This window comes from Rutilus rutilus (assembly GCF_951802725.1).
Source record: "Rutilus rutilus genome assembly, chromosome: 25".
NCBI lineage: Eukaryota > Metazoa > Chordata > Actinopteri > Cypriniformes > Leuciscidae > Rutilus > Rutilus rutilus.
In genome coordinates this window covers 18,634,748-18,752,402 of record NC_140229.1, presented here as the reverse complement: position 1 = coordinate 18,752,402, position 117,655 = coordinate 18,634,748, and the positions used below count along the sequence as shown (strand labels likewise).

General features: G+C 37.8%; 4 protein-coding genes across 6 annotated transcripts; 3 read left to right on the top strand and 1 right to left on the bottom strand.

Moving 5' to 3' along the window:
- Positions 1-6,011: 6,011 nt before the first annotated feature.
- LOC311285537 (putative flavin-containing monoamine oxidase A) lies at positions 6,012-66,649 on the bottom strand. Its single transcript, XM_084401210.1, has 12 exons — positions 66,358-66,649; positions 66,138-66,225; positions 63,953-64,133; positions 61,112-61,226; positions 60,852-61,009; positions 53,425-53,514; positions 50,518-50,602; positions 37,475-37,575; positions 35,909-36,067; positions 26,473-26,559; positions 14,547-14,647; positions 6,012-6,876 (listed from the first exon to the last, which is right to left on the bottom strand). The coding sequence occupies exons 1-12, from the start codon at positions 66,473-66,475 to the stop codon at positions 6,585-6,587; spliced, it is 1,575 nt and encodes a 524-aa protein (XP_084257336.1). The 5' UTR covers positions 66,476-66,649; the 3' UTR covers positions 6,012-6,584.
- Positions 66,650-67,413: 764 nt separating this feature from the next.
- On the top strand, positions 67,414-80,518 carry vsig8a (V-set and immunoglobulin domain containing 8a). Of its 3 annotated transcripts, XM_084401207.1 has the most exons (11): positions 67,414-67,517; positions 67,800-67,958; positions 68,219-68,272; positions 70,430-70,532; positions 70,670-70,761; positions 77,187-77,356; positions 77,499-77,703; positions 78,610-78,762; positions 79,640-79,762; positions 79,851-79,989; positions 80,101-80,518. In XM_084401207.1, exons 4-11 carry the CDS (start codon positions 70,501-70,503, stop codon positions 80,264-80,266), a joined length of 1,080 nt encoding a protein of 359 aa, XP_084257333.1. In that variant the 5' UTR covers positions 67,414-67,517; positions 67,800-67,958; positions 68,219-68,272; positions 70,430-70,500; the 3' UTR covers positions 80,267-80,518. The 3 variants fall into 3 exon arrangements, with proteins under 3 accessions (XP_084257333.1, XP_084257334.1, XP_084257335.1); XM_084401208.1 differs by lacking the exon at positions 67,414-67,517 and having other exon boundaries at positions 67,693-67,958; positions 68,222-68,272; XM_084401209.1 differs by lacking the exons at positions 67,414-67,517; positions 67,800-67,958; positions 68,219-68,272 and adding an exon at positions 70,156-70,316.
- A 2,603-nt stretch (positions 80,519-83,121) lies between these two features.
- atp6v1b2 (ATPase H+ transporting V1 subunit B2) lies at positions 83,122-92,002 on the top strand. The gene is made up of 14 exons (XM_084400928.1): positions 83,122-83,332; positions 86,763-86,818; positions 86,913-87,011; positions 87,109-87,202; positions 87,284-87,361; positions 87,493-87,632; positions 88,064-88,165; positions 88,246-88,343; positions 88,584-88,707; positions 88,805-88,955; positions 89,049-89,131; positions 89,450-89,554; positions 90,090-90,219; positions 91,061-92,002. The coding sequence occupies exons 1-14, from the start codon at positions 83,200-83,202 to the stop codon at positions 91,195-91,197; spliced, it is 1,530 nt and encodes a 509-aa protein (XP_084257054.1). The 5' UTR covers positions 83,122-83,199; the 3' UTR covers positions 91,198-92,002.
- Positions 92,003-92,617: 615 nt separating this feature from the next.
- On the top strand, positions 92,618-97,373 carry LOC311284933 (uncharacterized protein). Its single transcript, XM_084400233.1, has 3 exons — positions 92,618-92,719; positions 92,822-92,874; positions 92,978-97,373. The coding sequence occupies exons 1-3, from the start codon at positions 92,640-92,642 to the stop codon at positions 97,327-97,329; spliced, it is 4,485 nt and encodes a 1,494-aa protein (XP_084256359.1). The 5' UTR covers positions 92,618-92,639; the 3' UTR covers positions 97,330-97,373.
- Positions 97,374-117,655: the final 20,282 nt, after the last annotated feature.

Here is a 117,655-nt window from a genome sequence, read left to right as displayed (position 1 = left end):
GTACTTGGCCGCATTTATCTTTCCCTCGATTGCAACCAGTCGTCCTGTCCCTGCAGCTGAAAAACACCCCCACAGTATGATGCTGCCACCACCGTGCTTCACTGTTGAGACTGTATTGGACAGGTGATGAGCAGTGCCTGGTTTTCTCCACACATACCGCTTAGAATTAAGACCAAAAAGTTCTATCTTGGTCTCATCAGACCAGAGAATCTTATTTATCACCATCTTGGAGTCCTTCAGGTGTGCTTTCATGTGTCTTGCACTGAGGAGAGGCTTCCGTCGGGCCACTCTGCCATAAAGCCCCGACTGGTGGATGGCTGCAGTGATGGTTGACTTACTACAACTTTCTCCCATCTCCCGACTGCATCTCTGGAGCTCAGCCACAGTGATCTTTGGGTTCTTCTTTACCTCTCTCACCAAGGCTCTTCTCCCCCGATAGCTCAGTTTGGCCAGACGGCCAGCTCTAGGAAGGGTTCTGGTCGTCCCAAACGTCTTCCATTTAAGGATTATGGAGGCCACTGTGCTCTTAGGAACCTTAAGTGCAGCAGAATTTTTTTTGTAACCTTGGCCAGATCTGTGCCTTGCCACAATTCTGTCTGAGCTCTTCAGGCAGTTCCTTTGACCTCATGATTCTCATTTGCTCTGACATGCACTGTGAGCTGTAAGGTCTTATATAGACAGGTGTGTGGCTTTCCAAATCAAGTCCAATCAGTATAATCAAACACAGCTGGACTCAAATGAAGGTGTAGAACCATCTCAAGGATGATCAGAAGAAATGGACAGCACCTGAGTTAAATACTGTATATGAGTGTCACAGCAAAGGGTCTGAATACTTAGGACCATGGGATATTTCAGTTTTTCTTTTTTAATAAATGTGCAAAAATGTCAACAATTCTGTGTTTTTCTGTCAATGTGGGGTGCTGTGTGTACAATAATGAGGGGAAAAAAATGACCGTAAATGATTTTAGCAAATGGCTGCAATATAACAAAGAGTGAAAAATTTAAGGGGGTCTGAATACTTTCCGTACCCACTGTATATTACAGACCTAGCTTGGCCAACTGGATCAAAAAGAGACTTTAAGCCTATCAGTATTTTTTTATTAAAATGTGGAGGTTTTTCATATTTAAACTGTCTCTCAACTAAATAAAATATTAATCAATATTAATCAAACAGAACATGCATGAATAGTGTAAACAACTTTTACATGAAATGTAGCCTAGGTTTCTATGTTCAGTGAAACTATAAATGAGAACTCAGTTTTCTGAGCTATGAAAGACCAACCTTGAGCAATAAAAGTTTCCTCAGGTTTAAAAACATCTCAAATATTTAATTACTTTCCCCAAACTGTTTATAGAATTCGGCAGTCCAGCGGACTTGCTGTTCATACGCAGGCGATCTAGTTTTGCCCACTCTTTTCCGTCAGTCTTGCAAAATTGTTTTAAATCATTTAAAAAATAATCAAATATTGTTGACTGAATATCGATTTTTTTAGTTTGAATATGAATATTTCAAATACAAATTTCATTAAACATTATGAAACCTAAAATGCAGTGAATACAACAAAAACATTGGTAACACTTTACAATATGGTCTCATTTGGTAAAGTCGGCATGAAATGGAAGTTGTGATAGTCTTTTCTTCCCTATTGTGAGGTACATCTGAGTGAAACTCAGTTTCTTCTCAAACAAGAATAAAAAAATAGGGTAGGACTTGATTTTGTCCATGTGGAATTGATTGGATGGTTGTGGTTTGCTATTGGTCGATTTCATGTGAGTGACAGGTTGTCCCGCCATACAGTTGTTTATTTATGTTACTGTTAATGTTAATTTGTAAATGTTTAAATAAGCTAAGAATAATGAATGCTGTAGAATAATTGTAAGTTAATGTTAACTGTTAATAAGTGAAACCTCATTGTAAAGTGCTACCAAAACATCACAGCAATCATTTCTTTGCACGTCAGGAAGTGTCTGTGACGGCTCTTGATCTCATGTGTGAACAGTTGAGTTGCACACTGATTGAGACACAGTTGAGACCCCCCCCCCCAATTAGAAAGTCTGTCATTCTGAATATTACAGACCGCCATGTGGTGCAACGTGTCATATCAAAAGAGAAGGACACAGATAACATTATTTTATGCATTTCTCAGGGGCCGCCTTTCACCTTATGGATCTAATATGAATTTGGTGCATTTCTTTGGATCTTTTGGATTCTTTGAACCCGGCAATCAGCCAAAGCCAGTGACGAGTTACACGGAGACTCAAAGAATCCTGAAAAAAATTATCAGTATTGCAAGTTTATATCTCAAAATTCTGACTTTTTTCTTGAAATTGTGAGTTTATATCTTACGATTCTGAATTACTCTTGCAAATTGCAAATTTATATCTCACAATTCTGAAAATATTCTTATAATTGCGAGTTTATATTTCACAATTCTGACTTTTTTCTTGCAATTGAGAGTTTATATCTCACAATTCTGACATTTTTTTTCCTTGCAATTACAAGTTTATATCTAACGATTCAGAAGTTTTTTTCTCAATTGCGAGTTTACATCTCACAATTCTGACTTTTTGGTAACACTTTACAGTAAGGGTACATGAATTATCATGAATTCATGTTTAAATTCATGCATTGATAGATAATGCTTAGTTAATGATGACTACTGTATTTGAATGTCAACAGAATTCGTGTGCTATGAGCTGTGATTGGTCTATTTTGGGGTCTGTCCAATACAGTAGTCATCATTAACTAAGCATTATCTATCAATGACTTCATCATGTGTGTGGCCCCTCAACTAAAATGTTGACTAGGTCCTTTGAAACACTGATGAACAATGTGATATTAATGGTGGCATAACTGTGAACAAAGAAAACATCATGATCATGCGTAATAAATCATAATTCATGATGATGTACTCCTCTTAGTTAATGTTTTAATTAAGGTGTTGTTCATCCATTAAGTCATGAATGAAAAACGTTGAACTCATGTTAGTTCCTGATGATTCATAAGATATTAATGCATGAATGAATGCATAATTCATGCATGAATTTATACATGAATTCATGGTAATTCATGTACCCTTACCGTAAAGTGTTACCGACTTTTTTCTTGCAATTGTGTTTATATCTCATAATTCTGAATTTTTTCTTGCAATTGCAAATTTATATCTCACAATTCTGAATTTTTTTTCCTTGCAATTACAAGTTTATATATAACGATTCAGAAGTTTTTTTCTCAATTGCGAGCTTATATCTCACAATTCAGATTTTTTTCTTGCAATTGCAAGTTTATATCTCACAATTCTGAAAAAAATTTTTCTTGCAATTACAAGTTTATATCTAACGATTCAGAAGTTTTTTCTCAATTGCGAGTTTATATCTCACAATTCTGACCTTTTTTTTTGCACCTTTTTCTCTTGTTTTTACTTTACAGCAGCCTCTAAAACCTGATGGAAGGCTTCCATCTTGGCTCGGATACACCTAATCTAAAGTTGGTGCATTGCCTTGGATCGGACATCTTCAAACCGCAAACCGATGCAGGCGATCTGCCAAAGCCCCGGACAAGTTGTTACATTATGCAATCTTTAGGCAGTGGATCCTTTGAGACGCACACAGCTGCTCATGGGACGTCCAAAATAATAGCCAATCCACACGGCGGAGTGGCTCTAAATGAAGACTTGTGGCTTTCCGGCCGGACGTGGAGGTAATCAAGCAAATGGAATGGAAAATCAGATTCACAATCACAAGAGACTCATCTTTCCCGTGGCTTCAGGCCAGAGCGAGCGGAGGAAGTGCTGGCTGTGTCATCTCGCCACTACTGGAGCCCATAAATTGGACGCATACAAAAACATGTTGGTCAGGGCAGGGTTTGATCTTGATGGGGTGGGCGTGAGGCAGGGAAAATGAAGAGTTGATCCCCCGCGAGGCGGCGGTAACGAAGAGAAAAAAATGCTCCTTTAGGGGCCGCCAGAAGAGTTAGATCACCCCTTAGAGAGCATCCGAGCATGACAGGAGCTTTTTCCATCAACTGTGTAATCAAGCACAAGCGATTAAATCACTTTCACATCTCACCCTCCCAGAGACGTGCCTGCTGTGCCCGTGTGGGCGGATGCACGTGTGTCCGTGAGTGTGTGAGTTACTGTACAGTGCGGGTAACGCCGAGTCGCAGTGGCAAGATTTGCTCAAAATGTATTCCATCTATAGGCCTATCTGACGGCCTATCTTTTTTTTTTTTTTTTATCTGCGCACAACGAGAGAGCAATTACACACATTTAACACGTTTAAAGAGGCCTTGACAAACTTGTTGCGTTTCCAGCATGTTTTATTCTACTAAAGCAATGAAACCAATTGACATTCTCATGGAGTTTACAGAGAGGCACTTAGTGTGCATGACAATAACTTTCATAGCTCACGGAGTGTTTGCTTCAGTTCTGTGCTTTGATGTTTCAAATTCCTTTCACATAACACATTGTAATTATATGGGGGGCATTAAAGAAGCTTAGAAGATCAAATATGGAAACTTCTAAATACAAGTTCATGATTTTTTATAAGATAATATAACATTTTATGCTGATTTTAAAATATTCATGCTTAAAGTCAATAGATATCCTTAATTCATGTGCCTGGCCTTAACGAAAAAATGTCTGCAGGCTGTAAACTTCCATCACAAACTTGCTGCGCATATGAAACACTTCTTTTCTTTAACCATTTGTCTTTATAGAGTGCAACAGTCGGGTTCCGGAAGCAAACAAAATCAAATTTTCTCCATAGGGGAATTGATTAACGTATAAATTGTTAAAGACTAATTGATGGTAAATGTTTTCTTAAAGCCATCTGCCCACATTATTTTTAAATCGTCTTTAACATCAGAATTTCCAGTGAAAAAACTAAATTTTTTCCTTTTCCTAAGTAAATCCTTAATTTACTTATATCATTCGCAATGCTTTTTTGGGGATTGTAATTCTTTTCGTCATTAAAACAGTACAGTAGAGTCTTGTACAGTATCTTTTGGCCGGTTTTCAAATACTTTTTTGCTTCAAATAAAAGTTTGTAATGCGATTCACCACGTAGCTGCATGGTTTGGTTCATTGCATGTAACTCTTTAACCAAGAAAACCACTCAAGAAAACAAAGGTAAAATGGGTGATGTTAAATTATTGTTTTTGAGAAGCATTCTAAGCAAAGTTCATTTAGTCCACAAAATTACAGATGAAAATGTTCATAACATTTTTCTTAACAATATTTTATGATAAAACAAAAAAGACATATCAAGATTATAGTTGACTGATTTTAACTTAAAAAACTCTTGACAGATATACATATGACGAGAAAAAAAACGAGACAGCAAGATATCGATATGTTTCTTTTAGAAGAGGAATAACAATCATTAAAACAAATATAGATTAAATGCTTTATTGTGCAGTTATGTTACCACATACAAGACCAATTTGTTTCTGAAGCTAAATTAAACACATATATAAAGTGTGACCAAACTAACAATTAACAGTCTCTACATGCAGTATCACCTAAAAAATGGATAATTCTGTATACTAAATTATTATTTCAAAAGCTTTGATTCAAGCTTGGAATACAATTGTATTGTTTTACATTGTTTACATTGTAAATGTAATTACGTGGTAATTCACCTACAGGCTGTATGAAATATTGTAGGTGAAGTATACAGAGTGAATATTAGTGTCAAGATTGTAAATACTGATATTGTACAATGATACTGTTTCTGGGATATTATATGGAATGTTAATACATTATTAATAAATATGTACACATTTTTAAACATGTTTGGTTACAGTTCAATCCATTATAGTTTGACAATTTCATTGCCTATTCTATTGTCATTATCTAAAATGATGTGGCATTGTGCATTTATGCACGACGAGAGCCATTACACTCGTTTAACGTGTTCAAAGAGGCCTTGACATGAGTGTCCGACATGCTTTATTCTCATGATAACAATTGAGATTCTCATGGGGCTGAAAGAAAGAGAGGCACTCAAAGTGCTTGACAAAAATACATTTATAGCTCACAATGTGTTTGCTTCACTTCTGTGCTTTGATGTTTCATATTTCCTCCACATAACACATTATGCCACGCAATTTCATGACGAGGCACCGAACGTTGGTTTATATCTTGGAAATTCAAATCTGGAAATATGATTAAGTGCAACATACAACAATGAGTGATTATACTGTAATGTTGTTCTATTTTTTAAAATACTGATACTTAAATTAAACAACAGACCATTTTTACATTCTTAATTCACATTCCTGGTCTTTCTTCCACACACACACACACACACACAATTTCAGCACACACTTGCTGTGTATCTGCATTTCTATGCCCTCTTATTTTTCTATTCTGGTATGCAACACTCTTTTCTATTATAGTATATTTTCATGGACCAATCAATTTCCAATAAATATACAATCAAGTCCCGCCCTTTTTTTCCTCACTAAAAATCATGTTTCACTTTGAAATACTTCCCATTATGGACGTAAAATGCGTCATGTTGACTAGAATGTATTTTAAGGCACAACTACTAATTAAATACATGTCAAGAAACAATTCACTTTAGATCCATTTCAATCCTAGTTCTGGTTTGGCCAACAGGTAGGCGGTCACCAGTGCAGCTGCTGTCATTACCACACCGAGGAGGCAGTAAGACTTGGACGACTTGCACTTTGACTCCTTTCTTGGGTCACTGTGTTTCAGGGAAGCTTGCACTGCGTCCAGCTCCTCCCGGGACAGAGAAGAAGGACACATCTGAGCCAGGACCTCCATAGCCGCCCGCTGACCGGACTGAATTGCCCCGCTAATGTATCCACACCATTGGGTGGCCGTCTCTGTGCCTGCCCAATGAATCCTGACAAAAGAGACAGAAAATGAATAGACATTTTAAGGTGTTAATACTTTCTGTATTCTTTAAGTGCATTTGATGATGTGCACAGATTAATCATTTATAATAAGCACTGCAACATTCAGTAAAAAAAAAAGAAAAAAAAAAGATTTGTCAATTTTGATGTCATGGTGACTGTAAACCAGTATGACTGAGTATTAAGGGATGTGGAAAATGTCAAGGTGACTGGAAATATAAAGACTTTGTATTCACGGTTGATGACTGTCAAAATGAATAATGGCTAATAATTAGTTACCTAAATCGAAGTTTGTGCTAATAGCAGTCATGACTCTTCACTCTAGTATGTAATTGAGCATTCAAAGGCCTCCACTACGGTGTCTATTATAAACTCCACAAAAATATTGAATCTTTACAACAGATGCTTATGTGTAACCTCTAGAACTGTCAATCCATTAAAAACATAATCATTTTATACACACTCACATACACTGTATATATTTCTGTCATGACAACTCTCTGAGAGATTGGCATGGTAATGGATATGGCAATGTTAATGTATTTGGTCTTGGCGGAATAGGTCTGCTATACACTGCGGGTTGATCCAAAATGAGCGGTTAACCGCGGTTACGAGTCATCCAAAAATATTTTTAATGATATTCGGGTCGCGGTCGGTTGTGTCGTTTGAAATAAAGATGCCAATTAAACCTTTGTAATTTATATAGTACTAGACACAATTTTCTATGAAATACATAGGCCTACACTTTATTGGCTGAATAACTGGCGCGAAGATGATGCACGAGCTCAGTCTGCAGGTAGAGATGGAGGCGGCAAGAGAAAAGGTGAAGACTGGGGAGTGGAAGCTCCGCAAATACACAAATAGAAAGAGCAAAGTGTGGGAGACATTTGCCGAAATAATGAAAGATGATGACCAAAGTGCTGGCTTTGTCATGTGTACTTCTTGCGATGCTATTTACACATTTGATAGCCACAAAACTGGCACGACCAACCAGGCACGGCGCCAGGATTCCAGTTTTGGATGGGCCAGACCAATTGTGGGTGGGCCTTAAATAAAAAAAAAACCTTATCCAGATAGATTTTAATAGCTTGATGCTCTTTAAATATTTTGTTGCATTGTTACAAGTTTCGGTGCATAGGACAGACCTATCCGCGACCGCTCTCCATGGTTCTGACCAAAGAAGAGCACTTTGGAATCTCCATTACGCATCATAACTGGGCTGCGTTTTCCGATAACATTGTCTCTTAGCGCGCTACGAAGACTCTTAAGGTATAACTTAACTAAAGGTATACTACCATTAAAGGTATATCAGTGCGTCTTCAGGGCTATCATCCACTCGCGAGGCAGAGGCGCTGAAAGGCAGAGGCGCTGGCGCCCTCCTAGCAACGGCGCTGTTTTTGGTAAAACATGATTTTGACCACTTCATTACGTTTTGTTTTATAGAAAACTCTTTTTAAAAGATTTTCGTTTTGTATAAATTGTATCTCAATTTTGATCAATGTTTTATCAATCAATTGCCCGTATTTAATAAATAAGAAGCAAATATATAGCAGACAATGTAATAAGGCGCCGGCGCGATCACTTGCATTGCATGTGAACTGGAGGGCGCCGAAACTCAGCTTGTGCCTCACAGTTTTGAGAAATATAGGCTATATATTACAGAAAGCTTGAAATGTCTACTTTTAAACAAAAATATTCAAACCAAAATAAATAGGCTACTCTCTGATTATGTAATCCATATGAAATGTGCATTTCTCTCTGGCGTTCATGGCGAGTCCGCATCGTCAACTTCATCTTTGCAGCGACACAGAAAACACCAGTTTATTACTAAACAATTGAATGTCTCCTTGCTAATTTAGACACATAATCTAAATACATTTATTTAATTTAGATTCATAATCATTACTTTAACCGGTTCTTTGTGGCAAGCTTTATGCGTGCGGTCATAGCGCTTATTATCCTGTAGGCTACAGCCTATTTAACCCTCTGAGGTCGGCAAACGCGCCCCCGCGTTTTGCTGGACTTTTTTTACATTGTAGCACTTTAAACTTAAATTACTCCGTCATTTATGGTCATACAGAAAAAATAAATATAAAAAAAGAATCTGTGATATTTCTACTTTTGTATGTGTCCACTTACAATCAAATCAAAACATTGTGCTTTTGAAACATAAAGAAAATAAACAGGGTGTGCGTTCTGCCTCTCCGTCGCGGTGAACTTTTTTTTCTTGAGCACGTCTATAAACTGAAACAAAACTCAGCGAATACTTGTCACACATTTATGAGCCATATACCTTTATAAACATTTAAGTGTGTACTTTTAAATGATCGGATTCAAACTGAAAACAAATATTTTCTGTTTAAGTAATTTGTATAAAACCAACAAGATGTCCAGCTTCTCAAACGCTTCCTAATTATTTTTAATTTGGCCACGCCTACTCGCGCAAAAGATATTCACATGCAAATCTCCACATGGAACGCGAACGCGCTCGTTACCTCAAAAACAAAACACTTCATCAGTCTCTGCTTTTCGTCGAGTTTGAAAGACGTGAGTTTACATTGGCTTTACCCCAGAAGAAGAATGCGATTTCAAGACAAGAAAGATAAGGTAAGAAATTCTTACATATTAGTTTGTTATTGTTGCATAAATTTCACATTGCAGTTGAACTGTTGCTAGATATATGGTGAATATTATAATATTTAGACCCGTGTTTACTGTTACTGTGTTTGTGGATATCTGCTCAAACGTAGATATGTATATGGTAGGCCTAACCATAATTATATTTGAGCGCGATCGCGTTTGAATGTATCATATTTTTAAACGCGATCGCGTTTGAATGCATCATATTTTGGAAAAGCAAAACGCTCCAAACGGCTTCATGTTTTACTATTATCTCATTTCATATCATCATAACGAATGGAAACATTTGAAGTAACATGATAATCAATATATTTTTCTCTAGCTTAGTTGTTACTGAAATCTTTTTGAAAATGTATATAGGCTGCTATATTGTTATTATTTTATGCAGCACTGCGCATAGCCTATACCTACAAGGCACAACAAACCTGTGTTCATTATATAATATATTGTTGGAAACATTTGTGTGAGTGTGTGTGTATTCTGTGAATTTTAAAAAGCAATTTTAACCAGAAAAATCTCAAATGTATTCCCAAAATCGTGCAGGCCTTTCTCTTGATATCAGTATGTTCACTTTTTTCTTTTTTTCTTTTTTTTCAGGGCCCAGATGCCACTGAGTCCTGCTGACTTCAACATTCACAGTACATGTCTCTGTACATGAACATGGTAAAGTGAAAATCAAACACCTTGGAAATGAAAGGTATGTACAATGTTTTTAGGAATGGCACAAAGGTCTCTTTCTTTGGATCATTGTTATCAATAAGTGTTTTTTTTTTGTTGTGTATCTTTGGATTATGTTGTAAATAAATCCAAACAATTTTAAAAGCCATTCTTTTTTTAATCTCCTCATTCTTTGTGCAAGGTTGGTCAGAATGATGGGCCCTGATAAGCTCCTAATAGGGCCATTAGGGTGTGTCTTTGTCTTTCTCAGGTGTAAAAAGCCTTACATACTAATGAGATGATCCGCCCCTTCGCATATTGCTTTTTCACACAAAACACGTCGTAAAAATTTTAAATCAATATATTGTCTTCTCTGAATGAGCAGTCAGGGTGATTTTCACATAGTTTTAGAGCAAATATTCTAGGCTACGTCATACAATTTTCAAAAGTCTTGTTAAGAAATAATCAGTATGGGTTTCATGACCTTATTTCAGTGAGAATTTTTTTTTGTATTTTCACAAACCACGCATAAATGTCATTATCTCAAAACTACAAACTTTTACACACATGCTGTTGATAAATTATTGTAGCAGAGTTTGTGCTGAATACAGTGTAATTAGACTTTAGCCATGAAAATGTCACAAGTAACAGAAATAAGCACAAATGTCAGAGCATGTCAGAACACCTCCAGGGCCCAGAAAACAGCTCAGACCCCAGAGGGTTAAGTAATTAAATTAATATAAAGGGGCGATTTGTCCACGAATGAACAACTACTAGTCGACTAGAAAAAACTAAATTAGTCGGAGGCAGCCCTTATTCGCAGCCTTATACACACGTCTATGGCCCAATGACGCTACGATGAGCATTTACTACTTTAAAAAAATGCGGGTCAGGAAGCGGGTCGAGTACAATATTTTCTTTTTTTGCGGTCCGAGTTGCGGGCGGGTTAATTGAAAACGTCGGTCGGGTGCGGGTTGTTTATACATTGACCCGCGCATCACTGATCCCTATATATAAGGCCCATTCAGTATTATCATCAGCATTATCGTGTTGCTCAGGAGCTAATTACCCTCATCCATCCCCAGCTCCACCCCATCCCGTCAGGACTTAGCATTCTGATATTCCTCTTCTAATCAGACTCCTTTTTCTTGAGTTAAGTTGAACATTAAATTATTGAACATTAATTATATCTGCAATACATTCATGTTGGTTCTGTTCTGTTTATCCTGAGGGGATTATCACTGCTCTCCCTGCTCTTATCCATGGTCCATGCTGCATGGATGGGCAGGGAGTTCTCGCCCAATCCAAACTGTTAGGTAACTGTCAAGCATCTTTAATGATAGTGGTCCTGACAGAATTACATTTATGCATTCAACAGATACATTTTTATCCGTAGCGACTTACAAAAGAGGAACAAAAGCAAAAGCTATTTACTAAAAAAGTTAATATCTAATCTGACAGTTCTGGTAACTCCATGGGATGGTTAATTTATGCACATATAAAACAACTCAGTCAACCTCCAGCAGATAATGCACACATTCGTGTCTGTTGTGAATTTAACAGAAATAACTTTTAATTGGGTTCTCAAAAATGCTTATTGCTGCATTCAACAACATATTCCCCATGCAAGACCATTTCCCATCCACCACACTGTTTATTCTTTATGCATTATAGATGTGTGGACTTGAATAAAACCCTTAGGTATATCCCTTACCCACAGTGTTTTCACCTATGCTCTTTGTATATGCGAATCACTTCAAAGACATGAAAGCGGTTTGTTTTCTATTCCACCATCTATGGAAGGCAAGAGATGCTCTTCTAACTCTGGAAATACTGCATCAAAAGCAGCCAGCATAAATCTAACGGTTCTGCGGTTTTCAAACTTTTCTGGCCAAGTATCACCTTCAATCAAAATCAGAACATCCAAGTACCTTGCCACAACTTTGGTCATCTCTCTCTCTCTCTCTCTCGCGCATTTATTTAGTTTGAAATGACGTTACACAAGTTTGCTCTTTGATTTCTCTTGAAGTATATCAGGGCCTTTAAAATTTTACAGAATCTTGTCGTGCACCACAATTTAAGAACGACTGCCCTTGTGCTGTGCCAAAACTCAGAGCAGGCTGTCTCGGGATATTTTAGAATTGTGTGCAAGTGTACCAGTTGTTAATTCATATTTTAGTCCTTTTAATTATTCACATCTAATATGAATAACTTCTGTAGCTAGAAAGAATGGACGGAGATTTAATGCATGAAAGAGTCTTGTAGCATCTGAGAGATCAAGAGCTTCAAGATCTCGCCGGGAAAACCCAAAGTGGGTCAAGGACAGATTACAGCCCTCTTTCAGAAAAACGTCTCATTGCCCGCACAGGTACCAGAAAGAATGGGAAGTCTGTACATGCCTCAACCACCTTTACATGATGAACTCATTCCTCTCCCTATGGATTTAATTCTATTATGGAAATTTCCCCTCGATTCCAGCCACCGCACGCTCTCGCTTTCTCTCTTGCACTCTCTTTCTGTACGTTCTCCTTGGGCGAGCATTAGTTCAGCCCTGTCAATCGCTTAACCGGCCCATTTCAAATAGCTTTTGAGACGGTTTCCCCTGAGAGCACTGTCCTTTTGACATCATGCAAGTCATGCAACCGGGTAGCATTTGCACTTCAAGGTAAAATGGGCATTTATGTACTACTCTCACTTTTATCTTTATCTGCAGCTAATGTCTGTGTCTAAAGTCAATGAGATCTCCAATTAAATAGTTCACCCAAAAATGAACATAGTCACTATTTACTATTCTTCGTGTCTTTCCCAACCTGTATGCTGTTTTTTTTTTTTTTTTTTTTTTGCAAAAATGAAGTTTTGAAGAATTTTCATAATCCTCTTTACAATATGCATGTACATACAAGGACAAAAAAGTGGAAAAAAATAACGATTAAATACGGTTATTATTAAACATTATTATTACAAAATTATTATTTCAAATAATATTGAATAATATCATAAATACATATAAATAATAATAATAATACATTCAATTAAATTAATATTACAATCTGTTTTGGTGCCTGGACCACAGTTTTTTTTTAATTAATAACAGAAATTAATAAAGGCTGTTATTATTATTAATATTATTATTATTAAATATTCTAATAGTACCACAATATGTTTTGGTACTAGGATCTAGGATTATCACAGTACCAAAATTCCATTAGTCGGTACAAATACCAGTAAAATGTCACGATTCTCAGTACCAATTTCCGTCCCATAGCAGAAATAGTGGGAACTATTTTACTATTTTATTTATCTATTTGAAAAAAAAAGAAATGAAATGAGTAAATAATACATTTAAACAGCATGTAGCATTCAAATGTTTATAAGTAAATACTGCTTCTAAAAAGATCAAGTGAAAAATTAGTAATAAAATCAAGGACAAAGAGTTTGCATTCACACTCTAAGACTTAATGCATTTTGACATGCAGTATCAGATCGAGCATTTAAATACAGTTGTAAATCCAGAAACTGTGCAGTGTACTGAGCAGCATGAAAAACAAAACTTTAATTCAAATGTGTATGGGTTATAAGCAAAAAGCGAGCAAAAAGCCCTCCCTTTATAATCACTGAAGCTTTCAATAACTTAGGCTATGTTCAGCGCCTGCTTACTGAGATTTACAGTCCTGCAGAAACTCGAAAAAGCTGCCTACACGGCTCAATGAATCTCTTATTTATATTGTGTTTACACTTTGTTGGTAATAATGAAAGGCTTTGCAAGCGTGCAGAACTAAATTGCGCTGTGAACAAAAGGTTTTGAATGGTTGAGTGGCCACTGCGTTCACACACTCAACAGCTATGTCTGTGATGCAGTTTTTTTCACATTTTTTTATTTCAGTTCCGACCTGGTACCGAAGTACCGGTACTTTTAACAACCCTACTGGGACCGCTGTTATTATTTATTCTAATACTATTACAATTTGTTTGGTGCCAGGACCACTGTTATTATTAATAACAGAAATGAACTAAATAATAATAATAATTATTATTATTATTATTATTATTATGTGGTTGTGGCACAAAAAATAGAAAGTGGACTAAGACCTGATCACAAGTAAAATGAACCAAAATGAGTTTATTGATCAAGTTTTTTCACTCCAAGACCATAAAAGTAAACTATATGACTCATGTTCAGTATTCAAAGTCTGAAGGCTAAATAACAATGGGTTTGGAACGATAAGAGGGTGAGCACATAATGACAGAATTTTCATCTTTGTGTGTACTATTCCTTGTAGAACAGAGGAAGTGGTGAAATGAGGGATTGAAATAGGCTTTGTTGAACATGAAGGGATTTGGCCAGTGTAGTGGATTGGTTTACCTGCCGAAGGGCTTTCGAAGACTGGGGTGGTAATACGTTAACATCCCGGGGGTCATTACATTCACAGGACAGCCTCCACTATATTCCTCCTTTGCCCAGTCCTGAAAAAACAAGACAACAATTAACATTTTGCAGCAGTCAGCGTCAATGTGAAATCTAATTTCGGGCTAATAAATGATCTGAGAAACATTTACACTCTGTGGTTTGATGTAGCTTGTCCTTTATTTCTTAAAAGAGACACATTCATTATGCAGGTGCCTTTTGCATTGACACTAACAAAACATTTAGAAGTCTGGCAGACAACATTTGGCACAAAGTCATCTTGTTTCTCTTCTCACTGAGCAGGTTACTTTTATATTAATGCAGCTTCACATTATCATAAACTCCCTACAACCCCCTATTTCTCACTTTTAATAAGGTCACCTTAATGAATTCTGTGTGGATTAGACTACATTTAATGAACAATTATTCATTATTCACCATTAGAGCCCTGTAGCCTTTCTTCACGAAATACCCTGCTGGCATCTTGGTTAATGTTGAATGTTCTTAAATGCTCTTGTGGATTTTTGAAGGTAGTTGAAGCAAAACCCTTAAACAATCCAAGCATGTTAACTTGTGAATAACTTATGTATAAGATTTTATTAGAAGGTTTTGGCATCTCAAACAGCTCTATTGGTAGTATGCATCACCTTTCTATGAAAATATGAATAACACAATTACAGTTAACAATTAGCTTGATACAGTCAGCTGAATACTAAACACCGATGCTGTCTCCACACCACTAGGTGTCAATATAAGTCTAAGACAACTGTCCAGCACAACATAAAGAGCAGAAAAAAAAAAATAGGGTTCTTCTCAATACTCAAAGTGATGCTTCCTCATTTCCTCGCTCCTCCGTCCTCCAGCCTGTGACCCGGAAACTGATCAAAGAAAGCCATCTTGAAGGACATCTCAATTTTCTAATTGCACCCCGAGGAACAGGAGGCTTCCAGAGGAGCTGAGCGAGGATGCACAGGTCTATCCTATGCAGAAGTCTTTCTTGTTGAGAAACCTGACGCACGTACTAAGGAAGCGAGGATGCACACATTAGAAATGAGAAGCACCCATAGACTGCAGCTTTGTTCGAAATAGCCTCCTATTCCCTTAAATAGGACACTATTTGAGGGGACAGCCATTTGTAGTGGTGTTCAAAACCATAGTGGACGTCATCGAGTGCACTTATTTAATCCCACAACGCACCGCAATAATGAGTTTAATAAATAGTAAACCTAGCACACATTGTGTTTGCAAATGCATGTTAAACTCACTTGCAGAGATGCCATTTATTGCATTACTGTGAACCGAGCTGCTCTAAAAACAGCTACACGCATGCAAATGAACACAGTGCCGGTTTTCACTCACACGGCACAGCAGCCTTTGATTTGATAATCACTATTTGATAAGATCTAACGCTATTTTAGTTTTATATAGATTAAACACCATCTGGAGGTTTTCTGAGTTGATGCACCTTTGCATTCCACAATGCACCCATAAGCCCAACACAAGACATCTCAGGACTCTCTGAGTTGAAAAGATAGTATATTTCCTTTCTCAGTAGCAGGTCATTGTAAAAAAGGCCTTGCCATCAGTAGTCCTATATATTTCCTTTCTCAGTAGCAGCTCATTGCAAAAAAGGCCTTGCCATCAGTAGTCCTATAATTCTCTCCTGCCCTCTCCATCCACAGGTCAAGGAGTAGCTTAAGGCTATTCTCCTTTTTCACTTAGAGTGCTAAAGTGGCCAGACACCGCTTTTGCACCAAGGTGGTAAAATGTTAACATTCTGTTGAAGCTGATGGCTGTCAAACCAATGTGCCCGTTTGTCAATCTCCATTACGCCTTCTGTACAGTCTATGTCGCCTTTTTACCTCTCAGGGGGAATAAATTCCCATTTCTTTTGTGAAATTGTGCTTTTTAGGCACAGTGGAGGACTGGTTCTCAGCTATGGCCAACTAGGAATAGAGGTGGCTGCAGAGATTTCCATTTCACTTGACGCCTGTGGCGAGTGTCACATGGAGGCTTGTCAAAGTCATAGAGGGAGCTTGCACAGAGGTGATGAACTCTAGCAGGTCTTAACAGGTTTCATGCCTGATTTTGGACAATGTGTGTTATATTCACATGCTGACTCATTCAGTGAGAACAGAAGCAACAAACTGAGAGCTTTGGCATTTGGATCCATTCAAGACCCTGAAATGTTTTCACTGTCAATTTTTCATCCATTCATTTTTAAACTGCTTGTTCAATATAAGGGCACTGGGATACTGGGCCTATCTCTGTATCCCGGGCCGTACATGATCACATAATGTATCAAGTGTTGGTGGAATTGAGTACATTTGAAAGAGTATCATACTGGTTAGGAAGTCAATTTTGAGTATGAACCCCCTAATTAAACACTGAACCATCAAAATTAGTAGGTCTTTCAAAAAAAAAAAAAAAAAACTTAGCAGCCTTATTTTTACTGTCACGATCTGGCTCAGCATGGCTTCAACAGGAACACGGTGAAGACGAAATAAGAATAAACAGGCTTTAATAGCAGAATGCATACATAACCAAACTTAGCTAGTGCGTTAACGAGAACCGACAGGAAACAGAGAACAATGAGGAACTAAATACACAGAGCTAACGAACATGATGAATGACAGCTGGTGAGATGGGTGTCCATGGTAATTGATGATGGCGGGAAACTGAGACATGGGAAAACAGGAACTAAAGAATACAAACTAAAAGTCAATGAAAACAAAACTAAAAGAACATGACTGTTACATTACACCCCCCTCGAGAAGGCGTGGCCTCGTGCCATGATGCGGAGAAGGAGGCGGCTTCGGAGGCGGACGAGGAGTAGACGTAGGGCTGGCGAAAGACAGGCAGGCTGATAGCCTAAACCAGGAAGGAGATGATGGTAGGAATGGCCATGGAGGAACAGGAGGTGGTAGTAGCCATTGAGGTGGATGAACTGGATGAACCCCAGATGGCCAGCCAGGTAGTGCCCCATGGTGACGTTGCTGGAGGGAGGAGCCATGGTGGTACAGCATCCAACGCCTCCATGGGGGAGGGACGACAGGGACGTTGCCGATGGGGAAAGAGTCCTGGGCTCAGGTTGATGGACCTGTGCGACACCGTGGGCATCGGCGGCTGCAACAGAGCTGTCATGACGATTCTCCATGGTGGAAATGGAGACCCGGAGGGTTGCAGCAGAGCTGGTGCAACTGAGGACTGACATGGAGCCTGAGGAAGGGCGGAGCCAGACTGAGCCGCAGGGGTGGAGAGCCTGAGCATAGCGACAGGCTCGCAAGTCCATGGCGAAGAGCAGGCTATGTCTGACTCAGGTGAAGCTGGCAGGTCGAGGGAGCCCGATGACGTTGCGGACCCGATAATCGATGGTGGAGCCGAGGGAGAGAGCAGTGGCGGCGGAGAAGTTCCAGGGAATCCCCCAACCTGGTCGAGGATGGCTCATTGGAAGCCCCAGGTGAATCCCTGACGCAGTGAGGAGGTGACGGGTGAACAATAGGGCAGACAGAAGACGATGAGGGCAGGGCTGGAACTAGAACTGGTGATGGAAGAGGAGGGTGGGACCAACTTATCTATCTCCCAGTCCAGTATGCATTCACACACTGCGACGAGGTTGTGGCCAGGGAACTCTTCTATTCCCTCGAACTCCTCTAATATCCCCTCTGTCATGGGCTCGCTCGGCAGGTCCGATGACCCGGGCTCAGGCTCCGGTGCGATGGTAAGCACGTCCACTTCTCCTTGTGTCAGCAGCTCCATTGCGGCAGGCACTGGCACTCCGTCTGTCGTAAACTCCGGCTGTCGCTCTGTGTCGCAGGGTGGTTGTGGGCTGGGCTCTGGGGTTGTAGATGCGAGTGTTGCTGTGAATTGGGGGTGCTCACTTTCCAGACAGCGGAAAATGGCCTCCCTCCGTCATATCTGGTAAATCATGCGGCAAGTAGTAATTAGCCCCCATCCAGAATAATGATTTCAGAGTCCCGTCATCGAAAGCAGTCCGTTGGGCTAGTGTGCAGAAATGAACAGAATAGTCCAGCAAAGAAAGTCTAAGGCAGAGAACATAACTGCATAATCCATTTTGTTCGGTCGGTTCTTCTGTCACGATCTGGCTCACTTACTTATTTGACCATTAAGTTACTTATTTCTTTGCTTATTTCTTTACTCAACATTGAATTTGAGTAAAAAAAATTGCTTTATATATGATAATCTTTTTCTATTTTGCTAGCAAAGGTGGAGTGTATATTAACAAATCAGGTCATTTCCCGGTTGTGAGGTAAAAACATAGCCTAATCATTCATGTATCTGACTTTGAGTATTCCATTTATTATGTCTGTTGTGATGCTAAATAAAGCATTAAAAAAAACGAAAGAGTATTTCAACATGTCAGCGGGAAATTTATGGACACATATCCTCTCATGCCGTTACAGATGCAGCATTTTTATTGTAGGACTTCTGCACGAGATGAAAACACATTTTTAAAGTTTCTTGGGTCAATAAAGAGTTGGAGTTTTCCTCCTCCCTATAGCTCCTGTGAAAAGCTCACTCTGTCTGGATACACGTAAATGCACAGTAGGGACATTTTCCTGTCATATAGCCTATCACATATGTGCACTTCAATAAGCCCAAAGAATGCATGTTAATGTGTTTACACGCTGGGAGAAACAGGGGTAAGGGGCAAAAATCGAGCTGTGTCAATCGGTTTATGCTTAAGCCTTTTATGACTTTACTCCAATAAAGGAAAACGGGTAAACGCATTTACATGTCCACATGCATTGTCAGCTTATTCAGCATAATCGGGTTAAGAATGTGAACGTAAACGCGCTCACTTATTTCCTGAAAGTGAAAGCAAAAACTGACTGAGCATCTGTTGCTGCATTAACGGCGCATTCTCTCAGAGAGGACGATCAATCTACCTTAACAAAAGCTAATAACGGTTAATCTTCATTTACTGGTTAAATATGTCTCTAATGGACCATACTTTAATGACAGTGAAAAAAATAAGAACTTGTTAAACAAGTTTTTTAAGTCAGCGTTTGAAGCTGCATTTCCTAAATGGACCTAAAACAGTTATTAGGCCTATATAATTTTAGTGATATTACTATCAGTAATAATAATAATTTGTAATTGTATTGTTTTTAGTGTTATTCGTGTGATTAAAAGTTGTCGCCTTGCGTTGACTGTGTCTCAGTCAAAAAGCTGTGCTTGAACACAAAATGACTAAAGGTGACTGCCAACTAGTATGTGCGTTCTGCGCCTATTAGGTAAATACAACCTCAGAACAACAACATGACATATTACACTGTGGCATTATTTATTTAGCAAAAACTAGGCCAAAATGGAGAAGCCATGTGTGACCAACTAAGTACCTCCTTACAGCTTCCATAGAAATTAAGAGTGTAAGTAGCAGACGCTTTTGCAGTTTGCTGGTCTGGAGCCTCAAGGTGTGTGTTAAAACAATGGCAAGCAGGAAAGACACCAGCAATGATCTTAGAAAAGCTATTGTTACCGACCATCAATCTGGGAAGGGTTATACAGCCATTTCCAAACAATTTGAAGTCCATTATTCTACAGTAAGGAAGATAATTCACAAGTGGAAAACATTCAAGACAGTGGCCAATCTTCCCTGCTTCCCTGGTCCCAGCAAATTCACCCCAGGGTCAGACGGTGCAATGCTCAGAGAAACTGCAAAAAACTCAAGAGCTACATCTCAGACTCTACAGACCTCAATTAACGTGTTAAATGTTAAAGTTTGTGGCAGTAGCATTAGAAAAAGACGGGACAAGTATGGCATGTTTGGAAGGGCTGCCAGGAGAAAGCTTCTTCTCTCTAAAAAGAACATGGCAGCATGGCTTAGGTTTGGAAAGTTGCATCTGAACAAACCACAAGACTTCAGGAACAATGTCTTTTAGACAGACGAGACCAAAGCGGAGATGTTTGGCCATAATGCATAGCACCAAGTTAGGAGAAAACCAAACACAGCATATCAGCACAAACACCTCATTCCAACTGTCCATCATGCTGATGGAGGGATGATGATTTTTGGCTTGTTATGCAGCCACAGGACCAGGGCGCCTTGCAGTCATTGAGTTGACCATTAACTCCTCTATATATAAAAGTATTCTAGAGTCAAATGTGAGGCCATCTGTCCGACAGCTAAAGCTTGGCCGAAATTGGAACTCTTTCAATGGAACAAGAGAATGATCCTAAGCACACCAGCAAATCAACAGAATGGCTGAAAAAGAAAAGAATCAAGGTGTTGTAATGGCCCAGTCAGTGTCCAGACCTCAACCCGACCTCAACCATAAGAGAGCTGTGCATAAACACATAACCACAAACCTCAAGCAACGTTGTGAAGAAGAGCAGGACAAAATTCTGCCACAACGATGTGAGAGACTGATAAAGTCATATAGAAAACGATTCTTTCAACTTACTGCTGCTAAAAGTGGCACTACTAGCTATTAAATTATGGTGTAATTAGTATGTCACCCATGGCTTTTCCATTTTGGCTTTATTTTTGTTAAATAAATAATGACACAATGTAATATGTCATTTGTTGTTGTTCATCTGAGGTTGTATTTACCTAATTTCAAGACCTGCTAAGGACCAGAAGTTTTTTTTATTATGTTCTGATACGTAAAACCACAAAATTCTAAAGGGTGTCCTTTCTTTTCACATGACTGTACATTTGCTACATTTAAATGAATGTACTAAAAAGGTAATATTATTTACATATTGATTAATGTCACTGTGGTGTTCAAATTAACTAAAGCATTTACATTACCATAATAAATGTATTGTAGAAACATAAGGAATCACTAAAGTTATCACTAGAAATTGCTGTTAATCAGGTTTTTCTCTTTTTTGTATTTCTTTTGACTGTGAGAAACAATTGCCTTGATTCTTCTTCATAGGCTCTACAGTATTTAATCAGGCTACTGTGTAATTTAAGATTTTATTTAAAGAAAAGCAGCACTTAAATTAAAAATTTGCAATGTGACAATTCATTCCAGACCCCTTAAGAATAATATCCAGTTTATATTTTTACCAATTTATAAGCAAATTTGACTGAAAATCACATCGTTGACATAAATATCCAATTCATTCCTATGGGTTGTTCTGCTAAGCTTATCTGAATTAGCAACGATCACCAAAGTAGGCAGAGCTTAGCTAAAAATCAATTACCATTTATTAAAACAGCATATTTTTCTTGAAATGAATGACTTCTCCACAATTAAAGATGATTAGTCAGACACTTGCAAATGCATAAGACAAACCACCACATACTCAAATGTGTGTTCCCTTAAAGGGGTGGTATAATGCCCTTTTCACAAGATGTAAAACAAGTCTGATGTCCCCAGAGTGTGTATGTGAAGTTTCAGCTCAAAATACCCCACAGATATTTTTATACAGCATGTTAAAATCGATCACTTTTTGAGGGTGAGCAAAAACGCACCGTTTTGTGTCTGTTCCTTTAAATGCAAATGAGCTGCTGCTCCCAGCACAGGGGGCAGAGCTTCAAGAGCTTACACTCACATGGACATGCACTGAAAATTTTAGCCTTTTATGTTCAAACCGGATTCAGACAATGATGGAGAGACTGAAGAAAAAGTGACATGTAGATTGCAACAGGACATTTCTGAATGGTTAGTTGATGAATTTATGTAGCTTATGTGTAGTTATCTTCTAGTCATTGATTAGCATATTCTGTCTTGATAATCTATAAATCGTGTTCCGCGGCGGGGTGTATGTAAATTCTAGGGTTGGCGACGTCACTAACCCTGGAGGAATGCCGTGTAGTCCCTACCAGCCGTTTGTTGTAGTCCTTAAAAAGCAATTCTTTAAAATCAAATATCTCCCTTTGCTTTGAACTTTGAGCATTGTAACTTTGCAGATGTTGTTTATGCTCAAACAGCAACATTGCACACTAACTAAAGTTAAAAAAGTAAAATAATCAACCACCTCTTTAAAAATACCTAAAGAAACTGACCCAGACAGCATGGTAACATTGATATAATGTTGAGTTTTGATCCAAACCATCATTTTGGTTGAGACTGAAATTTCAATGTTTAAAGTGTGTTGGATCAGCATTGAAATTTTGATTAAAGTCAACGGCACACATGGGTGAAGACAGTGACATTGAACTAACAGTGATTTGTAGTTGATGAGCACAAGATCATTCAGGAATGTATCTCTGCAGAACACTAGTGGGAGTTTCTCAATCAGTGGGCCGTTTTCAAACCACAATGGGCATTTTCAACCGCTTTACCCGATTTGCTCTAATCTACTGGGGGCTTGGTTTAGGCGTGGGCCTTCATGATTTTAGCAAGTCTGTTGAAAAACATTTATTGTAGTTTGAAATTGGCCAACACCCATTTTGGTTTTGCATGTGCATTTCTCAGTAGTCTAATGCTTCATTAGAGAGAAAAAACAGTAGGTGTATCTATACAGACGTCTTGTTTGTTGAAGCACCTTACATACTTGCATGACACCTCTAGCACAGTTTCAAACAATGGTGCATCTACCTCATTTCTGTTCCTTTGTTTTGCATGCTTTGCGTTTAATTTGTGTTGTTACTCACTGTAATTAGATAGATTAAAAAGTTAAAGTGTTTGAATAAACCATCTATTTTTCTATATTCTTCACAGGTGCAGACAATCATAACTTCATGGTGACATTACGCCCACCTCGGGTAGGCGCGTCCTCGCGCCGTGATGACAAGGCGGAGGCTTAGGTGGAGGGCGTGGAGCTGGTGATGGATGGTGATGACATTGAGGAGTCGGTGGACCTTGGTGGAGCTGAAGGTGGAGGAGCCAGGGTGGAGACCTGAGTGACGGGTTAGGCAGAATCCAGGGTCCGGACAACGGAGGCGGAACCGCGGTGAAGGTAGGAACCGGCATAGTAGAGAGGCTGACAGACCAGGGCGACTCTGAAGCACTGGAAGCCTGGAGCCCAGCCGCTGACTCATGGGACTGAGGCGTTGACGGGGATCCGGCTGACCGGGGCGACGGGGAAGCCAGAGGAAGGGAGGAGTCCGATGATGACATAGGGGTGCAGGCATCGCCAGAACCCCAGAAGTCCGTGTCAGCAGCTGGGCGTCGACTGCCGAAGGCGGAGTCTCGATGGAACCCAGCAGAGTCTCCAGGCAGCCGGACCGTGGTGGTGACGAGGGAGTGGTGAGGCAAGGTGCAGGTGACAGGCTGAGGTGGAGACAAGGGCCCGGAGGCCCAATGCGTAGTTGGGGACTCTCCTTTACGCCACACTGGTGTAGGAGAGGCCCATGGCAAGGCAGGTGAGCCGCACGGAGCTTGCGGCGGTGGCAGAGCCGAGGAGCTTGATGACACTAGTGGTGCCGACAGATCTAAGGGACTGGCCGAAACCAGAAATGGAGATGGACTCAGGATGTTGGAGTAGGAAGAGGGCAGAAGAAGGTCTCCGGACGGAACCGGTGAAGAGACTGATGATACGAGGGTGGGGACTTGGGTGGGAATAGGATCCGCCGACCACAGGTCTATTAGGTCTATGTCCACTCCTGGCTCTGCGATGGACTGATCCGCCTGCCCAAACGCCAGCACTTCGATCTTCTCGGTGGATGCCTCAGGCTCTCGAGTGGTGAGAGAGCGTTCACCATTTTGGATCATCATGACTAGATACCCCAGCCACAGTCAGATCTCAGGACAAAGAAGGAGGTGCAGTGCAGGTGAGTTTATCTTCTTGTAATAAAATACTCATTTAGAGGGTCAGTTGTTCCCTTGCCTTGAAAGGAAGATGAATAATCAAACAACATTAAAGTTTACTGGTGAGCAACATATAAAGCGTGACCACATACAACAACTGACAACAGATGAACAGAACGGGGAGTATAAATACACAGAGTGAGAATGGAGCTAAACAGGTACAGGTGGAGGAAGGTAACCTAATCAGGGACTAACAAGCACAGGTGCAGACAATCATAACTTCATGGTGACAGACAGCATAATCACCTGACCTGGGACTTGATGATATCCTGTGCCTTATCACTGCTTAATCAGATAAACATTCATATTCCTGAATCTGTATTAAATTTGAGAAATGTAACTGATTTCCATTCAGTTTAGCTTCTTTCCACTGAAACACAATAACAAAAAACATCAGAGCCAAGTGACTGACATGGCTATTTTGAGATATTTAAAAAGATTAAGGTCTACGTAAGGTGAATCTGCAGCTTCAAATGGATAGGTCAGCCCGAAATTAAAAGTATGTCATCATTTATTCACCCTCAAGTTGTTCCAAACCTGTATGAATTTCTTTCTTCTGCACACACAAAAGAAGATAGAGTGAAGAATGTTGGTAACCAGACAGTTGATGGTAGCCATTGACTTCCGTGGTATTTATTTCCTACTATGGAAATCAATGGCCACCGTCAACTTTCTGGTTACCAACAATGTTTAAAATATTGTGTTTGGTGTTCACCAGAAGAAAGAAACTCATACAGGTTTAGAACAACTTGAGGGTGAGTAAATGATGACAGAATTTTCATTTCGGGCTGAACTATCCCTTTAAAGATATCTTTTATTCTACAAGATAAACTTGTAACTTGAATGCTATGTAGTTTCACAGAAAATGAACTGAGATATAGGTAATGGCTATAGCTCAGAGGTGTTTGTTCCTTTTCATGAAGAGTTTAGCTCCAACAAACCTGCCTGAAAGTTTTCATTGATCCTAATGAAACCTAACCTTGATTAGCTGCCTCAGGTGTGTTTAATTAGGGCTGGAGATAAAATCGGACACCCCTGCCATAGTGTTTTCTTTTGACTTTGAAACATTAATAGATTTTAGAAAAATAAATTAAATAAACAGATTTTAATGATACTATAATCGTAGTTAGAATATTTTGTGCTTAGCAACTTAAAAAAAAAAAAGTTAATCATATTGTGTTTAGTATATTAACATTCTTGAATGTGACTGTATGTATGATAACTGAACTGACTTGTTCTTGAGTAACATCATGCTTTCATTTTCAAATTTCAGAGAACCCAAAGGAAAAGAGGCAGTAGTCTGAAGAAAGACAGATTTTTAAAAACCAGAACCGTTGGACCACCTGTAGTTATGATATCAGACTTCTGAAGCCAATTTTATTTTTGAAGGTTGAAATGCTTTTGTCCTATTTCTCCCCCTTTCTTTTTTTTTAAAAAAATATCTTTTAATATATTTGTGTCATTGATTGATTGAATAAAATAAATTGACTCAACAGCTGGAAAGGTGTCATTTATATTTTAAAAGGTTTTCGCCAAATTTTGAAATGGTCAGGAATTTGTTGAAGTGTAGTTGAAATATTAATGTTGTTTCAACATTAACTTGGTACATCAGATGGCAACATTGAAAATACAACTGAAAAGGAATGTCAAACAGTGTTTCCACAAAATGTATTTAGAATCAACATCACATTGTAACATTGATCAAACCATATTACCAAAGATTATTTTTGTTAATTTCAGTGTTGATTCAACAGCAGTGATGTAGATTCAACATCATAGAGTAGCGTTGATTCAATAGCATTACCACTGATTTTTTGTTCAACATGTTGATAAAATATCACTTTGTAAAGGTGAATCAATGCTATTACCGTTGATTTTTGGTTGAAATCTCAACATTGCTTCACCATTAACTGAGGGTGCAAGAGTGATGCTAAAGCAACATCACTTTGTAATGTTAATTCAATGTAATTAGCGTTGACGCATCAACACTTACTCAACATTGTTTCAATGATTACATGCTATCTGGGGAGTGTCTTTTTTCATTTTTCAGAAAATATTTTGTTCGTAAATAAAGCTGAAGTGGAGGGTTTTGCAAGACAATGACTATAAATTATCTGACTCAGTGAACATATTGGTTGAAATTCACCACATACCTTTTCCCCATAGTGAATGTAGGTGGATGCCTCCGGGCCAAGGTACTTTACCAGGCTGGAGATGACAGCATCTCTTCTCTCCTCCATCTAAAATGAGAAAAACGTAAAAAAAAATTGTTTATCATCATATCATAAAAGGCCAAAGCTGCTAAAATATAACTGCACTGTTGTCATTGTGAAAAAGAAGTGTGCTTGGTCTTATTGAATGTGCACTTGTTGTGTACTTTAAATCTCAGTTGTATTAAAAACTTTACTTGTATGTAATATATTAATGAAATAAAAGGCCAATTTAAGTGTACTTAAAGAGAGAACACTATGTTTCTTAACACACTTAATAAGTACACTTCTAAAAAGCAAACTTTGTAACAATGTCAATTAAAAAGTTTAATTTTAAAGTACATTTTAAATCCTTAAATCAATCATCTTTTGAAAGCCTTTAAAGAAGGACACTTATTTTGATGTGTTAAAGTCTCCCTGTTGTGAAAATCCAGCTTTTAATGTTGTTTATATGTCTACGTGGTGTTTTTAATATGTTTTAAAGTGCCCCTATTATGCTATTTTAAAGTTTCCTAATGTTGTTTTGGAGTCTGCAGGTTTACATGCATCAAAGGTCAAAAAACTGTTTAATTTCCTCATAATATACATTTGCACATCACCACATTCAAAATTATTCTCAAACGACTCGTCAGATGAATCAATCTCTCTAAATCCCTCCTTTCCGCGAGCTACTCTGCTCTGATTGGCCAGAGAGCTCAGTCTGTTGTGATTGGTTTACTGTTTACAGCGTGCGTCGAAAACAAAAATGCCCATTGCCATAATAACGTCAGCTCTGCTTGTCCTGAGGCTTCCTATACCGTAAACTAAACACAGAGACGAACAATGACGCCGATTTTACCATATCAATCCGAGTGCGAGTCCGATGATGAAACATTGGAAGAAATAGTTATTCAAACCGAACCTCCATCGCAAGGACAACTCGAGCAGAACATTTCTCAGTGATACACTACTCAGTTTGAGGTACATTATGGGATGTTGCAACTGTAATTCCTCACCATCCGCATTAACAAGTGCATGTCCAACAATAAACCGATTATTTTACTTGTACTTATCTATTTACCGATTCTTTTTCTAATTTATTGTGGTGAACATGTGGAAACTGTATCAGCCGAGCTCTAGCGTGAATGACTAATGAAACATAAACATTAATCGTTTTTTAAAATGTGGTCGATTCAAAATCGATTTTTTTTCATGCAAATGTTTTTAAACCATTCATGCGCGACAAGACAAAAAAGAGCATCAATCCAATTTTCAGCATCAATCTTTCATCTTGCATCAAAATCCTGTCTATTCATTGTATGCATTTGAAATATAGAGTTGGGTTCTGTTTTAATGTACCCAAGTGTACCTAAAATAAAAAAAAATTCTAAAAAAGTAGCTCTTAATTTTTTTTTTATTAATTAACCACTTGTAAACTTATGTTCACTGTTCTTTTTTTTTTATTATAAATATAGGATTTGTATTAAATCTATATTTATTGAGTGGAATCGAAATCGAATTTAGAATCGAAATCGAAAATTGAATCGAGAATCGAAATCGAATTGAATTGAGAGCTTGCGAATCAAAATCGAATCGAATTGTAACATCTGAATCGATACCCAGCCCTAATCCCTACCGAAATGAAAACACCTGAATTTTCTGTGAATTTACGGTTGGCCTATTTTTTACGCTGTGCATGTGCCACTGTTGACAAGCAAGCGCTGCTCTGTCTCTCTCTTGCTCTCGTGGTGCTGAGGGTAGTGACTGAGATGCAGTTTGATCAATGTTTGCGTTACGTATATGACCGACCGACGGACCGACCAATGGTGGCGTGCGAGAAGGCGGGACCTAAAGCAACAAAAAAAACAGCGAATAGGGATCTAGAAATCCTGGCCAGATGCATTTTTGTAGGTCCAAAAAGAGGACATGTTCGGGAAAAAGAGGACGTATGGTCACCCTACATAAAAGGTCATTTTCAAAAATCCATAATAGGGGCACTTTAAGACAAAACATGTACAAATTCATAAGTCAGCTCCATTGCTGAGTATTTTCTCCTTAAAACTGCGGTGGACAGCCTCAAAATCGCAGTTTGAAATCATTGGTGTTTCTGACATCACAAACTACCTTGTAACCAATCATTTCAACGTGTGATCATCAACGAGTGGATCTCTGAGCTGGTGTGAGTGAGTGGGGGCAGGGCTAATTTGCATATTCATAGAACCGCATATACTAAATGAGGCAATGGTGTAGAGTTACATTCAAGCTATTTTAAGGCATGACAAAAAAAAAATTCAAGGAAAAATGATTAAATATGTAATTTTGGTGATCAAAGGTAAGTTTTAAGGGAAAAAAATATTGACTACAGGGGGACTTTAACTAACACACTAAAGCACATGTAAAATATAATTTTTTTATTTTACTGTGCTATTCGATATTACATTTAAAGTTAATATATTTTAAATGCACTACATTACAACTTCATCATTACTAATTAAGTATAAAGATAAGTTTCATTACAAATGACATTTAAGTACATTTTAGTTAACCATAAATGTTTGTCAGTACTTTCAACAGTACACTTTTACCATATTTCAAAGACAATAGAAGTAAAATAGAAAATGACATAAAATATGTACTTAAGTCCTACTTACATGTCAAAAGCCCTCTAAAGTTCAGCTAATTGTATTCAAAATATCTTAGAATACACTCTAATTTAATAGTAAATAACAATTAAGTGTCCGAAAACATTACATATATTCTTTTAAAGCATATTCTTTTAAAGTATATTATGTCCTTAATAAGTTCTCTTTTTAAAATGACGCTAAACTGTACTTTTTCACAAGGGCAGGAAATGGGCTGAGCCCGGTTCTCCAACCTACATCAATCTGAATAACTCAGTTCCTTTTCGGTCTCTGTTCTCTATGAGTTATGGGCAGAAACGGGCCGGGGCACGCACCCCTGCTGTTACTATGCCAACGAGTGACAGATGTTAAGGGAACACATAAAACCCTGCATCTGCATGTTGTGAACACTTCCACTTGAACCAAGTGTCCTAGACCATAATTCAGCCTACAATTATGGCTTTGCACCAGGTAGGGGGCAGGGCGGCAGAGGAACCATATGCGGTGGATGGTATAAAAGTGTCCATAAGGAGCTGGAGGGCTAGCCTCTAATGCCTGCTCATAAAACAAACCGTACAAAATTGCACTATGCACTTCATGTTCGCATTTAAAATTTTGCCAGCTCATTCATGTGAAGTTAATGTGGAGTAACGGCAGAAAGCACACGGCTTGGGCATAATGTGCTGAGTAGTCAGTCTGGACTTCTTGGACATCTGTATAAGAAAACCCAGAGCTTGGCGACAACTGCTTTGCAGAGTACAAGACATTTTACAGACAAAACTCATTAATGGAGGTAAAAAAAATGGGTTGGTTATTCCAGCATTAAATACCACCATACACAAAATAGTAATCTTGTATTAGTAGATGAGAACCAGATTGACTTGTCCCATCTGATTCATTATGAATGAAGCAACCATAAACTCAGTTGCTTAGAAGAACTCCTCTTGTCTATAATGCATGACTACGGATGGTATGGGAGTTTTATCATAAGAAGCTCATCTCGAAGAGGGAGTTCTGGTCTCATCTGGTTTTTAGCTTTAGGCTACAGTAGCTATTTTCTGCATGCAGGATGTGTGGCTATCTTTGTTTGATTTAGCATCGCGTAACAGATAAATCAATATTTTGCCACATTATCAGTCAGGAAAAGACCCTTTGAAGACTCAAAGCTGGAAATATTTGTTTTCCCAAGATAAGGCTTCCAGTTTAATTCTGTAGCAAAGACATTTAGCTAATCGCTAATCAGATTAGGATGCTGAGAAAATAAATTTGTCCTTCATTGCACTGGCTCAAACACTCACAAAGACAAGCTAAGACTAGCATGTTAGCAACATTGGTGTCAGTGTTATTTTAGTATTATTTATTTTATATTTTAGTATTAGTTGTACAATAATATTTTTAAAATAAGATTTTGAATTAACTTTTGTTTTTATATTTTCAGTTAAAATTTGAGTTTTAATACATTTAGAACTTCAACTTCAACTTGTTTATTTCAGTTAGTTGCCAAGACAACATTCCTATTTTAAAAGGGGTCATGGCATCATAAATCATATTTGCCTTGATCTTTTGACATATAAGAGGCTCCAAAAACGGTTCGTTCAGATATTGTGGGATCTTTGACATCACATGGGCAAACAAATTTGCATATGACCACCTCCAGAGCAAGACATGGACGAATAGTTATACATCATCGCACCATAGGCCCTGCCCACTGTCATTCAGACGCTTAGACTGACATTCGCTTACAATGAATGTGAGTGTTGCGTCAAAAGCAAATAGAACCCATTATAATCAATGACGCTGTCTACACTGGTGTCAGGGTTCTGACCAAACCAAGAATTAACAGACTGAAGTGACAGAACCCTGACAACTGGATACAGTTTACAGATGCCCGTTCATTTTTTGCTGTACTCCACGCACTTGAGTCTGTCGACAACAGGACAAATGGAAGAGTAAAAGGAAGCGTTAAAGAACGTTCGCTTTGACACGTCCAGTTTAAACAGCTCATTAGCTCATTTCTGTAGAGACTTCAGAAGAATACCAGCATCAGGAACAAGTTGGTGGTTTATTTTATGACGGCCCAGATCGCGTCGGATGATTATATGTTTGTTCATCATTTTGTTTTGTAAATGAGGCAAAACCGAGGTATAATGTAGAGTTTCACAAAGAAAATTTTGTTGAAAGATGAAACAAGACATACCTGGGAACAATCAAAGTCCACACAAGACCAGGGTGTCTTGTTTCCCAATTACCCCTTGTGTATTAAAGGTTGTATCAGTGATTTTAGGCCCCAAATTTTTTTATCACATTCATCTAATCTTTCCTAACGATCGTTTTGTGCTCGTGCACGGCTGCACGCAAAGTCGGAGCTGAAGAAGAAGTTGGCTCAAAACCTCACAACACCCTCCCCCTGTCGGTGATTGGTTGGAACACTATTTGTTTTGGTTTTGAGTGGTTGGTGAAACCAATTGTTTTTGTGTGCAGATCTCAGAGCCTAGGCTGCCTACAGAGACACGTTTTTTTGACGGCATGCTTATGGGGCGGGCAGCTAGCGGGATTCGTTAGGAAAGATTAGATGAATGTGATAATTTTTATTGGGGCCTGAAATCACTGATACAACCTTTAATGCTGCCTTCGCTGCCTTTGATATCCCACAATCCCACAATCCTGTGCTTTCCATTCTGTGACAGTTGAGCTAAAAAAATAAAGATGGCATCTGAAAGTTGCGGTTGCTGGTCAGTTTGCGTGTAAATGTAGGTTTCTGACCAATGGTTTCCACTTCTGATGTCATTCCTAGCAAGAAATTACTCTAATTAATCATAGTAATTAAATATTTGCTTAGTTTTCACCAAAGCTCGCTCTATTTTGCTGTAGATCATTAAACTGTTACGCTGTGTCAGAAGTCTGTCCGAAATCAGTTTCATGAGGTGCCTTCATGCACAAACTCTTACTGCAAAGTTTTTCATCTAATATTTATATTGGACATTATTTCACCTTTATTTCAATTACTGAAAACATTTTTTAATTATCTACATTAACATTAACAACACTGGTGCTGGTCTAGTTGGTGGACCAACATAGCCATGATTTTCTTCAGCAAAATGTAGCTCGTACTCGTATTCCTATGAATGGGAGAAAGTGCAATCGCTAAATGGTAAAGTCACTGATTCACTGCTGCTGCCGTTAGAAGCTAAGTCAGTGTTCTGAGACGCACGCATAGAACTGCACATGCGCATTGACTGGTCCAGCCTGAAAAGTTAATCTTTTTTTTTTAGATTTCAATGGTGATTTCAAATATGAAGTTTAATCGTAAGCTTGGTGAACAGCTTTGGAGAATTTGATGTTTCCCCATTCATAGAGATAAGAGATGTACTTGCATGACTGAAATAGCTGCCCGAGAGGTGTTTAAAGGAGTCATAACCTAGTATTACCTTGGATACCCACGCTCTATTATAGTCTTTCAGGCCCTTCTAAAAAAGAAAAGTGGAAAAAAAATAAACACAGAGCTCCTCTGACCCTTATTTCTGAAGGCATTATTGTCTCGCGAGATCTGATGCGATATTTTGGCTGTCGTGGACGGTCATTTTAATAATGCAAATGAGGGGCGCGTTGATTGGTGGCAGGAAGGAGGGGGGTTGAAACCGCAGGTAACTTCAGCATATCATTCCAAAATGACATCATGGCGCAAGTTGTGAATGAACCCGACCTGGCCGCGACCTACGGAATTCAACCGTTACATGTATGAGCCAGACTCTGAACCTGAGCTGGAAAGGGAAGATGTAGAGTCGATGGAAGGACGTCTACATCAAGATGTCTCTGAATGGTAAAGACAATCATTTTGACTGAGACATACATTATACCTTTTATTTAATGTAGATTACATTAACGGAGATGTAGTCTACTTTTTTTATCAGCTTACAGTGGTTATTGAGATCAACGTTTGCTATCATGTGGTGTTTTTGCCTTGTTTCACGTTGTGGTTTTTTAGACATTCAATATTTTTCTTCTACAGACATGTAACGTGATCTTTTTCTTTATGTTTATTATTACTTGACTGTTTGTTTTATTTATCTATCCTTATCTATTCTATAAAAAAAATCAATACAATTATATGTTGTCATAGTTATATAATATACAATTCTTCGCCTGATATTGCCCCAAATTTGTGAACGATTCCGGCGTAAAATGATTAGCACAGACACCTAACGTTAAGCCAGTGGGAAGGGTTGCAGGAACCGCGTCATTAAAAATGAATTTAATCCACTGGTCCCTGACAGCTTGGTCCGTTCTTGGGAGAGAAAACACATTTACATGTTGATTCTGGCAGTCAACAGCAACTCACGTGTGCACTACGTTTCTGCATCTTTCGCGACTGAATATGAGGGGGAGAGGGGCAGGGCGGGCTTCCTGCAGCATAGGTCTGCGGTGTCCATATATGGTATATCCTGCCCCGTCTTGACGTCAAGTTGGGGCAGAAATTAAAATCTCGTATTTGAGTGCGCGTGCACGTGGGCTGGTTTACGAACCCAGGGGTAAACAAACGCTTCACTTTTAAATATCGGCTTCCCGGCCAGTGTATAATCGTTAGGCAATCATAACATACATTGATTCTCGTGGAAAAGTGAAAATTACAGGTCATGACTCCTTTAAAAAAAAAAAAAAACTCTTGAGTGAAATGACTTCCCTTACGAAAAAGAAGTTTATTCAAGTGTGCTATTAGTATACTTCTTTTAAACTAAAAAATAAGAAAGTATTCTTTCAGTCTACTTTTTATATACTTCTCAGAAATATACTTTATGTACTTCTCAGAAATATACTTCAAATTCCACTTAAGTATACTTGACTTATACTGACAGAAAAGTCGAAGTATATTTGGCCTCTACTTGTTGATCGAGATATACTTAAAAGCATACTTTCAGTCTACATTTTATATACTTCTCAAAAATATACTAAATTACACTTAAGTGTACTTGGCCTATACTTGTACTCAATCTTTTGATCGAGATATACTTAAAAGTATAAATATTCAAAGTATACTTGGCTTGTAGTTGTGTTAACTCTTTTGATCGAGTAGCCTATTAAATATACTTTTTTTACATCGTTTTTCATATACAGTCTTCTGAAACTTTGTTTGAAAATATTGATTAAAATATTGATATAAAACAGATATGTTTCTAATTCTGCGTATCTGAATTTGTGTGTAGGCTAGTCCACTGGTGTACATAGGAATTTACTTTAATTCAACTTTTCCCCACATTGACTGAATTTTCCAGCTATCCATGTTTTCACTGGTATACGGTAGGGGGCGCTATGACACATCTTCTAGTACAGAATCTCCGGATCAAAACACAGGAGAAGAAGAAGCTGAAACAAGTGATAGAAGATTGCTCACTCAAATGTAAAATAATGTGATCATCAAACATTAAACAGCTTGTAAATTAAAACTGCTTAATGTTTCTAAATGAAGCGTAACCCATTAAGAGAAAACGACTGAAGCTGTGGGGGTGTCGGACTCGATTTACTCCATCTGTGTTTGATCATCGTTCTGAATCTGATCAAGGTGTAGTCTTTGACAAAAATGAGATTTTCTCAACTATTTTGTTTAAAATGTTGCCTTTCTTTATGAAACTTGCCAACATTCAAGTGTTGATAAAAAAGGATGCATGACCTAATAAAAGGTTTTTAAAATTAAAGTAGAGTTAAAGGTATTTTTCAAGTATAAAAAATAACATTTGAACATAGTAGTATGGGCCTACTGCAAGTGCAAAAATTGTATATAAATAGTAAACTATAAGTATAATGTTAAGTTCACTTAAAGAAAACTTGTAGTATAAAACTACTAAACTAGTAGTTTACTGAGAGTACACTAAAAGAGCAAAAATAATATATAAATGGTAAACTATAAGTATGATGTTAAGTTCACTTAAAGAAAACTTGTAGTATAAAACTACTAAACTAGTAGTTTACTGAGAGTATACTTCAAAGTTGCTACAAGTATTAAAATAGTAAACTACTAGTATACTCATAAGTTCACTTGCAGTACAAATGAGAAACATAATTATGAACTAGTTGTGCACTTAAAGTTTACTACTGTTACACTTATAGTACACTTAAACATATACTTTATATACTTCAAGTGGGCCAATTTAGTCCCAAGCGGTATTAAAATAGTACACTTACAAGTGTACTACTAGTACATATTGACATTAGTATATTTACTACATAAAGTATACTTAAAAATATACTTGAACATTACTCAAGTATACTTCATAAAATGAACTTGAAGTATACTTTTTTTTCGTAAGGGTTGTCTTGAAGGAACTTTTATATTGTTTTCTATAAGTAGACAGATTGTTTTTGAAGGCTCTTAAAAATATGAAACAGACTTTGAAATGGGAATGCTAACAGATTTCTCCACATATTATAGATTTCCTCAAGTTCAGCTATAGATGAAGCAAACCAGTACATGAGCATCCAAAACACAACAAACGGTTGTGAGCAGCTGTCTGTATTTCTTTTCAGCAGGGTATTATGACTGAAAAGCTTTACAAGGGCAGTTTTTGAGCAACTAAATGTCAAAATGTATTTATTTTCACCTCTTGACTCACTGTCTAAGTATTCCTATGAAAGTGTAAAACCGAGAATAGACCTGACACCAGAACATAATGAACTTCTTTCTCTTTATCTCACACTCCCTCTTTCCATTTCTCACTCCAATTCAGCTCACTGTACAGTATGTCTCTGTTTTTCATAAACCCCCGCTCTCATTCTCTGTCTCTCACCTTTCTCTCGCTCCAGTCAAGGGCCTGTACTCCGGTGATGAATCCCACCAACGCAGGATTGCCTTTGGGGCTGGTGGCGTCAAATGTGACGCTTAAAGGGCAGCACTCGGAGGGGCGAACCACAATTTCCCCCGAGAAACCCTTTTCCTTCCAAAACGCCTGTGAAGTCAGATCAAAAATGCAGAGAATCAGCATCCCTTAAAAAAAATGAAAAGCATTCATTCTTGATTAAATGAGACAAGCACTATGCTGACAACTGACAATATCTGCATAAATGTCAACTATATTTGCATAAATGTAAATATTCAATTGTAGATTAATGAGAATTTATATGCATTATCTGCATATTGATCATCTCTCAAGCAATATGTCCTTTCGAACTGAGGTGCTACGTGGCCCGTTGAAAAGTGAATTTTGAATGTTGAGATGAACATATATATATATATATATATGACATGATGATGAGTAACAACTATCCGCTAAACTAAAACAATAACACATATATAATAAATTACTTTGTTCTTAAAATGTTTGAACTAAAATATAAATGCATGCATTATCAACCTCTTTATGTAAAGACAGAAAAAGACTAATAGTATTTTAAAGGTTAAATAATTCATAATCACATTTTGTCTATGTGCAATTTAAAATATTTAGTACTTTTCCAAAACAGCACTTTATCTTAAGCACCTTATTTAAAAATAAAAAAATAGCTTATGTGGTATTCCTCATTTGTAAGTTGATTTGGATAAAAGCATTTGCTAAATAAATAAATGTAAAATATATTCATTTATATTTTTACATTTATTCATATACCAAACTTGATGCATACTTATGGGGCTCCAATATGTAACTGCATTTATACATGTGTTATCCATAATTCATGTATATATGCAATTAGAGATAATAAGAAAAATTAAAACACTTTTAAGCACTCAGGCAGGCTTTCATGCACTAATAATTGAGTGTGCTGCACAGAAAAGCTTCTCCCTGAAAAAAAAAAGAGATTTGATCGATCATTTTATTTCCCTGAATTGTAGGTTCACATATTTATTAAATGCATAATAAAATATATAAATAATCAATTCACATTAACACAATCTACGTTTCAGAGGCCACTGGGAGTGATTTTTGTGCATGTTTGGTTTCAGTTGGTTGTAATCAAATTTATGACCAATTTAAGTGTGAACTTATTATTGAATCAATATTTATCACATTTTATGCACAAGTTGTTAATAAATGAAACCCATGATCTTAATTTATATACAAAAGATAGAAAATATTCAAGTAAACATTTCACAGTTGACAGGCAAGCCTTATCCTCTGATTAAGGTGGTTTCTCCAGTCAATGCAGGACCAAAATTAAATATTAAATTAAAGTGAGGGCTTATACTGAATATGGTAGACTGAGCACTAGGAGACAGCTCTCCATGCCTTTGCACATTTTAACTTCATTATAGAATATAATGCAATAGAGCCATAGGGGAAGTAACTGCACTGCGCTGCGCTAGGGAAAGCCAGTAAAGCCGGCTGTGGGTAAGTGGATGGGTTATGCGTGTTACTCACAGTGGGGTACGTGATGATAAATTTCGTCATGTGGCCCATGGGCAGGCACTGGATGAGGCGCTGGCGCTCGGCTGGCAGGGCAGGTTCGTAGTGGATCTGGGCTGGAAATGAGGGCATAATCAGCACTGAATGAAAAGCCGTTTAGTGCTAAAAAAGAACAGTGGAATGATAATGACATAAAATAGGAAGGACAGATGAGAAAGGTAACAGCTCTGTTCTTGAAGTTGGAATGAAACAGAAGTTGTGATAGTCTTTTCTTCCCATGCCGTATATTCGAGTAAAATGGCTTCTTAAGGCGAGACACGGCAGGCAAAAACATCAGGGTTTTTTTTTACTGGTCAATTTTGAGATTTTTGGATATTTGTCTTCTTTCAGACTTGTGGTGAAAAAAAGTCCGAAATACACATTTAGGTCTTTTTTTTTATTACACTTTGTCTGTTTGCGTCTGTAGATTTCTCATAAATTCAACAAAAGTTGGCGTTCTTAATCAACATGCTGCTCCGCGATCTCTGCCGGCACCCTATCATCACATGCACCGTTAGGAAGCTCTCTCTCTTCTGTACAATGCTGTCGGATCCAAATATGGTCATTTCCTTTTTATCAGCAACCAATCGTGAAAGTAAAAGGGCTGAATGCGCAATCTCATTGGCTGATGATAAATCTTTAAAGCCCGTTTTCTCAAAATGACTTTTCTCTCATACTCCAAGTCCGAAATCTCCACTTTCAGTAGCACCGATATACACCAAACTTTCCAGTCTTGTACCTAGTTATATTATGAAGACATTTACAGAGGGATTTGTAAATATATTATTCCTAGCCTGATTTATATAACATTTTATTCCAAAAAACATGGCGAAAATCATTTTTTTAAAGCTATTGACAGTATTTTCTGATTTACAGGATAACAAAAGTAGATATCCATAAATCCCTCTGTAATTTTTTTCCCATCTAATATGTGAACACAATGAAAAAATATTTTTTAACCTGGCTTTATCCAATAGTCAGATTTTTTAAAATATATGCAAGTTAGTGCATATTTAATTAGATATTGCCTTATTTGCATATTTAAACATTAAATTACAGAAAACTTGTAATACATTTTTTTCTCATCATAATGTAGGTAATCAACTGGGAAAGTTTCATGATGATATCTGCTAGATTTTGTCCATGGGGAATTGATTGGATGATTGTGATTTGCTAATGCTGCAATCTCATGTGAGTGATGGGTTTTCCTATCCGTGATGTGGACGCATACATCATTTATAATAAATATTCCATATATTCCCAAACAAAAACTGTCAAATTTGATTCTATGGTGACTTTAAAAGTAGTAAGCTGCATTGTTGCCTACTGTCTTCATAGGCAGCTACCTTCTAAGAAAGCATTTAACCATCATTGAACCTCATAAGGGAGCAACTTGGAAAAATTTGAGCAACAACAAATTTCGCTTCACATGAGAGAAGCAATTCACAATTGATTTCAATAGTTTGATGTAGCATATTGCTGAAATAATGCTTTGAAACTGTAACAAGCATTCAAAAAAAATATATAGTACATACAAATATTGGGTAAAACAATATTTTTATTTTCAAACCTATAATTTCATTTGATCATTTCTTTCACAGTAGAAATATGCAGATATGCAACATTTCAACAAACACAACGGCGACCATCTTCAATTTAGGTGTTAGCATTTAGATTTAGATGTTGTTTTGATGTTAGCATGTTGCTAAGCTAATGTGACATTTTAAAGCATAAAAACATAACGTATTCAAATATTAGGTCAAATTATGTTTAATTACAATTAGCTAGTTTTGTCAATTCTGTCTCAGTACTGAAATACAGTATATGCTAATTTGAAACATTTCATCTGTGATCATCTTGGATTTATATTTTCACAGAGCTCATCGCCGTGTTCTGGGATTGCCTTCCCTGCAAATGATGCATTGGATGCTAACTTAGATTTTGTCTTAAGATGTCTTAAAAGGCAGTATGATTACTGTAAGTTGCCTACACTAGAAAAAAAAAAAAAAAAAAAAAAAACTGTAGAAAAATGGAAAGGAAAGGAAATGAAAAATGGAAAGGAATAATTACTCGTAATTAAAAATATGCATAAAACACCTGTGAAATATCAAAACGGAAAATTGCTTCATATTAACAGTACACAAGCCCTATGTTTACATACTTTTCTTAAAATACACTGTACGTCTAAGTTCAGCCTCAGAGTCAAGAATGCCTTAAAATTCTGCCTAAGAAGGCAGCTCACTAGATTTTGGAAGAGCAAATGTCTCGCTGACACTCTTGACCAAAGGATTCTGGGATACTGTATACATTGGATTAAGAGTGTTATAAAGGGGAGGACAGGACTGAATAGAAATACACATTTTAAAGAGCATTGGAAAACACAAAATGGACTCCCATATGAGGGGAAAGGGGAAAATGGGAAGCACAGACAGGAAGAATATGGTATAGAATAACTCATAGGTCTCAGATCATCCCTTGGTATTGATTTAGGTGGCTATAGCTTCTAATCAAGCAGCACTTTGGGAAATTGGATCTAATACCCCAGTGACTGGCTCTCCATGAAATTGCCAATCTATTAAAGAATCTCTCCGATTTAACACTACTACTTTGTTTTCTTAAAAGCCATAATTAAGGCTTAGCCATTTCGCGACTGTGGGGTATCCAATAACTTTATGTGCGCCCCACAGTGCCATCTCTATGTCTGCGTAACGCAACCAGTGCCAGAAGGGACTCTGACCTCAGTTTTGACAAGACAGCCTTCTGGCAACAAGCCAACATGTGAACTAGCCTTTTGAAGAGAGGACACACAAATAAATTTTAGCCTGCCATCCAGTTGGTCAATTGAAAAGTAAATGCTTGACAAGCATAACAATATAAAAAGATGTTAAAAAGATTAGATTAAGCCAGGATTAGGCCATAGTTCAGTTGGGACAAGTAGGTAACTTTTATAAACGTGCCTATGGCGTGCATCTTGGGAGAAAGCAACTGCACTGACATATTTTAAGATATATCAGTGCAAGTTGCTTTTAGTTAAAACAGCTCAAGAGGGGGTACATGAACAAAATGCTGTTCATTTAATTCTACCCCACTTTAAAACATGTATTTCTAACAGACAAAATGCCATAAAAGGACTAATAGATGACATCCAATCAAATGACCTCATCTTCTGCAGTCAATACTGACTGCATCCACACAAGCAGCGCGCATATGAGGTTGTGTACAGGGTATGCTACAATGTTCTCAACAATATACCTCTGTAAAAGTAGTTATTTAGCACTTATTAGCATGAGGAAAAATATAGATACAGAGTGTGGATAGAGGCATACCTAGAGGGACCGCGGTTGACCCCTCATATAGTCTCACAAAACCCTGTGGGAAACACTGAATGTGATTATCTTAAGAGCCAGGAAATGCAAAGCAATTACAAAACACCAGGGTTATTATAACAAAAGGGACAAAAAAGGGAGCTTGGATACTGTTGGGAAGGAAATTGTCACTAAGTCCATCTATAAAATGTTTAGCAAATTACCCAACATCTCATTAAAGTGGATCCAGAATAACACAGAGAAGCATTTTAATTGGAGCTAATGTTAATAAACGTCTTTGTCCAGACTGAAAAATCAAGCACTGCGTTGCAATTGTGTTAAAAGACGGCAATCAGAAAAAGATATTTTGATTACATTATGTTTACGAACACGTTGCTAATTGAACAAGAGGCTCTGATTAGCACATTTTCATCATACTAACTCTCTCCCAGAAGACTTTCCAACATGTTAATGGGGGAAAACAACACAAACCATGTTTCTAATGTATCTTTTCTTAACCATGATTTATTTCTGTGATCATTTATATGTGACCGCCAATCCCATGACAGCCCACATGAATCTGTCTCTCGTAAGGGCTGTGATGGCAGACGGGGGAAACAGATCTAATTTAACCACAGTGACTGAGGTGTAGAGTTGCTCTCGTTGATTGAGAGCAATCGCTCTGCGTCTGGCAGTCCATCATAACTGTGTGCTTGTAAGAGACAGCAACTGTCTGCTTGCTTCAATTTGCAAGATGTTAGGAAATTGCAACACCACCAATCTGGCAGCCGCACAGGGAGACAAAGGGATGAGCAACCTTAGAAGAAATGTTTGTGTACATTTTATATTGATTATGGAAGTGGAAATTCGTCAAATTGCAATCAAATGATGGAGTGTTAAACAGGGGTTGCATGATATATCAAAATAAAATCAATATCGCAACATGGCTTAGTGTAATTGTCAAATCGCGAAGGCTGCAATATAAGTAAATAAATATATGCACTACCGGTTTCAAAGTGAAATACGCCATTTACACACCTGATATCGTGAGTTGCATGCATGTAAATGAACACAGTGCCGAGCTTCACTCTGAAACCACGGCGCATATTTTTATTTAGCAGCAACCCATCAAAAAAAAAAAAAAAAGCTTGAAATTAAGAAGTTAATAAATTAAATATTCTAATTAAATAAACTCAATTTTTATTTTAATGTGGCCTTGAGAGATTAAAAATAAACATTTTGCAACAGAAGAAAAAAAAAATTTGATGTAGGATTTACCTTGAAACAATTTTCACTCAGAAATTGCTTGTAAATTTCACAAATACTTAAAAAGAAATGGCAAGTAATACATTGAATTCAACAAAATTTCTAAAGTAGAAATACTGAAATAGCATATTGTAAAGCATACTCCAATAATCTGTTTTCATTTTTTTTAACAGTGAAGCTTTTTCCTAAATCGCTCAGCCCTAAAAGGATTTTTGCGTTAAAGTGTTTAGAGAAATAGTTTTAAGCTTTATTTTTAGATATATATTTATTTTCAATGCAGATGCACTTCCCAACAAAATCACACCACTTATGATTTTTTCAAGTCATGATTCAAATGAAGTTATCATTTTAAAGAGTCATTTAGGGAATGAGATATGTTTGTCTTTACCTGATTTGCATAATTACTTTAGTGATCCAGGTGTTAAATGCAAATAAACAACACTATGTAAACTCCACAGGTATGTGGCTGCATTTCAAGCTTTAGTGAATTCCCAGGATATTTTACAGACCATATTCTAGATCCTCCTACACTTCAGTCAGTCTGTCGCTATCTTTCTTGCCTTAAGGTTTTTTGTGTGTGTGTGTCTGTCTTTGTGTTGTCTCTTTTCCCCCTCACTCCTTGGCATCTCTGTCACCTATGTTACCCAGGTAGCCGTGAGTGGTGGAACAGACAGTTATAGCATAACCTCGGGCTAATGGGCCACAGGTGCTCTCAGCATTTCTCTAGGATACCCTCCTGCCCAGAGCCTTTGGGAAAACTATACTTAAAAAGGAAGGGGGGGAAAAAAGAATCACTTGTTTACACTAGTGATGTAGTGAAACTGAAAATCCTGGATACGACTGAAAACGTACTAATTATCAGGTAGCAATTGCTTTAAATAACTAAACTAATAAAATATAATACATAATATAATACATATACAAATACATTAAAAGTATTAAAAAAATTATGACTCATCCTGCACTTCATAGATTTTTGACCAATCAAATGCTCTCTAGAATGACAATGTGAGGGACTGGAGTCTGGAATTTGCTTATTTTTTAAGGGACAATTCTTCACTCAAAAATAAAATATTTAGGCCTAAAATTAAGATTTATGTATTTGAATTGCATATACAATTTCCATCCAATTGAATTGCACACTTTAATAGGAAATATGTCAACACAGGAAAGAAAACCAAACCTGTCAGTCAATGTCAAGGCACCTTCAAATTTGGATCTTTTCATGTGAACATGAATGACACAGATGCTTTTTCTCCAACAAGATTCTGTTATTGTATGATAAAGTACCATCTTCCATTCAAATGTTCTTCTTCCAGTCGAAAATGTCCTAAAATGCCATTTTCAGCTGAAAATTCAAGGGGCGAAATGTGCTATACTGTATATCCCTTGTTCCCATTCACATACCCCAACAGCCTCCATTCATCTGTAAATGGCAAAAGTGATACCAGCAATTTGGTAATTAAAGGTTTGGGTATAAAGCCTGTGCTTTTGAACACATTCCCAAAGCGCTGTGAAATTGGAAATAATCCGGCACTCTTAAACAAAAAATAATCTGTTTAAACTTCGGTGTAACCACCCTTAAAAATAGGTCATTGCAGTCAAACGGATGCAAATATATTGCTTCCCTTCCTTCTTAAAAGCATAAACAAGCCTCTAAGCGAAACTCTGAGTGATGTGTCTGTGATGTTGCTTGCCTCCACCGTAGCCCGCTGTCACTGGAGATGTTCTCTCATCAAAGTGGAGTCAATAGGAGGCTGGGCCGGGGACCGGTTTCTCTGCCAGTCAGCTGAAATTGCATGCAGCTGCAATGCCAGCTAAGTCAGGTACAGCATTTTGGAGGAAGACTGGGGAGTTAAATATAGCAACCAATCGGCTGCACTCGGTTATGCTTCGACACGCCACAAACCCACAGAAGGAATGCGTCCAAACCCGGTTGAGCATCTTAACGCCAACCAAAATACCAAGACAAAAAAGCACATACATCCCACAACCTGACTAATCGCCGGCATAATGTAGGCTTGGTGCAGCGAAGTATGAATACTTCATGGTTTTATACCACGCACAACAAATCCAGCAAACACACAAGCATACACACACATTCGTTTCTCATGGTTGCCCACGCACACCCACACTTCATATTCTGTCCTCTCCCCAACTGTCACAGAAATCCAGGATTGCGAATACGGTTTTAACACACCGATCGCTTGAATACATCTGTCCCACTGACTTTACTCGTGACAGCCATTACCTATGACTAAAAGTAAAGAAATAGCTAAAAACTGTAAATCCAAATCCAAGGCAAAAGTGTCAAATTCACTATCAGAGAAACAGTTCACCCACATATAAACATTCTATTATTTTTCATTCATCCTCATGTCTCTCTAAACCTATATGCTGTTATTTTTAAGCTAATATGCATAAAGAAATGCACCTTTTGGAATGCAACAGAAGTTCATTGCAACCAGAGCCAATTCAATTAACATTTTAATAATTAAAAAGCCTAATCAGTTGAGTTTTAATTTAATAAAAACATTTTTTTCTCTTTACAATAATAGGGCCATATGAAATGTTTTTTTTTTTTTTCTCAGATGTCCTGTGTTGTATCCTTTACTTTTCAAAGATACTAGTCCATATCATGATATAATTAAGTGTACAGCCCTTTATTCATCCCAAATTTGGCAAATTCTGTGACATTCCACATTATACAGTCAATTCCATTTTTATGATTCGATTCCATGATTCCTTCATATGGCCCTAATAGTACTTAATTGTATGATTTCAGAAGACAGAGACCATGGGCCCTATCTTGCACCCAGCGCAATTGACTTTGTACACGGACGCATGTATCATTCCTATTTTGCACCCGCGCACAGCAGACTTTTCCCTCCACAGACGCACGTCGGTTAACTAAGAAATACACTTGCGCTCCCGGGGGCGGCTCCCGTGTTCCGGCGCAAACGTTCCCTCATGCTATTTTGCAGGTTTAGAAAACAATTCCGCCACTGACCGAAAAAATCTAGTTTAAAGTCAGTGGCGCGTTGCGCATGTTATTCATATGCTATTTTAAGGGCGCATGCTTGGCCATAATCAATGTAGCGTGTGCACAACGCGCATACACTTCGATTCTCTCATCTACACAGAAGCAGCAGTTTTCATTTTTGCAAATCATACATTATTATGATAGATAGATAGATAGATAGATAGATAGATAGATAGATAGATAGATAGATAGATAGATAGACAGACAGTTTATTATAAAAGCATACATCTAGCTTACACATTTACCCAAATTATCATACACCTGTTTAACCGAAGTTAATTTGGGTGTGTTTCTCCATCCCCAACGTCACTTCTCTGTGTTTTACGGCCCTGACGAGAACGTCGGTCTCCTCGGCTGTGAACGCTCCTGGCGTGCGCCTGGCAAATCCGCCGTTATAATAGCAATCCCGCCATGGAACAAGCGCGCCTGCTCTTAAAGGGAATGTGAGATGTCGCTCTGATTGGTTTATTTCACGTTACGCCCAAACCACACCTATGAATAATGAAGCTACTTCAGACCAACCCATTTTAGATTTGCGTCGGGCGCAAGAGTCATTTATCCCGCCGGTATAATAGCAACAGCGCCCAAGACCCGCCCACAAAGTTACTTGCGTTTCGTGCTTGATACTTGTGTTTCAGATCGTTAAAATAGGGCCTACGAGTCATTTGGACCACTATGTTACTGTTTTGGAGCTTGAATGGAAAGAACGTATGTTCTATAAAATAAAATAAAATAATAAAAAGAAATGTGTTTGGAACGCTACTAAATTGACACTTTTCATATTTGGCTGAATTATTCCTTAAAATACTATATTAGTTTTTAAAAATATACATTGAGATGAAGCTCTTTTGGGCTGCCAGTAGAACAGAAGTCTTCTATCACCCAGCATGGCAAACTGAAGCACAATAAAGTACTATTATACTGGCTTCGTACCCAGAAAGCTAAACACATCCACTCAATAAACAGTCTTGACGCCGGAGTCGTCGTTCAGATTTACTGAATAAATGTGTAAAACTGTAAAACAATATAAAAACAAAAAGAATACATAAATAAACTGTCACGTGGTAAATGTCGAGTCCAACAATGTACGACAGGAGAAAATAATACATTATAATAATAATGTTCACACAATATAACGCAGAACTATGAAAACAATTACTTTTATATGCACTCCCTCATAAACATACAAAATGCCATAATCAAGAATAATCAAACTCCACTAACAGGCAGTGCCTCGTTTAAGTGTTGTTGTTGCTGTGGACTGACGGCAAATTCAACATGCGCTACCGTGTGCTATGCACGTTGTTCTTTTGAACCCAACCCCGGAAACTGAATAAAACCGATTCAAAGTGCAGAATATAAAAAAAGATTAGCAGGGGGAGCAAAAACGCTAAGATAGGCAAAGCCAGAACAACTATCAAGTCAAGCAGTTCATTAATCATTGAAATGGAGGTGGTGGGGAAGTGACTTCACTCATTATAAAAGATAGATGGATGGGAGGTTAAAACATTGTTCTCCATCAGCCCGGATGACAAGGCCACACCTGTCATCTTACTTATAAGTAAGTGAGTCTATAGGCTTAAAAAAAAAAAAAAAAAAAATGTGTTACAAATATTTATGTTTTGTTTGTTCTTAGTTGAGTTTTAATGGAATTTAATTTGAACTTTATCCTTCATCATCTGTCTGTGCAACACTGGCTGACACCCTGACTATATCATCAAAGCAATTATGCCATAGAAGTGCTGCACAGGGTGTAAAATCTCAGTGCTCTTTGGTTATTTGGGATAAGAAATAACCAAGGAACTCCAAGGCACTCGAAGTATGCTGAAAAAAGTTAAAAAGCCATGAATAAAATAAAGGCTTTTTAACTTTTTTCAACATACTTCGAGTGCCTTGGAGTTACTATGTTCTTAGACTCTGACTCAGTTTGGACACTGTAAATAGCAGTTTAAAAACTGTAATTAAATAATCATTTAGTGAGGATTATTAAACAAATGAATATATATATATATATATATATATATATATTCAAATTAATTAAAAGCAAAAACTATTTTTTTTTATGTAAATAAAGACATAAGACATTTTCTGAAAACAAGCCTTTTATGAAACAGCTCACCCAAAAATTATAGTTTTGTTATCATGTCCTCAGTTCCCAGTATTAATTTCTTTCTTTCATGAAACACAGAAGTCCTTAAGCAGCTTTTCTATTCAATTAGAATGGATGGTGATTATAAATGCTAACCTCAAATAAGTAACCATGTGACTTCTGCTACATTCCAAGTCTTCTGAAGTTATATAATAACTAAAAAAAACAAAAAAAAACTTGTATTCCCTAACAGTATCCTCCTTAATTTTTGGAGCTTTTATGAGATCGGTGGGGGTTTTTCAGCTTGGCATTAAATCACTATCAATTTGAATTGTAGAGAAAAGCTGTCTAAGGACATTCTGCTCAATTAAGATATACGTTGTGCTTCATGTAAGAAAGAAAATACTGCAATTTTGAGTGAATTATTACATTAAAGCTAATTTCTGTCACTAGTTTCACCAAGTAGAATTGCATCGTATCATCAGAATATGTAAACACACACACACACACACATATTAGGGCTGTCAAAATGAATGCGTTAACGCATGCAATACTTTTTTTTTCAGTTTAACACGTTAAAAATATTTAATGCAATTATTGCAGCCTCCGTTTTTATCGGTAGCTTTAGATAGCATTACATTATATGACCATGCTCTTATGAATGCTTTTAAACCATTCAAGCGCAAAAAGAGAACGCAGTGCGGTACTGCCGCGTCTGTGAATCTCCTGTCTGTGTGACACACACACGACTCGTAGCTGCTTCAGACAGCACTTGAATGAACAAAAACACAAAATTATACCAAAATGCCCTTTTTTGTTGCGTTTCCTCGCAAGCACTGTCTTAAATTAGTTAAATAAAGTCTAAAATGAACGTAAAGAGTTGTGAGAAAACGGGATGTGTGTCAGATCCATGTGATGTGCGGCAGGTCTTAAAGTGACAGCAACCTAATAACCTGCTGCTGTCTGTCATTAAGGGTAATCAAAGAACAAATGAATAAGAGAAAATCCCTCACTGCTCTTGACTGAATAACTTTCATAGCTTTAATCAGGATTAATCTATATTTAATCTATAATTTATGCAGTGAAGACTGTGAAGTGTTTGATATATCCTACCTATTAGACCTAAAAATCTTAAAGCACTGTTTACAAGGTTACATGGGTCAAAAACAACAACAAAAAATAACTTTTTTGGCCATTTTGACTGGGCAAGTAAAAATCTGAACCAGTCTGACTGGGTCAATAGAAAATTTTTAACCCTGGTTTATTGAAGAGCATATGTAAATGTGACATTTATTATAATGGTTTTATGTGAAGATTGTTTTAAGTTCACTTAAATTAAATGTTGTGATATTTTTTAAAACCTAATAAATGTTACAATTTATAGCTTTCAATTATACTGTAATGCTGAATGCTTATAATGGCTAAATGTAAAAAAAAAAAAAATCAATTTCATAGAGACATCAGTAGCATAAATCAAGCGTAGCATTAGTTCTGGCAGGTCACGTTAGTCAAGCTCGCATCAGTTGACTCTCAGCTGATCCACATCCACCTATAGGAATACGACGCCTATCACCGTATACATATATAAGCTCCTTCAGTATTATCAGCAGCTATCACGTTTCTCAGGAGCTAATTACCCTCCTCCATCCCCAGCTCGTCCTCTCGCCCAGTCAGGATTTGGCATTCTGATTCCCCTTAAATCAGAATAAATTCTCGGATTATGTTGTACTTTAAAATCTTGAATTAAATAAATATGCAAACATTCATGTTGGTTCTGTTCTGTTTACCCCAAGGGGGGTAATTGCTGCTCTCCCTGCTCTTATCCATGCTAGGCTGCATGGATGCGCATGGGGAGTTCTCGCCCAGGGGTGCGTTTCCCAAAAGCATCGTTAGCCAACTCTGTTCGCAAGTTCCGTCGTTATCAGCATAGTTCAACGAGTCAGTGTTTCCCGAAACCATAGTCCTAGCGAACATTCGCAAACAGCATCGCAAAGTTGTGTACAGTAGTTGGAACGACAGCTCTCGACATGTGGTTAGAAGCATAGTTTCTAGTTTGCATGACATGTGGACTTAATAAATCCTTATCTTGAGCAAAACAAGCAAGCTGACATTGAGTACAACCTGTGTCTTTTATTTAGAGTACATACAAATATCATTCACGTCTTTTAGTTTGTCAAGAGATAAAGCAAAATAACTGAGAAAAATTTGAAATAGTCCAACAGATGCTATGTCTGTAATTTATAGCAAAATATCTAGCGTTAATTCGATGTCAAACAGATTCATTAAAAGAAGTTATTACTCCACCACGTGCGTGACGTCATAAACCAACGTGATTGAACGACCACTTTGTGACAGTACGGTTTCGGGAAACAGTCGTGACTAGCTAGTTGATTTCTTCAACGATGCATCGTACTATGGTAGTTAAGCAGCGAGTTACGTCGTTGTTCGGGAAACGCACCCCAGAACGGAACCATACCGCCAATCCAAACTGTATGCTAACTGTCAGTCGTATTTGATGGTAGTGCTCCTGACAGAAATTGGTATCTGTGATACTGGCCTTCTTTCATAAAAAGATGCCATTAAACAAATGTAAAAAATATTAAATTATACGCTACTGTTTTTGTTGTTTCTACATTAATTTGGAGATTACATGTGAAATTATACTATATACAATATCAAATATTAAATACTTTACAGAAAAATCTGTGATTAATTAACTGATTAGCCTTTAATCGATTGACAGAGTATATATATATATATATATATATATATATATTAGGCCTATATGTTTGTGTGTGTGTACTCAACAATACAGCTTGTGTGATGCTTCAGACAGTTTGATTCCCAATACAAATATTAAAAGTTTTCAGTTTGTAACAGGAGAAGATGCCAGAGGGTTGACTTCAAGCCACACTGCCTTCATTATTTATTTTCTGAATGCATTTTGGACGGCTGTCTAAACTCAACAGTGTCTCCAGTTTTTAAGAGTTCCCGTCACCTGTCAGCTTGCCATGCGTGAATTCTGATTTCGAGCCAGCAGGACGATAGCAGTTCAGGCACTCTGCGTAATTCAGAGCTGTCCTTAGATCCGTCACATTAAAAGTGTCCTCGCCAGACTCCGCGCAACAGACTGTGCTGCACTATCTGTTAAACAAAATGTGGCAGCCAAACTTGCAGTCAGGATGGCGGCAGTCCAGGAGGAAGTAGACTACAGGGGGCATGTGATTGACGGCTGTTTTGGGGTCAATGCGACAGACTGTTTTGTGTGAACTTTGTGATTCACATAGACGTGTGTGTATACTGTACGTGCACTAACCTGACAAGTTAGAAGGACAAGCAACAATGACGGCTTTACAAGTGACTGTGCCTGCAGAAGTCGTGACTTTTATGTCCTCAGAATCCTGTTAGAGAAAAACATATTAGAATTGATTCAAAAACAGTCTGGTATTGTGAGGTTAGACTGAAATGGCAAGGACACAGATACAGTGTGGCTGCTAAAATTGTAGCCAATACACAATAACAGTATTGTTAATGAACACTATTGATCCCTATCAAGAAAATCATGTTATTATGTATTGGAGAATACATACTGTACACACACACATATCTGGCTCTCGGACAACAGGGAGGCATGTCATCTATATTTCTACAGCATTTTATACAAGACAGATTGTTTCAATGATGCAAACTTCATCAAATATGAGGCAAATTCAAATCTTATTATTTGTGTATCCGATTGGAATCTGATCTACATTATTGACTGTCCACACTGGTTTAGATCTGATTTGTGTGTCCCATGCCGCTCTTTCGTTTTCCAGAATATCTGCATTGGTTTCTATGGCAATGACGTTGCGTTGGTAGGCATACGGGAAAAACAACAACAGCAAAATGGAGGGGATTTGCAAAACAGATGTTGTGTCTTATTTACAACATGATGTGCTTTCGTCTCCGTCACTCTCAAAACATGTCTCCATTATATTGTAATTTTCTGCACGACCGCCACTTTGCAACAACACTTGTTTCTGCAGAGACTTTCATCATGTTTCCTATAACAACGTCTGACATGTTTACGTTTTGCGTGGCAAAAGAAAGCGACAAACGGCACAAAATCCGATTAGAACGGTCAGACTGAAAAGGATTTCCAGAAATGCAATTTGAATAAGATTGCAAACCACATAAGAATGCATCTCGAAATAGTTCACGCTTGCTAAATATGATCGGATTCCACTCGGATATGCACAAAAATCAGTTTCGGGCTTACAGTCTGAACGAGGCTTAAAAGACAATAGCGTCATTATTAAACTCAAGTCAGCTCAGTTCAATCATTTTGTAAAGTTCATCAATCATGAAACAAGTTCAATTTAGATATAAACATCTCTAAAGACGACAAAAGTGCCATTATTCTTTATTTATTTTCTTTTCTTTTTATATTATTAATATGGCCATCTGTCATAAAGCTCTCCCCCAAACAGATCTCACCGCTGGCCAGACTGAGATATAAATAAATACAGGCTGCTACAGTATGTACGACCCCCAGAGGTGCTGCAGACAGAAATATGAGTGCAGCAGTACCTTTTATGGATACAGTAACAGAGACCAGCTACCACACTCAAAATAGAAGCCAAAACACCTGGGCAGATCATTGTAAAGGACATTGATAAACGTTATCCTTGGCTATGGGACAAGGGGGGCACATTTAACAGGTCTTTACACTGCTGGGACCCACATACATGCAGCATTTTTCCTGGGCTCTGGAAATTCAATAGACGGCTGTTCAAACTGTAATGCGTGCAACTGACAAGAAGCTTTTACTGATTGATCTTTTTCTATAATGTAATAATAACGTTTAGGTTTTTTTTTAAAGAAATTAATTTTATTTATACTTTTTTTAGCAAGGATGCATTAAATTGATCGAAACAGACATGTAAAATGTTACAAAATATTTCTATTTATTTAATGAAGGCTGTTCTTTTAAACTTTCTATTCATTCATTCAATTCTTGAGCAGCAAATCATTATATCAGATGTATGATGCTGAAAATTCAGCTTCTAAAAATATTTCACAATACATTTTGCGTAAACTTTATTAAACTGTAATTTTGGTCAAATAAATGCAGCCTTGATGAGCATAAGACACTTCTTTTAAAATAATTTAAAAAAATCGTACAGACCCCAAACTAGTTTCGGTAGTGTGTTCATAGCATAGAAAAATATATGTAGGAACCAACATCACATTTATTCAGGTTGTATCTTCATACGAATAACACAAGACTTCTAAAACCTAAAGAAATGTGAAATAAAAGTAAACAAAAGGTAAAAAATGACATTAGTATTTTATTTATATAAAAATAATTTATTAATTGATATTATTTTTAGTACAATATTTTATTGCTCGCATGCTCTGTGAGTGATGTTAACTGTTTAGATCATTTCCGCCATCATGCTCACTTTTTTTAACGAATTTTCTGATTAGCTAAACAAATGCGAGCCCTTTTCTGTTTACAGAGCCCCAGATGTGTGATTTCTCAGAGGACCTATTTCAGTGAAATCTCATACATGGTATCGCAAAAAAAAAAACTGCAACACCTTTGAATATTATATTTGACACTGATTATAGAAGATCATTTTGATTGTACAAGTAACCAACTATATTCAGATACTCAAAAAATGTGCTGCAGGGGCTTTTGCCTCTATCGAATAGTGCAGACTTATTATCACGTGCTATACGGTGACTAACACTTCGCTTAATTGATATTGATAGAAGTCAACGAGTTCATTTTGATAAACAGTGAGGGGCGAGTAAAACTTTCTACTCAGCCATGTCGATGTAACACCATTAAGATGGCTAATGGATTTTACCTCTCTATGTGTGAGAGCGACATTATAGGCTAATTCCCTGACGTGAGGCTTTCAAAAGATTTTGTGTCACCAATTCTCAAATGAGAACGATCTAATGGAGTGGATTTGATTTAGGTTATCTAAATATTTTTGTCATGACAAGCACTTCAGCATACAACAGTGCATTATACAGAAATGGAAAGGAAGAGACAGTGCAAAACAAAACAAAAGAGAGAGAGAGAGAGAGAGAGAAAAGCACACAGCGGGACCCATTGCCTTGGTATCTGAATAGTATCTCGTTTAAAGGAAAGGAACTTATCACTCGCACTGCTGGTGGAGAAATGCTCATTATCTCTGTGTCAAGCCTGCGCTGATGGAGTTGTTACCTGACATATGGTGGTTACAGCGGCACCCAGCCGAACCCGCTCTGCTCCGATCTGCTCCACTAGCTTTTCCGACAGCTGCTGAGTGCCTCCCTGTGGAGAGAGATGGGTATCACACTAGGGTCATCCACAGATTCTGCTCTCAGTGCACACAAATAAACACAACACCTTGTTTCAGACGTCTGAGTTGCTCCAATGGGCTTCTCTTCTGCCACAAATTATGCTCAAAATGTCTGTTGTGCAAAAGAGTATTATGCCATGATGATACATCTGTTTTGTTTTATGAGACTATGAGATTGCATTGACTGTGTGCTGAAAAAACGCAATGGGGAATACAGTACGCATTGTAATCGTATGCAGTGCTCAATGGTTAGGAGGTTAAAGACAGACCTAATCTAGTAGAGAGATAAACAAGCCAGTCAGTGCTGGCAGAAAGTAGGTAAAAGAGGACCAGGAGATAAAAGCGTTTCAAAATGAGCCAATTTTCACCCTTTCACCTAAATCAACAGCTGATATCTGATGCTATCGCTGAGTTCCAACCTAGATCACACTATTCAGCCACTTAGGAGTTTTTCTCATGGTGTTTATGTTTAAACTTGATATTTCTTTCTTTATATTTTTTTTTCACATTGAAAGGATTAGGATATATATATATATATATATATACAGTGAGGAAAATAAGTATTTGAACACCCTGCTATTTTGCAAGTTCTCCCACTTAGAAATCATGGAGGGGTCTGAAATTGTCATCGTAGGTGCATGTCCAGTGTGAGAGACATAATCTAAAAAAAAAAATCCAGAAATCACAATGTATGATTTTTTAACTATTTATTTGTATGATACAGCTGCAAATAAGTATTTGAACACCTGAGAAAATCAATGTTAATATTTGGTACAGTAGCCTTTGTTTGCAATTACAGAGGTCAAACGTTTCCTGTAGTTTTTCACCAGGTTTGCACACACTGCAGGAGGGATTTTGGCCCACTCCTCCACACAGATCTTCTCTAGATCAGTCAGGTTTCTGGGCTGTCGCTGAGAAACACAGAGTTTGAGCTCCCTCCAAAGATTCTCTATTGGGTTTAGGTCTGGAGACTGGCTAGGCCACGCCAGAACCTTGATATGCTTCTTACAGAGCCACTCCTTGGTTATCCTGGCTGTGTGCTTCGGGTCATTGTCATGTTGGAAGACCCAGCCTCGACCCATCTTCAATGCTCTAACTGAGGGAAGGAGGTTGTTCCCCAAAATCTCGCAATACATGGCCCCGGTCATCCTCTCCTTAATACAGTGCAGTCGCCCTGTCCCATGTGCAGAAAAACACCCCCAAAGCATGATGCTACCACCCCCATGCTTCATCTGACCACATGACTTTCTCCCATGACTCCTCTGGATCATCCAAATGGTCATTGGCAAACTTAAGACGGGCCTTGACATGTGCTGGTTTAAGCAGGGGAACCTTCCGTGCCATGCATGATTTCAAACCATGACGTCTTAGTGTATTACCAACAGTAACCTTGGAAACGGTGGTCCCAGCTCTTTTCAGGTCATTGACCAGCTCCTCCCGTGTAGTTCTGGGCTGATTTCTCACCTTTCTTAGGATCATTGAGACCCCACGAGGTGAGATCTTGCATGGAGCCCCAGTCCAAGGGAGATTGACAGTCATGTTTAGCTTCTTCCATTTTCTAATGATTGCTCCAACAGTGGACCTTTTTTCACCAAGCTGCTTGGCAATTTCCCCGTAGCCCTTTCCAGCCTTGTGGAGGTGTACAATTTTGTCTCTAGTGTCTTTGGACAGCTCTTTGGTCTTGGCCATGTTAGTAGTTGGATTCTTACTGATTGTATGGGGTGGACAGGTGTCTTTATGCAGCTAACGACCTCAAACAGGTGCATCTAATTTAGGATAATAAATGGAGTGGAGGTGGACATTTTAAAGGCAGACTAACAGGTCTTTGAGGGTCAGAATTCTAGCTGATAGACAGGTGTTCAAATACTTATTTGCAGCTGTATCATACAAATAAATAGTTAAAAAATCATATATTGTGATTTCTGGATTTTTTTTTTAGATTATGTCTCTCACAGTGGACATGCACCTACGATGACAATTTCAGACCCCTCCATGATTTCCAAGTGGGAGAACTTGCAAAATAGCAGGGTGTTCAAATACTTATTTTCCTCACTGTATATACAGATTAAATATATACATAAATATATACATAATATATACATATATTAGGAGTGTAACAGTACATGTATTCGTCGTACGGTTCGGTGCATGCAGTCGCACGAAGAATACAACCAGTCACAGGGGATCCACACTCCAATCCAGAAGGGGGCGCCTGCAGCAATGCAACGCTGTTTGCTACCAGTTAGTAGTGGGAAGTTCGGACCATTTTACTGACTCGGATCTTTGAATCTCGTTCATCAAAATGAACTAATCTTTTTTCGAGTCATATCGTTCATTTCAGCAGAATGTATTTAAAATGTTGCGTTAGCCAAATTCCCCAAACACATCAAATGTTGATCGCATTTAGAATAAGAAATAAATTGCAATGCAAGGAAAAGGCCAAATTATGAGAAACAGAAACTATTAATTAATTTATCTTGCTCTTCAGGCTATGCAATCTGTTAGTTTACCTCACCTCCCGAAGCTGTTCGTTCATCCCGTTACATCCTCATAAACTGAGCTTTGCAGCAGTTTACCTCACCTCCCGATCTAAGCCGTACGTTCATCCTCGTAAACTGAGCTATGCAGTCTGTAGTACCGGATACAGAATTGATTAGTTCACGTTTCGAGTCTATCGACTTCGGGTTTGAGTCATTCGTTCATGACGTGACAGCCCCATATAGGCTGAGCTATGCAGTCGGTACCGGATACAGAATTGATTAGTTCATCTTTTGAGTCTTCGGGTTCGAGTCATTCGTTCATCACATGATGTTTTATTAACAAAGTTCGGGAGGAGCACGTTCAGATAATTAAACCTAATTAAACACACGTGGAGCACATTCAGACAATCAAACCTAATTAGACACGAGTGGACCACACTCTGTTAATCTCGGTAGTCCCGAGTCATGAACGAATTGTTCATGACGACCCATCACTACTACCAGTAAAAAGCGCAGAAGAAGAAGAAGAGGCGATCGAGTGTTTCAACTGAATTTATACACATATACACCCCTATACATATATATTTCTATTTTCCTTTCAATGTTTTTCAAAAATTTTTTTTTTTTTTTGTCAGTGCAAGACAAAAGTATAGTTTTGTTTAAGTTACATAGGGTTGCCACCCGTCCCTTAAAATACGGAATCGTCCCGTATTTGAGAATAAAATAGCGCGTCCCGTTTTGAATCAATACGGGACGGGGTTTGTCCCGTATTTTCGGAGTTGTTTTCAATGCAGCATCTCTCATGCAATTTAATCATCCCACCGGCATTCTGTGAAGACTCGTCCTATTCTGCCCCTGATTGGGTAATACTCGCTGCTGCCATCGTTGGATTGATTGGTTTGTTTCAGGTTCACGGCCAATCAGAGTCAGAGGAGGGCGGGTTGGCAACTTGGAGCTCAGAGAGTCTATTTGAAAGAATGGCGGAGGCTGCTCCAGATACCCCCCCCGCGTCCAGCGCTGAAACGAAAGCGGATGCAAAAGTACCGACGAGAGTGGGAGGAATCAAATACTTGGCTGGAAAGTGTCAGCGGAAATGAATATCAAGCCAATTGCACAATTTGTCGGCGAGTGTTCTCTGTTGCGCACGGTGGCTTGTCAGATGTGCGACAGCATGCCTCGGGAGAGCAACATTCCCGCAATGCCAGAGGTCACAGAAATCAAAGCACTCTCTCACAGTTCTTCATACCTCAATCATCTCCTGAGGCAGACAGTGTAATGACAGTTTTTTAATCACCTCAATAATGTTCTGATTGATTACATTAGATTTCATAGGCTGCCTATTTGTTAAGAAATAATTATTAAATAATAATAAACAACCAATAATTGGTTGGTAACACTTTACAATAAGGTTCATTTATTAAACATTAGTTAATGTATTATTTACTAACATGAACTAACAATGAGTAATACATTTGTTAAAGTATTTATTAATCTTTGTTAATGTTAGTTAATAGAAATAAACCTGTTCATTGTTTGTTCATGTTAGTTTACAGTGCATTAACTAATATTAACAAGATTTTAATAAAGTATTAGTAAATGTGAAAATTAACATTAACAAAGATGAACAAATGCTGTATAAGTGCAGTTCATTATTAGTTAATGTTAATTAATGTAGTTAACTAATGAACCTTATTGTAAAGTGTTACCGATTTGTTTATTACCAACGCATTCTCATCCTAGGGCCATAAGCATTAACTAATATTAACAAGATTTTAATAAAGTATTAGTAAATGTGGAAATTAACATTAACAAAGATGAACAAATGCTGTATAAGTGCAGTTCATTATTAGTTAATGTTAATTAATGTAGTTAACTAATGAACCTTATTGTAAAGTGTTACCGATTTGTTTATTACCAACGCATTCTCATCCTAGGGCCATAAGCATTATTTTAATAAGAGAGATATATTTAATAATAGAAATATAGTGCCTATGTGAAGCAAATAATCATCTTAACTAATTTAAATGATTGCATCATTCAATAGGCTACTGTAGAATTAACAATAGACTATATAAAATAGATTAACTTACCAATAATAAAAAAAAAAATTGTGTGTTTTACATGAATTTAGAAATGTTTGTAGATCGGTTATTTATTATGTGGTTTCACTGTTTGGATGGTGTTACTGTCTGCAAACAATGACAAATATTTTATCCAAAATCTGTGTTCATGCCACCTTATACAATTACTCAAGTTCATTAGCAATTTCTCATCCTACTCCTCTCTAGGTTACAGCAGCTGAGTTAACGCAGGTGTACCACACGGTTAAACATAACCTCAGCTATAACAGTGCTGACTGTGGACACAAGCTTAACCAAAAGATTCTGCATGACTCAAAAATCATAAAGAAAATGTCCATCGGGAGAACTAAGGCAGAAGCATTGGCCAAAGATGTTCTTGCTCCAAAGGCAGTGGCTGATGTTGTTGACGTCTTAACATCAGGTAAACCCCTCCCATTCTCCATACAGACGGATGCTTCAAATAAAGGGAACAGGAAGATGTTTCCCCTTGCTGTACAGTATTTCAGGCCAGAAACTGGGATCTGCAACAAAATGCTGGATTTTGGAGAGAATGCAGATGAGTCAGCTGCTGGTATTATGGATTACATAGAACATTCCCTTGATAAATTTGGCTTATCGTTAGATCAAGTTACAGCATATAGTGCAGACAATACTAATGTAAATTATGGAATCCACAACTCTGTCTTCACCAACCTAAAGAAAAAGCAAAAAGATCTGCGGCAAGGGAACTGCCATGCCCATATTGTGCACAACACAGTGAAGCATGCTCTTGACCAGCTCACTGTAGATGTGGAAAATGTTGTGCTGAAAGTCTATGGCCACTTCTCCACATCTGCCAAACGAAGGGAATCACTGAAAGAGTTTTGCAATTTCTGTGATGTGGAGTTCCGCGAGATTCTGCGACATGTTACAACAAGGTGGCTGTCCCTCAATCCAGCCATTTCCCGGCTTATGCAATCCTGGACAGCTCTCAGGTCTTATTTCATCAGCCTGGGAGAAGAGTGTCCCAGACAGATCAGAGCTTTGTTAAAGCTCAGTGAAGCCTCAACTGAGGAAGATGCTGATAATGTGGAAGTTTACCTCCTGTTCTCCAATAACATCCTCTCCCTCTTTGAGGATGTTGTAAAGAAGCTGGAAAATGATTCAACCACCTGTGTTGAGTTATATTCCATCATGTCTACCTTCAAGCAAAAACTCACACAGAGAAGAGATGACCAGTTTTATGGCTACTTAACAAAAGTGAAGCTGCAGCATCTTCTCCCACATGATGCAGACAGGGCAAGGAGAGATTTCACAGAATTTCTCAACACAGCAATCTCATACATTGAGAAATGGTTTGACTTTTCAGAGGACAACTGGCTGTTCTCCCTGCAACCTCTCTCTCTGCACCATGGCATGCTTTCCTTCAGCGACACTGAGATAATCACTAATAAGCTTAACCTCATCCAAAAAGTCAGCATGGATGAACTTTATGATGAATGCACCACAGCAAATAGCATTCTGAAGGGGCTCAGAGAAGGTGCAGATGATGAATGGAAGTCCAAAGACGTGGCTGCCAGGTGGGTGGCTCTCTTTCAAGTAGCTAACCTGCCTAATATGCTGTCTATCATCAGCCACATCTTAAGTATCCCAGCATCCACTGGTTATGTGGAAAGGATCTTTTCCAGAATGTCCAACAAATGGAGTGACAGCAGGAACAGGTGCTCCGTGGAGCTCATAAGGAGTGAGCTCTTGATCACTCTCAACTTTGAGCAGTCCTGTTCAGAGTTTTACTCTATCTGTTTGAAAGACAAACAGCTTCTCAGTGCTGCACGGAGTGACAAGAAGTACACTTATAAAAGGAAGTAGGCATGCTCCAATACTGCACACTACTACTTCTGGGCCACTGATGTTATCATGTTCATGATGTTCATGGAAGATTGTGGCGAGGGGGGCGTGGTTTCGCGAAGTCTGGAGCGGGAGAGAAAGGTGGGGGCCGAGCGGTGAGTAAGTAGGTCAAGTGCAGATGATGAACACCTGTGTCTGATTGCAGTAATTGGCGTGGAGAGACCGCATATAACCGAGGAGAGCGAGAGAGAGCGAGAGAGAGTTTGGACTGGGACCTCACAAGGACGCTGCTGGAGAGTGGAAAGAGAACTGTGCTGAGAATATTGTTTTGTCTGAAAGCTGTGCTGTAACACGGTGAAGGCGCTTTGTGCGCATCTTCTTGTTTGTTTGAAAAGAGTTAATAAAGTGAGCGTCCCAGTCAGCCGACCCCTGTCTTCTTCCTTCCTACATCTACATCATTACGAACCTTATTACAAAGATCCTTTGCAAGTCTCCTGCACTATATATTTTTTTCCAATAGACTTTTTTGAGTATGAAAGCATTTGTTTAATTTAAAGTTATCCCCCCCCCCAGGCGTCCCTTATTTTCCTCTATTGAAGGTGGCAACCCTAAAGTTACACAATAGTACTTTTTGAAGTTTGAAAGGCCTTGATCACTATGTTGTTATAATGCAAGAACTGTCTACTTTTGTGTTCTATGGAAATAAGTCAAGTCATATGTAAGTACAAAAACAAAAGTTTTATTTTTTTGATGAATTATTCCTTTCAAACCAGTTGTATTACAAAAGCTGTGCTTTCAAGCAATGACTGGCCTCTTTAAGATCTGAAACTGCGCTTCCGTTGTTAAATAACAATTGCAGATAGTGAGAATTATCTCTGTCACGTTTCTGTGTCGTTCATCCACCTTATCTCCCTCCCTCACCTTGACTCTGAACTCCTGACCCGATCCAGGTGTCGTCTCCAGGAGGCGTAGAGTGCCCCCTGCTGAAGCGGAGTACATCAGAAAGTAGAGGAAGGACACCTGAGAGGCTTCCAGGCCGAACACGATACGGCTACACAAGGCTATCTCCTCTTTTATCTCTGTAGGACGCACAGGGACAGATAGATAAGTATCAACAAATGTCAATGGGCTGTTTTGTACAATGCAATGAATTGAACATGCAAGAAATCCACAATGCTCACGTGTGGTCCAGATATGTTTTTCCATGAAGGTGTAAAGCGTCATGCTGTCATAGAGCTCGGCATTAGGAGAACTCATCGGATCTTCAACTGATATGGTCTTAGTGAGAGAGTCGATCTAGGAGATATACACATAATCCACTTGAAAAAGCATGCTTTTAGTACACTGCCCTACAAAGGCAAAAGACCTTAAGTCGCTAGAGTGTGGAACTGAGAAAAATGACTTTAAAGATTTTTAGTTGTCCCGTCAAATTAATTATAGGTAGGACACTGGAAATCTGGCAAATAGATGTTTTAGTAATACTAATGGAAATTATATACATAAAAAAAAAATTGAGCTCAAACTTGACTTTTGACCACTATTTTAAAGTTACTGTACTCTGCCTTTGTATTGTCAGCAAAAAGTGAGAAGTCATGCCAAGGCAAAAGGCAGTAACTTCCACATTATCAATATTTAGTTGCTGATCACCATTAACAAAATCATTATAGTAACACCTGTATAAAATCTAGTGATCATGGCATTTATTTTGTATGATTTACAATTATTTATAGCTATCTACTTATTGCTATCATGGGCTTTGGTTGCATTCTGATGGCATTATTAATACATTTGAAATGACAAAATACCTCCATAGATATATTAGTCCAGCATTGGCTCGACCGCGTTTAGGGCGGGGCTGAAGGCGCCGACGAAGTTTTGGCAATCTGCCAGCTAGATGCATGAGTGTTTCAACCAGGTCCTGTACCCGAACTGAGTGAGGCGGGGCTTTAATTCTTGGTTGTATTCATCTGATACGGCAATGCGTAACGTTTTTCTGTCAACTCTGCATAATCCTTCGCGATCGATATCGCACGTTTGTTGACGGCGGGTTCAGACCATACTAAATGTTCTGACCGCAGTTGTGCAGGACAAAGCTCTGAGGACATCAGAAGTTAGAGGGACTGATGGCAGCTGTACAAAGTACACAGGCTACACCGTAATTTTAACATTAAAACAAAGGCAGATAACAGTATAATCTGGTAGGTAGCATTATTTGATAGAACACCGGCACAGTAACTTCATATTGACGCGCGGTTAAACAAAGGCAGAGCACCGTAACTCAATTTCGAGCGTTCCAAAACAAAGCCAAAGAGCGGTAACTGATGTTACGGTGTTCTGCCTTTGTTTCTCACGGGCTTTTGGAAGTTACTGTTAAGACAATTCATTATTTTCTCGAAAAAACAACGGAATTGATTTAAGATACTTATCCACATGATAAAGGAGGTCTTGAATGTGCCAAAAATATAAATAACTAATTTTCGACCAAAAACGAAGTTACGGTCTTTTGCCTTTGCACGGCAGTACACCAGTGAGGGCTGCACGATTTATTGAAAAAAAATCAGTGCGATTGCCAAAATTATTTTACAGTGTGAATGTGACCTATGAAATCTTGAGCGCAAAGATTTTTTTTTAATTGTTCACTTGTTTGAGTGTATTCTTTTAAAAGTAAACCCAAGGATGACCGCCCAGTCTACACCTATTCATTCTTTCCAGGGTTTTTCCTGCATTGGAAATATTGATGAAAATATCCCACCACAGATTTATTTGATCATTTAATGTGATGATACCTGCTGTTCTGCAGTACCGGTACCCGCTGATGCTGCTTTAAAACGCTGGCGTGAGTGTTTGTGTTTGTGCTCTGTGAAGAGCATCAAAGGTTTCTTATATACATTATGTTTTTGCAGTGATAAGCTTTGTAGCCAATCACAGACGTATCTGTTGAGTGCGTGAAAGCAATGACCAATCAGATGTGTTTAAGTTAGTCAGAATCCGCTCAACACCGCTCAAAATGGCTGAGTTTTTGTTCAGCGCGAGTTCTGCACGCTTGCAAATCCTTTCATTAACGAACAAAGTATAAATACAATGTGAATAAGATATTCATTGCACAGCGTAGACAGCTTCATTGATTATAACGGGTTTTCGCAAGAGTGCAGTTTTGTGTGCCTCGTGTTGTGATTGACAGCTTCAGTGAATATAATGGCAGCGATCTTTGCTAACTTTCTGTATATTATATATATTTTACTGCAAAGTTCAAAGTTTAAATTAACATTAATATGTGCATTAAGTCTTGGAGTGTAAATGCTAAATAATAGACCTGCCACTTTTTCTATGTAATGTGTTACTTTGTTGTTCATTTTATTACTAACTTTTCAAATCAGTCACTCAGTGACTTTCTACAAATACATTTACAGATTTTGAAATATAAAATAGTTCTAAGCATCTGTCCTGACAGTGGTTATTGTTTATTTCACAAATAGGATGAGATGAGTTAATACTACAAACTGTTTCTTTGCATTTATTTTGGATTTATTGTCAGTACTGGGCCATTTTTGTCCCAGGAAAACCCCTGTTTTCCAAATAGAGCTATTCAAGTCATCTGGTGAAACTTCCTGTACTTTTTCATCACAATATATTGCAGAAAATCAAAAAAATATCACAATAACAGTTTTTTCCCTAATATCGTGCAGCCTTAACACCAACAACACATTTATATCTTCATGGTTGAGCTTATAACTAGCATGATGTCAAAAATGACATCAAGAGATTGGAGAAAAAAAACATGAGTCCACTCGGTACTCATACATCCACATATGTCTGAGAAATCTAAAAGACTACTGCGTATGTTCATGGCTGAACGTATAGGCTAAGGAAAACATGCATCTTAAACTCCGTATGGAACCAAAATCCATTCATCCATTAAGATATGAAATGATGGCTATTAGTCACATTCTACTACTCAATAAAAAAATATATATTCTATTGTAGATGCACTTTGTCAGATGAGATTGTGCTGTTTCTCCTACCCGCCACAGAATCTGGGTGAAATCCAGCAGGACCAGCGGGGAGTATGATGGGATGCTAGAAGAATACGTTGAGATTTTGGCATGCGGACCGCCCATGTGATGCACCTTCTTGCCCTCTGTGTATTGTGGAAAGACCTCCACACCAAGCTCTTGAATAAGCTCCATGACATGGGTCTGCGAGCTACAAGAAATGAAAATCAAGTAAATTGCGGACGTTCGGACGTCTAAAGGCGGAAACCTGCTTCAAATCAGCTTTTGTGTAACTTGATGAAAGTCCTTGCTTGCTCTCGTCTAAAGCGAAGGCTTTCACAGCCCCAGGCAACAGCTGTTTATTGATCTCTGTGGATTCTGAGAGTAGCTCTGGGTATTTTTCTAATAGTTTGGGTAGTGGATTGCTGCAATAAATGCCTTGCTTGAAAACACACTTTTACTACTTGTAGGCTTAAACAAGCTTTTGTGGTGTTCCAATTATCACACCTCGAAAACAAACTATAGGGAGACCGGGGCTAGTTGTCACAAGGGCTATATTTCAGTCAGTATCTATGAGGTTTTGAATCTAAGGTCCAATTACACAAATGTGTGTTGTTTTAAACCTGTTAAATTAAAAATAAATTATGTTCTTCACAATATGATCATGCTGTATATGCTGAGTAACAAGAAAACAACACAATACAACCACACTAAATATACATTCCAGCAAGAGTAAACTTAAAATAAAGGTACTTTTATTGAATGTCAGGTTGGGCAAGGCATCACGTGTTTTAAATGTATAGCCTACATTTTATTATTACAATATATATATATAAATAATTCATCAATATAAATAGATTGATTTTAGCCAGAAAAATGTCATTCCCACTTGCAATTTAGTGTCTCCGATTCCTTAAACCAGGATATCTTTGGATTGTGGGGGAAATGGGAGCACCAGGAGGAAACCAAAACCAAAGCGAGGAGACCATGCATGAGTGGATTTTTAGTGATATATTTTGTGCTGTCTTTTTATTTGGTGCAACTAAGTATAGAAGCTCATTTCTGCAAAAAAAAAAAAAAAAAAATGCTTTGGTAAATCTTAATTATGACATGAAAAGTCATAATTATGACATACAAAGTCATAATTCTGACATACAAAGTCATAATTGAAATAAAAGGTCAAAATTATGACACAAAAAGTCAAAATTATGAGATACAAAAGTCATAATTATGATATTAAAAAGTCAAAATTATGACATAAAGTCATAATTGTGAGCTTAAAAGATTATGATGTTTGTGCCATAATTGTGACTTTTTTAAAGTCTAATAAATATACCTTAAAGGAATAGTTCTGTTTTTATTGTATGAAAAATTCTGTCATATTTTTTTTTTACTCACCCTCAAGTTGATGAATTTCTCTTGTCTGCTGAACACAAAAGAAGACATTTTTGAAGAATATGGGTAACCAAACAGTTGATGGGCCCCATTGACTTCCACATTTTTTTTTTCTTTTTTTTTCTTTCTCCATACTATAGAAGTCATTGGGACCCATCAACTTTTTGGTTACCGACATTCTTCAAAATATCTTTTGTGTTCAGCAGAAGAAAGAAATTCATACAGATTTGGAACAACTCGAGGGTGAGGATGATAGAACTATCACTTTAAAGCATATTTATGAGAAGAAAAAATGACTTAAAAAAGTCTAAACTGTGGCATAAAAATTTAGACTTTTTCATAATTCGCACTTTTAATCTCGTAATTATGACTAATATGTCATAATTTCGAATTTATCTTTTTCTTAATTTATCTTAATTTTGACTTTTTATGTCATAATTTTGACTTTTATTCTCGTATGACTTGTAATCATTTCTAAATTATCTTGTAATGTCTTATTATTTTGACTTTTTATGTCATAATTTTGACTTATTCTCGTATGACTTGTAATCATTTCTAAATTATCTTATAATGTCTTATTATTTTGACTTTTTGTCATAATTTCTCGTTTTCATCTCATAAGCATAATTTAGCATCATCATTTTTTCGATTTTGTTTTCTGTCATGAATGATTAGGTTTTTTTTTTCTTTTCTTTTCTTTTTTTCTCAGTCATCCTCACTCTCTCGGCAAATAAGAGTCGTCTACTCTACACAAAGTGACCATTATAAACCTTCCTTGAAAAATGGAATCATCATCACCACTTAATCATGGAAAGCTTACCTGGACACCCACTGTCCCCCCATGTCCCACTGGTCAACGCCATTCGCGGCTGGCAGCTTTTCGCTTACAGTTCTTCCCCCGACACGGTCTGTATGCAGCCAATAGAAAACAAGAAATGCTCATATTTTGCATAGCTATGCATGTGGACTGCAGACATATCCAAGTGTAGTTAGTTTAAGAGAATATCTAAGATAAAAGTGTTTTCTTGCGAGCAACACACCTCTGGCCTCCAGAACCAACACGCTGAGTTGCGAGTTTCTCTTTTGCAGCCTTCGGGCCGCGCTGAGTCCTGACAGGCCCGCGCCAACGACAACTACGTCAAACTGATCTTCACTCATTCCTGCAGCGGGTTGATGAAATAGCTCGAGGGAAAGTGTTGCACAGGCGAATATAACACCTCGATTATCCTGCAGAGAAACTGCAAAGCCAAGAATGGTTAAAGTTCGACTTTATGATGCACACTTGTTGCAGACCGTGAACGCACTTGGCACTTCGCCCTGATAAAGCGGATCACTGACTGCAGTGGGAGAGTCACTATTGCATTCAGACCTCCCTCTTGTCTCTACTTGGATTTCTGTATAAAACCTCCCAAAAAGTATGTGTAGGCTATAGTACTTCAGTCACATTTAATAAATGAATGTTGCATTAGACAACAAAATATCAAACTATGGCATTTGCAAACAATGTAAACTGAAATGTGTATGTAAACAGAAAACAAACCAAACAAAAATATTAAAAACAACAATATGAAACCAAAAAAAAAAAAAAAAAAAAAATCAACTTGTACAGAATATCAAACCATTGTTTTGGCCAACGGAAACTGTAAAGAACACTTAGAAAAAAACATTTTTTCACCTTTAGGGGTACAGCAATTTTTTTTTTTTTTTTTTTTTCTGACAATGGATACATTGTATAAATGTGTAATATTTAAAATACATGTAGCTTTATCATGTTGAATAATAATTTGAGCATTAGTTGATTTAGACATGAGACATGCAGAACATTTGTTCAGAAATGTAGTTCTATAGTGTAGAAAGTATTTAGCGTTTCATGGAAATGAAGGAAAAAGTTGTGATCAGGTCATGAAGCAAATGTTGTGATCTCATTCTCATGTGCTATTGTGAAACCATATGTGCTCATATTTGCTATAATATTATATTGTATGCATTTTTAACTGTATGGATAGTCTGCTAACCTTTGAACAGCATAGCCCAAATGATTAGAATTGGTTTAACTGAAGAAGAAAAAATGGTCTTGTTTATTTGTATTTCTTTAGGAAAGATTTCATTTCCCACCTGTCTTTCTGAATTGCATAACTGCCATCTGTTGACTATCTCAGCCTCACATGTGAAGCTGGAGCAGCTGTGAAATGTCTTAAATGTAAGTAATCGTTCTCCGTTTCAATTATGTTAATGGTTCTCATTATATTCAAGCATGTGCATTTCTTAAAGATAAGGTTGCAGTGGCCTATTCATGAAGATGTGTGGAGCCTCACTGTTCATTGTGAAAGAACCACCTTTAGATGGACTTCCACTGCATAGCTTGGTGAAAAGGCATAGCAAGAAAAGAAAAACTGTTTATTTTCGATAAAATAAAAAATGCCCGGCATGTGTTTACTGAATCGTTATAATAACTTATTATTGTGTCCTTTGTTTTTCTGAGTGGAGTAACCAGTTGTCACCTGAGACCAGTCTCCGTGGACCATATCACCATGGCACCACCTTCACTTGATACCAGAAGTGACTTGTTGTCTCACAGTGGAGCCATTCAGAAGGTGACGTGCATGAGGACTAAACACAGAGATGAACTGGCCCTCCATCTGTAAGTTTCTATAAATAATTCCATTTTATCTGTTTTCATGGCCTATTTTCCTGCTCAGATGAACATTCATGCAGAGGAACCAGTTATTCCAGTCGATCAGCATAAAAGCAGCCAAAATGTTTCGTCTTGTGTTGTATAATGCATGGTGCAGGATAGATTTTGGTGAACAATGAGGTTACAGGCTCTCAAAATAGTGTAGGAGGAAGAATGGAGTGCGTTACAAAAAGAAAAACAACAAAGATGTGTTTTTTCTCTCTCAGTAGGGAAGTAGATAAGAAACTTTTCACTCTGTGAATGCCCTCAGGTCACAACAGGTGCGTATTTTTTACTTTTTGCTACAGTATAATATTTTCCAGGTTTTGTGTCCTATTTTATTATAGACTACCATTGAATTGCTATATAACAAGTGGGAATTACTAATTTTGGGACATTTTGTGTTTGCTATATAAATTGATCCCTCACATTCATTCTCTGTTCGGTCTACGTTGCTTTTAGCGTGTGTTGCCCTGCCTGTCTGTTTACCTTCCGTGTTATCTTCATTAAATTACATGTTGGAACTTAATCTTCATCTTCATCTGCCTTCCTGCAACCACCCGTAACAGAAGACCGAACCATGTCTAGATTACGCAGCGAAGTTTGCGACCGTGGCTCATTTTTTGTCCTTCTCAGATGAGTTTTTCCGTCTCGCCATCACCTGCCCCTTCGACGACGAGACCCTGAAGTCACTGTTCTGGATCGGGGCGAACTATCATCATCCAGTTGACCTCCCACTACCGGTCTGAACTGGGAAGAAGCAATCATCCAGTGTCTGTAGAGCATCCTTCCCCGATCCAGAACACAGCTAGACCCAGAGCCCGAATCACCACCATTGACCGCGGAGAATTCGTGTGGCGAATTCCCCCCACAGACGGAGAGCTACCCCCCGCCGCATCAGCCAGAGCCCGAGAAGAAAAGGACAGAGCTGACCCTCGCCCCGGAAGTGGAGCTCCATCATGAGTCTGACCAGGGGCGTGAGCCCAAACATCAGCGGAGGAGGGAGTCGTGACTACAGACGATGAGGACTGGCTGATTGACTTCAATGAGGAATTATCGACTCCCACCCTATCCCACCTGGTACCTTCATCATTGCTGTTTTGGAACAGTACCATTGACTGTATAAACTATAAACTAATATTTTCATCGACCTACATAGACTGTGTCATACTCACCATCATTCTGTCGAGATTTCTTCTGCCATCACCGTGAAGCTCAGCCAGTCCTCCAGCCCCGCCACTGCCGGATATCAGCAGCCCTGCGCTGTCTCTGTGGAAGCCCTGCTATGACGTCGAGCTGCAGGTCGTGTTACCACCAGCAGCGTCAGTGCGAGAGGATCCTGCAGCTTCGCCTCTTCCCTCGGATCTCTTCTCTCCATCTCGGCCTGTCCGGCTCCGTCTTGGCTCCTCCCACCTTCGGCTCCACCGGGTTCCCTCGTCCTGCCGGCTCCCCCTTGATCAGTCGTCACACCACTTCCGCAACGGACTTGCAGGCCGTCCACTGCACTCCGTCCCTCCACCCCTACGGCTGCCGCGAGTTCCTCCTTCCCCTCGGCGTCGCCTCTGTCCTCCATCACACCAGCTCCACCTCAGCCCTCGGGTTCTCTGGCTCCACCTCAGACGTTCGTCGCCGTGGCATCGCCTTGGTCTGCATAGCCAGTGATGTCGCTCGATTCCATCGGCTCTCCGTCTGCTCCTGTGGATCCATCGGCCACGTCTCCCGCGGTCGTCCCCCAGCTGTCGTCGGCCACTACACCACCTTGGCTCCTCCCTCCCTCGACTCTGCCGTGGGCTGTCGGCACTGGGGAGCTCTGGGTCTGTGCCTGTGAACTATTGCCATCATCGCCGCCAGGGGATCGTCATCCTCACATCAATCCTCTGTCACCGTCTCCTGTCACCACTCCTTCGCCACCTCCTTGTCCACCCCCTCCATCCCTCACCTCTGCTACTACGGCGTGAGGTCACGCCTACTGGGAGGGGGCGTTCTGTCACCATTATGTTCAATTTAGTTTCTTTATGATGGACTTTTAGTTTGTTTTCATTCCCATCATCCCACTTTGTTCAGTTTTCCCGCTCTTCGTTATTAGTTTATTTGTGTCAGCTGTGTTCTATTAATCATCCTCATTTGTGTTTGCTATATAAGTTGGTCCCTCACATTCATTCTCATGTCTACGTTGCTTTTAGCGTGTGTTGCCCTGCCTGTCTGTTTACCCTTCGTGTTATCTTGTTAATTACGTGTTGGAACTTAATCTTCATCTTCATCTTCATCTCCCTTCCTGCAACCACTCGTGACAGAAACAAATGTCTTGCTTATTTTTTAGTTAATGTTAGTTAATCCATAAACTAATGTTAACTAATTGGACGTTATTTTAAAGTGTTACCAAAATAGCAAACTGGTGTAAAATATCGATCCTTTTTGCAATCTCTTTTCATTTCTAGGCTTAAGCGTGTGTCTTAAAAACTTCACTCAGCTGAATGGGAGGAAGTGGCACAAAAAAGGGTGTCCAAACATGAATGTACAAAACTGCTGCTGCAACACAAGGTAGGCCTACTGTATGTAAGAACTGAATGTTCAAAATATGGTACCCAGCAAGACATGCTCATTATCTTCCTCAAACTTCTTTCAGTCATGATCCTCTCCTCTAGCTTTCACTCTCTTTTCACTTTCATCTCTCACAGATGTCTAAAATGGCCTTGCGTTAGACGAAGAAATTTGTCCCCGTTGTCCTCATTTGTGATATTGACTGCGCTCGCCGTGTTTCTCAAAGCAAGTAAGTTTCTTTGCAAAAAACTTATTGTACTTTCAAACTTGATTTCCAGCACCATTACTAGACCAGATAATATGGCATTCTGCTCACAACCCTGCTAAAATTCTTCAATTAGGCCTGAAAGTTTTCCTTCATCCAAGTCATGGATGTATGATGGGATTTATTCACAAGCATCTGGACAAAATCCAGATATTAGTCATTTGGAGAGTTTCATTATATGAGCCCATATGAATCATTTATGAGGGAGCACCAGGATGGAACTTCAGTATGAAACCAGGATTTTTGGAATTACAGGCTAATTGAAAATAATCATCCTTAGACTTTAAATGACAAAGAAAAAAAAAAGCTGAATGACCTAGAAAGAACAGAATAATTAAAAAGACTAGTTATTCTCATAACTTATTTCATTTTCAATTAGATTTGAAGCTTTAATATATCATAGTTCAAAGAAAAGTGCCTTTGTAGTTTGTTGAGCAAATTCTATATTTACAGTCTACAAACATTCAGTTTGTAGTTCTGAAATGACAGAGTTTGCATTTTCAGTCCATGGATTCCCTCTGAAATTAGAATAGTAGTTTTCAATTAATGTGTAAAATAAAGTCATGTTCTACAACAAAAAAATACAGTCATACCTAAAATATTAACTCTGGAACCATTGTGTGCTAAGTTGATAACAAGTTGCATAATTCCATCTTCTATGACATAATAATGACCTTTTATCTTGTAAGTTTGACTTGTCATGATTATGAAATTTGATCTCATCTTTCGATCTTTATCTCATCTTTTGATCTTTATCTCATAATTATGATTTAGTATCTCATAATTTAGACCTTTTATGTCATAATAAAGACTTTTTATCTCATAATTATGTTTTACCAAAGGTAAATGTGGCGGATTTTGGTTTTCATATTAATAATATTTAACAAAACATGAACATTTCTTCAAGTAGTTAAGCAGCCTTTTTTACTCATAAATAAAGAGAGAAGCTGATATCGATAAGCCTTCTAGGTTGGCATAGTCATTGATGTCATGACTGAACATCTCTTTTAGTCCATGAGCCAGAGGGGTTGATCGGTATCAACGGGGGGGCAAATGCTATCATTGTTTTTTGGCAAGGTATACACCCCTAGTACTAGAAAAATCACGATAGCAGTGCAGCGGTGGTAGCGAAATCACTTTTTTCAGCTCATGAAGTTACTAACCCCCTAAGATAAATTCCGTTTTTGAAATCTGGTGTATATCTGGTTTAGGCTCATGCTAGGGATATTATCAATATTCTATAATATGGTGCTTGGTATCGTTGGAAAGAGGACCTTTTAGGCTTTCATTTAAGCCCAGTACTGAATCTATCTGCCAAACACAGAGGTCACAAGACTTCTTTAAACCAGAAATAACACACATTTTTTCACAATTTCCGCCTAAAGTGTATGCTTTCTTTTATCCTTGTGGCATGAAAGAACACCATGGACACAAAACTCAACAAGTCAATACTCAAGGCACTCTGATGACTCAGAAAATGTATAATATACCCATACTATTTATTTGTGAGAGCCTTAAATTAGACTTGTGCAGCCAGCACAAGTCTTCAAAATAGAATAGAGCCAATAGAATGGACAAATAGAATACCTTATTAGTCCAGGGCCAAATGGCCTATTTATTCATGTACAGTTGTAATAAAAAGTAATTGTTTCAATAGTGTTGTCAACATAACACTTGTAAGTGGTTTAACAAAATGTTTCTATCATGTATTTTGATATTCACCCACTTTTAGTCAGAATATCAGAAAGTAGCTCATGCACGGAATGTTGATGGATTTTGACAGTTTGACAAGGTTTTTTAAAAAGTCAGTTTTGTGAAAAGATTGTTGGTTCAGTTGACTGGTTATAACAACACTACCAACTATGCCATCTTCAATCAACTTCCATTGAGTTCCAGGGGTATTAAATGTAAGTACAAAATACTTTTTCTCTTGTGCTTGTGAATTGGTGGGGAATAGTCGCAGTAGCTAATGTAAGCTTGGCGTTTTTAGCAGGCTAGCTATCTAGCAGGCTAGCTAGCTTGCAGGTTAAACTGGCTGTCATAGATTAATCCAGTGGTTCCCAATTCCAGTCCTCGTGACCCACTGCTCTGCACATTTTGTATGTCTCCCTTATTTAACACACCTGAACCAGATCATCAGCTCATTAGGAGAGACTCCATGAACTGAACTGAGTGTCAGATAAGAGAGACCTACAAAATGTGCAGAGCAGTGGGTCACGAGGACTGGAATTGGGAACCACTGGATTAATCATAGACTGGCATAGATTAATCTATGAAACAGTGTAACAGTAAATACTACAGTGCAGTCAGGGCTCTCAAGTGTCACATGACAGTCACTCATTTCGGTCTTTTGTCACGCCCTCTCGCCACACATTGTATTTCTCACGCGGAAAAACTATTTATAATATATTTAATATGCCGCAGCGCCCAAAATGTCTCTGGCCGCACCAGTCTCATTATGGAACCGGCAGGAATCAATCGCTGTAAAAATCTATTATTGTCTATCCATTATAAAAGTGCATCTATCCATTATAAAAGTGCATCTATCCATAATAAAAGTGCATATATCCATTAAAAAAGTCCATCTGTCCATCATAAAAGTGCATCTATCCATTATAAAAGTGCATCTATCCGTCATAAAAGTGCATCTATCCATTATAAAAGTCCATCTATATAAAAGTGCATCTATCCATTATAAAAGTGAATCTATCCATCATAAAAGTGAATCTATCCATTATAAAAGTGCATCTATCATTATAAAAGTGAATCTATCCATCATAAAAGTGAATCTATCCATCATAAAAGTGCATCTTTCATCATAAAAGTGCATCTATCCATTATAAAAGTGCATCTATCCGTCATAAAAGTGCATCTCTCCATTATAAAAGTCCATCTATCCATTATAAAAGTGCATCTATCCATTATAAAAGTGAATCTATCCATCATAAAAGTGAATCTATCCATTATAAAAGTGCATCTATCATTATAAAAGTGAATGTATCCATCATAAAAGTGAATCTATCCATCATAAAAGTGCATCTGTCCATCATAAAAGTGCATCTATCCATTATAAAAGTGCATCTATCCATTATAAAAGTGCATCTATCCATCATAAAAGTGCATCTGTCCATCATAAAAGTGCATCTATCCATTATAAAAGAGCATCTATCCGTCATAAAAGTGCATCTATTCATTATAAAAGTGCATCTATCCATTATAAAAGTCCATTTATCCATTATAAAAGTGCATCTATCCATTATAAAAGTGCATCTATCCATTATAAAAGTGAATCTATCCATCATAAAAGTGAATCTATCCATCATAAAAGTGCATCTATCCATCATAAAAGTGCATCTATCCATTATAAAAGAGCATCTATCCATCATAAAAGTGCATCTATCCATTATAAAAGTGCATCTATCCATTATAAAAGTCCATCTATCCATTATAAAAGTCCATCTATTCATTATAAAAGTGCATCTATCCATTATAAAAGTGCATCTATCCATTATAAAAGTGCATCTATCCAATATAAAATTGCATCTATCCATCATTATAAAAGTGCATCTATCCATCATTATAAAAGTGCATCTATCCATTATAAAAGTGAATCTATCCATCATAAAAGTGCATCTATCCATTATAAGAGCATCTATCCATCATAAAAGTGCATCTCTTCATCATAAAAGTGCATGTCTTCATGTTCATTTTATGTAATTTTCAAGTATATTTTTTAAGTATACTTTATGTAGTAAGTATACTAATATCAATGTGTACTTGTAGTAAACTTGTGTACTATTTCAATACTGATTGGGACTAAATTGGCCCACTTTTAGGATTTTTAGTATTTGTAAGAGTAGTAAACTAAGTACACAACTAGGTTTCTCATTTGTAATGCATCTGTACTACAAGTTACTTATAAGTATACTAGTAGTTTACTTTTATAATACAAGCAGTACAATTTTTAGTTGATGAAAGTACACACTGAAGTGTACTCTCAGTAAACTACTAGTTTCGTAGTTTATACTGCAAGTATACTTGTAAGTTTTCTTTAAGTGAACATAACACTATACTTATAGTTTACTATTTATATATTATTTTTGCACTTGTAAAATACCTTTAACTGTACTTTAATTTTAAAAATATTTTATTAGCTTCATGCATCCTTTTTTAATCAACACTTGAATGTCAGTAAGTTTCATAAAGAAAGGCAACATTTTAAACAAAAAAGTAGAATTAGAGTAAATTGCTATTTTATATCAATATTCTAATCAATATTTTCAAACAATGTAATGTATAACAATGTATATGAAAAACTATGTAAAAAAAAAAAATTTAATTGACTACTCAATCAAAAGAGTTAACACAACTACAAGACAAGTATGCTTTGATTTCTTAATTATTCTTTTAAGTATATCTGGATCAAAAGATTGAGTTCAAGTACAGGCCAAATATACCTGGGCCCGTATTCATAAAGAATCTTAATGCAAAGAGTTGCTCCTAGTGACAAAATTCTAAGAAAATTCTTAGAAATGTGTCCGTTTACTCTTAAAATTAAAGAACAAATCCCAGTAAAGAAAAAAGTAATTCAGAAAGCATCTTAACCCTTAAAAGAGGTCTTAAGCTCAAAATTGTTAGGAGTACGGACGAGGACTTTTCAGAGGCTGAAGAGATTCTTTAGCAGAGGAGATCATGGCAGAAAGACGAAGAGGGAGAAAAAATCTGTTGCAGACAATGGGACTCAATGACAGTGAGTTAATAAGACGCTATAGATTAGATCGTGCAGGGATCATGTTTGTGACTGATCTTATTAGAGACGTGCAAACATCTCCGACACAGCGCAGAAATGCCATAGCGCCAGAAATGAAAGTAATCACTACATTACGATATTTGGCAACTGGGAAAATGCAACAATGCAGCAGTGTGTAATGTACACAGTCACATGTAATTTCTAAGTGAAGGCTTAGAATAGACCCTATACTTAAAATCACTCTTTTTTTCCTTCTTGGACAACCAGCCAATCACAGTCTTCAAAAGATTGTGTCATACATAGCAACGGGGTCAGCCCCGCCTCCTCGCTAAGATGAAAGTTTTTGTCTTTTCCTTGCTCAGAGTTGCTCTCAGATCGGCCCCGAATCGCTCTTAAGCTAAGACTCTATATGTAAAAGTTTTTAAGCTAAATTAAGAGTTTTCTGAGAGGATTCTTAGAATCTTTATGAATACGGGCCCTGGACTTTTCTCTCAGGATAAATCAAGTACACTGAAGTGTAATTTTAGGTATATTTCTGAGAAGTACATAACATGTAGACTAAAAGTATACTTTCTTATTTTAAGTTCAAAAGAAGTATACTAAGTGTGAAAAACACCAAGCTTACATTAGCTACTACTACTGCTACTATTCCCCACCAATTCACAAGCACAAGAGAAAAAGTATTTTGTACTTACATTTAATACCCCTGGAACTTAATGGAAGTTGATTGAAGATGGCATAGTTGGTAGTGTTGTTATAACCAGTCAACTGAACCAACAATCTTTTCACAAAACTGGAAAAACCTCGTCAAACTGTCAAAATCCATCAACATTCCGTGCATGAGCTGCTTTCTGACATTCTAACTGAAAGTGGGTGAATATCAAAATACATGATAGAAACATTTTGTTAAACCACTTACAAGTGTTATGTTGACAACACTATTGAAACAATTACTTTTTATTACAACTGTACATGAATAAACAGGCCATTTGGCCCTGGACTAATAGGGTATTCTATTTGTCCATTTTATTGGCTCTATTCTATTTTGAAGACTTGTGCTGGCTGCACAAGTCTAATTTAAGGCTCTCACAAATAAATAGTATGGGTATATTATACATTTTCTGAGTCATCAGAGTGCCTTGAGTATTGACTTGTTGAGTTTTGTGTCCATGGTGTTCTTTCATGCCACAAGGATAAAAGAAAGCATACAGTTTAGGCGGAAATTGTGAAAAAATGTGTGTTATTTCTGGTTTAAAGAAGTCTTGTGACCTCTGTGTTTGGCAGACAGATTCAGTACTGGGCTTAAATGAAAGCCTAAAAGGTCCTCTTTCCAACGATACCAAGCACCATATTATAGAATATTGACAATATCCCTAGCATGAGCCTAAACCAGATATACACCAGATTTCAAAAACGGAATTTATCTTAGGGGGTTAGTAACTTCATGAGCTGAAAAAAGTGATTTCGCTACCACCGCTGCACTGCTATCGTGATTTTTCTAGTACTAGGGGTGTATACCTTGCCAAAAAACAATGATAGCATTTGCCCCCCCAGATGATACCGATGGACCAAATTTGGGGCCCTGGCTCATGGACTATTTAGAGAATTTTGCAAGTAGATGCACATCAATCTTTTGCAGATGTGTCAGTAGCGATGAAAGTGACCTCCAGTGGACCACAGACTATGCAGATGGCTCAAGGGGAACTTGTTACACTAGACTGCACCTACACGTCAAGTCCAGCAGACATCGGCGAGCTTGACATTGAGTGGTCAGTTGTCAGTCCAGACACCACAAAAAAAGACCAGATGGTGCGTAAGGCTCTGCTTATATCAGTGAAATGATATAATCTCCTTAGGCACTGCTTTGACCAGACTCTTACTGGTGATTTACGTATATGTGTTGAAAAACAACTATCAACTTGAACTGTTATTTAAATCTGTTGTCTATTAGATCATATCATATACAGGTGGAAGGAGATATACCCATGGTGACCCTGCTTTAATGAAAGGTGTGGACTTCACAGCTGTAGACCCTGCCCAGGGAGATGCATCTCTATCTATTACCTCGCTGATGGTCAGTCATGCTGGAACGTATCAGTGCAAAGTTAAAAAGGCACCTGGGGTGGACAGTCGGAAAATATCTCTGATTGTGATGGGTAATGTCATGTATTTCCAGTATTTGAGTACTACACAGAGCATTTCTATGAGGAATCTTTTTGCTGCCATGATCTTTTCTTCCCTATTGTGACGTTTATCCGAGTGAAACGGCTTCTCGAGCAAGAAAAAATGTAGGGCGGGGCTTGATTTTGTCCATGTGGAATTGATTGGATTGTTGTGGTTTGCTATTGGTCGATCTCATGTGATTGACAGGTTGTCTCGCCCTTGTTTCAGTAAACACATCAAAGAAGAGAAGAGATTTTCACTACAAGAGTGAGGGGAAGTTATTTTGATTAAAGATTACCAGAATTTTATTTTATTTTTTATGGGATCATGGATAAAGAATTTATCCATAATCCCTACATTAAAATCACATTAAATTGCGAGTATATGATACATCAGGCATCTAAGGAAAATGTATTTGTGCATGTATCATTTCATAGCCTAATGTGAGCCAAAAAATCCTGATGTAGGATTCCTGATGTGCATATATAATACTCAACAAAATTTTTTTTTTTTATATTTTGTCTAAAGGCTCAAACTCTTCCATTACAAAGAATTAGATTTTTCTCACAGCAACAAAGGGCTCAACCAATGGTGTGAGTTTGGGGGTGGAGCTATCGGTTGGTTTGACCAATAGAAGTGAGGAGAAGTGTTCAGGCAACCTGGCTGCTTTACCTCCAACAAAAGTTCCCAAGTTCTTCTAGTAGAAGACTTTTTGTTCAAAATTGGATTTTTCCTTGATTTTGAAAGGATTACATTGAAGAGAAGAGTCTTTGAGAAAAAGCATGCACCATTTCTCAGCAGTGCTTTCGGCTCCCTACAGAACTGCACAATGCAATCATTCAAACAACCTTGAATTTGTATGGGAGAATAACAATGTTTTGGCTCTCTCTGTGTTGTAGTGAGGCCGTCCGTGCCGAAGTGTTGGGTTGATGCTGGCGAAGCTGTGGGTGAGACAGCATCTCTCCGCTGCAGATCGGATCAAGGCTCTGCACCTCTGCTGTATTCATGGAGGAGAGAGAGCGGAGGTTCCATTCCTCCAGACGCCATTCAGAGTTAGTGCTACCTCTGGTGGTAACGTATTGTAATGAAATGCTGCTTTTCCATCAGTGATTCCAAACAGTTTTGACTCTATAAAATAGTATGCAAACCATCACTTTGATAGCTAAATTACGTCTTTTATTTTGATATATAAATTATGGCTTTTCCAAAAGAATGTGGAGCCAATACAATTTACTGTATGGATTATTTAACAATTTATTTGATTAATGCCCAATACATCCTTAAAAATAAAGGTTATTTACTGACATTGATGGTTCCATAAATAACCTTTAACTTCCATGGAACCTTTCCATTCCACAAAAAGGTTATTTAAAGTGGATTTTTTTTTTTATGTTCTTTTAGAAAATGGTTATTTTATGAACTGATATAAGTTATGAGACTTATATAATATATTAATTGCAAGCACTGTTAAAGTGTTTTAAATGAATTAATTGATAATAAAAGCAAATCAGATGTGAGAAAAACCTAACAGTTATTTTATTTATAAATAAAATCCTTATAGAGCATTAAAGAAATTTGAGTATTGTTATTATTATCTATTTTATTATCTATCTATCTATCTATCTATCTATCTATCTATCTATCTATCTATCTATATATATATATATATATATATATATATATACTGTATATATATGAGATTGCATTGTCTATATATACTGAGTAAAAAAATATATAATTATTTACTTTGTTTTTTAATAAATTTTCCAATTGATACGTCCCAAAATGGCTAGGAAGGGACGTTTTGTCAATTAATTTCTGTGGAGGATTTGCACCTATTTATATTAACATACAGGAGGAAATGAAGCCCACAGATTTATTTTAATTAATGAGATTTGATGCATGTTTTTCTTTCTCTCTATACATTAGACTCCCTCACAGGAGAACTTCTAATCAGTAACCACTCCGTAAGCCACTCCGGTGTCTATTCCTGCGAAGTTTCCAATTCTGTCGGGAAAGAGAGCTGTCGGCTTAACCTTCAAGCTGTGAAGCGTATGTGAAGCGCATAGACACACTCCAGTGATTTGATGCTAACTGATTATTCATAATGGTCAGTCTTAATAATCATAATCTTTCACAGCTCCTAACAGAGCGGGGGTCATCACCGGCACCGTTGTTGGGTGTTTACTCCTCATCATGATCGTCCTGCTCATTATATGGCTTCTCGTCTTCAGATGTAACAGGAATCGACAGGAGAAAGAGTTCTCCAATGAGATTAGGTAATAAGACCCCTCCATTTTCCTCCATGAATCCCTCCATTTCCTTCAATCATGTGAACTTTGATGATGATAACAAGACATTCTGGCTCTGTTTTCTTTCTGTCTTTAAAGAGAGGATGCTCCTGCACCTGAGAGCCGTCCTACCAGCCGAATCTCCAGCTTCCGTTCAGGTGTGGCCTACAGCCAGGTGGGCCAAACCCAAACTGAGCATCCACCCTCTACTAACACCAGCTACAGCACTGCAAAGTATGACAGCAGATTTGGCTATGCTGTATGAGGAGTCATACTTATTATACTGTAGATTGCCATTGGTTTACAGTTAAAGGTACAATATGCAACTTTTTGCTCTGTAGTGGTTAAAAAACAAAAATGGACGCATTTTGCAGAAGAACATTGTTTTGGTTGTGCTTCGGGTGAATATGACCATTCACAATAGAAAATGCTTTACAGTGAACTGTTAGAGAGCTACATATTGCAGTTTTTCTGTTCAATAAAATACCTTACTCACCTGTTGAGTGATAAAAACGCCATCTCTGTGTCACTTTTACAACATTTCAAATCCCTCGTTCTCACAGTCTCCAAAAAGCCAAGCCAATGTTGATTCTTGTTTTATTACGAGCTCTGTCACGTTCTCTTTTTGCCGGCAGACTCTCCTCTGTTTGGCTTTTCTTTTTTTTTAATGGGTGATTCCCCAGAGGTTCGAGATTTAGCAGCTCCAAGACAAGCTTTCTCGCTAATTATGACAACGAACCTATGCCACTCCCACACCATACACCAGTGCTTCTCAAACGGAAAGCTGCATCCTGGTGAGGCTCTGTCCTTCTTAATCCAGTCCTTTTGAGGCTTGTAGGCTAGAGTCAGGGTTGCCAGGTCTGCTCAACAATGCCCGCCCTATTGCTTATAAAAACTAGCCCAATCACGTTCCCGTGAAAACATGTTCTGGGGGTAAAGATCATGTTTCTTCAAAAATTACCAGCGGCAACGGTGTAAAAGTAGCCTAATTCCGTAGGAAAACACTGGCTAGAGTCCTCCTCAGCATTAAAATCTAGAATGAGATGGTTTAGTAAGTGCACATGGCTGCGTCACACATGTTATCGCCCCCCTACAGTCATTGCCTTCCAAGGGTCCTTTAAATTGAGACGGAGCTTGATGACGTGGTAGCCAAGATATGCAGCCTTACTAGGACTCAGCCTTCAGGTTGAGACAGCACCCATAGTAGCAGGAGCAATTTTTCGGATATAACGAGACACGAAAGGGCGAGTGTCGTATGTACGCAATTTCCAGCGAAAAGCATCCTGCCAAATCTAAAATATAAACACTTATAATAGACTTATAATAGACCATAGTGAATAAGGGTAAGACGAAAACACATTTTGGAAGAAGGATTGATTATGTATTGACTCAGGTTACCTTTTATTTCATTCTTAAAAGAAAAGGTTCTACATAGAACCTTAAAGGATTCTTTATTATAACCTTTAGGGGTTCACATCATGGGATCATTTTATGGATTTAGATTTAATTAAAATCATTTTGTTTTAATTAATTTTTATTTTAATAAAATGTTATGAATTAAAAACACTTTATCACAAGAAAGAAATTAAATAACCTGTTGAACATGAAAGTATTATGCAATCATTTACGATATTTCTCCTTTTATAGAACCTTTTTGGCATAAACTGTTCTTTAAAATTGAGTCAAGAATCCTTGGGTTCTATGTAGAACCCCATTTCTTTTTGTCAAGATACAATATGGAACCAAAATGTAATTGTGTAACATTCAATGTAATAAAGTTTAATATGATAGAATGATACATTATTCCTCAGATTTGTGATGCAAAACCAGATCTCATGTAAGATGATATTGGTAGAGCTCTTAAGGCCTAAATAAATAAAAAAGTGAAGCGTCTATTATTGATTTTTTTATTTTTTCTGTGTTTTTTAATCTTTTTATCTCTACTTATTCGTCCTAAAGATGTTACTGAAATGCATTTGAATGATAGTTATTTTTTGTTTTGTTTTTACAGGAAGGATGACATGTCTTTGTTTTTGCCCATAAAAAATAATGGTAGCACTTTATTTTACAGTCCTGTTCCCCATATGCATACTATGTACTTACTATAATTACTGTACAATAACTGTGTAATAACTAAGAACAACCTACCTACCCCTTAACCTAACCTTAAACCATGTAGTGACCTATTACCCAGTACTTAGGTAAGTATACTGTGAGTACACGTAAGTGCACGTACTGTCAAATAAAGTGCAATCAAAATAGTTCTGTTTGTACTATTAAGATTTGCAGATGTTATACTGAAAGGTTAACGTTATAAAAGGTTTAAACTGAAATAGGAATTTTAAGCAATTACTTGTATTTTAAATTTGAGAATAAAATGTATAAAATAAAAATAAAATTTGCATTGTATAAAATGAAGATAATTTTTTTTTTACAAATAACAGATACTAACGTTTTAAAAAATCAAGATTTTTGGTTAAGATATGAATGAAAGTCTATTTTTAAGCTGTTGACTTTTGTACATATTTTATGTAGTAGGCTATCTAAATTCATATGCAGTCATAAACACCACTTGACTAATAATTTTACAGTAACTATAAAAAAAATATTTAAACTAATTTTACATGAAGTTCAGTTGTGTCTGAGACTACATTTAAAATCTGGGCTTCAAAATATATTTTAAATCTGGAAGTGTTTTAACAAAGAGACAATAATTATGACTTAAAAATAAATATTTAACATTCTACTTTATTTCTAGGTCACACACACAAAAAAAGAAACTATTTTGACAATGAGCACGAGAGCTTTGTACAGATGTTTCGTTGTTTTTGATCATTTTCAAATCATGTTGGAGAACATAAAAAAAAAAGGTTTGTTGCCGCTAAAGTGTTGTTATTAATAAAGTAAAAGGGGAATATAAATATAATTTGTTTCCAGAATTTTCAGTTAAACATTTTACTCACATTGTTATTCTAATAATATATTGTAATATCTAGAGAAATGTAATAAAATATCTGTTATTATACCATCATGGGTTATCGTGTCAACCACTCATACACCTCTAGAGGGCGTCATCGTCCACTGCGTCGATTTTGAAAAGGGGAGGGGAGAGAAACACATAAGCACTATTGCGCATGTGCAGCCGTGTTGTCACGCTTAGCTTCAGACCTGTAGTAATTTTTGAGTATTACAGTCATCATGAAGGCTCTTAGGGGAATGGTGAGCGGAGCTGTCAGCGAAATATCATCTGCGGTTACCGGGACCAAACACGTCGCCGTCCGGGAAAATGTCCTTGCCGTGACTCGTGACTACATTTCTCAGCCGAGATTGAGTGAGTGTCCAGTGCTGACTATGAAGGGCCCTTACAAACAGAACCCCACTAGAGCGATACAATGATGTGTGTATGGCGCAACGAATGAATGACGTGTTTTGTATTTAACTTACACTTAATCTGCTAATCATCATGTTATTTTCAACTGTAGACTTATAACATTTGAACATTTCTGATGTTGTACATTTATGATAAATACGTTACATGCAGTCAGGTAAATAATCTAGGGTCAGTTTACTAACTAGAGGGTATATTCTCTGTTAATGCATATTGTTTACCTCTGATTGCATGATCTTAAAAATTAAATGAATGATTGTTTTTTTCATCACATTAGATGTTAATAAATCAACATGATGCAGGATTTAGGTTGATGCGTGTATAGGATCTGCATCGTGATGGAGTGGCAAGCCGTTTCAGCATTTAGACTATTCCTTAACTAGTATTTATTTGTGTTACTAGTTCTTTTTTCATTACTTCCAGAATAACATATAACAACTATTACCTACTGAATAGTTACCATACAAATAAGAAAAATTATATTTCAGTTATATAATATTATATATAAATGAGTAATTATAGAAATATTATTTTTCACATCAATAAATTAAATCATATGGGCCTATTTTTATTATACATTTTATTTTTATATTATGTACAATACCAAATAAAAAATAGGCTCACACTGAAAGTGACATAAACAGAATAAAATTGTTAAACGTAGGGATGCTCCGAAATGAAAACTCTGGATACACTTGGCCAAAAACTGATTTTAAGAAATACAAGACAATCAAACAAAATAACCACACTTTTATTGAAAGTAACACTAAAATTGGACTGGAAATATATTAATTTAAAAAAACAATATATCAGTTCTATCCAACAAAATTTACATTTAACAGAATTATTTTTGACCAGTTATCCAAATAATGTATAGTCCTACAAAGCTGTTATTATCAGAGAATTTGAACAGACCGTAGCGGGTTCACGCGATCAATTTTGAGCATTCAGATGGTATAATCAAACATATCTTGTGGAGCGCTCTCTGAGTATGCATTTATTTGTCATTTTAACTGAAACAGAGCGTAAAAGTGGACTTCAAAGATTTATTATCATGTTGCGCCCTCTTTAGGCCATGAATGATCAGCGACTTGTCTTCGTCAAGCTTAAAGCTGCATTCAGTAACTTCGGGATTTCTTCGCTGTATTCTCGCTTTTTGCTCGCAGGTTTCTCTCTAGAGCTCCCCCCACAGCTTCGGAATAGATATTTGACAACACTGTTGTAAAAACTCGTTGGCTATTCTCAGACACCAGAGGCTAGCAGATCAACGACATCAAAGCAGATGGGACATTCTTTAAAAAGTCTTCTTCATTCGGGTTCGAACAGCGTGAGGGAGCGCAATAATGACAGCATTTTAGCAGATTTCTTTTGGCCGTAAAGCAATTGTTTACATCGCGAGACCTGATATCACGCGATACTTCCTGCCGCGGCGGCCAGCGGCCTGCCGGCTCAAAGTTGCAAGTGCGTATTTTCCGCTCACGGGCACCAGGGGGGTGCGAAACGACCACCATTCAACCCGAAATAAGTAATATAACCATTCCAATGACTCTGAAGCTGTTCAGTTAAGGTAAAAAAAAGTTACTTAGTTCACCTTTAAAGTATCATGGCAGATCACTGAAGTCGACTAATCTGTTCAACCCCTGCCAGTGTGTGTGATATATACCGTCTACGATCGTGATTGTTGTTTTAATGATGTGCGATCTGACATTAGTATGTCCCTCACTTTTCAAAAGCACACCTAGAGAGTGCACGCATACACTAACACTACGTGATGTAGTCTAGTGGGTTAGACTAGTGCGCTTGTAACTTGTAATCGCTTGAAACTCAATGACTCACTCATTAACAGTGACTTGCTGCCACCTACTGGCGGTTTTAATTTCACATTCAGACAAACAGTCTGTGCAAATGCATCCAAATGCCACTTCAGATGCAGCTTCTGTGCATTGCAAAGATGCATTTTGTTGATACTGATTTCATTTGACTGGTAAAAGCCAAGCGGCAATCTTCCGGTCTCTCTCTTGAATCCAACACGGAAGTGACTTAAACTGCAATTCATCGACTGGCCGCTAGAGACAGGCTTCAAAAGAGAGTCAATCCCATATACCCCCCATGTTAATATGCCCAGCTTTACAGCAGAAAAATTTTTTTTACAGCCTGGTGCAAAAAGTGGTTTTGGTCTATATAGCTAATGTTGCCCTTCATGACAACTGTGAGGGGGGTGAATTTTTTTAATAACTCATCCGTTTAAATCATATTAAGCCTTAAAGCTCTGCATAATTAAGGGTGTGGCCACTTGAGTGACAGGTGGATTGCCGCTACTGTCACTACTAGCCGTTTGTTTGCTGTCTGTTAGCCATCACGTCAGCTCAGCTAATCCCGCCTCTTTGCCCATTTTCGTTTATCTGGGCGTGACTTGTGGTGACACGCTACCAAGATGGCAATGGCCGGCTCCGCCCACTTTCGGCTTTAAAAATGCACTTCAGAAATGCATACATTTAATTAGGTTAAAACAATTTTTACAAAGGTTCAAATGCCTATAAAAGGTAAAAATCTATTTAAACTTATTTGAAAAGATAATTTCTGTCAGTACTGCGAACAGACCAATATCAAAGACTTAAGGAGTCAGCTGTCCACGGCATTTCTAAACCTGACAAGGCGCCAACACAATAAACACACTGAGCAAAATATCGTCTTCGTTATCAATAAAATCCCAGAAAATGTTGAGATACCATTTTTTGTCAATATCGCACACCCCTTCTGGTTACTCATTTTTATTTTACTAGAACTTAGGCTAAATAAGTACTAAAAATAGAAATAGTTAGTTGTGAGGAATAATGTTAAATTGGCTTGCCATAGATGACAGCATCATCAGATGCATTGATGGTCAAAACACACAAGGAGCTTTAAAAACTACATTTAAATATGTTCATTCCCTACTCAAGTTTAAGTTGTTTTAGTTAAAAAATAAAAATATCTAATTATTTCTTAAATGTATAAATAATGTTAGGATAGGAATAACCCATTTCTAAGGCATCATGCCGTTTTATTTTCTTATTCTGAGCATCTCTGTTATTTATGTTTGTTATTTATATCTGTTATTTATGTTTTCATATAATATTAATGACACTCTCATTTGTTTTCTTTATTTTTCTTTTTAAGACACTTTGACCATAGCATGATGTCATATTTTATCAGGTGATGTGTTTTATTTTTTACTGTATTTGTTTTCCTTAATGCAGTGCTTACAGATTTTCTTCGTGTAATTAAGAGAAAACCCTTACGCTGTATTTGCGTACCTTAGTTGTGTTTGTGATTTGATCTAGACTATGAAAACACGCTTGTGTTGTGACATTCATGTTTATTGTGTGCTCAGCGTATAAAACCGTGGCTGGTGTTAATGGACCCCTGGTGATTTTGGATCAAGTGAAGGTATTGGATTTCTGCGAACATCAGCTAATTTGTTTGGAAAGTACTGGAATACATTGATGTTTTTGATGCAATGTTAACTGGTTACCTGGCGCAGTTCCCCAGGTATGCTGAGATTGTCCATCTGACTCTCCCTGATGGCACCAAGAGGAGCGGACAAGTGCTGGAGGTCACAGGCTCCAAAGCTGTGGTTCAGGTCAGGGAATAACATCTTCTGTAATAGACCTACATGTTTTCTTTTCCACCCCCCATTTTGTAATCTGATCTGTAGCATCTCATTATTTCATTTTTAGGTGTTTGAGGGAACATCTGGTATTGATGCCAAAAAAACCACATGCGAATTTACAGGGGACATTTTGCGTACACCTGTGTCCGAGGATATGCTGGGTAATAATAAAAAAGAGACATTCTGAAGCCATGTGATGTTTTTTATTATGTGTATTTGGTTAAACTTGAAGTCTATTACAGGTCGTGTGTTCAACGGATCAGGAAAGCCAATTGATCGAGGGCCTACAGTGTTGGCGGAGGACTACTTAGACATCATGGGTACATTTCAATGAGGCTGTCTTTGTGATGCACCACATAAACTGTTATGCTCATAAATTGTCATCAGTGTTTTTTATTTTTTATTATATTGATGATAAATGTACCATCAAATTCCATCCTGCTTCCTGCAGGTCAGCCGATTAATCCTCAGTGCCGTATTTATCCTGAGGAAATGATCCAGACCGGCATCTCTGCCATTGATGGCATGAACAGTATTGCCAGAGGCCAAAAAATTCCCATTTTCTCTGCGGCTGGTCTACCCCACAATGAGGTGAGGCCGCTGTCAGCCCATCTTCTTTGGGGTGGTTCTTGAAAGAAATGAATACTTTTATACAATTTGTTAAAGTGACCTTAAATACATTTATAATGTTACAAAAGATTTCTATTTCAAACGTACCTGCCTGAAACATTATTGGTAGTATCTGAAACATTACCTTAGTATTTAACCGAATGAAACTGAAAAACCACACGACATGGCATGAGAAAAAATCGTAAACACAGTTTACCAGTAAACACAGTAAACAAAACAATGTTTCCTAGCAACGACAACTGTGCTTAAATCAAATGAGAAATAAAAACAAATACACTTACATGCTGCTGTCCACTTCTGTTGCTTGACTGCTTCTCCTTACCCAAAAATGGCAATTTTAATTTAAGATCTTGAGTACTTAAGTCTAAAGTAGTTATCTTAATTTTTTTCAGATTGCCGCACAGATCTGTCGTCAGGCGGGATTGGTGAAGAAATCCAAAGATGTGATGGATTACAGTGAGGATAACTTTGCCATTGTGTTTGCTGCCATGGGGGTGAGGAGCACTTCGGATTAAAAGTTTTCAATCGAAATATATGCATCCATACCATACCATAACATTGGTTGTATCTTTAGGTCAACATGGAGACTGCAAGATTTTTTAAGTCCGATTTTGAAGAGAACGGGTCCATGGACAACGTGTGCCTCTTTTTAAATTTGGCCAATGATCCCACGTCAGTATTCTCTCGAATATTCTTGAAAGTAAAGGGATAGTTCACCCAAAAATAAAATTCTGTCATCATTTACTCACCCTCATGTCGTTCTAAATGATTCCAAGTAGACCAAAACTAAATGAATTCAAGAAGAGTAATAAGTATAATCCTTAAAAATGTCATGCTTATTTGGAACAACATGAACGTGAGTAAATGATAAGGGAGCAACTTGGACCAAAAAGTTATATTTCCCTGTTTCAGGATTGAACGCATCATCACCCCTCGGCTTGCACTTACCGCAGCCGAGTTTCTGGCTTACCAGTGTGAGAAACACGTGCTGGTCATATTGACTGACATGAGCTCTTATGCCGAGGCTTTACGAGAGGTACGATATAATGTGTGAATTTATACTGACAGCCGTTAGGATTAATTCTAAACTTGCTACTCATTGCTATGCATTAAACTCTATCATGGTCTTGAAGGTCTCTGCGGCTAGAGAAGAGGTTCCTGGTCGACGTGGTTTCCCAGGTTACATGTACACCGATCTGGCCACGATATACGAGAGGGCCGGACGTGTGGAGGGACGCAATGGCTCCATCACCCAAATCCCAATCCTCACTATGCCCAACGATGGTCAGCAAACATCTACCTACTCATCTTTTAATCCTTATATCATCATAAAGGATTTGCTTACTACTTGAATGGTTTGCTTATCATTATCTGCAGATATTACCCATCCTATTCCGGATTTAACTGGATACATCACTGAGGGTCAAATTTATGTGGACAGACAGCTTCATAACAGACAGGTAAGAGATGGAAACAAGCTTACAGTGTGAACATTAGTAGAATTCTTCACCCATAATGAAAATTCTGTCATCATTTACTCACCTTCATGTCGTTCCAAACCCGTAAGACTTTCGGTCATCTTAGTAACACAAATGAAGATATTTTTACTAAAATCTGAGAGCTTTCTGTACTCTCCATTGCCCGCTATGCAACTACCACTTTGACGCTTCAAAAAGTTCATAAAGAGATTGTAAAACGTGGTTTTAATTTTTGGGTGAACTAACACTTTAATAAGTCTCGTGTGCTGTTTTATTCCAACTATTGATATTTCTATGCAGATCTATCCTCCTATCAATGTACTACCTTCTTTGTCTCGATTGATGAAATCAGCCATTGGCGAGGGAATGACACGCAAAGACCACTCAGATGTTTCTAATCAGCTGGTAAGTATGGATGAACATACATTACTGTTTTTTTATTTTAATATTATAAATTGTAATTTGTTTATGTGATGACAAAGCTGAATTTACAGCATCATTACTCCAGACTTAAGTGTCACATGGTCCTTCAGAAATGTGCTGATTTGAATTATCAATTTTAAAAACTGTTTTTCCAGGATCCTTTGATGAATTGAATGTTTGAAAAGAACAGCATTTATTTGAAATAGAAATGTTTTGTGAAGAGTCTTTTCCCCCCTTTTGAACAGTTTAATGCATCCTTGCTAAATAAATAAATACAAATTATTTCAAAAAATAAATATATAAACTTTCTATCCCAAACATTTGAATGGTATTGTAAATGGTAAAGAAACGAAGAAAGAACAACACCTGTATTATGACCAAAGCACTTGGTCTCTTTCACAAATAATTGTTGTTGGGTTTTTCTTCATGCAAATGTTTATTTGAATTATCTAATGGTTTGAGTTAATTGTGTATGGACATTTGACTTGTCTGTGACAAAGCATCTCCTCTTTTGCAGTATGCTTGCTATGCTATCGGGAAAGATGTGCAAGCAATGAAGGCCGTGGTTGGGGAAGAAGCACTGACATCGGATGACTTGTTGTACTTGGAGTTCTTACAGAAATTTGAGAAGAACTTTATTGCCCAGGGTAAGTAACAACAGGAGGGCACCTGTGGAATGATGTAAAAATCTTATTTTAAAGGGATAGTTCACCCAAAAACAAATATTCTGTAATTTACTCACCCTCAGGTTGTTCTAAACCTGTTTGAGTTTCTATGGTCTGTTGAACACAAAAGAAGATATTTTGAAGAATGTGAGTAACCAAATGGTGGTCCCCATTGACTTCCATAGTTTTTTTTTTTTTTTTTTTTTTTTTTTATGCTATGGAAGTCAATGGGGACAAGCAACTGTTTGGTTTCCCACATTCTTCAAAATATCTTCTTTTGTGTTCAGCAGAACAAACTTGAAGATGAGTGAATGATTACAGAATTTTTATTTTTGCGGGAACTATTTATTTAAGGCCCTTTCAAACCAAACACTTGAAATACTATACCAAATGCTTGCACTTTCTATCTTTATTACTTTCAAATAATTCTGAATCTTTTTTTAATGCTTATTGGCACGTTGAGATGTACTGATATGTGTACCTACAATGGTTACAGTCATATGATCCGACGATTATAACTTTTTTTGTCAATGCTGTTTCAGCACCGTACAAAGAAACAAAAACTTTAGTTTGTTGTCAGGCATATGTTCACCCCAGTGTGAATAGCTTTTTAGGAATGCATTGTTTGCATTCTCAATCTTTTTATTTTATTTTTTTTTTTTACATTATTCAAGTTTGGTGTGAAAGGACATTTAGAAAGAAGAAAAAGAAAAAAATAGTGTATACTTTTTCTTTTGTTATCAAATGCAATCAAATTCCGTTAATGGCAATGGACTGTACTATATATTACTTCAGAATGAACCTAACATGTTTCGTATCACAGGTGCATATGAGAATCGAACTGTGTTCGAAACATTGGACATTGGCTGGCAGCTCTTGAGAATCTTCCCCAAAGAGATGCTGAAGAGGATTCCTCAGAGCACTCTGGCTGAGTTTTATCCCCGAGACTCCAAACATTAGTCTTGCTTTTTTCCTTGTTCATTCACTTTGTCTTTCAATCAGCTATGAATCTGTCTTCTCCACGTCTAGATGTTACTCAATCTCTCTGATCAAATCAAGTACACCAAGTCTACACTGACGGATTACAAAGTCGTTTTTCATTGCTGCTCTTGGTATTTATTTATTGTGAAAGTTTTGCTAAGTAGTAAAGAAAATATTGTATGAATATCGTCGCTACACTATAGTGTGGAAGTTCTTTTGTGTGTTGCTCAGTGTGTCAAACAGTGTTCTGACCAAGTGGTATATGATGTAAAGGTCAACTTTTTAGAAAATTTTAGAACTGACAAACTACTAGTATGTCACAAACAATGTTTATTTATTTCAAAAAGTGCCAAGATTAATGTATAATGGCTTAATGTATTCTATGAATTTGTCATTATAATGATTTCACTACATATCTTTAAGTACATACGTATCATAAAGTATAAAAGGAAGCCATATGTTCATAGAATGTATTAAAAGGGAATAGATAAGCACAGTGGCCCTATCAAATCAAAGGAAGAAATCCAAACACTGAGCAATATTTTTTTTCATGCTTTGTTGTACTGTTAGTTAATTTATGTTTTGTATAAAAATGTGTAATTTATAGGTGTGTAAGAAATGTATTTATTATAATTTATTTTGGTGCCATAAATATTTACTGTGATACAGTGCGTAATATCAAGTGAATTCATAATGAAGTGATTATCCAAATGCATGAACACTATATTGGAAATATGTATGTGACCACTTGCTTCATTAAATAAACTTTGATGTGGTGTAAATTAATGATCATGATGAAAGTAATCAAATATAATACTGCAGCAATGCACATCCTGATTGACTGATGTCAATTTTGGTACTGATTAAATTTGCACAACAGGGTACTAGGGACTTTACAAAGCACAGTGGTTCTCAATTGTGCAAACACATTTTGTAAGACAATGAAAAATTTTGCAGTTTTGCTTAACCATGTCCATGTAACGTGCTAAGTCAGACAAGAAAATGTACAGGATTGTTTTTAGACACCACCCAATTTAGCATAAACAGCTTTGTTCTTACTTCTGCATGTGCCCAATCCTAAAATGTATGCTGCCCCATATATCAGTAATTGTCTCTGCAAAGTCTGCAATAGATTATGACATTTCATAAAACAAACAATTCATAAAGGTCATCCTGAGGTGATTAGGCACATTATGTGTAAGATATATGAGAATATCCTAGACATTAGATGAAAGTCTGAAATAATTATCTGCTTTACAAAGTTTAAACAGCAGAGGGTATCAGAGCCTTCATGAAACAATCATCAGTTATATTTTAACAGCCAGTTAGTTTCCCAGGTGAATGATGTTTCATGTAATTAGTTGTTTGCTCTAATTGGACTAATGAGGGCCTATACAATACACTTAACTCCAGCTACGTGTATGCTTGTCTTTGTAGCATCTGTTTGGTGTTTTGAGAAAGTGAAAAGGGTTTTGTTTGCTATGGATCAATGGTGGAACAAGTGAGTTTATTCATGTAATCAGTCTGTGTTTGTGAATGATTCTGCAAATATTGAGTTTGTTTTTTATGTTATGTGTTTAATATTTTGTGTAAATACTTGTAGGTTATCCTTGTTTGTAATCTTCCTGCTTTTGGGCAATGCTTCTGGATTTAAAGGTACAATTTATCTATCTCTCCTTGGTTTGCTAAGGATGTTTTTTTTTGTTGTTGTTTTTTATGAGGTTTGTCTACAAATCCTTCTATTTTCTTTAATTCACAGGTGGAGCTTATTCAAATGCCCACCATCAGTGGGGTCAGCCTTCTGACAATACTTTCTCACCTCGTGCAGTCCAGTCTTCTGTGCCAGAGGTCCCTGTGACTGGGACTTTGGCTGAAGTGGACTCTAGTTTATTCACTAACAGACCCGTGAAAAGGCTGAACTTACTCAAGTTTGTTAAAGGTGGTGTTTCCAGCAGGCTTGAATCGACCTCCTATGCTCAAACTGCTCCAAGCAGATCAATTTTAGCATCCTTGCCCCTACCCTTAAATGAACAGCTTGCAGGCCGTTTGACATTACTCCACGGTTCCTCTGGATCAACCATTACAGATACTGCTAGTGTTTCTGCACAAGGAGAAAGTACTAGCTTCCCTGCTGTACTTGGCACTTCTGGCCTGTCCACCAGTAGTCAGAGCTCCCCTAGTTTGTACATGGCCAGCTCCCAGGAAACTTCTGGTGCTAAATCAACAGAAGCCAGTTTGCCTGTTTTCTCTCAGGAGAGTATCTTGTACAACAGTTCATCTGCTCCAGGTGCCACTTACAACTCTCAAGGTAGCCCTGTACCACTTTCAGAAGGCTCTGGTCAATCTATCTCCCCTCAGGGTGGAATCACTTACTGTGGTTTGTCTCAGTCTCAAGGTGCCTCTGATACCCCAGACTCATATAACAAGCTTAGTTATGTTTCTTGTCAGTCTACCAGTGATCAGAGTACCCCCAGTCTGTATAGTCAGAGCTCTCAGGGTAGTTCTGGCAGTTTGTTGGATGCTTCTGGCTCTTCCTTTCAAGTTGACTTGTCTCCCCAATCTCAAGAAACCTCCAATCAGCTCCTGCCTTCACCTTTGGAGGTTTCTAGCCAGTCTAGTAATAGTCAAAGCACTCCCAGCTTGTTTATGGTTAACACAGATTCACAGTCAACAGGTCCTGCTTTACCTCTAGACACTCAGAGTAGTCTTTCTCAAAGCATTTTGTCTACCTTGATTCAGGCCTCTGCTTCCACTTCTCAGGGAAGCTCTGGGCCTGAATTGTCTAGAAGTTCTGGGCAACTTATCCCCACACAAGTTGAAAGTGGCAGTTATAGGGGTGTGTCCCAATTACCTAGCACTTCAAGTCGGTATGACCCAGAGTCCCTGATGCATAGCAATTTTGGTGCTTTACCAATTGGGGTTTCTAGCCAGTACACAAGTGTTCAAAGTTCACCTAGTGTGTCTACAAGCACCCAGAGCAGGTCTGGCACTCAATTGACGACTTCCAGTCATGTTTTCCCTGTGATGGGAGGTAGTTACTCTACTTCTACTTTATCTCTGAAGCCTCAGGGCATTGTGGGTATGTATGCCCCTGCATCTCCTACCAAATATGCGAGTGTTCCCATGTCTTCACACCAAGCTGTTTATCAGGGCTCTGGGGCTCGGTTTGGGGGCTATGCTGGTTTTGCTTCTCAAGGAATGAGTAACCCATGCAGTGGTTCTGTCCAGCCTCAAGGTACCACAAGTCAGTTTGCCCCTGGGTCTCCATCCTCCTATCCAAGTGTATCATTATCCTCACCCCAAGGTGCTGCCAGTCAGTCTGCTACAGTCCAGAGTTCACGGAAGCAGTTTACCTCTAGCTATGGCACCGTGTCAGGGTCCTCTACTCCATTCAACCTTCCGGGAAGCAACACTTATCGTGGATCAGTGCAACCTCAAGGTACCCCAAGTCAGTTTGCCTCTGGGTCTCCATCCTCCTATCCAAGTGTATCATTATCCTCACCCCAAGGTGCTGCCAGTCAGTCTGCTACAGTCCAGAGTTCACGGAAGCAGTTTACCTCTAGCTATGGCACCGTGTCAGGGTCCTCTACTCCATTCAACCTTCAGGGAAGCAACACTTATCGTGGATCAGTGCAACCTCAAGGTACCCCAAGTCAGTTTGCCTCTGGGTCTCCATCCTCCTATCCAAGTGTATCATTATCCTCACCCCAAGGTGCTGCCAGTCAGTCTGCTACAGTCCAGAGTTCACGGAAGCAGTTTACCTCTAGCTATGGCACCGTGTCAGGGTCCTCTACTCCATTCAACCTTCAGGGAAGCAACACTTATCGTGGATCAGTGCAACCTCAAGGTACCCCAAGTCAGTTTGCCTCTGGGTCTCCATCCTCCTATCCAAGTGTATCATTATCCTCACCCCAAGGTGGTGCCAGTCAGTCTGCTACAGTCCAGAGTTCACAGAAGCAGTTTATCTCTACCATCACAGGCAGCACTGGAACCCAGGAAGGGTCCCCTACTCCCTTCAACTTGCAGGGAAGCACCACTTATGATGGATCACTGCAGCCTCAAGGTTCTCCAAGTCAGTTTGCCTCTGGGTCTCCATCCTCCTATCCAAGTGTATCATTATTCTCACCCCAAGGTGCTGCCAGTCAGTCTGCTACAGTCCAGAGTTCACAGAAGCAGTTTATCTCTACCATCACAGGCAGCACTGGAACCCAGGAAGGGTCACCTACTCCCTTCAACTTGCAGGGAAGCACCACTTATGATGGATCACTGCAGCCTCAAGGTTCTCCAAGTCAGTTTGCCTCTGGGTCTCCATCCTCCTATCCAAGTGTATCATTATCCTCACCCCAAGGTGCTGCCAGTCAGTCTGCTACAGTCCAGAGTTCACAGAAGCAGTTTATCTCTACCATCACAGGCAGCACTGGAACCCAGGAAGGGTCCCCTACTCCCTTCAACTTGCAGGGAAGCACCACTTATGATGGATCACTGCAGCCTCAAGGTTCTCCAAGTCAGTTTGCCTCTGGGTCTCCATCCTCCTATCCAAGTGTATCATTATCCTCACCCCAAGGTGCTGCCAGTCAGTCTGCTACAGTCCAGAGTTCACGGAAGCAGTTTACCTCTAGCTATGGCACCCTGTCAGGGTCCTCTACTCCATTCAACCTTCAGGGAAGCAACACTTATCGTGGATCAGTGCAGCCTCAAGGTACCCCAAGTCAGTTTGCCTCTGGGTCTCCATCCTCCTATCCAAGTGTATCATTATCCTCACCCCAAGGTGCTGCCAGTCAGTCTGCTACAGTCCAGAGTTCGCAGAAGCAGTTTACCTCTAGCTATGGCACCCTGTCAGGGTCCTCTACTCCATTCAACCTTCAGGGAAGCAACACTTATCGTGGATCAGTGCAGCCTCAAGGTACCCCAAGTCAGTTTGCCTCTGGGTCTCCATCCTCCTATCCAAGTGTATCATTATCCTCACCCCAAGGTGCTGCCAGTCAGTCTGCTACAGTCCAGAGTTCACAGAAGCAGTTTATCTCTACCATCACAGGCAGCACTGGCACCCAGAGAGGGTCCTCTATTCCCTTCAACTTGCAGGGAAGCACCACATATGGTGTATCACTCAAGCCTCAAGGTGCCACATACCAGTTTGCCTCTGGGTCTTCATCCTCCTATCCAAGTGTATCCCTATCCTCAACACAAGGTGCTGCCAGTCAGTCCACTACAGTCCAGAGTTTACCTCAGCAGTTTACCTCTAGCTATGGCTCGCCCTCCCAGTCAAGGTCCTCTACTCCATTCAGCCTTCAGGAAAGCACCACTTATGGTGGATCATTTAAGCCTCAAGGTACCACAAGTCAGTTTGCCCCTGCATCTCCATCCAATAACTGTCATTGTGCATCATTGTCCTCGCCCCAAGATGTTGCCAGCCAATCCAACCAAGCGTCTCAAAGCTATGCTGTGTCCCAAAGCCAGAAGTCCCAAAGATGGCAGCCTTCACAAGGTATTCAGACCTCAGGTGTAGTTGCGTCACAGGGTAGCTCTCTGTCTCAAAGCTCTCCAGTGCAGAGTAGGTTCTCTTCCCTGTCTTCAGCCGGAGGCTCATCCAGAGATTCTGGACAGTTTGTTTCTGGACAGTTTGTTTCTGCACAGGATGGTAGCACAAGTTATGGTGGCCTTTCGCTCCTTTCTCAAAGCCCCTCTAGCAAGTACACCCCTGATTCCCATGCTTATGCCAAGCTTGGTCACCTTCCCCTATCTATTTCTAGTCAGTCTATCAATAATCAGAGGACAAATGGCCTATATAGCTCGGACTCTCGGCTAACCCAGGGTCTCCTTGGTGTAATTGAAAGAACCTCCAGACTTTCATCTCAAACTCCTTCCACCACCTCAAGCAGTAAGAAAATATCTGAGCGTTTTGTGACATTGCAGCGCCTCACAGGTTCCAACAGAGCTCCATCTTTAGGCTTGAGTGCCCAAGCATCTCCTGTTGGTATGTTCTCTGGTATCCCGCAGACTGCACAGGCTCTACGTGAATCTGGTTCAGGTGTCCAGCTATACAAGCAACCATTCCTCAAGCACTACTTCCCCCGTCAAGGGCTAAGGGACTCTAGAAAATCTGCCTCATAATGCAAAGTGATGACTTCCAGAATAAAATTTAATAAATGTTTGAAACGTTATTCTTGTGTTTTATTCAACATGGCTGATGCTAGTTTTTTTTTTTTTTTTTAAACCAAATTGGTTAAGATTCAGTTGCTGTCTTAATGACTTTTTTGTATGCATTCACTGTTTAACTAAGATTTGGGGACTATTTAAAAACGGTTATAGGTGAGGGTTTGTGTGCAGGTTTGGAGCTTCTAATCTCCTTTTTAATTTTTCAAATTTTTTTTTTTTTTTTTTTTTTCACCAGTGTCATGATCTTTGCTAATATTATTCATTAAGCTATTATGGCTGATCTTGACGTTAAAATATTGGTGATTGGTATCTGCCTCATTTCCTGATAGGTGCAAAACTATTTTCTTCAAAGCTATAACATTTCTAATGCTTATTTTACTTGCGTCTTATTTCACCTCAAATGTTAATCTTTTTACACGGAAGCCAGACCCATTATCAATATTATTTGGTTTATGTATATTGGTTAAGTTCAATTTGGAATGTTTTTTGGGCAATTTAAAAACAATTACAAATTTACAAAACAGTAAAACGGAACTTAACCTGAGGTTAAAAAAATGAAGATAAAAATGGCTATAAAAGTTATAAACTGAAGTCTGTAGTAGTTGGCAGTGTTGCAAGGTTTGAGTGGGAGAATCATGTTATTCAGATGGCTATTTACAGTGGATAGTCAGTAAGCTTACCAAAGTTCACTTTATACCTTACCTAACTGCTAAAGATTCCCAGCCAGAGAAAAATGTCAGGACAAAAACCATGGACCTGCCTTCTGGTCCATAATAAATCTGCATTTATTTTGGGTTTATTTTCTCAAATTCCACTGTTATTTCATTTGTCCAAAGCCTAAAACAGTTATGAATAAGAGCTTGTAAATGACATTCAGCAGGCTACCACAGAGTGGTGCTATGGTCATTTAAACCAAGAACTATATAATAAGAACCCATATTTCATTGGGCTGTCTTCCCCTTTGAGACTATTTCTGAGACATTTTAGTGGGTAATAGTGTGTATAAACAACATGGCATTGTATGTATGAAATTATGCATCTTTGGTATTGATTTGATTAAATTAATGTTAACACCTGATTATACTGTGCACTGTACATTGAACAGAGAAAACATGAGATTAATATAAAGGCCAGATCATTCAAAATATTGCTGTTTTTTTTACTAGAGATTTGATGATTGTGGTCTGGTTCAACCCTGTTTTATCATTTTCATGTAATGTTCTCCTGTGAAAATGCTGCTTTAAAGGACATGCGTTATATGTTTTCCATTCTGTCCAGCTGTGTGTATGAAATTGCTGCTACTGAAATGTGTGGGTTCAGTGTTTGAGGAATTTTGATGATAGAAATGGAGTATTATTTCCATGGGTTTATATCTAAAGACAAAAAAGTGATAGAAGTAATATGTCATTTGCACAGGAGGGACCAAAGTGAAGGTGTTTGGGCATAATGCACAATGCTATTTCCAGCACAGTCCTAACCAAATGTATCACAAAAAGCCCCAAATATAATTATGAGATAGCAAGCCTGTTGGTGGAGTGATAATTTAGGCTTGTTTTGGAGTCACAGGATCTGGACTGCTTCCGGTCATTGAGTCCACCATGAACTCCTCTATAACAATATATTCTATAGGGACAAATATGAGGCCTTCTGTCCAACATCTAAAGCTTGGCTTTTAGTTTTACAACAGAACAATGACACCAAGGACACTAGAATATTGAAAAGTCATGGTTTTGGAATGACCAGGTAAGCCCAGATCACAACCTTGGTGTGATGGCTTAAGAGATAGTCCACCCAAAAGTAAAAAAAAATCTGGTGGTGACTGAAACATTTCTTAAAATACCCTTTAAAAAAAAAAAAAAATTATGATGATGGCAGAAAGGGATGTCAGAATTTTCTTTTTAGTATCCCTTTAAAAGGTGTAAGGAATGACTTCAATGAACTGTAGAAATGTTGGCATTTCTGGCAACATGCTCAATCTACAATATAGTGAAATTGTGGTAAAAAGGAACCGGTTTGAAAAAAGAAAATGATAATAAACCGTAATCAGCATATAGATCGTTCCCCGCTCTCTGACTAAATGCTCACTTCAGAGCATCTGTCAGGCTCTATATAGACAAGCAGTGTTTTGTGAATGAGAAATGTTTTTGATGAAAGCTCTTGTACAACTCTCGTCTTTTGCAAGGGGACAAATCCTGGTATACAATGCTCCACTTGGCACCGCATCGCTCTTTTTTTGTAATCATTAGAACCATTTGTCCTGCTGCTCCGGTGTGACCTCTTTGTCACGTCCCATAGGTCAACATGCGTCTGCTCAATACTGAGGCCACTATCATGGACAGATGTGTCAGTGGCCCTCAGGAGGTGGCAGCATTCTGGCAGCAAAAAAAAAAGAAAAAAAAAGACAGTAATGGATTATTGTCATGACACATCACCTTTTCATGTGTCACATTTTAACAACAAATTGTATGGTGGATATAGAGGTATATGAGAAGAGTGGTGAGAAAGCTGAAGACCCTTCAGTGCCTCTCAGGTATCAATTCATCATAATATCATCTAAATAGTAGAGCTGGTAAAGCGTAGCATGTTTAATGTGTGCTATGATACAGTTATCATCATTATCTTCTCTGGCCTGCCTAACAGCTTTACAGTCCCAATGAGTTTTCTTGGCAACAATATTTGCCCTACTTTATGAGAACATTAATCACATGTCCATGTACTTTAAGTCACATCATTTCCCTGATATCCTGGAGCTCTGGTGCAACCTCTCTTTGCAACAGTCCTCCTGGATTATGTTTATTCATACTGTGAGCATCCTCAACAATTCTAATGATGTCAGTGTATTTTTGAGTCTGCTGCCCTTTTGCTCATACATTTTAATATGGAGCCCCTGGCAAGAATGTTGCATTAATGTGCCGGCTGCAATGATGATATATTTAACTTTTACTTTGTTAGTTTGTATGCTGTTATAATCAGGTTGATTACTGCCAATTTTAAACTGAGGATTTAACACATCAGTATATATATATATTCATTCCCCATGGTGTCATATTACAAGCTGATGTAAACAAGCGAAATACTTAAGTAATCTAAAAAACTCAGGTGGCAGTATTAGCATGCAGCAAAAATACAAATAAATGCCAATTTCTGTTCGTACCAAAGGTAATTCAAGGATTTCAGTCTGATGTGGCTCAGATGAATGTTAGTTGCCTAAAGTGAGAGAGGTCAGGTATAACTTGACTCATAAATTAGATTAAAATCATTAGAATTTAAAATGAAACATACAATTTAATTTACAAAAAAAAAAAAGTTCAAATTCCACAGTTTTAAAAATATTTAAGCAATAATATTTTAAATATCCATTTAAAAATCTGTTTGTCAGTGGGAAGATTGGTGACACTACAATAAGATCTCATTTGTTAACATTAGCTAATGTAAAAACTGACAGTGAATTCTATATTTTTAGGACATTTATTAATGTTACTTAGTACAAATGTCTTTGTTTCTTTCTTTGTTCATGTTAGTAAGTTCACAATGAATTAACTAAATAGGCTACAACTTCTGATTTTAAAATGTATTTTAAAATGTTGTATTAACTAAGATTAATAAATGCAATATAAGTTCATTTTTAGTTCATGTTAACAAATAACTAATGTTGATAAGTGAAACCTACCTATGAAACCGTATCACATATTACTTTTTATTTTTTTAATATACATATTTTTTAAGGTTGCTGTCAGTTATTCTAATCAAAGATTTGAATGATTCTGAGATGAACGGCGGAGACAGAAGCCCTCCAAATCAGGGTCTAGCAATGCTTATGTTTTGTACAATAAAATTAAATGTTCCAGCCATGAGATTTCTGCAACAACCTTATGTTGTCCACTGTCCATTTAGTGAAGCCTGTGAGATAAGGTGAAATAAAAAAAACACTACATCCAGCAATGAAAATTTAATTTATTGTGCCCTGAAACTGAACTCGGAGAAGATCGTGGCCTCTTCTGACTGCGTGTTGAGCCCGGGAAAAGTGCCACAGGCATACAGAAATGTGATACATGTTTTAGGGTTGGTTAGTAATGCTTTAGCTGTAATAATGCTCAGATTAAAAAAAAGGGGACATATGTGTGTGTGTCTTAACAGAGAGCTGGCAGAGCTTCAGCACTAAACATATGGAGAGAGAATGGATCTGGCTCTATTTAAGCAGCCCGGCAGATGAATGAAAGCTTTAGCGTAAGTTCTGCCAGGAAGACTTGTTACGTCACTTATTACCTTCACATCTAACCAATCGTGTTCTAATACTTGCAGTATAAAAGATCGGTACTTACACACGTCTGAGTTCGCAAATTCGGACACCATCAATTACCTCCATCCTCCCCACCACCACCAGGTCCCTGTCCAAACCTCCCAGGGGGTCGGCTGCACCCCTGCCTTCGTCTTCAGGCAGGAAATGCAGATTCCATTGCGAACTACGGACGGGGCCTACGCCAAAGAACTTTATAAATACTTGCTGGGCTGTTAATAAATGTATGCTTTGTTATGCTATTTTGCCTCCTGAGTCTCACTGGTAGAACTGATTAGATGGCCTGATTTCTCCAATTATTTACATTTTGAGGCATCCATGGGATCCTTAAGCAGGCACATTAGATCTTGTTTGGAGTGAAACAGGCCAGAAGTAAAGGAAAAGTATAAGATTAGTGTAGTGCTGGTCAGTGCAGTAATAAACCTGCATGCTTACAAGAGAGAGTTGAGTGGTCAAATTAACATAATTTTCTGAAATAAAAAAACACATTTTCTTCATTGTAATGCATTGTCAAATTGGATATGACTCCAAGCTTAAAATCAATGAGCATGTCAATTATTAATCTGGATGATTTATGAAGGTGACCCTTAATATTGGTCATAAATTAAGATGCATGAACACTATTGAGTGGTGAACATAATTCTAATCTAGCATATATTACATTCGCTTTCTGAAGAAAAAAAACAACCCAATTCTCTGCGTTACATTAAGTTGTTGAGGATCTGCCCTTATGTTGTTGAAGTTTGGTTATGGCCACCGATTATTATTTATACTTTACATAGAATTACATTTTAAGGGTCTACACATATTATCAAACATTGACTATGTAGGCTATTGTAGCCTACATCAAAATTCAACAGCAACACACATTCCTTTATTCCTTAAAGGGATAGTTCACCCAAAAATGAAAATGCTGTCCTCATTTACTCACCCTCATGTTGTTCCAAACCTGTATGATTTCCTTTCTTCTGCTGAACACAAAAGAAGATATTTTAAAGAAGGTTGGTAATTAAACAGTTCCTGGTCCCCATTGACTTCCATAGTATTTTTGTTTCCTACTATGGAAGTCAATGGGGTCCATCAGTCGTTTGGTTACCGACTTTCTTCAGAATATCTTCTTTTGTGTTCAGCAGAAGAAAGAAAGTCATACAGGTTTGGAACAACATGAGGGTGAGTAAATGAGGACAGCATTTTCATTTTTGGGTGAACTATCCCTTTAACTCCGCCTCGATCCAGTAGCCTAGTGTATGCGCGATTTAGCGCCACTTTAATCGTACTTCAGTGTTAGGATCGCTTGACCTTGAAAATGACAACACTTACAAGTAAGCCTGTAGCCTATATATTACCGCATGTGTGTTTCCCATGCATTTTGTATCTTTATAGTCTCACCAGGTCATCCCAAGTATTTAACTCTCTGTAACTCCAAAATTCAAATAGGAAATCGGTCTGGTTTCAGTTTGGATGCATGAACATAACATAACTTAACTAAACATTATTTGTAGCTCCTGACATTCAATAACCGCAATGAGCTTTGTGCTTTGCTACTTTTAATATGAAACAATATCTCAGCTTTCAAATTCTGTTGATTGTATCGTGGAATTCAAACGTGTTTTTGGCGCCCAGTTCAAGCTGCACACATATCATATCATCCTCATTACTAGTTATTATAGCTGAAATAAACATGAATAAACATCAGAAAGTATATATTGAAAGATACAGTACAAATTACTGAAACAAATAAGCTGTTTATAACGCGGAAAAAATGTCAATAAAACAGCTAATGTCTGACATAACATTTAGGCCTACCTCAGGGAAGCTATTCAGTGCCCGCAACTCAGTAAACTAAACTAGACAAGAATAACTCAATAAGAGTATGCATGAGATTACATATTCATTTTATTTTTTTTACTTAACCTGTTTGTTGTATTTTTTTACTAATCGTAGTTATTTTTTACATTATTTAAAGGCACAATATGTAACTTTTTTTGCTTTAAAAATTGCAAAAATATCTATATCTAAGTTATATATATATTTTAGTTGTGTGCTTACATTATCCCGACTGTTTCCAACAACTTTCAAACCAGGAGAAATTTGTAATTTAATTCGAAGACATGTCCCTTTTCTTTATTTCCGTTTTGTCGCTGTCAATGTCGTCATATCCCCGTTGTCCCTGGTTTCCGCTCGTACTGCCATAGCAACCAGAGCCCTCTGACAGTAACCAAGGTGACAGACGTGGACGACTGTTAGTTCGCAATGTCTATTTGCACCAAGGGGCAACATTCTCATCTGAAAAATGAAGCCTACCCGGAAGTGCGAAAAACTGCAATACATCGAAAATCCGCTAGGGGAAGGTCCCAAAAGGGAGCAAATGTCCATAGCCCACATGTTAAAATGTCCGTTTTCACAGCATAAATTCATGCTTTTACAGGTTGGTCCCATGGACTTTTATTGTATTTTTCGATAGGTTCCGAGTGCCTGACAACCATGAGGGCAGTGAATTTTTTTCTAACTCGTTAGTTTAGATCGTATTTAGATATAAAATGTAGGACAATAAGGGCGTGGTTAACTTTGATTGACAGCTTGATTGACAGCTGACAAGGCAGCGCCACGGAGAATGACAACATAAGAAGCGCCATTTTTTAATACAGTTGACATATAATACTACTGTTTCTGTATCATGAAATTTAGTGTTAAGAGTTTTTCAGGCGAGAATGTAGTTGTTTAAAGCTCAAATCTGTGGTTTATTTATAAAGATTTATGAAAATTGTATCCAGTTGTGAGATCCAGCGATGACCGGGCGCTCAGCGCGATGTACCCCGCCTGGAACAGCCTTTGCTCGGCTAGACGTTCTGAGGTGCCGCGGTCTCTGGCGTCTCTGTAGTGGTTAAACATGATTAGTCTTGTGTATATCTAACGGGCGATCTTTGGTCTCGTAACGTAAATCTATAATTTGTTCCCTGGGCAATCGTTTTGGCTGAGTAAGTTTCATAACTTTATATTGTTTATAAGCTATTTAACTGTACCGTTGTATGGTTATCGAGCGCTGACTTTTTATGTTTTACTGAATTGTTTGCTTTGTTTGTATAGCTTCTTGTAACTTTACCTTTTACTTTTATATTGATAAAACTGAAATATATCAAAAAGAGACTGGGTTGAGTTTTGTCATTTTAATACAACGGATATGATCTAATGTTGTTTACTGCAACATCTGTTGTTTAGTACAAATGCACATATTGCCTGGACCATATTACATTTTTTTATATTTTTATATTATATTTAAAACGAAAAGAGGCAGGTTTGTGTTTTATATTTCGTTTTGTTATAAAAAGGCAAACGTTATGTGCAGTGAATAACATTTGTGTGGCTATAATGTTTAAGATTTCTTTAAATGAAAACGAAAAGAGTTAGTTTGGTGTTTTACATAGATGGTGTTGGTGTTTTATAACATATTTCGTTGCCTAAAATATACACAGAGATAAGCAGAGCGAGTTGAGTGACGCGCGCTGCGTCAGAAGGTGGGCGGGGTTAGGATTTCCCAAGATTTTCCAAGATGGCGCCGCCCATACCCCCCATAAACGGCTTCAAACCCGTTCTTCAGAAAGTCTATGGGTGACGTCACAGATGCTTTGTCCATATTTTTTACAGTCTATGATTTGCACGCTGTTGTTGTTTCGTTCAAACATTATGGACCATGGCAAGCAGACTTTGGATAAAAAAAGTAGAACTAAACCGAGAATCAATATCAGCGCGGTGTTTTCGAGATGCCGAGAGCTCCCATAGACAGTATATAAACGAGAGCTCCACGTCTGAGACTTCGACCGCTCCTACATGTACTTTATTAAACAGGTGAGCACATTTACATAAAACTAATCAATGTTATATAGTTCAACAATGATAAAATGTTAGAATATGATATGTATTGTTATTCTAATGTTGATCTAGCTTACTGCTAGTCTCATACAGACAAACTAACACAAATTTCAACACATTTAAATGCAGTTTAGTGTGATAGTGTAATGTTAGACCAAGTGAAACAGCGCTGCGTTACCTCACAAGTTTAATTTGTCTAATAAACTGACCTGTGAGTAGTAATTCTGCACTTGCGTGTAGTTCGGTAGAGTGAAATATCCATATTCCTTTTATATCCGCGGGACTCGCGTCGCGTGTGGAGCTGATAGCTGTCTCTAAGCAATCCCGACCTGCTTCATATCACAGTCATGATAAAAGCATCAATGTATTTACTCATCCATAAACATTATTAGATCGGTCGGCTTGACGTTGACGACAAGATCCATAATTCTTAGCAAATGTTGTGTCATCAAACTACGCCTTTGTTGTTGTAAGAGGTTAGCGACCCCTAGCGGCGAAAAAAATTACATGCTGTACGTTTAATGTAGCCTGCAAATAAATCTGTCATGAAAACAAGTTAGGCTATTACTGCTGTTGCTATATTTCACTAAGAAATTGGAGTAGCAACATTGGCCTAATTCTATTATTAAAAAGTCGAAATAAAAACTGCCTTGTGTGTAGTTTAGCCTAAATGTTTGTACAACTCAGTATAATTTGAGTGTTGATTTAAATAAACTTACCGAATTAGCCTAATTGATTCAGAGGGATCATTATTTAAACGTTTTCTGTTTCAGGTAGAGTACTGTATGATATTTGAGTTATTCACCTTTGCAACACAGGAGTAAGTTATTTTCTGTGAATGTGTGTGAACTTTTTAGCCGCTGAAAGGATAACAAAATACATAAATGGTAAAATAATTTGCGCTACAAATAACAGTTACTTTGTGATATCAAGCAGCATGACGGACAGTTTTTGTACAGCTAACATAACTGGAAGCGTATGAGACCCAGCCTTGACACACTGAAGTTATGGCCGCACCTTTTCTTATGTAAAAAAAAAAAAAGGGCTTACTGTTGTGCCACAAACAGGTCTGGTTTAAAATAAAAGACAGAAAACAAATGTTTTCTCATGCTGAGGATAAGCATATGTATGCATTTGAGAAAGTTAATTTATTTGAGGTCCATTGAGAAAAGTTAGCTAGAAAATTTGAGCTTCATCAGATGTGACATTACATCTTTCTCTTGCTGTTTACAGTCACTGTCAGGGACTTTTTCTGGGAGAAGGATGGAATTTAATGATTTTACTTCTAAAACGTAACATATTAATAGATATATTTTTTGGCTTGTGGTAACCGTTTTTTTTTTATAAAAGCAATAAGATACTCTATGCATGCTTTACTGTGAATATGGTCACGGCTGAAGGGGTTGTTTCATCCTGACTGTATTCACAAAAGCCCACAGCACAGCCTTTGAGACCTTATTGCTTACTTGACTTGATTTTGACATTTCATTAATCTACGAATAAATTAAAATATTACTCAAACTACTGTTTATTTTTTTATTTTTTTCACAGTTCTCAACATTTTGGCTCTTAATCTTCAAGTTAAGTTAATTTGATACAACGTGGATGTAGAATTCATTACGTTTTGGTCCAAACAGCTGAGCTCACCCTTTCACTCCAAACATCTGTGAGCATATTTCATATGTGGGGCCAAAAACACTGGCGATGGAAGGAGGAACTCTTAAACCTGAAATCCAGCCATGATCCATTTTATTTCTGGTATAATATCAAATTACCGCCTGTCTGAGAGCTCACTACAGACAGCTGCTATTGCCTTGCAAAGCAAAGGGATATTAGTTCGAGAACTTTGGCCTATCACCAGCCACTGTGCAGAAGGAAAGGCACATGGTTAGCTGACTGGGGAACAGTCAGGTGGCCAAATAGGGTTGGCTAAGCCAGACACAACCAAAATTTCCCTGAAAATCATTTCCAAACATTGATTAATGGAACGGCGAGTGTGTAAATGCTTTCTCGTATCCCAGATGGGGAGAAAACTCCAGGGTTGTTTCCCTCTCAATGCAGACAGTATGTTCTAAAGCAGAGCATTCCATCTAAAGTAAATGGAATGTTGTGAAGGGTGCTCCGGGCGTTGAACATCATCAGCTTTACCAGAACGGGGGGTATATCTGAGCCGTTCCGAGCACTGTCAGAGAGATCAGTGAAGTCAGGGTGACATTTGCTGGAAATAACATTTTCTGGAGTGTCATCCAAAGGACCATATCAGTGAGAGTCAGCCAAGTAGCTGTATAGGAGCCATGAGAACACTACCCTCATTCAGCTGGAATATCGTTGAGGGACATAAACTAGAAAATCAGTTCTCTTTGTGCCTTTCCGAACAATCTTATCAAGTGCATAAGAATACTAGAGAAAAAGAAATTTGCAATGCAACACAAAATGGAAGCCATTCTAGATGTGATGCTTCAGCAGAATCAAAATGTGCGTTTTTGCATGCAACTGCGCTACATTTCCATTGTTTTTCTGTTAAACATGCACTAGACGGACGTGTTTAACCGTTGCGCTCACGTCTTTAGCAGCATCTCATGCACGACACGGCGTTCTAAAAATGCGGCACTCAAGTTAGAAGTTAAACTTTAAAAAAATGCATCTCTAGATCTTTCTTCATTCCACTGCCCTGTCTCACACGTTTTAAATCGCACAAAAATTATTTTCTGCAGTGCTACAGACTGCGACTAAAACTGTCATTTGCAACCAAAAATATTAATTTGTGAGTGATATTTTTGCTAAGATCTGGTGACAATATAAATGTACATGTTATGGATAAAAATTGCGTCCCTTTTTACCTGCATGTTCTGTGATGTAGCCCATCACATCTTTTGTTTTGTTGACATAATGAAATGAGACGATGTGCAGCAAAGTTGCAGTACTATAAAAACCTCACTGAGTTCGAGCGAGCGCCAAAATAGGCATTGGTATTCCGCGTCAACCCGAAAAATATCACGCTTTTTCAAAGCCCTCATCTCTATCGAGCAACATGACAGCTGTGCCAGCATGAGAGAGAAAACGACAGAGATTTGTCAATTAATGAACAAGCAAGTACTGTAAAAGTGTAGGAAGACAGTCTATTTCGTGCACACAACATGGATGAACTACAACAGATAAACATGTCAGCTGTGTGGACGCGAACTAATCATTAACAATTCTTGTTTTTAATTGATACTGATATGGATTCTTATCCTCAATATCTTTTAATCTTTACTGTTTTCTGTTACTGTCTAAACTTCACACATGTAGCACAGCCATCCATAATCACAGTAAGATTTGTACTTAATTGTCACCTTTAATGTGTGTATTTTAGTAAACAATTAACAAACTTTCAGCTTTCAAATTCTGTCAATTTTATCACGAAATACAAGCAATAAATATTGTTTTGGTGCTCTTTAATGTGGCCTGACAGATCGCTCAATCAGTATTTAGACCTTGGAAAGAACTTGTATAAAACAGCTTGAGAACAATCATGTCACGTAACGTCACATTTACCTTAGAAAAGCCATTCAATGCTCATACACTTAGTCAGCTAGAAAAATAACTATAGAAAGCGACATTTTGCTAAATATATGAACTATATCACATAATCCTTATATTTTTACTTGAACTGTTGTCTGTCTACAGAATGGAAGGAGCTAAAAATTCAACACCACCCGTATAATTGCATATGAAGAGCTGCCTTCCACCAAATTTACCTCTCAGATATTACTAATAAAGAAAAATAGATTGCGTGTGTGCAAGACATACTACAACATTTATGGTAGGCATTAGGAGGAGGCCAAACTACTCATTGGCCAAGTGATGCTGACATTATTATAGTCAATGACACTGGTTCAGATTCTGTGTAAAGAACAATTCTTTGTGACTGTATGTAGTTCTCAAGTTGGAAAAGCAATTCACTTCCTAGTTTAAGTGAATCTTAATTCCCAGGACATCCACAAGATGGATGAAAATGCTGCTGCTGTAAAGGGAAGGCTGACGTGACAACGCATGACAAAAATTAAAACACGTTTATTCTTTTGTGGCACTTAAAAAAATTATTTGGCGCCTATTTTTTCCCTTTAATAGGAGCCAAGGGCGTCATTACACTACATCCTTATGCATCGCTTTCTGCTTTTCCCAAATCACGGAAGTGAACTCGACGTCGGGTCTCGAGGTCATGGTGCAAAGGACCCTAGGTTGAAATTACTCCGAATCATACCTTTAATTATTTTTTTATTTTTTTCTGGAGCCCTGTTATGTGTGAATGACCCTGTTGACCATTACGCTTATGTAGTTTGCGATGTAATTTCTTGTGTTGTGTGTTTTTCAAACGTATCTTTGCATTCCGCTTTACTGCTTTTCAATAGTTTTTCTATACAAAAATGCTCTTGACGGACGTGTTTGACCGTTGCGGTTGAATCTTTTCCAGTGTCTCGCACATGACATGGTGTTCTAAAAATGTAAAAAAAAAAAAAAAAAACTAAGTTAAATTAGTTAAACTTTGAAAAAGATGTGTCTTTCTTTTTTTCATTCCACTACCCTCCATCTCACGTTTTTTTCAACGCAACCATCCCTGATGTTGTCCTACTGAACTGGATATGCAGTTTCGTAAATGGTCAGTGTTACAAGAATTTATATATAAAAGTGAAAGTGACATGTAAAGGCCAAGGATCGTAACCCATACTTGGAATTTGTCCTCTGTGTTTAACCCATTCAAGTTAGTATACACACATTAGGAGTGAGTGAAAACACACACACAGCAAAAACGTGGACAGTGGGCAGCCATTTTTGCTGTGGTGCCCGGGGAGCGATTGTCTGAGAGCAATTTCTAACCAACTGATTCCAAGATATTTTTTATTATGTATGAAGTTCCCTTCAAGTTTACAGCTGGTACAAGCTGGTTGACCAAGCTGAACTAGCAAATGAAACAGTTTTTTCCATGCATATGGAATATTTGAAATGAAATACTATTTAAATGCAATTGTTGGTAATAGAGTAGCTAGAAACGGAGCTACCATGTTCAAAAGCAAGCTACTTTTCCTAAGATGGATGTTCCACCAGCACTTATATCTATGGGTTTTCAGACAGATTTTTTTTACGAATGTTCTACACTGACTACATTTGAAAATATCAAAGACTAAAATGCAGAAAAGGATGAAAAGTCAAAAGGCTATATCCTGCCAGTTCACCTTCAAGAGAACAGGTGTGTGTGTGTGTGTGTGTTGTCAGATTCCTATCCAGCTCTCTGATTTTCTGATTGATGGTCTCGTCTACTCCAAACAGACATGAAGGCGAAAGGAGAGGGGCTTGAGCAACTGCCAGTGGACTAAGGAGGAAAAACAGACGCGTGCTTTTGCTTTCTTCAAAGGTAAAATTCGTAAATAATGAAGAGGCAGATCCAGCAGCTAATCTGAATTTGAGCGAAGAGTGCATTTTCAGCAGCGCGCGGTAATTGTTAGGCTACTCGCGTTTGCATGTGTTGAATACCAACGGGTGTTTTGAGCAGCTGTGTTGACACTCACCACACACCTTTCTGATTGCGTAATGTGTGTAAAGGGTGTCTTGGATGCAAATATAATATTCTCTGTTAATTAGATTAACCTTAATGACAAAGTTTCTTCCCCCACATCAATGTCCAAATTTATTTGAAAGATCTGCAGGTAATTGTCATGCATAACTAGTCATGGTTACAAATGGGTTTACAGGCTATCTATATAAAGAAACACTCTCTGGGCAGTTGTCTTGCAATTAAACCACAATTACCATGCAGAGTGGTGATTGATTGGGTGGCCGCACAGTACAACAGGCAGCAAGGTAGTTTAATGCCCTGAAAGTTATTAGACCTATTTCAGGAATCACTGGGGTGTATTGCTATGGGAGTGAAAATGTATGCCTTGTAAATGTATGTCAATTAGAAAACAACTTGGGGACTAACATGACCTTTATGCTTAAGCAAACATCATTCCAAGATAATAATTGTGTTATATCAAGTCTATATTTATATTGATATTAATATATCATATAGTCATTGACTAACTGTAGAATACATTGTCTATCCACCAAAAGAAAAAACAAATCACCTGTTTAGTTAGATTCAAGAGCTGTGTAATAAGGAGCTGGTGCTTATTCAGTTTATTTTTAATTAAACAGGACCCACATTATTATGCCCTTTTACAAAGTCTTAATTTTTGGGGGTGTCCCTGAAGTAGGTTTTGCAATACATTCATTTTACATAATCAAATAATCGATTTGACAGCACTACTAACGCAACTCAACCAGGTCTCGTACCTTTGTTCTGCGTATAACTCCCTTTGGAGTGACTTAGTGCTTTGTAACTTTACAGACCCTTTTCATGCCCAAACAGCAACATTACACACTAAAGAAAGCTGAAAATGTAAAAAAGCATAATAGAGTCTCTTTAAAATCTCAATCAAAATCAAAATTGACAATTCTTATTTTTATATTTTTTATGTTTTACTTATGACTGTGGCAGTGTTTATTGTAAATTATTTATCCATGCACATCATTATTTAAAAAACTCTTTACGAGCTCAACGAGGACATGAATGGTTTTTACAAGTTATGGTAATAACAACATGGTGTGATCTGCCTCCATTTATTTAGCAACGCCCAACTTCCTATGATCCAATCAATACCAGAGGACAAAATCAATTTGATTAAATTTTATTTTCCATCCCAGAATCTGTTTCAGTACATCACAATAGAGAAAAAAAATCACAATTCCTGTTGCATGTCGGCACACTCAAAACCAAAAATTACTTAAATACATCACTTGCAATGAAAATTCTGTCATTTTCATGTCCTTTTATCCTGTATGATTTTCCATGGACCACAATAGGAGAAATAAAAATGTTAAGCTGCCAAGCTCCAAAAAGGACATAAATGCACAATAAAAGTATAGTTTATGTGATTCATGCACTATATTCTCCTGAAGCCAAACGATAGCTTTGTGTGAAATTTCAGTTGTAGTTGTTAAAGCTAACAAATGGCTTGAGAGAACTTCTAATATAGATAATTCATTTTGTGACCATTAAAATTTTACGGTTCTCGGTACCAATTTCGGTACCACAGCAAAATCTGTTGGAACTATTTTTCTATTTTATTTAACTATTTGAAAAAAATATTAAATTAAATTCAATGACTTTATTTATGAAGGTAATCATAAGTAAATAATACATATAAGCATTAAAGGCTACATGCTGTTTAAACGTAAATATTGCTTATTAAAAAAATCCCATGGAGATGTAGCTAAATCTACTGTACAGTAGCCTAATTATTTCTGTCAATTTCTTCAAGTTAAACCAAACTTTTATTTTGACCGGTTGTCGTGAAGACCTTTGAGTTTCTGTGTGTATGATATGCCGAAAGTTTTTTCTCAAATTAAACGGTAAAATGCTCATGAAGTGACTCTCAGAGTGGCTCTGGAGATGAATCTCATCATGTCATCATATTGTGAGGCAGCAGAGACTGAAAACAGCGCGAGCGTCACTCGTGCTTCAGTGTGTGTGTGTGTGAGGTAAATTAAACCGCGCGTCTGCGCCATTCATTCACACAGAGACAAGCAGAACATGCAGGGTTAATATTTAAATAGTCTTTTTGCAGATTAATATACACAGACACTATATATATCGTGGTATATATCGGCTACAGACAGTGCTCCAAGTAAAAAAGTTAGTCTGGAGCCCCGCGCTTAGATAAAAACACGGAAGCGACTTAAAGCAGCTGCCTATTAGTGGGTACTGAATATACCCGGTACTACAGAAATGCTGGTATTGTCACATTTTCAGTACCGGTACTTTGACAACACTAATGGGTATATTTATCACATTCCATGAATATCAGCCTGTCTTCCTTTAATTATCAAATCTCAATATTTTTTTCTGTTGACCTTGTGTTGAGCTTTGGTGTTGAAAGAGTGTGCTGTGGTAATGAGTAGCATAGCTATGGTTGAAATAGTGATCTTGCTGCTGCTGCTGCTGCTTTGTCTGATCATTTGCAGATGCTAACATCCAGTGTGTCTCTCATGACCACAGCAGCCTTCTAATCAAATAATCAGCAGAGAGGTTGAAAGGGTCTGCCGTGCTATTGGAACAAAGGAACTGCTCCATTCCAGCTCTGCAGTAGACTGATGCCTGCATATCAAATAGCAGGATTAACTTTTGATATGGTAAAACTTCAGCATTAAGTCATCTCTAGCTGTGATGATTCTGTCATTATTTACTCAAACTTGTGCGACTCGTTCTTCTGTGGAACAAGAAATTCGATTGAACAATCTTTTCATGCCTTTTCTGCACCTAAAATGAAACTTGTATGGACACCTTTTTTGAGTCCATACAACTCACGTGCTATATTTTCAAGACTTCAGAAGCCATAAAGGTTCGGAACGACATGACTGAACATCTTTTTAATGAAAGCTAAGATCTTTCTGTCCCTCCATTGGCAGCTACTTTGACGCTTCCAAAAGCTTATTAAGAGATCCTAAAACTAATTTATATGAATTGAGCGTCTTAGTCCATTTTTTTTTTAAGAGACTTGATCGCTTTATATGATGAACAGATTTAATTTAGGCTTTTATTCACATTAAACATTGATCAGTGAACATAAACAGCTTAACCAAACCAGGGGTCCGGGAGATTGGGCTAAAAAACGGGAGAAACCCGGGAAAAACGGGAGTGTTGACAGGTATGGATTAGCTCGAGGGCCAGCTGACGTATAATCGTGCCGACAGCCAGTCACACACTCCGAAAGCACACTTCTACCTCACATTCCGTGACGTTGCTTCGACAGAACCAAATTGCTCAGAAAAAAGCTAAATAACCAATTTTCACTTGTTGAGAATATGTATGAGTGCTTTTAGTGTTTTCATTGATGTGCAGCCTGTACATATGTTCACATCTCAAAAAAACCCTTTAAATGCTGTTCAGATTGCATGAAGGTTAATTTAGGCTTAAGGACATGGCTTCTCTACTTGAACAATCGTTGTTATTACAGAAAGTAATTCATACGTTTTTCATACTCTTAAAAATTATGTAAGAGCAATTTACATACACACAAAAAAGAAACTGTCAGGCTTCACTACATGTTGATTTAAGGATGTGAACTTTTTCACTGCTTCTCATTTTTCTTTACAATGAAAGTCAATGGTGATCACAGCTGTCAAACTAAATGAAGGATCTCATTGAAAACCAACTTAAACCTCAGTCTGTGCTCCACAAAATTCTGTTAAATGCCTTTTAGAAGAGTTCAAATATATATTTTATGAGACATACGGACTACATTTGTTATACATAAATGGTGATTTGGGGCTTTGAAGTTGGTCCCCATTAAAGCAGCACTCAGTAGCTTCGGGATTTCTTCGCTGTATTCTCGCTTTTTGCTCGCAGGTTTCTCTCTAGAGCTCCCCCCACAGCTTCGGAATAGATATTTGACAACACTGTTGTAAAAACTCGTTGGCGATTCTCAGACACCAGAGGCTAGTAGATCAACGACATCAAAGCAGATGGGACATTCTTTAAAACGTCTTCTTCATTCGGGTTCGGACAGCGTGAGGGAGCGCAATAATGACAGTATTTGAGCAGATTTCTTTTGGCCGTAAAGCAATTGTTTACATCGCGAGACCTGATATCACGCGATACTTCCTGCCGCGGCTGCCGGCGGCCCGCCGGCTCAAAGTTGCAAGTGCGAATTTTCCGCTCACGGGCACCAGGGGGGTGCGAAACGACCACCATTCAACCCGAAATAAGTAATATAACCATTCCAATGACTCCGAAGCTGTTCAGTTAAGGTAAAAAAGTTACTTAGTTCACCTTTAACTTCCAAAGAGCAGCTCATACATTCTAAAAAATCTCTCCTTTTGGGTTTGTGATCAATTAATCAGCTAAATTTCCTGAGTATTTGTAATATTTAAAGTCACAGAGAAATCAAAATGGATAATTCTTATTTTTTTATTGGTTATGTTGCAGTATTGATTATAAATGATTTATCCATGCACATCATTATTTTTTTATTTTATTCATGTGCTCTCGTAATCTAATCAATTTAATTTCCCCTCTCAGTTGCAGCAACATCTTTTCTCTTTTCTAATGACGTGTTTGGTGTGAGGGCTGGACAAGCTTTCACTCCCATGACATCACAGCCATAGCAAACCACAACCATCCAACCGATTCCCCATGGACAAAAACAAGTCCCGGCCTACATTTTTTTTTATTATTATTGTTTGAGACTCTATTTCACTCAGATATACGTCACAAAAAGAAAGAAAAAACTCACAACATCCGTTTTATGCCAACTTTAACTTTAGAATGGTTTTCTTCAATGTAGAAAAAAATGCTCTTTGCCAAGATAATGGTATAGTTGTAGCATCTAGCAGCAGAGGTTAACGCTAACCAGCCAAACCTTGACCTCATGCGGATCAGAAATAAAAGCCAAATCTCAACCAAAGAAAAAATAACTTCAGATCTGTAGATTTTCTTTTTTTAACACTCCTCTCAGTGACCATCCTCTCCTCACAGGATAGTCTACCTTTTTCAAGATCTACAGAAGACATGAAATCTAAACCAAGGTCGAGCTATTAAGAGATACTTAGATCTTGGGCTGTCAATATTTCATTAGTTTTAATCCTGTAGTGAATGTCACATGACATTGATACAAAGACTTTTCAAAAGACAAAGGCAAAAGATGGAAAAGAGAATGAACCAGTCAACTGAATTTATCCTCTTAAGCACAGAGAAGCAACCTAAATTTAACAAAATGGCTAACCATGTAACAATGATAATGCAAAGTCATTAGCAAAGATACATACATTTCTATTCAGTTGTACCATGAGTTTAAGGACAATATCATAGGAATCATAGTTCCCTTTATTATTATTTTTAAAATACGCTTTTTTGCAAGCTCTTTTCTGTAAAAAAATAAATAAAAAATTGTGTGACTGTATATTGTTTGAAACTGAAGTGTTTGAGTTCACATACACTAACAATGGACTCAGAAATACCATTTTCTGCCTCTGTGAGTCTGTGATCTATTACGTGAAGGCTTGCAAAGATGTAGCAAGTGTGCGAGAAACTACTTCAATTATAAATGATTTAACAACTCTGATCATAGATCACACTAAACAAGACATGCTTAGTTAGAATAGGTTTGCTGATTGAGACATCAGATAAATTGTCCAGGCCTTCCTCTTGGATTGTTTCTTTTTTCATTGTAATTTTTCATTCACGCTAAGATTAGACAGCCTCAATGTGATTATCTATAAAGCGCTTCACCAGGCTGAAATAAAACACGAGTCAACTCATTGTGCCTCTTGTTGGGGTCAATTAGCTTCCCACTGACTCCAAAATTATGTTGATAACACTTGCCTCTCTTTGAGCTCAGATGTTTTGGGGGGGCGGTTTCTCATTTAAATGGTGAAATCTGATTTTTGTTGGTAATCTCCAGATCTGACATGGTCTTCTCCAAGACACCAAGAATTGTAACTCTTTCCCCACCATTGATGAGATTTTTAATAATGACAGTGGTTCCCCTCCACTTACGATTTGTTCTGGTAATCTGGTAGGGGTTCTGATATGTATCTTCTGAAATACAGCAACTCTGGATCCAAAAACAGCAAAGGAGATCTGCGTTGCATCAAAAGGAGTGGGTAGAAGTTGTTTACACACAAGCAGTGGTGTAAAATATTTGAGAAAATGTAATTAGTTACTGTATGTATCTTTTTGGCTATTTGTATGTACTTTTACTAGGGGTGTAACGATATTCAAACCGAACCGAAAAAACGTGATACACCACCCACGGTACGTATCGCAATACTCTCATTGTGTACCGAACACGCTCCGCCCCCTGCTGCCTCGGCCAGCCCTGGCTCATTGGACCCTGATTGGACCTTATGTCTTATAAACATAACAAATACAGCGTTGTAGCCTAACCACCATTAACCGCCAATAATTGTAATAAGCTCTGCGTTTTGTTACTTTCGATAAGAAACAAAGTGCCGATTTTATCATGAAATTCAAATGAAGAAATGCAGTTTTGATGCTCTTTGATGTGGCGCGACAGATCACTGTATAGGCGC

Bases quoted from the DNA above. Each gene is read 5' to 3' on its own strand.
- LOC311284933 (XM_084400233.1), top strand. From the start codon at position 92,640: ATGCTTGTCTTTGTAGCATCTGTTTGGTGTTTTGAGAAAGTGAAAAGG. The intron at 92,720-92,821 runs GTGAGTTTATTC...AAATACTTGTAG, and splicing joins ATGGATCAATGGTGGAACAA to GTTATCCTTGTTTGTAATCT. The intron at 92,875-92,977 runs GTACAATTTATC...TTTAATTCACAG, and splicing joins CAATGCTTCTGGATTTAAAG to GTGGAGCTTATTCAAATGCC.
- LOC311285537 (XM_084401210.1), bottom strand. From the start codon at position 66,475: ATGAGTGAAGATCAGTTTGACGTAGTTGTCGTTGGCGCGGGCCTGTCA. The intron at 61,010-61,111 runs GTGAGCATTGTG...TGCGTCCTACAG, and splicing joins AAAACATATCTGGACCACAC to AGATAAAAGAGGAGATAGCC. The intron at 53,515-60,851 runs GTGAGGGAGGGA...CTCTCTCCACAG, and splicing joins GTCAGGAGTTCAGAGTCAAG to GGAGGCACTCAGCAGCTGTC.
- atp6v1b2 (XM_084400928.1), top strand. From the start codon at position 83,200: ATGAAGGCTCTTAGGGGAATGGTGAGCGGAGCTGTCAGCGAAATATCA. The intron at 88,344-88,583 runs GTCAGTATTCTC...TCCCTGTTTCAG, and splicing joins AATTTGGCCAATGATCCCAC to GATTGAACGCATCATCACCC. The intron at 90,220-91,060 runs GTAAGTAACAAC...TTCGTATCACAG, and splicing joins GAAGAACTTTATTGCCCAGG to GTGCATATGAGAATCGAACT.
- vsig8a (XM_084401207.1), top strand. From the start codon at position 70,501: ATGAATGTACAAAACTGCTGCTGCAACACAAG. The intron at 70,533-70,669 runs GTAGGCCTACTG...CATCTCTCACAG, and splicing joins AACTGCTGCTGCAACACAAG to ATGTCTAAAATGGCCTTGCG. The intron at 78,763-79,639 runs GTTAGTGCTACC...TCTATACATTAG, and splicing joins TCCTCCAGACGCCATTCAGA to ACTCCCTCACAGGAGAACTT.